At 35.5% G+C, this 144,179-nt stretch overlaps 3 protein-coding genes and 1 non-coding gene across 7 annotated transcripts; 2 read left to right on the top strand and 2 right to left on the bottom strand.

Annotated features, from left to right (window-relative positions):
• The first annotated feature begins 1,537 nt into the window (after nucleotides 1–1,537).
• On the top strand, nucleotides 1,538–5,654 carry LOC127848731 (uncharacterized). The gene is made up of 3 exons (XM_052381338.1): nucleotides 1,538–2,225; nucleotides 2,986–3,073; nucleotides 3,217–5,654. Exons 1-3 carry the CDS (start codon nucleotides 2,115–2,117, stop codon nucleotides 4,842–4,844), a joined length of 1,827 nt encoding a protein of 608 aa, XP_052237298.1. The 5' UTR covers nucleotides 1,538–2,114; the 3' UTR covers nucleotides 4,845–5,654.
• Nucleotides 5,655–26,422: 20,768 nt separating this feature from the next.
• LOC127849093 (craniofacial development protein 2-like) lies at nucleotides 26,423–27,232 on the top strand. The gene has a single exon (XM_052381815.1). It carries the CDS (start codon nucleotides 26,423–26,425, stop codon nucleotides 27,230–27,232), a length of 810 nt encoding a protein of 269 aa, XP_052237775.1.
• A 6,926-nt stretch (nucleotides 27,233–34,158) lies between these two features.
• On the bottom strand, nucleotides 34,159–137,339 carry LOC127847897 (frizzled-5-like). Of its 4 annotated transcripts, none has more exons than XM_052380126.1 (6): nucleotides 137,189–137,339; nucleotides 88,617–88,703; nucleotides 41,681–42,690; nucleotides 40,685–40,881; nucleotides 37,182–37,336; nucleotides 34,159–37,037 (listed from the first exon to the last, which is right to left on the bottom strand). In XM_052380126.1, the coding sequence occupies exons 4-6, from the start codon at nucleotides 40,826–40,828 to the stop codon at nucleotides 35,585–35,587; spliced, it is 1,752 nt and encodes a 583-aa protein (XP_052236086.1). In that variant the 5' UTR covers nucleotides 40,829–40,881; nucleotides 41,681–42,690; nucleotides 88,617–88,703; nucleotides 137,189–137,339; the 3' UTR covers nucleotides 34,159–35,584. The 4 variants fall into 4 exon arrangements, with proteins under 4 accessions (XP_052236086.1, XP_052236087.1, XP_052236085.1 ...); XM_052380127.1 differs by lacking the exon at nucleotides 137,189–137,339 and adding an exon at nucleotides 97,378–97,511; XM_052380125.1 differs by lacking the exon at nucleotides 137,189–137,339 and adding an exon at nucleotides 95,910–96,099.
• On the bottom strand, nucleotides 60,410–60,496 carry Trnam-cau (transfer RNA methionine (anticodon CAU)). Its single transcript is given in 2 exon segments — nucleotides 60,410–60,445; nucleotides 60,460–60,496. It is a non-coding gene; the product is annotated as a tRNA-Met (tRNA).
• Nucleotides 137,340–144,179: the final 6,840 nt, after the last annotated feature.

Below are 144,179 nucleotides of genomic sequence, written 5' to 3'. Positions count from 1 at the left end.
TATCATTCTTCCTTGAATGTTTTCTGTAGAATACAAAAGGATATACCATTTATCAACTCAACTATTAGCGGTATAAGTTCAAACAAACACTGAGGAACTTAACTTTCGCGCGTGTCTGTTGTTTTTCTCTGTTATTGAATCGCCATCCGTTATCGAAGTGAAATCCGTTATCGAAGTATCCTCATGACCAGCGTGATACAAGACGAGAGAAGACTTTGGTCATTCGCTAACAAAATTAATCATCCCACAGAGAGTATTGTGCAAGAAATTATAAATAAAAGTAATTTTAACGGGAGCTTCGTAACAGGCGCTTTTTATGTGAATGCGAGTTTTAGCACATATAAATGACAATAATCAAAAAAATATATAACAGGCGGTCATTTATTAAGAAAAAGAAGGTTTTTAAATGAAACATCAAACCCCACAAGCACATATGGTACACGAAGCAGTTGAATCTACCATTCTGTTGTTGTGTTTGTTTTAATTGTTTCTATCTTAGCCACACAGATGTCAGATGTCAAAGAAACTTATTCCATTTCTGGTTGCCTTTATAATGTCACATGTTTGACTCAAAATTAAGAATGTTTCACTATTGTTTTATTTACTTAATATCTCAAATGCTTAACATGCGACACGCCATTTATATATTTTTAACGCGAAATGAACGTAACCTTCTTGTTTCTTTTCCAATGAAATGTTTTGCACACCTCGGAAATAAGGATATGCCCATATCATTTGGTCAGCGAATGTTACGGTCACATCACATACCTCGGAAGGTTGCCTGTATAAGTGACATGCTTCAGGTTCTTCCTTTTAACCCTTACAGTGCGGGAACCGAGTTGTGAAGGCCTTTGCAAACAGTTTGGATCCAGATGAGACGCCACAGAACGTGGCGTCTCATCTGGATCCAAACTGTTTGCTATTCTGATAGTATTCTTTGAAAATAAATCGAAGAAAATGCTAATTTAAGAAATTCAGCAGACGACATTTTAGCAGACGACAAATTTCCCAGCATGCAAAGAGGTGATAATGTGCTGTTCCTCATTTGCTGTAAAAAGGCAAACTCATAGTACAACATTATTCTTGACATAAAGGCATACGTGATGTTTACAAAAAGTTATAGAATAGTCCTTTCGGAAATAAAAATCGACGACGTCAAATTAGTATAACAAAATGTAATATTGGAATAGTAAGTTATAATGCCATTTTATGCACATTAAATATTTATATTCTTCCGAGTACATCACCTAATTTGGTCGGATGTAAGAATCGTTTTAAATAATCCTTTTAACCATGTTTAAGTTTATTAATTTGAAATCTTGAATTAGAGCAAATAAAGACATATTTAACGTTTTTTTAATTAAGTGTTTTTACAGTTCGCAAAGAAGTGAGTGCAGAAATACATATCGACATTTTAAATACCGTACTTGTAATACCGTATATGAATAAATCACTTGTGTACACGTGTTAAATACACGCGTCTTTTCATTTAACACATCATATTTGGAATTTCTACTTTCGTTTTCACTTCAGTACATTCCTGATAAATGTGATTTAAAACCTAGCTCAAAATATGTAAAAGATTTGATGTTTGCATGGAGTATTTTTTTAACATGACTAAAGGTAAAAATGTCGGTAATGTAATAAATGCTATCTAACTTCCGCATTAACCTTCACTACCAGATATTATCCGTAAAAAACGTGTCTAACGATGACCAATCACTCTTAAAACAAGTGTTCGTCCAGATGGATAACCAAAGTGCTTTTAATATTTTATATGAGTTAAACGTAAAATATAATGTATATACTGAATATAAATATTGCACAGAGCTCTCTGGAATTAAAATGTATTATTAATCACCAAGCTAAATTCAATAAAGTGAATCATTTTATAAGTAGACTGCATACATGACTACGAGTCACACGGATAGATAGATAAAACAAGACATACAAACACATGTCAGACTGAATACGTACTTAAATCATGTTTTCTTGCCCGCATAGTTTAAACATGGACGACACTTTCAGCCTGGAATGGATTTTCGTTTTCGTTCAAAACATGGAAAATTACGCAAGTGACTAACACAAGTTTGCGAGAAAGGACTGCTGTAACCATGGATGAACAAAGGAAAATGTCGAACGGATCAACGCTTTTGGAAGCTCTATACGACCAGGCTATTCATAGGGAAGAGTTCTGTGACGTCACTTTGAAATTTGGGGACAAGGTATTTCAAGAGTAGTTTACAAACCTACTGGGCTTACTGATCGGCGATTAACATAACTTTGTCGGCAATTTTATTCTCAAGAATTATTTATGAATTATTACTGTTTGGGAATTCACGGTGCCTATACCACGTGACTTTTTCGAATCTGTATAGGGAGAATAAAGCGCGACCCAGTTAACATATTTAAGGATCTCTTTTTAATATTTTACCATTTTTAATGGAATAAAGTGGAGATCCCGCTCATTCGTAAGAGTTTTCTACCATGATCATTTTAAACAAATAAGTATTTTTTCAGTAAAGTGCAACCTCACGTTTGAACGGTTAGGAAAATGTCGGATCAGTGTGGGGACTTCATATTACGAACGCGCGGTTGCACTTTACTGAGAATTTTTTTATGTGTTTTAAAAGATCATGATACCTATAGAAAACTCTCACGAATGAGCGGGCTCTCCACTTTATGCCATTAAAACTTGTGAAATATTTAAAAAGACATCATTACAAATGTTAACTGGGTCGCGCTTTATTCTCCCAACACAGATCTTAAAAAGTCACGTGGTATAGGCACCGTGGAATTTACACTTGCTAATATTATGTTCAACAATATATTTTGTTTATGTTTTATTAACTTAAATAACGTGTTTCAATAAAAGCTAACAAAAAAAGCTATCGTAATATATATATATATATATATATATATATATATATATATATATATATATATATATATATATATATATATATAAACGATTTATTTTCCAAGATAATGGGAGCACATTGGTACGTGTTGGTGATCAACTCAGGATATTTCCAGGACATGTATGCCAGCAGGTTAAAAGAGAAAAAAGAAGGTATCTCTTAAACATTACTTTTTGTAGTTTTTATAATGAATGATTTAACGACTCAATGAAAATGTATTCGTGAAGATCTTGACTTTTTTGTAGAAAATATTTTGTAATAGTTGATTTTATTTTTCTTCAATTTCTTCGTTAAGGTTCGATACAAATCACAGAGGGAACACGGGAAGCGATTCAAGCGGCAATTAAGTATTTGTATACAGGAAAAGTCATCATTGATGATACGCATATAGACGAAATACTTCATATTGCTGATTATCTCCAAATACGTTCACTCACAGATGAATGCAACTCATATCTGGTGAACAAAGTAAGATCTCCATCAACATGCTTGAAAGTTTACAAATTAGCTAAATGTTACAAGCTTAATCTGTTGGAAGATCTTTTGGGTTACATAGCTGCAAATCTAAAAGAAACTGTTGATAATTCTTCTGATATACAACATATGACGAATAAAGATGTAGATGAGTTTTCTATCGAGTTGCAACGTCATGGAGCAAGTCTTGAAGGTCGATTAGTATTTTATCATAAATGGCTGCGCTACGATGTGGAAAATAGAAAAGAAGTATTTAAACAGTGGTTTTGTAAATTGAATTTACAAGAATCTACACACGAGGATTTCGAAAGTTTATCTAAATATCATGGTCTCTTTCAAACCATTTTCAAAAATTGTTGGGAATATTACATGGAAACAAAAATTCTTGTATTTAATTGCCATTTAAAAATGTCATTGAAAACAAAAGTCATTTTAGCTTTGACTATAAAGGACGTTAATCAACTGTGTGTCCATGCATACATAATAGATCAAAATTATTGGTTATTTATTGACACACTTCCAGTGGAATTCCATCCTGAAACATTGAACGACATATGTATGACTGTCAACGAAACAGATAATTGCATATATGTAGTCGATGATAGCACGTATCAACGGTTAGGTGAAGAGGGAACAGACAGTAATAATACATGTTATGTTCTCTTACATAAATATGATTTTATGCGGAAAGTGTGGAACAAATTTGAAGTAAATCTAAATATCAAGAAACAAAACCTCAATGAGATCAAAGGAATTGAATGGCTGAACAAGAAATTATGTATTGTAGTTAAATCATGGTCACCAAGTGGGAATTATGTAATATTATGTCAGTTAGAAAATAACAAATGTTGCTGCAATGTTTCACCTTTAATCGAGTTAGCAGCAAATCTGGATATTGAAACAGTCGATAGCTGCGTCGTTGATGATATGTACATTGTTGTTAATTGTTGTTACTTTAACAAAGAGGGCACACTTTCAGAATCTGTGGCTGTTGAGCATATTTGTGCAGGGCCAACGGAACCTGCACTTTACACGTTTCCTAGAGAGAAAATATTTCATGAGCAGCGGTTTATGTTTCCAACATGCAGAGGTGTTATCCGTTCAGGGATATCTTCGTCGAGATACATGTACTTAAATGTATTTCTAGGTCTATCATCGGAAATAAAAGAGGGACTTTTACCGGGATTTGTGTTAAGTCCTACCGGTGATGTCGGTGAAAAAAATTCTGCCCAGGACTGCATCGTTCATGGGGCGTCGTTAAACACAGTGTTTATTCAAAATCCAATCGCAAACAAGATTTATATGTTTGATTTTTGCTCGCAGTCTTTACCCGAAATTCCGTCACCGCCGGGCAAACTGCATCGATCTAAATTTGTTTCCGGGTTTCTCTGTTCCAGTGCACTTTTAAGTCCATGCCCGTTTTGTGCTTTTGAGCAAAAGGTCATTTAACAACGAAAGAAGCGTGTATATGAACATGTACCCGACCGTTGAGTGTTAATGCATATAAAACTTGTCACTAAATGCTTTGTAAATAACTCTGGGCGCAGTGAATATCTATTGAAATGCTATACCCAGCTCACGAAGATTTTAAATTTTGAACAACGAATAGTCAATAAATGACTTATTAGTGCATGACTTAACACTCGCATGTTCAAATGACAACAGTGGTTGATGCAATAGCTTTCCGAAGGTCTGCAATGTTGAATAATTAATCTGGTTGAATGTGAAAGCAGGAATAATAATCCATATTATATCAAAACATTTAGAATTTAACCAGGCATACGTTTCCAAGTTATATTTTTATATCTTTACTTTAGAGTAAGGCAACAATTTTAACAGAGTTTAACTCAATGAATAGTGGCATCTTAACCATTTCCTTACTTAAATGATCCAATATACTTATACATATAGTGGCATACAATCAACAAATATTAACGCGACGATGTTATGTGTACACATATTTAAATACAAACAAACATGTATTATGTAAACTAACAATGCTTACTTTAATGTAATGCATATCGCATAGTATAAATAGTATAATTGTAAAAAAATGTATTAGTTTTCAAAGATATTTTTGTTGTGTATACATGTTTGAATACTTTGTAAAACTTTGCAATCTTTATATTTTGTTTTTTATGCACAAATGTTCTACGAAGCTTCTGATTAATATTTTGTAGGTATACCATATGCTAATCTTACACACCTTTTCACTGTTTTATACATTTATTTACATCAGAAAAAACATGTGTTGGCTGTCATTTTGTTCTTTATATAGATTGCTGAGTAACAATTTAATTAAACATTTATTTTCTTGAGCAATTCAGAGCTTATTGGAAACAGTCTTTTTCGTATACATAAAAGCTATCCAGAAATGCCTGTATGTCAAGGTGTCAAAATGGTAAAAAACGAGTTGTTTCGGGTCGGGTTTGGTATGCTTTAACAATAAATTTCCTTTAAAAAAATTGGTGCTTAAATTAATACTTATGTTATGTTTTGACCTTAACAAACAACTGCTTGAGGAAGATGATTGGTCACAATTATATTCGGTCCAATAACAGTATGGTTGTTAAAAAAATACGAGTAACAAGAATATACATTGTATGTTACACATAATACATTCTGATCAAAATTGTATGAAATGTTCACTTATGATTATGCACACGACATGTTATATTGTTTTCGATAGAGTATCTATAAGCACCAATAGCTCCCACAAACAATGTTTTAATGTCAAGTCTAAACAGGTTATACATAATTTAACTTCAAGAGCGTTACTGGATCTATTTTGAGTATACTTAACATGTTGTACGGGTGCCGTTTTTACCCTGAAAAAATATTTTCATTGGAGCGGCGCAAGTAATTAAGGAGTCTATTTTATACTTACATTTGCATAAAATTATACAAAATACCAAATAATAATACGTTTTGACGATGAAAATGTTCACGTCACGACAAATTCCGTTGTGTATAATAGTAATTTAGCAAACAATAAAACCTCAGAACACAAATTGTATACCGCAGCAGTTTATTTGTATTATTAGTCAAATACTTTATTGACAGCATTTCTATATTAACATGTTTCGTAATAGCAAGACCTGCCTGTTTGTTACCATTACATATCACATTATTTTCTGAAAATCACATTTGTGCATGCTTTAAGTTTGTTGCAAAATAGTTAAAGATAGTATATAGCAATGTGCCTTGATAAATTTAACTACACCTATCTTTAAGAGTAACAGGCGAATCCATCGTTGAATCATATGTTGACATCTCGTGTTTAAAAAGTTCTCAAATTATATACAGTTTCTATTGGCTGATTTTAATTTGAGTAAAGTATGAAAATATTATTTAGATAAAATTACGTTTAGACTGTTCAGTGTGTTGATTAAAATTAACAGATGTAATAAACTCAATTAAACATTTGTATGACATAGGCCATATTCGTTCAAAACTTTAACTGAAATCATTCTTTCTAACAAAGTTTTGAAAAAAAAATCTGCAAAAACAATAGCAACATTCACAAAAGTCTCCTCGATTAAATGGAACAATTTAACTTTAAACTCTTTGACTGACTTGAACAAAATTGCAACAAACAAAGCAATCGGGTTTCGATAAAAATGAACATAAATGTGCTTTACGTACACAATAATCTGTTTACAAACAAAAACTAGCATATCCAATATGATCATTCGAGCCGTTGAATACCATTTTAGGTACGTATCGAACGAGAACGCATATACATTTGGTAAAGTATATTAAATAATGAGGAAAAACGTTTTGTATTATTTTTGCTGCAACTTCTGTATATATACCAACTGTTGTTATTTAGTCTATACATTAATGTGTTTGTGATCTTAATAAGAACCTTCCAAACAGAGAATTCATTAAAACGCTTTATCCATCCGCATAATTGATTTTTCAAAACGATGAAAAAACAACTTATTTATGTAATTGTATATGTTTATTAAAAAAATAAAACAATACTAAATTGCTTTACCATTCTAGAGATTGCCAAGAAACGTGTTTCGCAACCTTGTTGGCACCTAATAATTAACGGATTTACATTAAGACAATACAATTCGGTAGGCAGTGACAATTTGGTGTTCATTATCAAAACATCAAATTCAATTATCTTGCTCGTTTTGCTTTTTTAATTTGATCGTTTAATTAAAGCTTATATTAAACTATAATTATGGTGAAAGGCGCCAACAAATGCTTTACTCAAGACTCAGAACTAAGTGTAGTTCACTTAATCAACATTTATTTAAGTGCAATAATGTACCATCACCCTTGTGTACTTGTGGTGCAATTGAATCGGTTTCTCATTATTTCTTAGAATGTCAACGATTTACACACCAAAGAGAAGTTCTTGTAAACGCAATTGCTCTTTATACCTCCCCAACAATAACATATATATTATTTGGTGATGAAAGTCTTGACTTGAAGAAAAACTCGATTATCTTCGATGCAGTTCATTTGTACATTAAATGTAGTAAACGTTTTGATACGTAGCTGTCTGTCATGTTCCTTGTCGCTTTTTTCTCTCTTTCTTTCTTTAAACAGTTTCGCTTTGTCTTTTCTTCTGTATGCTGTATCTTCACATCTATTTCATTAACCTTGATGAACCTACTCTTTCTTTCTAGATAACATACATCTACGTCATTTGTTTTTTTATTATTATCTTTTATAAATTGAACTGTCCAAATACATGTCTGCTACCTCAAAAAATGTTACACACTTGCTTGCAACTACTGCGTATGGAGAAGAACTTTATAAGATCTCGATCTTTCGTCTAATCCTTTTTTTGAACAACGTGACTTATTTGTAACTGTATACTCTATGCAAATGTATACCATGTTTGTTCGTAAAATAAAATGTGTTTAAACTATATTAAACTACATTCTAAACGTATTAAAATCGGCATGTTTATATATCAAACAATTAAACTCCAGAAACTATATCATAATATTTTCATGGTAAAAAAACACCCTTTTTATTCCAATATTTCGCCCAAATGGGCTTTATCCCTACTGGATATTAGACTGAGTATATCATAATAGAAATTAATTTTCTTCCTACTACTTTTATAACACAACACAAACCACAAGCATAAAATGATAAAAGTTCGATGACCACATTGACAAGTTAATGCAAAGCATGTGGGGATAACCCGGTTTTAGTGATAGCCGAACCTTTCATTTACCCAAGAATTACTCACACAAAAAATGCTCTCCTCAAACGATTTAAATCAAATTCACCAATACATACATAATCAGAGTACTGACAGGACTGGTGTGACGATGCTTTTGAAGAGGATTGATATAAAAGCATCTATTTAAGTTTATCTACATCACCACAATTGTGTATGTTGGTACGAAAATTTTGGTTAGGAAAAAAATGGGTACGAAATTTTTGGGTACAAAAATTATGCACAAAAAAAAATTAAGTACGTAAAAAGATTTGGTTACGAAAAAAATTTGGTAGGAAACAAATTGGGTACGAAAAAAAATTTGGTTTCGAGCACAAATTTGGGTACGAAAAAAAACTGGGTACGAAAAAAATGAGTACGAAAATGTAGGGTACGAAAAAAAATTGATTAAATTACATGCATATGTATGTAGAAAATTATGTCACATTTATGTTTTTTGTTTCAGAATTATTTTTTTTACATTTTTGAATGACACAAAATTGTGTTAGATTTTTAGCAAACAATTGTTACACATGTTGCGCAAATGCCCAGACTTGCATAAATAGTTGATTAGATGCCTTCTTATGAATCTTAAGTATCAGTTACTCAGTTATTATTTGTTCCGTAAACAATCTTGACTTTATTTTGTTATAGACATTTGATTTAAATGTCCATTGGTTATTAAATTGTGTTCCCGGATGATACAAAAGTCTATGCTTCTCTTAAATGTATGAATATACAATGAAAGAGGCTTATGGGCGACAAAGATGCAAACAGTATAGAATTTTGTAGTTGAAGTTGTAGTAGCAGCAATAGTCGTAAAAGCAGTAGTAATAGTAGAAAAATACTATTACAACGGCTATAAATATAAACAAACACGCGAGTTGAAGTAGGTGTTTTGCAGTAGACGTCAGAGTTTAAGTACTAATGCATAGTTCCGCTCACTGACCCGTCCTTAGTGATTGTTGCTACGCTTCACACGCTACATCCAAAATGGCGTCCGCTGATGCTTAAGTATCTGATACGCTTGTAAATATTTCTGACGATATTTCAGTTCTTACCAAATTATTATAAACTAGCAGATAGAATTTTAAATAGAGGTCTTAATTATTAGTCTTTTGGTCGTTGATCACGTGCTTTATCAGTTCAATCAATATTAAACTTTGACCTTTCGATTTTGAGTACGATTTATTGCTGGTTAAAATGACAGCATGATCTAAAACCTCAATGATTTAATAAGTATTTACGGATTTGAATGCAATGGATAAAAAATATGAAAGCTGTATAAAGTGTATACGTTTATCAATAAAGTAAGAACACGTCAATTAAGTAAAAAAAATAGACGAAGTAACAATTCAATTTCTTATACAATATTGAGAATATTAACAGTTATTAAATTTGACAATATCAGCGACATCTTGTACACGACTAAACATCTTTACAAGTATCGAATCAAACCTGTCAATACAATTTATTAATACCAAAAATAAAGGTTTCATTACATATTGTTTACAACCTTTAAATGAAAGTGTCGCTTTAACAACTTTCCGTATATTAAGGCGCGAATCTTTTGCTAAAAACAGTTAACAAAAACGGTTACACGTTATAATTCATAATGAAATACAAAAATAAGTAGATAACATAATTAATAACGTCAATAAACACACACGGAAAGAGCACAGTTTTAATGGAAAACTAATATGACATTCCACGTTAATTATTAATTTCGTCTAAATCGAATACTATGTACAGAGAAACAAGGTATTTATAACCGACCAATGAGGTAACATTATGCAACTTTCAATTTACACAGTGCTATATGACAACAATATGAAATTTGAACAGTGGTAATGTTTAAAGGCCTGGAATATCATTACTTGTAACTAAGTTTTTGGACATTCTTCTAATGCATCTAGTAAAACTGTAAAATAATGTTTATAGTTGATGATTAATATTATTACACGATTTTTCTGCGCTGTTATATGAATTTGCAGCCGATGCTATTGCAAAATGACGTTAAACGATATGAGGTCGATGTATATCGAGTTTTTGGCTTAGGGAAGTTTATGAATTTGGCACCGTGAATTCCATCAGGGAATCGGGCATCGGCCTTGCATGTCACCCACGCACATCTTTGTACATTTTTGAAATTATGTGATTAATACTTTCGTTAGCAACACTTTTCACTATCGATTTAACGAGTGGCGTGTGAACCGTAGCAACAAGCTGTCTCGCAGCGAATACAGTACCGCTATTCGATTGGTTGAAAATACAACTGTAGGAACTATGCATAGCGGTCTTAGCAGCAGAAGCGGTAGTAACATTTGTTTTACCAGTGGTACAAGTAGTCTAGGCAACAACCCTAGAAACGATAGCCTTAGTTGTGATAGCGTTTGAAGTTTGGTGCGTTGTATTTAGACAGAAACAAGAAATTTTTAATTAAATAATGATTTTTTTTCATAATTATTATCGTGTCTCTTTATACATTTCAATATTCATTTTTTTATCTTGAATTGTATTGCTTCATATAACGGAAATGTGGGATTTAGCTTTTGCTTTGTTCTGCAACAGAAATCATAACAAACAACGCATGATAACGCGCCCCACTGGTGAGCATACTTAAATAGAGTTCCATATATACCGCCGTATTGGGAACCATTAATATGAACCAAAGTGCAATTTGCAAGTAAAGTTCATTTGGAGAATTTTTATTTTAAATCCCAAATCACTTTCTTGCCGATATGTCTGGAAGGTGAGCGACATTTTAACATTTAATAAAAGTAATAAAGGGTATAAAACGGCGGAAAATACCTGTCTCGGCATGGACATCGCCATCTTGTTTGTCACGTGAATCTTCAATCAATAGTTTTAGAGTAGTATGCATTTTATTCAATCTGCCAGAGTAATCGATGTATATTTTAGTATTTCCTGAGCCAACTATGAACATTTAAGCGTTACCATACAGTTTTATTTTATCATTGCGTTATTAATAGCACATTTCAATAAAACAATTGTAAATCTTTCATCTACGATTTGACAGATTTCTTTGACAAAACCAGTCGGGTTCCGCCTTTCTGAATAAATTACTGCAGTTCGCGGAGTTCAAACGAACCGCGCATTTACATTTTTAAACATTGAACTATAATAGTTGGTATAGATGGGATTAGTATGTTGTTGATTCGTGTTAATAATGTTTCGTGAATAAAATATTAATAGAAATGCTTTAAGAGCTGTTAAAATTATCTTATTAACTCCGTAAAAAGCAGCGTCATTTGTTTTGTAAATTCGGGATTTTAAGGTTAAAAGTACATATCGCCTTTGTTCGAACATAATGAGTAAATACCGTTTAAATATTTCGCATTGAATTAATAGAATTTGTTATAAATGTATGAATGTCTGAAATTCTGCTCCGATTTCCAAAGAGAGATCACCAATGCACTTTCCGAAAAAAATGAATGCGAGTTGTTGCTCCTTTAAAGGGGCCTTTTCACAGATTTTGGCATGTTTTGAAATTTTTTCATTAAATGCTTTATATTGATAAATATAAACATTAAATTTTAAAAGCTCCAGTAAGAAATCAAAAATAAAATTTAAAAAAAGGAAAAAAAAAAGTAGCCCGCAGCAGGGCTCGAACGAGTGACCCCCGGAATCCTGAAGCAAAAACGCAAAAGCCAACTGAGCTATCCTGCCAAGCATACACAAGATGAGTTTTTTATACGTTATATAAGTAATCTTCGTAGTTTCACAAATTTAAACGACATCAACAGAACTCTCCAAATTATTCAATCGTTTCGCGTTGCAACGCTTTATATATTTTAGGTTTTTAAATCGTCAAAAGATGCATATAACGGCTCTATTAGACCATAGCAAATGTTGAGTAATACTGTTCCCTCACAAATATCATAACTAAACTGAAAATGTGCGAATCTGAAACAACTTTCTTTCAATTTTGTCAATTTACCAAACCGTGAAAAGATCCCTTTAACCCTTGTTCGCTCTCGATCAACAAATGTTCATTCCACGTTTTCAGAGCCAATTGCTTGATTTATTACGATTTACAAAATAACCGCGATTTATCGATCGCAAAAATAAGTTCTGTTTTAAGTCATTGTAATCATGGGCATCTGCTTTATTGTAATGAAATGTTCTCGAAACTTAAAGCGAAGAAGTAAAGCATAATAAGACCTCTAAACAGCGCAATACTAAATGCGCGCTTTAAAAGCATAATTAGTTTAAAACAAAATGGATCATTGTTAGATGTATTTAGTAAAGTATACATTGCAATCATTACTCAAAGAATGAGATTTTATATTGAAGCATACAGTAGGCTTACAGAAGCTCAAGCTGGATTAGGAGCTGGATATACAACTGTGTATAATGCCTTTATCTTATATTCCACTGTTAATAAATATCTAAGCATGAAAGGTAGATCTGTATATATGGCTTTCACTGTTTTTATTACAATATGAACAAAGGCTGAAAGATCAAGCTATGCAAAATTGGAATGCTAGGTGTAGAGAGATAGCAAACTGTGTCATTATATCATGTTTAAACAGTGTTTTGAAGTGGAAAAGTATATAAATATTATAATATTAAAAAAATTAGACAATGTTTTGCAAATTTCCGAATTTCATCACACAACCTCTTGATAGAAAAGGGAAGACATTTTAATATAGATAGAGAATTTCGTGTATGTATATATTGTGAAACACTCATTGAAGATGAGTATCATTTTATGTTGATATGTCCTCCGTATGCTAATATCCGTTCTATGTATATACCATTGTATTATTTTCAACATCCAACTTTAGAGAAATTCTACGATTTGATGTCTACTGAAAATGAAAAGTTAATACGAAACATTGCTATGTATATATATAACTCATTTAAAGAGAGAGATCAGTGGATGGAAATGTACAGATAATAATGTTCTTATAATCATACAGCTTATATTGTTAGGACCATAACCACATGCTGCGTTTTATGATTGTTTTGATGATGTATATATTGTGTTTGGTCCGGAGGCCATATATGCAAATAAACTATTGAATTGAATTGAAACAAAATGGATCAAAAGGCAAAAAGTACCTGTGATTTCCCGTTGCACGTTTCGCTATTTTACTTTGTGGTTGTGTTTGATGCATATTTAGGTCTTCCGTGGATTGCATTTTTATGCAATCAATTAAAACGTTGCACAAATTGGTCACGAACTAATTCTCGACGAAATTAATACAATATTATCTTATTTCTTTTCAGTCATTGCCGATAAGACTGACTTGTGTTCTGAGTGTTCTGAGAAAACTGGGCATAATGCATGTTCGTAAAGTGTCCAAGATAAGCCTGTGCAGTCCGCACAGGCTAATCAGGGACGACACTTTCCGCCTAAAATTGATTTTCTATAAGCACGGACAACCTTGAAACTAAAAATACCATAAAAGCGGAAAGTGTCGTCCCTGATTAGCCTGTGCGGACTGCACAGGCTAATCTGGGACGACACTTTACGCACAATAACTGTGTTAAGACGTGGCCGAAAGTTTTAAATCAATTAAAGTATGATTCTTTTGCTGGACAATTTGTTGTTGTAATGCTGCGGGGAACTTTTTTGATTAAAGAGATATACTTGAAAACTTAATGTACAAATAAAACTGTATGTATATGTATGCAGAGAAAAGAGAGGAGTGGTTAAAAAAATAATGATGCAAAGGCACCAGTAGCAGTAGTTACTACAGATTGCGCGACTTTTGTCAGATGTCAGATTTTGTCAGATTACAAAAGCAACATTCGGACTAGAATACGAAATAACATCATTATGTTTATCATAAAAACACTTCAGCCATAAGTACTCAAATTCTATCATTTGGTCGCAACATCACAACATCTTCAAAGAATATGTTTTTGTGGCAAGGAGACAAATCCTTAATTACGGCCAGCACATGCCTTACGTCACGCAGAGCGCTACAATGTCCGAAATCGAATTACCCGAATGTCCGCCCAATTAGTAACCGCAGTTGCGAATAATCTCCACTAATGAGAAACATTTGCACTCAGTGGCGAAAAGGAGGCTCCGGAACACAATGGGTTACACTAGTGACCGGACCGGACAATATTCACTAATTGGCGGACACTACTTAATTTCGTGCAGGAATTAGTAATCTTTGGACTCTTCTTAAGACGTTGCGATCACTTCAAAGCGGCCTACATGTACACAAGTCATGTGTGAAGAACATGTGGATAAAACGTAGGTTACGCACATGTTTGCGAACCGATTGGAAGATATAATTTATTTTCTCTTTTGTTGTTTCGTCATATTGTTTATTTTAAATCAAGTATATTTCAGCAGCATCTTACAGCCGCTAACTATAATTTATAGATAAATGAGACACAATTATCGGAATTGCACACCATACATTGTGTTATCGTTGCATATAACAAGCATTACAAATACTAGTAAATTAAAGTATTTCAACATAGGGAATCGAGCGAACTATTCTATATTTAAAAAAAATCTATTAACATCGTTGCATATAAAAAAGCATTACAAATACTAGTAAATTAAAGTATTTTTAACATAGTTAAATCGAGCAAACTACCGTATTCTATAGTAACAAAAATCTCTTCACATTTAAAAAATGTTTAAAAAAAAAATTTCCATTTTTCCTTAATAACTGATTGTGGTAAAATTGACCGAAAACGCGTTTTTAAAGTTTGAATTGCATTTGATGAAATGATTTAATATGATAACGTCTATCGCAAACACTTTGGAATAAAGATACTGCATCTATAATTCGCAAATACACATAGATAATGAATATTATCTGAAGCATTGTATACTAAAAATAGTAGCTATATTATAAAATAGTTTGGCAAGCTGTGAGATACATATAAACTTTATAAATTATCAATAAGAGTAACATTGTTACAATCAAATGACACCGTCAAGTTTTTATTCGACAATAATAACATCTCAATTTTAGACATGCTTAAGTGTCAGAGCTTACCAGTCCCGGAGCAATTTTGATTGTAAATATACATATAACTGTTTAGTGGAGATCAAATCCGAATGTAAAAACTTAGTACGGATAAATATTGTAGAATGTATAATTGTATAAGTAAATACACATTACCACTCATTAACTATATTGATATGGTTACCTTGAAGTACATTTGTGTTGTTTGATAAATGCCAGGGGTAGTATTCCAGAAGCTTCCTAAGTTAAATTTTATTTTTATCCTTAAATTGGGAATTTAATTTTTTCTTAAGTGTTTCATTTCATACTGCAGTAGTTTGGCATCGAAAATTACATCAAAATAACATCATTATGTCAATGTTATTTGAGGAATACAAAAAAAAAAAAAAACAATATGCATGTCTTTATTTAGTAAAGAAATACAAAACAATATAGTTTTGAACTTAAGTGAAAATATTTAAGAAATAACTTAAGATGTTTCTGGAATAATAAGTCTGACTACGTGTATATTAAGCGGTGCGTTTCGACTATCGCATTTGTCCGGTGTCACATTTTCTATGCTTATGATATTATGTATGACTTTCCGATGGCTATACGAAAATATTATTGATTTTAAATTAGCTGTAAGTGTAAAATAAGTGCATTTTTTCACTGTAACTACTTTTTAAAGACTAAGATCGCGAAAAGATACAGTAAAAGCCCGATTGTCAACGAAGCCGTGTGCGAAGGTAAGTGGGGTGGGTGGGGATTGGAATAAACTGACGTCATAACGTTGTTTTTCATTACAAATTTTTCATTTAATTGTAACGAAACCAGTTATGAACAACTTTTGAAATTAACTTTACACAAGCACGAAAAACGGCCAGTGATCGGAAAATAGAAGCTCCGGTATTCATCAGTAGTCAATCTAAAATAGCACCCATTTTTTTCGTTTGGTTAATAATCAGGTACACAATGTCTGGGTTATAATGATTGTTTTCAAGCGTAAGCGAACGTTATTGTTAGGCTGCCAAAGGGTCAGTTATAACAGAATTGTCGTCGTGAAAGTTATCACGAATAAAGTGAAAAAGAAGTCCAAGACCTGTAGAAAGAATAAAAACAATTTTTTTATTTCAAAAACACAACTCATTATCAAATACTGTTTGACTTATAATTGATATCTATTGATAAAAGAGCAAATCAGTGGCGTTACGGTGCTTCTTAACGCCCTCCGTGTCAATTACGTATCACGTTTCCATTTTTTGCCGAGTTTCTATATTGATTCACACGAGTTTAATTGCCGTCAAATCCGATCGAATTAAGTTTGATAAGGCCGGACAGGCAACATCTGCATGAATAACTGCGATTGTAAAGTACGACAACCCATCTTAAAACCAACGATAAAGTAGTCCCGTAACGACTATAATAATAAAACGCACTATTTTTTTTCGAACAACGCAATGTGCATGTGCTTTACTTATAAATACACTGCTTTCATGAATTACTGGTGTAAAAGACCTAGACTTCTTAAACACGCATTGGTGAAATTCTCAATACTTTTGGCATCCAAATGGTTATCATCCTTTGGTGTATATACACACTTTAACCATTCACGTTTCGAAAACGCGTCAGAACAAAAAAAATTATTAGGTGACCCTATCTCCCTCCTCGATTTAGTTTGCTTCATTTCCTTCCTCGCTTTAGTTTACTCCATCCATCTCTCTCCTCGCTTTAGTTTACTCCATTCATCTCCCTTCTCGCTAAAGTGTCCTCCATCCATCTTCTTCCTCGCTTCAGTTTATTCCATCCATCTTCCTCCTCGCTTTAGTTTACTCCATCCATCTCCCTCCTCGCTTTAGTGTACTCCATCCATCTCCCTCCTCTCTTTAGTTTACTTCATCCATCTCCCTCCTCTCTTTAGTTTACTCCATCCATCTCCCTCCTCGCTTTAGTTTACTCCATCCATCTCCCTCCTCGCTTTAGTTTGCTCCATCCATCTACCTCATCGCTTTAGTTTACTCCATCCGTCTCCCTCCTCGCTTTAGTTTACTCCATCCATCTCCCTCCTCTCTTTAGTTTACTCCATCCATTTCCCTCCTCGCGTTAGTTTACTCCATCCATCTACCTCATCGCTTTAGTTCACTCCATCCGTCTCCCTCCTCGCTTTAGTTTACTCCATCCATCTCCCTCCTCTCTTTAGTTTACTCCATATATCTCCTTTCTCGCATTAGTTTACTCCATCCATCTCCCTCCTCGCTTTAGTTTACTTCATCCATCTTTCTCCTCGCTTAAGTTTACTCCATACATCTCCCTCCTCGCTTTACTTTACTCCATCCATCTCCTTCCTCGCATTAGTTTACTCCATCAATTTCCCTCCTCGCTTTAGTTTACTCCATCCATCTCCCTCCTCGCTTTAGTTTACTCCATCCATTTCCCCTCCTCGCTTCAGTTTACTCCATCCATCTCCCTCCACGCTTTAGTTTACTCCATCCATCTACCTCCTCTCTTTAGTTTACTCCATCCATCTCCCTCCTCTCTTTAGTGTACTCCATCCATCTCCCTCCTCGCTTCAGTTCACTCCATCCATCTCCCTCCTCGCTTTAGTTTACTCCATCCACCTCCCTCTTCGTTTTACTTTACTCCATCCATCTCCTTCCTCGCTTTAGTTTACTCCACCCATCTCCTTCCTCACTTTAGTTTACTCCATCCATCTCTCTCCTCGCTTAAGTTTACTCCATCCATCTCCCTTCTCGCTTAAGTGTACTCCACCCATCTTTTTCCTCGCTTCAGTTTATTCCATTCATCTCCCTCTTCGCTTTAGTTTATGCCATCCATCTCCCTCCTTGCTTTAGTTTACTCTATCCATCTCCCTTCTCGCTTAAGTTTACTCCATCCATCCCCCTGTTCGCTTTAGTTTACTTCATCCTTTTAGTGTTCTCCGATCCCCCCCCCCCCCCCCGACCCCCCCACCCCAAACCTCCATCGGTCTTCCTTTTCTAAGTAAAAGATACACAACCGCGAAACTTTCTTATCACTATGCTTCATTATTCACGACGCTTATTCATTTCTAATTGTGAATGTACTTCCTTTATTCTTAATAAGAAACTATATATCAATAATTATTATTTTTGAAAGAAACTATTGCAAGTGGTCATTTGAACTGTGTACTAATTCCTGACAAAAGCTGAAAGGGTTTAAATTGGTGCTAACGTAATTTAATTACGTCCCTTGAATCTCGGTATTACAGTTATACAGAGAGTTGCCAATTAATGCAAATGACATTTGTCTGAGCATTTCTTATAACCGACCTGTTAATTTTAGATTTCACAACAGCAACAATGAAATTTTAGAGATAAATATAGCGCCTTTAACAAGCAATTGTATGATAACAAACAGTTATGATTGTATAACATCGGTCAAAGCAATTACACACCACCGACACTAAATGTTATAGAGCCTGCATATCCTAGTCGAAACAATCTTTTGGATACAGATGTGTTTTCATTTTTGAAGATGACAAGGTCCTTCCGCGCCTGAGGCTGAAATACGTAAGGACTGAAATACGTAGTGTGCCCTAGCACTCCAAACTAATTAATTAAATTACTAAACTCGCGATGGGTATGAGTGATGTTTTATATAGCTGCAATGTATGCCTACTTAGTTTTTTTAACGAAAAATATTCAATTTTGAGATGGTATTTTGCCGCAGGGATTGAGAGGGACGGAGTACCCTGAGGAAACCCAACCTGTGCGGAATGTTGACCGTTTTCTTTGTAACCACCAACAAAGCTCAAATGTGCCGGGAGCGGGCATTGAACTCGGGTCACCGAGCTGAGAAGCGAGTGTATCAGCCACTGCGCTAGCCGGACATTTGGCTGCACACAGGACGATACCATTTCATTTCTTTAGCAAGTAATAATATGTCTTTGATTACTGCACACCACGCTTACGTTATGTCTCTATTGTGGCATGAAGTTCTTTGGTATATAATTTTTGTGTAACGTACTATTTGATAGAGTACGCAGGCAGTCTCCGCGTAAGTCAAAACAACCCTCCTGGCCCAGCGTCTGGGAAATCTTATAACTGTTATCTGCGCCAATAATAATTAACTGACCGGTAAATTACTTTTATTTTCTTAAAATCGTTGCCATCGTGAATTGTTAAGTGGCCATAACGGCCAGTATCGTAGCATTTTTCCTGTCTTAATAATATACAAAATGTAGTTGGAATCGATTCGTCCGAGGGCCGACAGCCGTTACGGAACATGATGACATGAGCGGAGATAATACATTTGAAGCTATTTTACTGCTCGGATTTATTATTATCTTATAGTCCATGTTATGGTCTTAACGTGCCCGGTGTTAAGCACCTTAAGTGTATTGCACCTCGATTCTAATTCAAAAGACGATGCGTATACATGTAGGTGAGTTTAAGCGAGATACGAACGTGCGACTCCTGGAATATGAAGCAACTGTTTTTCACTTGACCAACAAATCAACTCATGTGTGCACACTTCCCCGCTTACCACTTGTTACACTACGCATAATTGTATGATGTGTGCCTATTTATGCTTTGTTTATATATTATAAGGAAACGTTTTCTACAAAATTTCTTCTAAATTTCACTAGTCAATTCACACGTGCTATATTTGCATGGAACATGGCGGTCTGAGTCAAAACATCTGGATTTTTGTATCCGAACAATAGCATACGGCTCCATTGTGTAGAAATGAAGTTCAAACGTCCATATGAATACTCTAAAAAGCTTTTATATCGACATCGTTATTATCGTCTCCTCCATATTGTATCACTACTGCTTGTCCCTGTCAAACTGCGGCATAAGGATAACATTATGCAATTCCAGTAAGTCTAGTTTCGTAATCCATTACTTGTTATACTCAACGTAAGCTCTCTTCCATAAGTTTAAATGAACACAATTTGATTTCTCGATTTACACAGTGCTTGTATGATTTAAGAGACACATTGTAAAACGCACTGCATTTGTTGACCGAAATAAGCAGAAAAAGAGAACACGTTTATATGAGTCGTGCTCTGTAAAAATGAGGTTTAACCCTTTGCATGCTGGGAAATTTGTCATCTGCTATAATGTCGTCTGCTGAATTTCTAAAATTAGCATTTTCTTCGATTTTTTTCAAAGAATACTATCAGAATAGCAAACAGTTTGGATCCTGATGAGACGCCACGTTTTGTGGCGTCTCATCTGGATCCAAACTGTTTGCAAAGGCCTTCAAAATTTGGTTGCAGCACTGAAAGAGTTAATGCTTGTGCATAAAGTGTCGTTCCAGATAAGATAGTGTAGTCCGAACAGGCTAATCAGGAACGACACTTACCGCCTAAATTGGAATTTTGATAAGAAGAGACGTTCTTCGAACAGAAAATATTATAAAGGCGTAAAGTGTTGTCCCAGATAAGCCTGCGAACTGCACAGGCTTATCTGGGACGAAACTTTACGCACATGCATTATGCCCCCTTTTCACAGATCACGGCCCACATATTTCGGAGCCTTTACATCGGAAGTATTTCGTATCCAGCAAAGTCAGAGAACCATATGGTCTTGCGAATCAAGTATTCCTAAAAAAAGAGTCATTATTAAAACATGAATCAACAACAGCATTAACTCTCATATCTACATAAACTAAACAAAGCGCACTAAATAATATGAGTCTCGTTCTGAGAAAACTGGTCTTAATGCATGTGCGTAAAGTGTAGAAGAGACTTCCTTTAAACGAAAAATACCATAAAAGCGGAAAGTGCCGTCCCTGATTAGCCTTTGCGGACTGCATAGGCTAATCTGGGATTGCACTTTTTACGCACATGCATTAAGCCACGTTTTCTCAGAACGCGTCTCATATGAGTACAACGTGATATTTTGTTTCTTATGTCTTGCCGGTCTTGGAACGCCGTGAACTTTCACCAGCTCTGCTGCGGTCGTTTACATAAACCGTGTATGCTCTTTCCGTGGTCATAACAAGACTACTAAACATTCCTCGTCGACCTGAATGTTTTCAAAACATCTTGGCATTTGACCATAAACATTTTAGCATACAAAGCGTTTGAAATATACCATACGCGTTGTTTTCATGGATGTCGTTATATTAAACGCACTCGTAGCACTCGTAGAAATGTCTGATTAACATTTAGTTCACTCATTTTATGCATAACGTGAAAAGTCTTAAAAAAGCATAACCAGCTTCAAATGCATAAACGCTGCATAGAAGAGTTTTTTGTAAACGGGGATGGCATATTAAAATACATGTACGCAATGTAGTTGTAGTATAATTTCAGGTTTTAAAGATTGAGCATGTGTAGATTGCACACTGCTTCTCTATTTTGTACTACACGTTTTCGGTAAACGCATAACATAATGCTTAAATTTGCATTCCATAATGCTAAAATGAGAAACTTGCATTTTAACGAAATATGGCTACAGATCTGGGTGAATACATTCGAAGAAAAACAAGTGCAGATTGATTCTGTCATTTCTGTCAAACATTAAATTCATCCTTATTATTATAGTGCCATGTTACCTTTCCACATTGTACACATGGCTTTCTCCAGGCTGTACCGACTGAAAACACTGCCAATGAAATTTACTGTCAAGATGTAACAAGACATAATCTTTGTCGATTTTTAAATCTCACACTGCTGTGGCTTCTTTAATGGACCTTAGATGGTCTAATAAATTACCATTCGTGCAAAACTTTATATTTCAATAAATTGTTGGAGCGGTATGTGTTGTCTTTTAGTTTAGGTTTTATTTTTTTCTGAATGAATTCGATGGGGAAACAGGCGTGATGCGTCTGTCACCCGCGCAAATAGCTATAGAAATGGAAGGAACGCGTGAAACAAATGGCTTCTTTCTCCACCCACTATCTCGGCCGAGCATCTGTAAATATTACTACGCGCGCGCGCGATAAGGCGGTTAATTGTTTGCATAGGCCTCAGGAAAATATGGTGCCCTGTTTCCAGCGAAAGGAATGTGCAGAACTCCGAAGTTTATTCTTGAGTTCGACATGTTTGTTTTACTTTTGGTCTAAGAACATGCGGAATGAGAAGGAAAAATCTTTTTGGATTAAATTATCTCAAGAAGAAGTACCAAAGAAAAGATGCAATGAATAAGTTGTGAATTTTTCCTTTATAATTCGTATGCACAAGTAGTAACTGCTTTTGGCGGGTATAGGGACAAATCGGACCACAGACCACACGGACCAGGCCACACGGACCAGACCACACGGAAGAGGCTTTCGGAACATACGGACCTCATGTTTAAACGACATGGCGCTTATTTTCTAAACACGAATTAATTAGTATCATGTTGACTATGTATATGCTAGAGCAAACAATAGTTAAACACGTTTGTGTTGAAAGTAATTCAATAAGCTTATTTCATAATATTTTCAGATATAAAACTCATTTGTATTGTATTTTCATTCATTAATTGGAGCAGTGGGCTTCACGTACACCATCAGGTACATGTTTAAATTATAAGTTACCGGTAATCTAAATGAAAATAACACGTTTACCATGAATCGGTGGTTAACAGCGGTAATTATTTCTTAAACTGAGAACTGTTGTTAACTAAGGTTAACTTTCTAACATTACTGGACTATTTGACACACATGTTTCTATCTAAAGAAAAAAAAACACATACAAACATGCAATTTCAAATTATTCATCGTTAAATGACAGTTTTTGTTTTCATATAATGTAAGTTAACTTTACTAGTGAAACGGATATCTTTAAATGTCAATAAAGGTGCAACACTCGCATGTGCGACTGATATCGCCAGAATGTAAAGGGATATTGGCATGAATTGAAGTTTGTTTGTAAACGCTTTAAATTTGATTAATATGAAAATTTGAACTAAATAGCAAAACAAGTAATTAAAAAACAAAGAACACAGTCACCATGCTCGAACCACTGAGCCTTGGATTAACCCTTTCAGTGCTGGAACCGAATTTTGAAGGCCTTTGCGAACAGTTTGGATCCTGATGAGACGCCACAGAACGTGGCATCTCATCAGGATCCAAACTGTTTGCTATTCTGATAGTATTCTTTGAAAAAAATCTAAGAAAATGCTAATTTTAGAAATTCAGCAGACAACATTTTAGCAGACGACAAATTTCCCAGCATGCAAAGGGGTAAAAACCTAGCACTTATACCACTCGTCCATCTTTGCTCATTAAAGGGGCCTTTTCACGTTTGGGTAAATTGACAGAATTGAAAAAAGTTGTTTCAGATTCGCAAATTTTCGTTTTAGTTATGATATTTGTGAGGAAACAGTAATACTGAGCATTTACCATGCTCTAAAATAGCCATTATATGCATCTTTTGACGATTTAAAAACCTGAAAACTATAAAGCGTTGCAACGCAAACGAATTAATAATTTGGAGAGTTCTGTTGCTGTCGTTATATTTTGTGAAACTATGAGGATTGGTTATATAACGTATAAAATGCATCCGATATTGTATAAGGAAGATGGCCGAGAGGTCTATATAGGAGGCTTTTTACTCCAGGACTTTAGGACTCCAGGGGTCAGTGGGTCGAGCCCTGCTGAGGGTTACCTTTTTTTCTTTTTTAAATTTTATTCTTGACTTTTTACTGGAGAATTTTAGATCCAATGTTTACATTTATAAATAGAAAGCATTTAATGACAAACTTCAAAACATGCCAGAATCTGTGAAAAGGCCCCTTTAAGTGTCCGGTGTATTTTATACATCATATAAGCGATCACCGTAATATAAAATATAACGATAACAACAGCTCTCTCCAAATTATTCAATCGCTTCGCGGTTGTAATGTTTTGTAAGTTCCAGGTTTTTGAATCGTCAAAATATGCATTTAATGGACATTTTAGAGCATGGTAGTGTTAAGTATTTCTGTTTCCTCGCAAATTTCATAACTACAACGAAAACATGCAAATCTGAAACTTTTTTTTTCAATTTTGTCAATGTACCAAAACGTGATATCGGGTGCCGGGTCACGTGACTTTTTGGGTTCCACCTTTTAAACCCGACGGTAAGTGGTGCTTTATTTCAAATAACTTTTTAAGTTTTCTAAAGAATTTCAACAAGAGAATAAAAGACAGATTTTTATGCTGCTTATGGCAATGTGAAAAACATCAGCATAACTTTATTTCTGTTCTTATTCTTGTTAAGAAATTCCATGTTTACTGCATTCATTGTACACGGTTATCATTTACGCAACGTGAAATTTTGTCACCGATTTCAGACGTATTCTTATACCTTAAGATATCGGCAAAAACTGCAAGATTATCTGTCTTTTAAGCACTATAGATGTTTGCACATGTATTTCAATAACTTGAGGTATTTGCAAAAATTAAGTTCTTAACGGCGTGTTTACATTCTGTCCAGCCCGTGTGTAAATCCCTGAAAACCCCGTTGAGTCTGCACCCTGGACAAGGTACCTTTAATTAACCTGTTACCACTTTGATACGTATTTTGACGCACTTGCAGTCCCTCAGAATATTAGATTCATTTAAAGACCTTTCTTACACGATTCAAATTTTAAAGGCTTCATTTCCAACCCATTAGATACTGATGAGCAGGAAACAGCATAAAACATAAACAGTCTGCGAGTTACTCCCAGACTGTTCTAGTTTTATGCTGTTTGCACAGAGCCATTCGCACTTTGCTTCTAAGTGGGAAATGGTTAATCATCGGCCTACGTTTGCATCTCTGTTAAGCGCTATTTGTGACACCTTCTGCTTCATACTATCAGATACGCTAATTGTGTTGACACGTCTTTAATTGATTAATTAATTGCTTTTCAATTCGACCAAGCAAGAAAGTGTCTGTAACTCGGTTATGAGGACATCGTATGATCGTGTGTACGAACTGCCGCGATAGACGTTCGCACAACTTCTGTCACTAGCCGACATCTGCCCCGCGTTTTAAACGAGAGCGCCGATGGCGTTTAAAGTCCATTGGCAACATACATGGGAGTTTCTGCTGGAGTAAATGTTAAAGGAATAGTCGACTGAATGAAAATCTAAAAGGCAATCAAAACGATTTTTTTTAAAGAATAACTACATATACATTAAACAAGAGGTGGCGAACTATTGCAAACCATCTTATATAATCGGAAAATCAGAAACATGTATCAAGGGATCTTGGTATTTTGCGAGCAAGTAAATGCCCGAATATTCATGTTATTTCTGAGGGGCTAGAAGTTTATGTATGTTCTTGTTCTAATTAACGTTATCATAACATCATTACTATTTACGAGTCTGAACGACCTTTTCCTTGCGGAAGCTAAGGTCAACGTTATGTCGTTGTTTTGTTACTATTCATTATACTGTTACGATCGCTTCAGTTTCATTTGAAACGAACCATTCGTTGTTGTTTGGTTGTTGTTGTTGTTGTTGCTATATTTACCGTCTTCGTGACATACGCAAAATATTATATGCACGTTCTAATTTTGAGCACACGCTATGCAGTTTTTAATCACGATTAAAATTATTTAAATAATTTCAATTAATATGCAAAATAATTTGCAGATTAATATCAAAATGAAACTCCGCCAATGCCGGTCCCAAGCCCGGATGAAAAAGGAGGAGGGTTGTGCGTAGGGCCAGCACCCCGACCATGAAAACAAAGTACGCTACAGAAACCCGAAACAGCAACACAAAATGAGGATTTACGGTATCGACCCGGGGGAGAGCGTATGAAACAGAGAAATCTGCGGACAAACCTACTCTCCTCCAAGAACGTTTCACGGATAGGATTTTGGAATGTGCGAACATAATATGAATCAGGCAGGGCAGCTCAAATTGCCAGAGAAATGGAGAAGTTCCGCACAGACATCATGGGCTTGAGTGAAGTTAGATGGACAACAGCTTGAAAAGTCATGCTAGCCACTGGCCACACCCTCCGGTTCTCTGGACCACAAAATGAAGAAGACAATCACCACAATGGGGTTGGATTGCTTCTAACAAATACTGCTCACAAGAGCCTTCTTGAATGGGAACCAATCAATGACAGGATCTTGAGAGCCAGGTTCAACTCTAAGTTCCAGGAAGTGACCATCATTCAGTGTTACGCCCCTACAAACCTGACAGATGACAACACCAAGGAAGATTTCTATGGCCATCTCCAGAGCGGCCTAGATAAAGTCCCAAAGCGCGACATCACTATAGTCATGGGCGACATGAACGCCAAGGTAGGTTGTAACAACACAGGAAAGGAGCTCATCATGGGAAAGCAGGGAGTTGGAGATATCAATGAGAACGGAGAGTTATTCACTGACTTTTGTGAACTGAATGACCTTGTCATAGGTGGCACCATATTTGCTCACAAAGACATTCACAAAGTTACATGGACATCACCCGACAAGTCAGTGAAAAACCAGATTGACCATTTGGCGATCTTGCGAAGATGGAGGACAACCCTCAGCGATGTCAGAGCTTATCGAGGAGCAGAGATTTGCTCAGACCATGAACTTCTCAAAGCAAAGCTTCAGGTCAGAATTGCAAGGGTCAGAACGCAAGGGAACACCAAGAGTCCACGCTCCGATATCACCAAGCTGAAGACGCCTCAGGACAAGCAAGAGTTCTCCATCAGTCTGAGAAACAAATTCGAAGCTCTGGCGGATGCAGATGCTGACTCGCTGGAGAATAAATGGGAACAGGTAAAGAACACTTTCACAGTCTGTCTGTGAAGAAAGGCTCGGCTTCCGAACTCGAATCAACAAGACTTGGATATCTGATAGTACCATCAGTAAGATTGAAACGAAACGAACAACCCGGCAAAGGCTTCTCCAAGCCAAAACCAGAGAACAGACACAAAGAGTTCAGAGCGAATATAAAGCTTACAAAAGGAGGTTTTAAAAAGCTGCAAACAAGACAAACGGATACTGAATGACCACCTAGCAGTTGAAGCAGAAAAAGCTGCACAACAAAATGACATGGCTACCCTATACCAGATAACTCGCCAGCAAGCAGGACGCCAAAGCAACTCAAACACACCAGTGAAAGACCGAAATGGAAACATCTTGTCCAAGCCAGAAGACCAGCTGAAAAGGTGGAAGGAGCACTTTGAGGAACTCCTGAACGGGCAACCAGGAACGCAACCCCCCATCATTGAAGAGGGTCTTAACCTGGCAATTAACACAGGACCAATAACCAAACAGGAAATCACACAAGCCATCAACAAGATAAAGAACAGGAAAGCCCCAGGGCCTGACAAAATCCCACCAGAAGCGATGAAGGCATCAACAGACGTCACTTCTGAGATCATGATTGACCTCATCCAACAGATCTGGGATACAGAAGAAGTTCCTGTTGAGTGGCAGACAGGATATCTTGTGAAGCTTCCAAAGAAAGGCAACCTGAGTGACTGCAACAGTTGGCGAGGTATCCAGCTGCTATCCATGCCCAGCAAGGTACTTTCGAGGATCATTCTAGAGAGAATAAAAGCCGAAGTCAACAATCTTCTTAGAGAAGAGCAAGCAGGCTTCAGAGCAGGAAGATCATGTACAGACCAGATTGCAACGCTCCGAATCATCATCGAGCAATCCATTGAATGGAACTGTCCGCTGTATGTCAACTTCATCGATTTCAAGAAGGCGTTCGACACAGTGGACAGAGACACGATCTGGAAAATACTGATGCACTACGGCATCCGAAACAAGATGGTGAACATAATTCGGAGCCTGTACAACAACAACCTCATCCAAGCCATCAACGACATGGACCTCTCTGAGCCTTTCAAGGTACGCACTGGGATCAGACAGGGCTGCCTTCTCTCTCCTATGATTTTCTCGCTAGTCATTGACTGGGTAATAAAAACAACACTGGATACACCAAGATTAATACAGTGGACCCTTCAGCGCAAGCTGGAAGACCTTGATTACGCCGATGACATCGGGCTCCTGTCCCACACTTCCGCCCACATGCAGCAGAAAACAGAAGAACTGCAGGAAATAGCCATATCATCAGGGCTAGAGGTCAACATCAGCAAAACAAAATGCCTCATGATCAATCCAGGCAGCAGACAAGGCATCCACATAGAAGGGCAAGCCATTGAAGAAGTTGACCACTTCATATACCTGGGCAGCATTGTCAGCAAGACAGGAGGTACAGAAGAGGACATCAAGGCCAGAATAGGGAAAGCACGCCACGCATTTGTGACAATGAGACCAGTGTGGAAAAATCGGAACATCGACTGGAAAACAAAGATCAGGCTCATTAATACCAATGTCAAGACAGTCCTCCTTTATGGCGCTGAAACCTGGAAAAGGACTAGACGCCTGGACCAGAGTCTGCAAGTATTCATAAACAAGTGTCTTAGGCAGATCCTAAGGATGAGATGGCCAGAGAAGATTTCAAACCAGGACCTATGGGCAAGAACAGGGCAGCAACCGGTTACGAACTCCATACTACAGAAGAAGTGGAGATGGATCGGACACACGCTGCGAAGAACCCAGCCTAACATAGCAAGGCAAGCCCTGGATCGGAACCCTCAAGGACAAAGAAGAAAAGGTAGGCCTACAAACTCCTGGCGCAGAACACTGGACACTGAGCTTCGCAAGATAAGGATGTCATGGAGAGAAGCAAAGGCCCGGGCCATGGACAGAACCAGATGGAGAGCTGTGGTAAAGGCCCTATGCTCCGACCGTGGCGAAGAGGACTAAGTAAGTAGTAAGTAATATCAAAATGCTGTAATTTGAACCCATCTCTTGCCTCCAAAAATCGCATGGCAAAAGTTTGACGTCACAAAGTTTAACGATATTTCAGCGCTGAAAAAAGTTGACAGTCTTCTGCAAGAAAAAAGAAAATTATTTATCTGTTAAAACTATTTAAAGTTACCTACCCCAATAATAAAGACATTGGAAAGTATGTTATCTCAGAATAAAATACGACGAGATTCACTTTGTAAAAATACCCTACATATTTTAGTATGCAAAAAGTTAGCAACAAAACGTTAGGACCATGTTTATTGGAATTCATTGGAATGATGGCATATATGAAACTACGGTAATTTAACCCAAATCTCCTTCCCATCCACGTTTTAATGGAATTGTTAACAGATTTTGGCATTTGTTCATATCATAAGATATGATTTCTTTCAAATCTTTAATGTTTTAAATAGAATTAACTAATTATTATAGTAAGCAAAAAAGGGGGAAAACGTCGGCGATTTTCGCACCCGTTATGATTTTGCCTGTAAGCGGATGCGCTACCACTGCGCAACGCAAACTTTTAACTATCGAAGCGAAACACAATATCTATAATTATCTTATCTTTTTCGTGTGCCAACATCCTTCTCAATCGGGCATTTTTACCGCATTTTTACACTCAACCGACCGGACTGTGTTTCCAATGTGTGGTTATGAAATCCATAGGCCAAGCTAATGGACAAAAAATCAGGGAAAAGGGACTATGTGACCAACCAGGCTCCAACTTATATTTAACAGACTCGAATGATCAACACCATCTGGACAGTGGAAAACTGATAGGTATAAAACCGTTCTGTGCGAACAGACAATACGATACAGGTTAAAATAGCCGCATACATCGAAGAGCCAAAAAGAGGAATCACCCCTTCTACCTCGTAATAACACTGTTGTATGGTGAGCAAACAATGTACCAATGCAATGCAAGCTAAATGAAGAAAAATGTTGAAGCTTCTACAAAAAGAATATGCTATATATTTACAGAAAATTCTGTAAAGTTGTTAAATCTTTAAATATAATATTTAATGAACATGAAGTTCATTTTATTTCCAACATGGCTCTTATTATCCTGTGAATAAGCATCAACTTAAACCCATTAATGCCTAATCGACTCTCCCATCCTTCTAAAATGGATCAATTTATTTCCAAAACTAGGGATGTCTAATATATTTATTTCTATATTTAGAGTATTTCTTATAGAAATTCCTTTAAGCAAACAGCGCGGGCCTTAAGGAGACGCCGCATCATGCGGCAGTCTCATCTGGGTCTACGCTGTTTGCCAATGCCTTTTTTCTAGACGCTAGGCATAAATGGGTTAATACTTTATGAAATTTATGGATAAAAAGATTGAATGACCGCGAAACAACTATTATTTCAGACATAATCTGTATTGTCCGCCAATCTTTAGCCCGTAAGGCCCGTAGTCAGCATCGTCCTTAACATGGACTTGATCACATTTAGGAAAATTTACTAATGCCTGTTGACACAACATTCATTCAGGTCTATGTTGGTGGTCAAATGATCAATGAACAATCTACAATCGGATCCGAAAAAAACTTCAATATATTTTCAAATGGGTCACAAGTCAATCGAATACAGTACAATACTTATACATGTATTTAATAATATAAATGCATTAAGATTTATTTGGTTTTGGTTTTCACCGCGTTTATAAAGAGTGTACAAGATAATTTTAAACAAAGGTAATACAATATATTTAATCTATACCATACATGCCATATTAAAGCCCCATATTTTATTTAAAGATTATATATTTTTATATCTTATTCATATTCATAAAACTAAAATACATCGTATCTGGACTAGGCTAGATTTCGAACGATCAAACAAAGCATGAGCGAAATTTCAATATTTAAATATCGTGTCATCAAATTCTGAATGTTAATTTTAAAATAGGTCAAAATATTTAAATCTGCCATAAATATCAACTCATTAAAACGTGAATTATTATTCAAAGGAGACGCTTCAAGAGGTTCTAGCATAATTCCCCGTGTATTCAAACAAATATTTGAGGACGTGTCGACAAGACGTGTTTGTATAAGAATCCCTAGTACTTGCCATTAACGAACTATGTACATAGTCGGACATTGATTGAGCGGAAACGTAATGATTAATTATTAATATTTAAACAGACAACCCATCGGAGTTCGAGTTTGTTTTGATCAAATCTTGTTAGAAAAAATGGTCCAGACGAAAGAAATCCGTTCTCATTAAACAATACTCAACCTGTCGTATGCGTTAAGCTGTTAAGCTGTATCACAAAATGCGAGTATTTTGAAAATGAACGTCGTCATTCTTTTAAAAAAAAAACAGCATTTTCTATGTCAGCTTTTAAAATGTACACGGAATATTCTAAATCACAATAATCAGAATACTCACAATGGCTTTGTTCGTGGAATGCAACACGTTAACCCATTTATGCCTAGCGTCCTGAAAAAAGGACATTGCAAACAGCGTAGACCCAGATGAGACGCCGCATAATGCGGCGTCTCATCTGGGTCTGCGCTGTTTGCTTTAAAATAATTTCTTTATGAAAAATTCTTAATATAGAAATAAATATACTTGACATCCCTAATTTTGGAAATAGATTGATCCAATTCAGAAGGATGGGAGAGTCCACTAGGCATAAATGGGTTAAACAATGGTCGATCCATGGTATTTGTTTGCTATCCAATAGATTATGAGCCGCTCTCTGTGAAAAGGTGGTTTAATGCATGTGCGTAAAGTGTCGTCCAGGATTAGCATGTGTAGTCCGCACAGGCTAATTAGGGAAGACACTTTCCGCTTTTATTAGCATGTGTAGTCCGCACATTTATCAGAACGACACTTGCCGGATAATTTGGATGTTTGCTTAGAATATGCTTTCATTCAACGAAAATTAAAATGCAATGGGAAAGTGTCGTCCATGATTAGCCTGTGTGGACTGCTCTTGCTAATCTGGCATGAGACTTTACGCACATGAATTAAACCCCATTTTCAAGCGAGGATCTTTAGAACAACACGAGAATAGAGATCAAACCCGAGACCTCGCGATCGCTAGACGAACACCATATCCATAATACCATTGCGACTTCCTTTGCCTAAGCAGTTTTCGTACACGAATATTTACAGAAAGTGCAATTATTTCATGCGTCTTTAATAGGTGATTCCAAAATTTCAAATTGCATCAATTACGACGACTTGAATTTTCTTTTAACTATCATGTCGTCGTACATTGTTTACGTGTCGGTATTTATTAATTCACTTGTAGGTCCAATACTCTAAATTGTATTTGGCCTATGTTTGATACTAACTATTATATAAGCAATCCGTAATTGGGATACATGCTTTCGTGTGCAACTTTTCACAAAATGTGTGTGTAAAGGTGTTGTCCCATGCAAGCATTGCTTTATTGAAAATTGACCTTTCTGTGTTTAATGAATTTCATTGTTATACAATTCTTCTTGATTACATCTTGGTCCATTAAAATAACTAAGCATTAAATGATTTAAAGTATATACTATTAAATGCTGCGAATGTCTTTGACTTAACGTGGTCACCGTTGACTGTCGATACCAGCAACAAGTGTTTAAATGTGTAAAAAATATTGGTCACGACTTACCAGAACAGAGAATAAAATTAATATTACACTCAAACAGACATACCCGATATTAAGAAGCCATGACGACGACAGCATATCTAATTGTTAATGAAATATTAAGTTATGCTAATTGTGTATGGTTTCGGCTACAGTCGTGATGGCTTATGTGATGAGAACACATGTGCGTCCCTCACGTAGTTCAATAACAGACTGAAAGACTGCCCTCTAGAAGACCTTCAAGCAGAAACCAATGAGTCCCAGAAAGCGATTCATTATAAAGAATACAACTGCCTTGCTTAATAAATATTTAAATCTCTAGATTTCCCATTCTTAATGAAACAATACTCTGGCATTCAGATGCTCAAGACACAAGTTGGTGGTGGTAAAAGGACTTTATTGATATTGAATTATTGATAGAAACGCTAGATCTGGTGTAGTGTTTTTTTTTTATTTTCTGACTATGTATGCCATTGGAAACTGATATACACTTTCTGATAAATTGGTAATTGTATGATACCGTCAGGTTAAATGATACCGTCAGGTTCAATTTAACCAGTTTCAAATGTTTATATAGAATTCGAAGTGTTGACTCGTTTCATTTAATTATGTCTGACACTAGGGAGGATAATTATCTGATTTTAAAGAGTTAGATAAGTTTGTGCACAAGGCGAAGCTGCTAAGATAAACTTGTATCGATAGAAATACCAAGTGATGTTTTTATTACATGATTCTCAGGCGCAAAGCCATTGACTGCCATTATTTTCTTTATGAAATATAAATATTGGCCCTGCTCTGTGAAACAGGGGTTTAATGCATGTGCGTAAAGTGTCGTCCCTGGTTATCACAGGCTAATCATGGGACGACACTCTCCGCCTGTATGATACGTTTTGTTTCAAACGAGACTCCTAATATCAAAATTAAAGTTTAATCGGATAGTGTCGTCCCTGAGTATGCCGGTGCGGACTGCACATGCTAATCTGGGACGACACTTTAAGCATATGCATTAAACCCCATTTTCCCAGTGCAAGGCCCATATGTGTTCTTCGTAAAATCACTTAAAACTGTTCTTATGTATTGTATATCTTTGCTATTTTGTGTGTATGCGAATATATTATTTTCTGTATTATTTATATGCTGAAACTTGTGAACGCGGCCCCTAATAATAATAAACACGTGTTCTAGTTTTATTATTACCATTACTATTAGCAGTGGTATTATTAAGAGCATTATGTTACTCCATATGTGTCACATTTTACATGAAATAAAACGAATTTGCGGTCAAAATAATATTGACAAAGGAACCGACACATTATTATTGAGACACATTTTATTATCAGTTAAAATAATCAATATAACATCGAAACATGTACATAATATACATATAATATAAACATACATGATTAACGTACGACACACATAGTTCCGCACCGAATAAGTTCTAAAAATAGCACCGTTGGCATCAGCCGCCATATTTGAATTCAGTTTCAATATCGATTTATATATTTGACACAGTTTCTCGTTTATTTAGAGCGGACATTTAATAAATTGTACATGTGCATAACAATAACATTTACAATTGCAACAATATCAACAACATTCAAACAGAATTAAATATGTATCATTCATAAATATATACATCAAGCTTTCACATATAAATGACATGACATGTACATTCACACATCTTTTGAAACGTATTACGATACATATTTCACAATGTTCCGATACGAACTGTAAGTACATTGAATATTCAAAAATCAAGATTCTAAATGCATTGTGGGAAATGAAATCATGAGAAATATGAACGTCGCGGATGATGCGTGAATTTATAAATACTACGTCTATAAACAAACGCCGGTCACGTGATTTAAATGGTAAGTTTTGATTGATTGCCCGGTAGCCAATACAAAGTCAAATTTTTAAAAAGTTGAAAAATAGGTAGGCAGGTCTAGAAAAAAAATGTTGTTCTGAACCCAGCTTACACGTGTTGTGAACTAAACAGAGCTAATATTGCACACAAAAAGGAATTTCGACAGTGATTTAGTGACAACTAATCTCAATCAGCAGACAAATTGTCCACCACTTAAATGTAATGAATGAAGTTGGACCTGTATCTAAGGTATTACGTTGACATTTTTTATACGCGAAATATATCGCTTGCAAATAGATACACGCATTATAGCCACCCTTAAAAATGTAAGTATTGGATGATGTGTAGTCTTTTTCATTTAGATCTATTGATTGATATCCGTGATGATTACCGTAAAAGACTGTGCACAATTGAACCCATTAATATAGCGTATTTGTAGCATATAGCACCCACCCTTTTATTTAAGAAGCAAAATCCATGAGAGGTACAAAATTGTATTTGAATAGAAATTATCTTTCTTAAAAAGATAGGATTACGAGTGTTAACGCGGATGATGTCTTTCCAATTAACTAAGCAAAAAATCCAGACCTCCAAAAATGGTTTGGTAGGATTATCGAAAACGAAATTTTTTAAGGATGGCCTTCGTAAACACTTATTTTGAACACATTCTGTAAAAAGAAAAAAACATGCCTTTAAGAACCTGTTTACTGTTTCAAATACCATACCAATAGAAATGTATATAATCCACATTGTGTATACAAGGTTTTAAACGAATCAACGTCACTATTTACAATTTAACACTAATATCACTTTTAATTTCAGATTGTCAAAATAAATGAATGAAAACATCTTAATAAAGCTCTTTATACTAACAATGGCTCACTGGCAAGTGTTTGTGTATACTGGACACGGCTGATCCGCTGGTCGGTGAATATTTAATCGGAGGTCGGGAATAGGCGTAGTCCGAATATCTACAACACAATCGTCCATTGCACAGCTTCTTCCAGGTTTCCACGGTTTTGCCAGTCCATACCCAGAAACCACTGGTGATCCCCACAACAAGAAGCATGAAGTATTTCAACATAAGTACCGCAAAGTTGGGTTTCACCGCCTTACCCCGGCACGGGCAGTTCGCTGAGAGTTCCCATTCCTCTTTTAAATGCTGCTCGTAAAAGTAGCACGCTAACACAATGGTGGCAGGTATCGTGTACAACAGCGAAAACACGCCGATCCTAATCATCAGACGTTCGAGTTTGTCGATTTTCCCGCCATTTTGATGCTTGATCACATTCCTTATTCTGAACAACGAGATAAAGCCGGCGACGAGAAAAGAGGACCCCAGAAGGAGGTACGCGAAGAGCGGGATAAGCACGAACCCGCGAAGGTTGTCGATGTCCTGGTTCCCCACGTAACAGATGCCGCTCACCGGATCGCCGTCGACCTTTGAGAGCGCCAGGACTACGATTGTTTTCACGCTCGGAATCAGCCAGGCGGCGATGTGGAAGTACTGCGCGTAGCTGGCGATCGCCTCCGAGCCCCACTTCAGCCCTGCGCTCATGAACCAGGTCAGCGCAAGGATTACCCACCAAATTGAAGAGGCCATGCCGAAGAAATAGATCAGCAGGAATGTGATGACGCAGGAGGCGGCCGAACTGGTCGGAGCGGCGTAACGGATCATTTTGCCGTCACAGGCGACGCCCTCGTGGCCGACGATCATCCGAATGATGTAACCAATCGAGACCATGAAGTAGCAGCCGCTGAGGAAAATGATTGGTCGTTCGGGGTATTTGAAACGCGTGACGTCAATCAGAAAGGTAAGCAGGGTCAGAGCGGTCGAAAGGCAGCAGAGGCACGACCAGAGTCCAATCCAAAACGAGGTAAACGTCTTCTCCTCCTCGGTCAAATACGGGCTTGAGCAATTCATTGCGCAGTTCTCGACGATGCCCGTTGTCACTTTCCCGTAATAAGCGTTCGATTCAGTGATCGGTTGAAACTGACATTTACACGCGCAGTGGTCGATCGGTTGGTTTTTAAAGTCGCCGTTGTTCACATCGGAGGATAGATCATGTTCATCATCGTTGCCGTCGAGGTAGCCGGGAATTCGCGTCGTCTTGGCGTTGACGTTTGGCGGCGGTTTTGCGGTCACCGACGGACTTCCACCGCCGCCTCCCGACGACGAAGAATCTGTCATGTTCCGGTCCATGCACAACTGCCCTTCGCCGTAACGGGGCAGCTTGTTGCAATCCATGCGTTCGGGCCAAACGAATCCGTATTGGCGCATCAGGGGTGCGCAACCGGTCTTCGCCCTCTCGCAAACCGATCTGGCAGGAAAAAAGAGGCAAATGATATTTTAAGACATCTTTAAAAAAACACAGAACATAAGTTTCAAGCATAGACACCTTAAAACACAATGTGTAATATTTTTTTTAAGAATTAATTTAAAGGCCAATAACTATTTCGCTCACCTGCATGCCGGTAGATGGGGCTGGTAGTTCTCCATGCAGATTGGGGCGTACATAGAGCAGAGGAAGAATTTCAGGTCCGGGGAACACTGGATCTCTACCAGGGGCCAGAACTGATGAACCTCCAGGCCTGCCTCGTCCTGGGTGTCGTGGTTGAACTAAAAATAGAACGGTCTGGCTTAGACAGGGGCGAAAAGGGCATTGCTATATAAATTAAATCGTAAGGAGGACGAGGATGGATTTCCGTGAAAAAATGGCGACTGTACGAAGTTTTATTTCTTTATGTGGCATGAAGCAGAATACATGAGGGCACAATTAAGAAAAAATAACATTCACCAAATAAAATAAGTTGTTTACAGCAACGATGTGATAACGGTATGTATCTAGACTCGTTTCTTTTTCTTAAAGACTTATTAAAGTCATGTATAAAATATAACAATGAAATATATATATTTACATTGTGTCAGTCGGGAATTCTTCGGATTTTTGTTAACGTAAAGGAATAATTCATCGCGATGATAAAAAGCTTGTGGTGGTGGGAATAGAAACTAACTTAACCTGGCCGCGTATGACATTTGAAATAAAACACAGCATCCCATTATAAATTACTCGGATTTCGCAGCGGAATAAAATAGAAATATTAAACGCACCTCGTTGCTAAGGACAGAATAATTAATGGCCGATACTATCTGGGAAGTGTACTAGTGCACTTATCTCTGGCAGCCGCTTGTACATGCGAAATATTACAGGCTTGATTAACAGGCAAATGGCTAGAAATATACATCAGATAGTGTGGCACCCCGACAAAATGAAGATAAGTTTTAAGGCTTGTAATCTACACTATCTTTTGCGAACGGAGCTTGACTTTTTTTGTTCTCCTCCATTAGTGTTGATGATTTTTGTTTCCAAAATTAAATCCATTGATGAGTATTAGAACACGGAATTTGCATGAGTAACCGAATGAGTGATCGGACGAACAAACGAACGGATGTGAATGCTCAGATATACGGACGGACGCACGAACGAACAAACCTGTATGTTTTACTTTTGCATTCAGTAAACTTCAATGAACAGTTTTAAAAAGCATCGCGTTCAGTTTTACGTGCATTGTTTTAAAAATTCACCAAAACCATATTAATTGCAACACCCTTTAACACATGTATGCCTAGCGTCTAGAAAAAAGGCCTTGGCAAACAGCGTAGACAAAGATGAGACGCCGCATGATGCGGCGTCTCATTAGTCTGCTTTGTTTGCTTAAAGGAATTTCTGTAAGAAATATTCTAAATATAGAAATAAATATACTAGACATCCATAATTTGGGGAATAAATTGAGCCAATTCAGAAGGATGGGAGAGTTCACTAGGCATAAATGGGTTAAGAATTTACCAAAGCCATATTTATTGCAACACCCTTCCAGACATAAGTATGGGGTCGGGCAGACTCGCTGGCTAGATGGCTTGCACGCATCTTATGGTTTCGGGCGCCCAATGTCAACTGGGGAGTGTTTTGTTTGTTTGTATGTCAAAAGTATAATAACATTGATACATCAATGTTATGACAACTGGCCGCTAATAGCCAGAGGGCACGCTTTTGGGTATTAAAGTTGTTTCTTCTGCAGTAAAAAAAATCGACTGGACATTTGATATCAATTAACCCATTTTACAAGCTTGTCATATATTATTCGTATTCGTTATAAAGGAAAATGTTAAAAACAAATGCAAACTAAAAACCATAATTCCAGCATTTGTATTCACAATGTTCATATATTTCTGTATACATAATAAATACCTCTTTAGCGTAAGATATTAGTCATATACGACGTCAGTGTTAATAATTAATAATGCAGATGAAAATTTTTACCATTGCTCAAAACAAGAATGTAAAAAAACTTTTGAATGGCGTAATGTTTTAGAGGAAAAATAGCTGAAATATAATATTCCGATAAAAAGCGTGCGTAAATATGTTAATTAATTGTTCATACCCAAAGTGGGCATAACATTTATACACTGTAACGTTAAGTATGATTTATTACCCATAACGATTTCCCTTACTATCAGATCACCCCGGTCAAATGACATGTCATTAAATACGACAACTTCTATTTTACTCGCACAATTTACGACTACGATTAGTCGATTAAGTGTAATAATATCTTCATAAACATTTCAATAACATGTCATCATAAATAGAGAGCTCGCTTAGTGCCTCCTATTTGAAACATTTAAAAGTTTGAAAGAAAAAAATGGTTTACTGAGTTTAGTGTAAATATGAACGAGAAACATGAATGTTCAGTTATTTTTTAGCCAAATTGGGCTAACGGAAGAAAATGTCTTATTGTGTTTCAGATTATAGTGTTTGTTCCCAACATATTCAATTCGGTGTTTAATTATAATTTAGTGCACAAATCTTCAGGCATTAAATACATACAAACATGTTTTTATCTTTCATGTAAAAAAATGTATGTTGTTTTTGTTCACGGAAATAATGCGTAATATAAAGAAAACAAACGCATGTCAACTTCAAGTAAATGCGATAATTTCTAAGTAAACATGCCGCTTTTGACAATAAATTCCTGAACAAGGTGAGAAATTGCTCACATTTTATCGGATATCAAATCATAGATTGCAATTGAAAACGCCAAATGTGATGCGCATGGCTTTGCGTAATAATATCGATTTTATTTTTACTTTTCAAATTTTCATACTTGTTGCTGTTTTGTTTGCTTTTACATTGAAATGACACAGTAAATAAGATCATACTACAACATGAAGTCATTTATGCGAATTGACGGTCTAAAAACGCGTTGAAATAATGATAATATAGCCAAACAACATTTTAAGACTTCAATGTGTGCGCCACATAGATTTAAGGATAAAGCAGAACAATAGAACTAAATCCTTTCATTTTCAAATTCACGGATTAGCGATAGAAAACAATACTAGTGATAATCCTAATTCCGTTTGGCTTCTATGTGATCAAAAGCTTTTGTATTTTTTTATTTCAGCATGGCACACGTGTGGTTTCGTTTAGGAAAAATACATCGCCAACATCATTACATGTATAACTCCCCCTTAAACACCTACACTATCCAAGTTATAGGACCTGTTTGCCTCAAAGGCGGAATAAAATGTCAACACACAACAATGTAACTCGTAGGATTAAATAAAAGAGAGAATTATTGAATATTCGAATTGTTACCCTTAAAATTAATATTAAAAATGTAATTTGATAACAAACTATATAAGTATATATTATATAATAATGATGATGTTTTCATATTTGCAAAAACTATAAAAACTAATTAATTAAAAATTAACGTTGACAATATACATTATGTTGATCTTTTCAACAAGTCTTTAATTAAGGATTGTTGCGAATTATGTATCCTTATGATAAGATGTTGATAATGCCCATAACTGCTTACTAATAATAACATGATAATGATGATAATTACTTTGATAAACGGTGTGTATGCTAATTATTACACTGATTATTAGTATTCGTACCTGGTTCGGCATGTAGGTGTAATTATATCCAATTCCTTTGCACATCGGAATGGTGATTTCCTGACATTGTTTCTGGTCCTTGGAACCCGCACACGCAACGCACGTGAAAGCCAGCGCCACAATAAGCACGTGCACGAAACTCATTTTAAACGAGCGTCGTACGTCTTGCTTGGTACTTATATCCCTTTTTGCAGTATCTGAAAGAAAGGACACACATGTTACGTCATGAAAATAAATTTGTCTTTATTTTAAATAACCGAACTTCATTTTTCAAGCCCCGACACCATAATTATACTAATCCGTTTTTCTTATCAAACGCTCATGGCAAGGGAAGAAACATTTTAATAAGAATTCTTTATTTTTAAGGAAAATTTTCTTGGGCTTTATTTGCAATTCACAATGGTCAGCTGCGTAGCGTCGGTCAATATTATCAGACCTATTTCAGATTACAGTATCTAAATGCCGTAACCAGATAGCTCTATCGGACAAACGATTCGGTTTCAATTTCGTATACGAAGTAGAACGTTGTTTACTTCTTATTTTACAAACTCATAAACAAAGGCCTAATAGACGTCAGTATATGTTGGCTTATAACACTTGGTGGGCGTGGAAACAAAGCTATGTTAATTACATATAAAGCTTTGACCCATATTATAGGTTATAAACAAACGAATTGTTATTGCATTTGTTTCAATAATGCGATGTAAATAAAACATTGACAGAATACGACATTGACAACGAAAGAAGGGATATAAAACGTTAAGGTGTTATAATTTTTTAAGTTATACAATGTGTGAAAATTATTATTTAAATGTAAATAGTTGTAAATATAATTCAAATCGTATTAATTGCAGAATTTATATTTAAACATTTAAAAAATAAAAACAAACCGAAAATATGTTTTGGATTACTGCTTTCATACAAAATTAATAATTCAATTATGTTAATACAGAGATAAACGATATGTGTAAGAAATTAATAAAAGTAAAGACTTACCAAATAATCAACAATGTAGACGTTATATTAAGCTCCACTCACTTGCTTGCTTCACTATTGCCAACACAAAATGGCAACCCTTATCATACGCATCTGTTCCGTTCAATTTCAGAGTGTGTGTTTCAACTGCAAATAACGAGTGACTGGCTTGCAAATCCGTCGTGTACACTCCTTCAACAACTCTAGAGGCGTCAACCGCGCCTAAGCAAACGTTTAAAATCTTAAAATATGTTTATTTTTCTTCTGCACGCAAGATCCTCTGGGCCTTCAAGAATAGCAATGCTTGAGCCTCGTATTAGCCGAATAGGTAAGTCCGTATTATATTTCTCACACAAATCACAACAGATGTACGTGCTTCAGAGCAAATTTGTTTCTGTCTCTAAGAACGCAACTAAGTGATATTATATAGCACCGATGCAGTGTGAAGATTTTGATGAGCGATTATTTAAACCCCGATGACATCTATGACACTTCAATTAATTATACGCTTAATGAGAAGAGAATCTCATTTATACGAGGTGTGAAAAACTGTGAAAGTATATTATCACTTAATCACCAACAATAATGTTGTCACAATCATCGAAGTAGCCGAGTGTCTCCGATAACGAAAACTCTTCGCAGATTGTTCACAGTTTGTACTAAGATCCTGGAGAAAATAAATCCGTGTCTTCGAGTTTGAAACAAAAAATCACCGAGGAACACGAAAGACGAACTACAGTTCACTTGTCAACGATGATTACTAATCCACAACGTCTGACCTATTCAATATCACTGGTAACTCCAGCAATCACGAAAAAGTTTATATCGTCTGCATCTCGGATCCGAAACTAAACAAATTCTCCATTGGATGACGTCACGGCTCGAATTCCCTCCTCTTGACGAATAAGAGTTTACGATATAGTCACATGATAGGTAAATTCGGAACGCTCCACCCGTTTTCTATTCTTCGTGGTTATCGCGTTGATTGACAAGCGTTTTGATGCGGCTGATTACTGCATGGGTAGGTCTTCCTGAAATTGATAAATAATACGAGATTTTGAAATATTGTAAAATGTCATTGTGTCAGTAACTTACTCTAATTACTATGATGAGAGATAGCAGATTTATCTGAAGTTGGTGTATGTAGTCAAAGATTACGATTTATGCTAGTTCTTCCCCTCTTAATTTGATATAATGTAAACAGAAATCCGATTGATTGAGAGTTATGGACAATTTGAACGTTTGACCATGGTTTAACACACAATATGAGCGAAATAAAGATACTATTGTACATAAATTAGTAACTATTCGTTCGTTCTATTCATTTACTATAGTTAATGAGTTCACCCAGGGTGAAATAAACAATGTTTTTTGCCTTTAACATGCATACATTACCCACCAGCTGATTGTCCTAGTTTTCGAATTATTTGAAATATATTTATTAGAACTAAATTATATATATTTTGTATCTATTCTTATGCACGTATAAACATTAATTTTGTCTATCCTATAACACTAACATTTGGAAAACTATTTGTGAATTAACAACATTATATTAAAGCAACGTAGTTATACATATTTATTATTTTACAGAAATCCGAAGTCCGAACTCTTTAATTATAACTAGAGGTCATCATACTATTTTTCGACCTCTTGACCGTTGAGATTCAGAGCAAGCCATATAAACAATTGACCATCGCTGGACGTGCGGGCCAATACTTATCTTGACCACTGTTATTATTTTATACATTTTATGTAATTAATTCGGTTCTGAAAGCCGACAATATTTTCGAAGCGCCTGTAATACAACATACTAGAGAATGAATGAAGCGCCCGCTACGACGTGCGGTTATGTCCTGAAACTTTCTACATTAACTTCTTCATGAATGTACAAGAAAAACACGATAATACATGCAAATGTATACAAAAAGGAAATTCCTATGCATAAAACATTCATAAATAGAGCATACCAGTGCTTAAACTAGGCAGAGTGCTAATTTGTTGAATGGCACTTAGGTGCGCGTGGTAATATTATTCCAGTGGCATATTTTCAATATCACATTATGTCATATATGTAAACATGTATATATAAAATTACATTTAATTTAAAGCGTGAATTCTATGGTGAATGAAACTAGTGTCACTGTAAAATTTAAGTAATTCTTGCAACTTCAACAAAAATGTCCTGTATAATAATGTGATCCCATCAAAACATGGCATTATGGGTTTCCATAGGGCATGGTGGGTTTCCATAAGACAGGGTTTGACCATAGGGCAGGGTGGGTTTCCAAAGGGCAGGGTGGGTTTCCATTAGACAGGGTGGGACCAAAGGGCAGGGTGGGTTTCCATAGGGCAGGGTGGGTTTCCATTAGAGAGGGTGGGACCATAGGGCAGGGTGGGTTTCCATTAGACAGGGTGGGACCATAGGGCAGGGTGGGTATCGATAGGGCAGGGTGGGTTTCCATTAGACAGGGTGGGACCATAGGGCAGGGTGGGTTTCCATAGGGCAGGGTGGGTTTCCATTAGACAGGGTCGGACCATAGGGCAGGGTGGTTTTTCATACGGCAGGGTGGGACCTTAGGGCAGCATGTAGCTGCGCCTCTCTGTTAATGCCTAGCTGGAGCTTTGAATATCCACGCAACGAAAATCCATAAACCTAGGTCTTAGCACGATACCAAGGTCCTAGCACGATACCAAGGTCTTAGCACGACTTGGGGGACTTCATTTCGAATTTACATTATATAAAGCAGTCCATAGAAGATAATTGATGGAATTGATATTCTTTGTTTTTATCTTAAGACATCTAAAGTTGTATTATTTTATTTATAAAACAGTTAAAACAAACCGTCGCAATAATAATTATCCATTATGTCTATTTAAGCATAGGGCAAATTTTGTAATTATAGGAGTTTTAATATTTAACATCGAACATGTGCATTCAACAAAACCGGAACTTGTGTTTGTACTGTTGTAGAATCAACGGTATTTAGAAAACAGTAAAAAACTAAACCAAGCAGTTTTCAACATTTTCTCATTAAAAAGGGATAAAAACACACCAAATTCACACGTGTGCATGAATTGCATACCTTCATTTCAAATCTATCGTAGTCCAACAAGAATTCCGAAGAAATGGTTTAAGATTTGAACTTTCTTGTACTTTTTTAAGGAAAAGGTAATAATCCTCATATCCTTACAACACAAGCACGGAAATTTCTCATCCTCTACCAAAAACACAAAAAGATGAAGAAATCTGTACTCAACTTACATCCAAGCCATTCGTACCCAAATACTTCGTTCCAGTTGCGTTCGCGCGAGTCTCGCGAGAGTTTATTTGTACAAGTCAACCCCAATTACTGCGATGGCGAGTATATCTCCACAATCTCTGCGAGACAAGCCTTGGACAAATTATGCAACAATTCGCAAGGAAATGGTAGCTGAGCATTGTTCACAATGAATTAAGGCCAATAAGTTGTAAACGTTTGTTTCTCAAAGGCAGCCGATCACTAAGCATTCCTATATCTTCAGTTAATATTAAATTGCGATGCTTGAATATTTTTTTCTGAACATGTTTTTGAAGAATGACTTTGACTTAGGTTTATTTCAATCGTAGAGGTGAAGGTACACCAGCCAATGTTATCATCATTACCAACATAGTTGTTGCGCGACCACTGCAATCATCATAATAATCGTAATCGTCGTCGTCTTCCTCGTCGTCATGAACCTTTTAACTATCATGATGATTATCGTAATAATCATGATTATCACCATGATCGTGATGATGATGATGATGATGATGATGATGATGATGATGATGATGATGATGATGATGATCATGATGATGATCATGATGATGATGACGATGATGATGATGATGATGATGATGATGATGATGATGATGATGATGATGATGATGATGATGATGATGATGATGATGACGGTGATCATGCTGATTCCTCCTCCACCACATCATCGTCATCATTACCAAAATCAACCAAAAAAATAACTTAAAAGAAAAAAAATCGCATTCAACGCCAGCATGTATTTCCATCTTGCCTTGATGTCCCCGCACAAAATACTTGGCATGCATCACGGTATCCGTCGCGCATGCGCTAAATAGATTAAGACGTCTACGGTAGCCGAGCTGTCGGGGTGACTTATGTATGAGCTGGCTTCACATTTTTGGCGAACAAAGTGCGTCGGTGAAGGTAATTGCATCTCAAGGTAATTAAATCGGACGTTAAAGGGATCTTTTCACGGTTTGGTAAATTGACAAAATTGAAAAAAATTGTTTCAGATTCGCAAATTTTCGTTTTAGTTATGATATTTGTGAGGAAACAGTATTACTGAACATTTACCATAGTCCAATATAGCCATTATATGTATCTTTTGACGATTTGAAAACCTAAAAATTATAAAGCGTTGCAACGCGAAACGATTGAATAATATGGAGAGTTCTGTTGTTGTCGTTTAAATTTTCGAAACTACGAAGATTGATTATATAAGGTATAAAATACTTTAGCTGTGTAAAACCGGCGGAATAGCCGAGAGGGCTATTGCGTTTTTACTTCAGACTAACTCCAGGACTCCGGGGGTCACTGGTTCGAGCTCTGGTACCGGCCACTTTTTTCCTTTTTTAAATTTTATTCTTGATTTTTTACTGGAGCTTTTTAGATCCAATGTTTACATGTATCAATATAAAGCATTTAATGACAAACTTCACAATATGCCAAAATCTGTGAAAAGGCCACTTTAAAAGCATGGCATCGAAAGAACTACGCGTATTGTATTTATGAAAGATAAATTAAGACATGATTGTATTTTAGTATTTTAGTGTTTAAATAAATTGAATGTTTGAAAACTTTAATGCACAAAGCAGTTTTTTGTCAGGAAATAATAACGTAAATACAAGCAAAAAAGTATTGATAAAACACACACCAAAAAAGTCAGTTATAACAAGCTAAGTAAAACATAAGCAAACAAACAATTTTAAAATCCACAACGGAAACTTGAAAATAAAACATCATAATGTAATAACGGGAAAAGTTCAAAGAGTTAGGCGGTTGTCAAATCAGTACAGCCGGAAATGTGTAAGTGAAATACAAGTTTACAACATCGAACTCATCATTACAGATTAATCACTCATTTATTTTTTAAAGAAAGTGGACAATGGCTAATATTATCTTTACCCATCTAATTTTATCAAATACCTTTGATCAAGTAAAAAAATGACACGACTTTTTGACATTTTGACATTTTCACACTTATTACAATTCAAATTGATTACATTTTAGATAAAAACTCATGACAGCACGTCGTTAATTTCCGTGGCACGTGTTTCAGTCCTTTTGCGGACTAATTGGCTCACAGCGATGACATCGGCTGTTTCCGTGACTGCGCGGATTTTAACGAACAAAAAAATCGACCCCACGATCGGCGTGCAGAATTCATTATTGAAGTATGAAACTTAACAAACGAGACACGTGACTTTTATTGTATGTAAACTTGTCAAAAGATCGCGAATTATCAGATGAAACGTTATAAAGAAGTCATTATTTACGTTCACAGGTACGCGTCAAACTTGTTATCGGGCGATGAATTTCTAAACATCTGATTATTCCGTAGATTTAACCGATTCCTTTATTTATGTTTCTTACGATGGTTGACGGATAAAGAACGAAACAAAACTGTCATTAATAGAACGTTTTTATGAACGTCTATGTTGTTTAATGTATTTTAAATATTTTGAAATCGCTTATGTCTGACTGATATCATAGTTAACCCATTTGTGCCTAGCGTCTAGAAAAAAGGCCTTGGCAAACAGCGTAGACCCAGATGAGACGCCGCATGATGCTGCGCTGTTTGTCTAAAGGAATTTCTGTAAGAAATATAATAAATATAGAAATAAATATAATAGACATCCCTAATTTTGGAAATAAATTGATCCAATTTAGAAGGATGGAAGAGTCCACTAGGCATATATGGGGTTAGGACAAAATGGCTGTGATTACGCTTTACTTGAATCGTGCAATTCTTTCTTCAAAGGTATTTTCCATCAAACGAACGGCGAATAAAAACTTAAATGTTGAAAAGATCTGAACTATAAATAAAAAGGCAACTACCTTATTCAAGAAAAAAAAACACCGAATAATTTTCTGCAAAACAAATCCACATTAAATGCATTTTATAATGCACAAAAGTTCTTTTTGTATATAAATGATATACGTATAAGTGTTATTAAAGCGGTTGTCGTTTATTTGTTTAATATTTTTTCTCTTTATTTAAAGACTTCAATTTTAAATGACCGGCTATTTTGATAATACATGTGCATTGCATTCTGTTGAGATACAAAAATCACGTAATCCATGTGAAACTTGTGCTAATTGAAGACAAATCTATACCGCATTCATACCAGTTCTTTGTTGTAAATTTTATCCCATTTGGCGGATATTTGATGTCAATTCAATGCATCGCTGACACTAACAGCTGAGAACGAAAACAAAAACTCACTTAATATCTTGCCGCCCATTATAGTATCTTTTTGCTACAATCGAATTTTCGATTTTCGTAAAACGAGGTCTCGTTATAGGTCGTGAATAGAATAGAAGCACATTTTGTATGGCCCATTTATTGAAATAGAAGAAACCTTTTTAAAAGCTGCGGTCGATACACGACACTGCAGTTCTCCAATTTACCCCACCCGCTGTTCTTCCATTATTTGCGAACGGGCCGAATGATCAATTAGGAGCCCGAATACAAGTAGAGGAACCACACTGAGCGACAATAGGCGACACTTTGTCACATCTCACGGTGCTAGAAGCGGGGAGCCTGACAGGTTTGCGATATACGAGATATTGGGAACAAAAAAATCTTCCATAATTATAGGAACGGCTGCATGGTTTTAAAAGTGGGTGGGGTAATACGAAAACATGGTTTGCTTTTACCGTGTTAGGTCAATTTGTTTCTGTTCTGTTGTACGTATTGTTCTTCTTAGAAATCATAGAGAAGCAAAAAGATTGGTGCGTTCTTTTTTGTCAAATTTAGATTTGCACATTCCCCACCCCACATATTTTACGTTTCTTTCCAATTACTTTGCTCTTACTATGATCGTTTGAACTTGGTCTCGGATCCAACTGAAAACTTAAGTCTTTGCTTAGGAAAACTAAATACATAAAATCGACCATTATATTTCCTTTATGGTTTCAGCGGTTTATTTTCAGGGACTAACATAAATCTCGGATGTAGGCTTCTTTGGAAAGTTAACTTCTGACAGAAACGTATATGTTGATTTTCGAGGAAAAGTTACTTCATCGTATCTAAACTCCAGTAGGTTTCTAAACAGATAATCTATATAAAATAAAAATATAGTTTTTATTCATGTTTGAAGGCCCGTTCTATATAATAATCGGATGTTTTAACTGTTAATTATTTACTTACGAGGATGAGGGATGCTTTTATTCATTTTTTAGTTTAAAAACTAAAACATAATTATCTAACATACACGTTATAGTGAATCGTTAATTTATGATATATTTTCCAAATGCTGCATGGCAGTTTACCAACTGAACTTGTTAACAGGGCGAAATATATTTGTTTTGCCATTCTATCGAAGTTTCCCTTTATTAGCCTCTGCATTTCAAAAATTCAAAAATATCTAAAAGCATTATCCCAATGTTCGACCTACAAGAAGTCTCTTAATGTCATAATTTATTTTCATAGCATTTGTTTACTCTTCATTCTTAAACCTGGAGGTGACTCGAGTGCAAAGCTCAATGGGTCTGGTACGTTCCTATTATATAATTGAGACCTACCCCGCCCCTTCGCGAACCCCGCGTGTCGAAATTGTGTTTACTTAAGTTACGACATTAAATAGGTGAATGACACAAATGATAAAACTCGTGTCAAATGCATTCTCATTCTTTATGTCCGCTTGTGAATGGGAATTAGGAAATGGAAATAATTTATATTTGTTATTTTTGGAGCAGGTTTGAGGACAACCGGTGACGAAGAATTTCAAAAGGACATTTTACCAACCGAAATGCAATGGGTCTTATTCTGTATGTTTCATTGTATATAATTAACCTTATGAAATATTTGTAAATTTTATGAGTTTATGCTAGTAAAGATGAAATCAGGCAAAATATAACACAGCTTTCTTTTGATTGAACTTTTATTGCTAATGATATATTTCGACTGCTACTAATCCGTCTTAAAAAGTCTGTCTTGTACACTAAGACCGAGTGATCTTCTGCCCTAATGGCTAGGATTTGCAGGTGTCTACAAGACGTACGTTTATCTCTTCTTATCATCGTCCGATTATTAAATGATAGAAATTACAACGCAATAAAAGAAGTAATAAAGCAGCCGTCAAACACCTTTCGTTACTTTCCATCAGTCTAGTTGCGAAAAATAAATACAAAATTAGAGCCAACAATGCTATAAACATATACGCCGCCCTTCAGTTTCATTGTCAGACAATCACAGCTACTTTTCTTAGTTCGAACTTGCGAACTCCTTATTCGCACCCAATCCGAAATGTGTTAACTACAAATAGTGGTTTAATCATCGGTAATAGGTGCGTCAGACGAACTGTACTGATTGGTGTTAAAACATACGAGAGTAAAACTCCATTAACTATAAGCAGCGTCGGGTGTCTTAGGTTGGTTTAAATATGAATAATCTTAATTCCATAAGTTGCACATGCATCGACATGATTTACACTTAGCCTCCTTAATAAAGTGAGTCTTGCGCCGCGTCATGCGAACATGGGTCTTGCGCCGCGTCATGCGAACATGGGAATCGCTCCGCGTCATGCGAACATGGGTCTTGCGCCGCGTCATGCGAACATGGGTTTTGCGCGGCGTCATGCGAACATGGGTCTTGCGCCGCGTCATGCGAATATGGGTCTTGCGCCGCGTGATGCGAACATGGGTATTGCGCCGCAGTCTGGTCAAAAGTTAAGCTGTTCAAAAGATAGTCGAGCCAATCGTTCGTGGTCTCATAAGCGGATAGGATAGCTCCTAATTTTGCAAATGCACAGTCTGATTGCTTGACGCGGGTAAAATGTGCGTTTATTTAAGCAACAATACGATTTGCTATTGTTTAAGACATTTGTTTCTGTATAGTTATTTTAGAACAAAACTGGTATAGTCATATTCTCTGACTTGTGGCTTCGAAGAACAATATTCATAATTAACAAACTAATTTAATAATTATAATAAATAAACTTAATTTCTGCAGAAAGCAAGTTTAATATGATACTTAACGCCATCTTACCAGGAACATATTATATTTATATTAGAGGATGCTGTAAACAGTTTGCAAATCATGTATTTATTAGATTAATCTAATTGCAACCTTTTTTTAGAAGATTTTATGGAATAACTTACGTCTGAGATTTCTTAGTAACATAATTGTGTGCGTTCGTGCGGAATGTTTGCATACCTCAATGAAATAAAAGGTCGTTTAATTTTTTTATATATCTATGTTTATATTTATGAATGAACATGGTCGAAGTGCACTTAGTACGGACCGAGATAGTATTTTGACAGCTTAAGACCTGTTCTAATCTGCGCACCGACATGTAGAAAATTACCATCTAATCTACCCTAATTTCCACAGCGGGATTTTACAAATTTGCCTTGGAATTTGGCACTGACGGACTATTTTTCTGTCAAAATTAATCCGCGCATGCCGTTCAACACGCAAACATTAGACGCTTGGCTGCTGTGAGGAAAATACCACAATGACGTTCGTAGAGCGCTGCGGTGACACAGACCGACATCTTAATTCTAAAATTAGCCCGAAATGCCAAGACGTGCGCATATGGATGCGCAACGGGGCGTTATAGCCACATGTATTGAAATATTCAAAAATACATCCGGAACGCTCGACGAAAATCCGAATACATTCGTCGAATCGACAAATGTCAGACTAATCCGAATCGAAAGCTTCGCGGATGATTATTCCGATTTGAATTTGGAGACCCGAGATTCGGTGCTACACCAACTGCTTTGCCTCAGGCGGCCCAAGGAAGGAAGCGCAAGATAAACTGATTACAATGTTTGGATTGTAAAATCTGCCACTGGGTAAACATAAACACGAAGGCGAGTGCTGGATAGAAATCGGAGCCGCCTCTATATTTTCTCGGAACAGTAAGCCTCTGTGTTCCTTCCACACGTGGAGACCATGTGCAGAGATAAACGAGACTCCTTCACTTGACGCGAACATTTGTTCCCATGCCATGTATTGTTCAGATTATCACTCGTGTTATGACGTAACAAAAGTCATTACAAATTATAACGAAATAAACATTGTATACGTATTTTTTTAAGAATACCACACACGTTACTACTGCTGCCACTACTACAGTATGCACCATCACACCTATAAATATTCACTACATTACAACGCTACAACACAACACCACCACACCTATAAATATTCACTACATTACAACGCTACAACACAACACCTCCACACCTATAAATATTCACTACATTACAACGCTACAACACAACACCTCCACACCTATAAATATTCACTACATTACAACAATTTCACTCAGCTGTTTATGCTAGTTATACATATCATAGCTGCAACCAAAGACCTATAGAACACATGTATTATATATGTTTTTGCTGCAACTGTCCAGCTAATGGCTACCTAGATGATAGTCAAATCTTAACCCATTTATGCCTAGCGTCCTGAAAAAAGGACTTTGCAAACAGCGTAGACCCAGATGAGACGCCGCATGATGCGGCGTCTCATCCGGGTCTACGCTGTTTGCTTATAGGAATTTCTGTAAGATATATTATAAATATAGAAATAAGTATACTAGACATCCCTAATTTTGGAAATAAATTGATCCAATTTAGAAGGATGGGAGAGTCCACTAGGCATAAATGGGTTAATATCGTATCAAATACCCTTTAAATCAACGCATCTTTACTAACAGATGGGATAGTGAACTGGCATAGGGCTCTATCGGATAAGTCTCCCAATTAAGGAAATCTTCACTCCGTTCTGGGCTATATGTAAGGATTTGTTACATAAATATCTGAACCATCTTTTAATCCGTCTAATTGACACAAAAACAAGGGGATAAAATGGTATATATCCGGACCAGATATACTGCGAAGAGTTGCGAACAAAGCCGATTATGTACTGGCCACTGACCAAATAACACTTTATCATTTTATTGGTAACTGATTCAGCCTGACAAATTGAGCCTTAATAGTTCTCGATGTCATATTTGCTATGATAGTGTAAAGCGCAAGATTGCGCTATCACACCGAAGTTCTTGATGATTACGTATCGTTCCGTCACAATTCGGCCCCGTTATCTTTCTGTTATCGCACTGTGGTCAATCGAACGAAGCTTAGTGAGTATCAGACTTCATGGCCCGTGGCTACGTGCCGCTTTCGTTGATCCGATTGAGATAGTTTCCGACATTGACTTGTCAAACGTCCACGGTAGACTTTTTGTATTCCCTAAAACGTCTGAAACTGTACGTAACATAAAAGGCCGAAGACTCACGTGTTTCATTTTTTTTCACAACAAAAAACAATAACTTGGGTGAGCTCTAAGAAATCCAAACTAAATTGAGAAGTATATTAATGACAAGCACAATCCATTACGTCCAGGGTCCGTATTCGTCCAGGGTCCGTATTCGTCCAGGTCCGTATTCGTCCAGGGTCCGTATTCGTCCAGGGTCCGTATTCGTCCAGGGTCCGTATTCGTCCAGGGTCCGTATTTGTCCAGGGTCCGTATTTGTCCAGGGTCCGTATTCGTCCAGGGTCCGTATTTGTCCAGGGTCCGTATTCGTCCAGGGTCCGTATTCGTCCAGGGTCCGTATTTGTCCAGGGTCCGTATTCGTCCAGGGTCCGTATTTGTCCAGGGTCCGTATTTGTCCAGGGTCCGTATTTGTCCAGGGTCCGTATTAAGTCAAGAATGATATAGAGGTTTTACAAATTTGACTTAAAATCCAAGCAATTCTTGAATACATGTTTATCTACAAGAATAATCCTTATTCTTAGACTTACGTCTAAGAATTGTTTGGTGAATACGGGCCCAGAGTACATACCCCTAAATGCAACGTCACATACTTGACCGATTAATATTTGTATTTTGAATGACTGTTTAATGTATATTGTTCGGACGCCATGACGTACCGTAGAAGACATGCGTATATTGATCATAAGGTTATTTCTTCAATTCTTTTTAAGGTAAATATCTGTCATTGCCAAACTCAACGAAACCTGTTGGTCAATAATTAAGCTTCTACTTGTTTTATAGTAATTAGAAGAAACAACGCATTATAGTTTTAACTAACTCACTATGTAATTAATAAGATTGGTTATTGATTTCAATACTTGGCACTTTGATATGGTAACAACTATTCTTGATTTAAGCATCATTTGAAATGCTGGTGATCGTTATAGCTATTGCACAGACGTACATCATGACTGTGTTCTGTTTCAAACTCTCTAGCAAACACGAATTTAAATAAAGTCTCAAAAATGGAAACAAGCAAACCGTTGTGTGTTTTTTTGCAGACAGAGAGAGACAACCACACACTAAGGATTTTTTATGTGATTTGTAAACATTTCAAAAACGCTCTGTGAGGACATACAAATAATTATTTACGTGTCACCATATACCAATAATGAAGATCAGCGACTCAAAATTCGTACACAATTTTTTTCGAAACTGATTAGTTTGCCATGTTAGCATCTAAGTACCACCCTCTAACTATTAAGTCTATACATTAACCCATTTATGCCTAGTGGACTCTCCCATCCTTCAAAATTGGATCAATTTATTTCCAAAATTAGGGATGTCCTGTATATTTATTTCTATATTTAGAATATTTCTTACAGAAATTCCTGTAAGCAAACAGCGCAGACCCTGATGAGACGCCGCATCATACAAGGGATATCCTTTTGTATATGCGAGTTAAGTACAAACCAAACACGGCCAGACGAACGGACTGGATACATTCCACGTGTGCACGGTACTATTTGATAACCACCGTCGCAATGAAAGTGGGCAAAGGTCTTTGTTTTCCCGCCTCAAAGCCAAACAAAATGGTCAAGGGGGTTAAGAACGTCTAGCAACAGTACACTGGCGCCGCAGCTAAAACTATGACCCCCTTTACTTTTAAATATGATTTTTATAGCAACGTCCTCACGTTAACTTTATGTAATAATTAGCATTATGCATTCAGAATTACGAGATGCAACGGGTCGCTTTTTGACGGTGAGCGTTCGAGTGAAGTTTCGACAAGTCAGAATATTGGCAGTAATTTGTATCAGTATTATTATACAAATAAAATATAATTTAACAGAATTTAAACGGAAAATGAACCGCAAATCGTAAAATGGCATATGAATTATGGAGACGCTGACGGCAAAACCGGTATCCGGAGAGGCGCCCCCGGGGAGGTGCTCCCCGGAAAGGTGCCCCCTAATTTTAAGAGGACGGAGAGGTGCCCTCCCATCAAATCTGGAGGGGCGGATATGTGCCCCCGTGTCAGAATTAAGTAGGCGAATATATGCCCCCTCACAATAATTCAATTGGCGGATGCATGCAAGTACGATATACGACGTTTTTCACTTTATCGTATTTTCTTTACATGCATATCGTACTTTGAAAATACAATATATACCGCATTTAAGGTAAAAACACCGTTGAGCACTTATGAATTTGATATTTGACATTGCTTAAACAAATACATCGACCTTTGTTGTTTTTATTTGCACAAAATAACATCCTCGCTCAGATTTTAAGATTTGCTAGAAAGTGTGTGTAGAGATTGTTTGCACAATATGGGTAAACAAACGTTTCCTTATGAGAGCATTGTGTTTGTTTTCCTGTCAATTTTGTGTAAACAACATCTTACAGTGATATGCCTCGCCCATTATGTCTCGTTATTTTTGCGTAACATTTTGCAATGTTGCAATTAGATGCAATAAGCGACTGTTTTCTGCATCCGCTTATGCTTAAATATTATTACCAGAAATGAACGACGATTGGTAAATATTGGCTGAAAATTGTGATGATAATGAAATACAAATGGATCGGAGCATTTCATCTGTGGCAGATTAAAGACCGAATCTTTGAGATTATCGCTTTTATCTTCGATGCAAGCTACTTAATGACGTAATTTCGAAGTTCTTTACTTTCAAAGCGTAAGCGGCTTAAAATATAATCGGTTAGCCTCTGATATCGCGGTTTACATTACAAACGGTCAGTTTCACAGAGAAATCTCATTCATAACTTGCAGATTAAAAGATACAAGTAATCAGTGACAGGTGCCCAAACATGTCGAAACACACGCTGATAAAACGATTGTCTTTAAAAGAACAGAAAAGGGCTATATCAGTGACACAGAACACATAACAAAGTGTGCGATTGTGGCATATGCTTTTGCCGTACTTTTAAAGAATGCTATTTGCATTGCATTGCAACTGTGTCCATACAGCAATTAAATAGTTCATTCTCGCCGATTTTACTTGATCACATTATCGAAGTGGAATAATTGATAATAAACTAAGATTATGGTATAGTGCTTCGAGACGTTTCGCGCTCGTTGATAGTGTAAGATGGATTCTAGTATCAGAACTTCCATTTCGCTGAGGGGTATAATGCCTATAAAGGAATTAGTATTAGGCATATCAAATTCAATTCATTAACTATTTAATTTTTAAATACTTGAAATGTGTATAAAGAGTGTAAATACCACTAAGCAAGTTCAAACTGCAAGAGCATAACATCTCAAAAGTCACCTAATGGCGAAGACACTATAATGGAAAACCTTAGTAAAATTTGTGCATGGCACTAAATCAAACATAAATAGGTTAAAATAACAATAAAAGTGTGCTTTTTTATCAAAAGTGAACCATTTTCACAAAAATATACCAACAAACCTTTACCGTTAATATAGTAGTATTCTATTTATAACTCATTTACTGCTTCAACGGCCTTCCATTGTTCTTAATTAATAACACGGTGCCATTTGGAGAAAGCTTGGCAGTAATTATTAATGCCAGCTTTTATTCGCGTTTCGTGTCAACGTCTGTTACTTATTGTTACAAAACGTGTCGCCTTCCGCGCAATAATAGTCTCCCGCATTTATCTCAATGCGCCGACACCTCGAGAAAAATGGACTGAAAACACGTGTCAAAACTAATGACCAATTAGGGGCGACTCATTAATCTCGCTGCGATGGCTTATCGACAACGGTTTTAAACATTTTTATGTGCTTTTAAACATTTTTTTTATCTTACATGCTTTAGTTTTGACCAGGTAATACGAGGTTCATGTATTAAGCGATGTAAGTGCTTTAACACGCACACAAAACTAACTGGAGAGACAAAAAACGTAACATTTTACAATTGCAAAATTAGGCGTTTCAAATACTTTTCGTTCGTAAGTGTATAAACAAATTATTATATAGTGTAGGTAGTTTAACCCTTTGCATGCTGGGAACTTTGTCGTCTGCTAAAATGTCGTCTGCTGAATTTCTAAAATTAGCATTTTCTTCGATTTTTTTCAAAGAATATTATCAGAATAGCAAACAGTTTGGATCCTGATGAGACGCCATGTTCTGTGGCGTCTCATCTGGATCCAAACTGTTTGCAAAGGCCTTCAAAATTCGGTTCTCGCACTGAAAGGGTTAAACATGAAGAAATACGAATGTTTTGTCCATAAAATCCTCCCAACCTTTAAGCAAGCGTGAAAAAAATGTCTAAACATCTACAAACTAAGAGTACATTCATAATGTCATACACGTAGAAGCCACGAATGTTCATATGTAATACTCGAGTTAAGATAAACATGAACAAAATCACAGAAAACCCGAGTAAATATTGACGTTAACATCTAAAACAAAAACTGCACAAAAGAGACATAAACACTAATGATCAAATGTCATACGGGGAGCATAACGACGAGATTATCTACAGAAAAACAAGTGTATGTAATTGCTATAGAAATATATGGAAACAAAGGATGCGGGACTTGAAAACTATGTGTCAAAATCGAATAAATGTTGCATCGTAAAACAACTATCATAATTGAATCCACAAGGTTTCTTAAAAAGATAAACCATTCTAACATATTTCACCGAACATAGCGTCTAGATATTTGTGGCACTAATTGTATACATTTTTTGGTAAATAATGATCCAGTTTTGATTTTTGCAACTGCAGCGATTGCGACTAAGTATGTTTAGATACAGTGACAATTCAATAAATCAATAACATTAATTTATCATTTCCTTTGCAGATTTGATAATTACGGCTAAAAAGAATTTAATAACTGTTTTTACGAAAAATAAAACAACACATTATTTTAATATTTCGCCGGAAATCAAGTGATATTAAAATAATATTCACCTGATAGAAAACAAACACTACATACGTATGTAAAATGGTAATAACATATAATTCAAAAGATTATTGTGATTAAGAAAAGACTTGAAGATGTTTATTTTCTTAGAAAATAATATAACAAAATATAAATGAAATATGGTCTCAACTCTGTAAGTGTAATTATTCTCTGTCCGCCTTCATTAAAATAATACAAAACAGTAATTAACTACAGTAATTACCGTGCCATTCAATCTCCGCCTCGCAGCATCTTCTTTGATTTAAAACATCTTATTAAAAATCATATTACAATATAATAAAAGAATAAATGCTAAAAGGCAAGCAAAGAGCAGTCCGGTCGTCTACCGGAAGAAACACCGGCGGGGGGAATTATGGGATAGCGAGATTTTCTAATTTCCTTCACATACAGCCGCTTAATAGAACTCTTTTCTTGGCCAGGTGAAAGTAATTATTGTAAGAAATAACCAGCATATAACCAACAGACCGACGGCTATTTGCCTGTAATTTGTAATTATTTAGATAATTATTAGATTTGTAATACGTCCATTTGCTCTGTATGCGAATCAGAAAATTAGCGAAAATCACATCGTTTCCTAGTTGTTATTAATATGAAGGAAATACTTTATTATCATAATTAACGTTCGAACTATTATTCTCAAAATGTATACTAAAAAAAGAGAATCAATTGCCCAAAGGTGCTCACCTGAAATCTAAATAATATTATCGGTTCTGAGCTGGTTCCAATCTATGGACAGTATAGGCATGAGCTTGAGAATGCTCGGGGCTCCAATAGAACCAATACTCGGAGTAAGAGAGAACAATGTATTTCTGAAACTGTCATACATTTTTATTGTAAAATGTATAAGATATTGCATGTAAAATATGTCTATGTTAAACATCCTGTAACAAGTGCTTATTTTTGTAAATAGTATTCATGGACTTGAAAAGCACTGTGTATCTATCATACATTTCATTGTATCACATGCAGATGTATATTTATAATGCACTTATATCATAATTTGTAGATAACTGTTATTATAACACGTTCAAAATCTCCATTCTGGGGGAAATAAAGAATTTGATTTGATTGATTTGAAGTCGGCAAAGTTATCATTACACGAAATGTTTTGAACAATTTTCATGGCGATTGAACAATAAATGTGAAGTCTTTTGTGTTCATAATGTTTCACTATAGCCATAGACGTCAAACTCAGCCAAGTACCACTAAAACAAACGTTCTGAACAAGTTACATGATGATTGTGCACAAACTACGAGTTCTAGTGTGTTCACAAGTTTTGGCTATAGCCATATAAGAAAAATGCCCCACCACAAGCATCATCATCATCACGACAACCACCGCAACTTTAATAATAATAATAATAATAATAATAATCATCATCATCATCATCATCATCATCATCATCATCATCATCATCATCATCATCATCATCATCATCATCATCATCATCATCATAATCATCATCATCATCATCATCATCATCATCATCATCATCATCATCATCATCATCATCATCATCATCATCATCATCATCATCATCATCATCATCGGTAGCATTATCTGAAGGTCGCGAGTTCTATCCTCACCCGGGGCAATTTTTTTAGAGAATAATGTTGCATGCAAGCTCGTATATATCGTATTTTAGAAAACAGTACACATTTAACGTACTCATATCTATACAACGCAACAATGTAACTTAAAAGTAAGTTGTCAATTTTAGAGATTTTATTATTTGAAAATGTGTCGATAAGATCCGTCTATTGCTTCGTGACTTTCTTTCTTTTAGTCAGAAAATTCAAACGAACTTCACTATCATCCCGTTGAAGATAATTAAAGAATGCATCTTAAAGACAAGAGAACTTAATTAACCCTGTCTTTCTGCATGTGATGTGGGTTTGGCTTCATTTCATTGATGCTATGCGCAGTTAACTAATTGAGGTCACACAGGCACTGAAAAAAAACCGAGCGCTGCACTCAAAATGGCCACCTAATAACGCCCTATTGTCACAGGCACAGCCGCTCAGACTTGTGTGCATTTGGCATTGTTGTCGTCTCAAAGAAAATAGATGATCACGTTCGTTCTTTATTTTTGCCGATAAAATAATATTTATCCCCGTGGCAAACAAAACGAAATTGACTTTCCGAATAAAACTGTGTGGGTTGCTTTAATGTATTGCCTTAAGGTTCACGTATGTTTTAGAACTAGTGTTGTTCTTTGTTTTAATTATAGAATCTATAAACCTTTAACCTTAGCGATACTTAATGGTTTCATTTAGCTAGCAAACGTACTGTATGTTTATTCATAAATAAATAACTATACACGTTTTTTTACAAAAGAATGCCCCGGGTGAGGATCGAACTCACGACCTTCAGATAACTCTGTCATATGTATGAGACTGACGCGCTGCCAACTGCGCTACCGAGGCATGTGTAATACCAACAAAATACTAAAAGAATACATTTGTTAATTTCGATTATTGAAATGTACCTTATAAGGCATTGTTTATTAACCATTCTTAAACAATAATAATAATATAAATAAAGAAACGAGATTAGGTACAAGTTGTAATCCTTCAATACGAGATAATAACATCTTATGCCACAATTTTCAATTTAGATGCTTTAAACACATGCACCCTTAAGATATTTATAATTATTATTATAATGATGAAAAATATTGTTCACCCAATAATACATGTAGATTCATCGTCAAAAATGCATGATTTGGATTTTCAGTTGTCAGTGTCATAAACCGTCGACAACTCATGTTATTAAAACACCGATGATGCCGTTGAGAGTATGGGGTGAAGATGAGAGAATCTGTTAATAACTGGTGATCCCAGTGACGGTGATACTGATGAAAATGCTGAAATGGTTTTGGCAATAATGATGATGATACTCTGGTACTGCTGCTGATGAAAATGATGATAATACTGCTGCTGATGGTGATAATGATGGTGATACTGTTGGAGACATTATGATACTGCTGATAATGCGGCTGCTGCTGCTGATTCTGCGGAAACGATAATGATGAATATACTGCTGATGATGATTATAATGATTATATTGATGATGAAGATACTGATGATGATACTGCTAATGACGATAATGATGACAATACTGTTGGTGGTAATAATGATGATACTACTGATGGCGATGATAATGATGATATCGCTGGTGATGATGATGATGGTGATACTGATTGCGATGATAACTATGATGAAACTGCTGCTGATGGTATTGATGGTGGTACTGCTGGTGATGATTATGATGATGATACTGCTAGGGATGGTTATGATCTTGCGGGCACTGAGGCTGCTGATGAGCATAACTCTGATTTTCAAAATTGCTGCTGCTGTTGCTGCTGTTGATGATGATCATACAGGTGATATAACTGATACAGCTTTTGATGATTTTGAAAGTATTTAAATTGCTGCTGCTGTTGATGATGATCATACAGGTGATATAACTGATACAGCTTCTTGTGATTTTAAAAGTATTTATATTGCTGCTGCTGTTGATGATGATTATACTGCTGCTTCTGCCGGTTATGTTGATTGTGATGATAATATTTAATTGGCAGTCGATAAAGACCAAAATAATGCCGCGGATTTGTTCAAACGATTATTTGATGAACAAACTCGGTTATCAAAGTCTGATTCTCAAAATGGCACATCGCAGCAGTGCGCAGTCGGAGGAGTTATTTGGTGACACGATGCTCACAACTGAACATAATTATATTTGATTATGTCCATTAAATGACCGGAAACCCCGCCGAGAAAGATCTGGTGCGTCATCCATAACAGTATAAGGCCAATTGTATGGCGTTTTCTGTTCTACTTCACTTCAAAGAATAAAAGTTATATTTTAAAGGATTATTTTCTCTAGTTAATGAAACTATATATTTATATATACACTTTTCCTTGGCTTAAAACTGATTTATTTTCATAGGGTAGGCTATTTGAATGAACAGAAGATGTGCATTTTATTCAAACATTTATTTTATAAAACTAATACTTTTTCGTTCACTATATGTCAATCGTAGGCATCTAATGTATCATTACTTTGGCACTTGGCTGCAATAAAAGTCCATCTTAGATGTATGTAAGGCTTGCATTTAACTTATTTTAGAAAAATGGAAGATTCTGATATAATTGGCAGAAATGTACCGAAAACAAACACGTTTATTGTTCCCAATCCCGCCGAAAAACATAGGATCAAAGGGACAGTTTGTCGTCAACAGAATTATGATAAGTATGAGACATTATAACTCTCGACGAATGATACACAATCTACTATTTCAAAGAAACAATTGTCACATTTATTTTGCCTCACACTGTCGCAAGATGTTAATTTTCCAATGCTGAGTGGCTATTCCTTTATCAAACCATTGGCAGACGTGAAAATATCAACATTGATTGAATCATTATAAACTGACAAGATTCCATCTCATTTCGCTCCCAGACAGTAAATTTCATTAGTCCACTTTTAAGTCGACCGCTTGTCGTTTGAGCTTCCAATGAGTCACATGACCACCGTGCGCATGCGCTATACTGATGTCCGTTTCCGGTCATCAGCTTCAAAATGACAGGTCAAATTAACGTTGAGATGACGTTAAGTTGATCCAAAAGTACTGGTTGCAATCGTTTTGAACGGAAAATTAGATTTGTGTTCTCAGACTTTTTCTACCGAAATAAATAATAATCAATCTTCTGACTCAGACGATGTGCATCCGGCAAGACTGAGTTTTGTCAGGCAGTTGCTGGCTTTTGTGTCACATTTTTACGTTTCAGACAAATCGCATGTTTACATTCTAATTTGTCTCTAACACATTTATGCCTAGCGTCTAGAAAAAAAGGCCTTGGCAAACAGCGTAGACCCAGATGAGACGCCGGATGATGCGGCGTCTCATCAGGGTATGCGCTGTTTGATTAAAGGAATTTCTGTAAGAAATATTCTAAATATAGAAATCAATATACTATACATCCATAATTTGGAAATAAATTGATCAAATTTAGAAGGATGGGGCAGTCCATTAGGCATAAATGGGTTAATTTAAGGCAATTATCGCGCATGTTAAGACACGTTATGTTCGAACTCTAGAGGCAACACCAGACGCAACATTTCAACTTGAATTTCATCTTGAACACTCAACCATCATGTGCATCGCAATATTTCAGGCAGCTATAGTAAATATTCATATGCGCCGTGATCTGTGCTAAATGGGTTTAATGCATGTGCGTACAGTGTCGTCCCAAATTAGCCTGTGCAATCCACACAGGCTAATCAGGAACGACACTTTCCGCCGTAACCTGATTTTTGCTAAGAAGAGACTTTCTTGAAACGAAAAAATATCAAACAAGCGGAAAGTGTCGCCCCTGATTAGCCTATGCGGACTGCACAGGCTAATCTGGGACGACACTTTACGCACATGCGTTAAACACCTTATTCACAGAACACGGCCCATATTATACATGTGAACCGCTGGCATTCTGTCTAGGGTACTAGTGTATGGGAGGTAAAGATGTCAAAAGATTGACTGAGACGCCAGTCTGTTGTCACACATTCTTTGCTCATGTAAAACATCAAATAGCTATGCTGTGTCTGGTCCCGAAATAGACCGTTGAGTTACAGAGAACATAATGTGAGTGTTAAATACAGAGGAAGTTCATAATATGATGCATAGACACATCTTAGTGCAAGTCATGCCGAGCGTGATAAACAAAATGAGGCTATTTCTGCGAAAACAGGGCTTAATATGAGTGCGTAAAGTGCCGTCCCGCGCACACTGATCAGGGACGATAGTATTAGCTTTTATGGTAATTTTCGTTTTTAATAAAATGAAGTGTCTTCTGATGGAAAATCCGTGCGCACTGCACGGATTAATCTGCAACGACACTTTAAGGGCATGCTTTAAGCCCGGTTTTCCCAGAACGACGAGCAAATCTTTACTAAGCGTTCTCTTTATCATAGGTTTCAATACTAGTAAATCGTGTAAACAATTTACAAATATGTCAACAAGCCACACAGGAAATGTGTTTAAAAAAGACAATGGTCGCTGAAATAAAATACTTAGTTGGTATTCTTTATATAAAATACAAGTGGACGGTAATGTTAATACTGGGGCACTTTAATTTATTTACAATATACAAGACGTGTCTGCAGAGGAGTCTCGTTCATGCTTAGCGTCCTGAAAAAAGGACATTGCAAACAGCGTAAACCCAGATGAGACGCTGTTTGCTTATAGGAATTTTTGTAAGAATTGTTCTAAATATAGAAATAAATATACTAGACAGCCCTAATTTTGGAAATAAATTGATCCAACTTAGAAGGATGGGAGAGTCCACTAGGCATAAATGGGTTAATCATTGCGTGTGAAGTGGCATGCTAGATCAGCACAGGCTTAACAGGGACGACACTTTGTTTCGTATAAAGGATGTCTTTTCTAAACGGAAATCCAGTCTAGACGGAAAGTGTCGTCCCATATTAGCCTATGCGGACTGCACATGCTTATCTGGGGTGACTTTTTACGCACCAACATTAAGCCCATGTTTTCACAGAGTGAGACACATTTACAGGGCGTGTATTTTGATTATTGCGAGATAGTGTATTCAAGCTACGCACATGAAAGAAATAATAAGACACTTTCGATGCATCTAAATTCCGTTCTATTTTTTCATGGTACACGAAGAACATATTTAAATGTGTTGCATATATAAGATTAAATCACACCAAATAGATAACGGTACAACTACAACTTATCGTTATAAAATGCAATTACAATTCCACTGTATCGCCTAGGACGTAACATGCGAGTTTTTCATAATACAAAATTTAATGAAAGCTCCATCAATTAAGTTATCATACGTTTGCATATTTATTAAAAATAAAGAATTTTACAATTTCATAACAGCTTTATATCTTTGTTTTCTTGTTTAGATCATTACACCTTGATACTTCTAGTATGTATGGGCAAAAGAGAACATCGACCAGTGTTGTTTTCTTTCATAAATTATAAATAAGACACGGGGAGGTTAAGTGGTTTGTGTTCATAAAAAATCAATGCGTGCATTATTTTAGCCGTCGTGACTGTGCGCGTGTCTTTAAACAATATGTTTTACCGGAAAAAGTTCGTATCGAGAATCGATATGGTTTATAAGAACAGACGAATCAACTCTTCAAATAACACGAAAAGTAAATAACAGCAAAACAACAACAACCGTTGTCGATTTTGCGAGCATAATACTCACCGAGAATTAAGACTTCTTTTTTCGTAATTGCCCCAAACCTCACAGTTGGCGATCTTTTTTGTTATAATTATATCGCAGATCTAATTGTTCACAAAGTTGTATAATTAGCAGAGAAACGCCCTAGATCACTCACAAAAAATGTGAAGAAACAAACAAAGAAAAGGCGCACGAATATCACGTGCTGTAGCCGACAGATGGCTGCATTAATTCTGCCGCGCAGAGTCAGACACTTGCATGGGTCCATTGTTTAGCTAGAACTACACGTAAAGGTATACCAATTATATCGAATGTGTATGTTTCTAATCCAAATATTTACATTTATCAGGAAATCCGAAGAAACAAGCTGCGAAGGCGAATCGGGTATGAAAGACACGTTGCAGGACCTATACGTCAAGAAAACGGCATCATTTACACGATTTTGACATTTCTTATCCTCCGTCGGTGACGGCTATCTGTAATTAGTCGCTCATCGGTCGATTTCTCATTTTTGTAAACAATATCTGGGTAATGCAGATTCCGTGTTTTCCCCACCCACTTTGATAAAGATGGCGGACCGAAAAACACATGCTGGACGGAAAAAAGCATTTTAGTTTATCTTAGTTTCATCGGTTTTGTTAGCATCTGTACAGACAATTATCTATAATTCTCCCAACATTTATCATTTAGAAAAACAAACTAGCTCCGCGTAAGAATACCGAAAGGATTTCTCGGATATCTGCGAACTATATTTAAGGCGTAGGATTACAAGTATCACTTAAAATGCCATTAAACGTATTAATGCGTGAAAGTAGATCCACGCTTGCCGCTGTGTTATGATGAAGATATTACTCCGATGTCAATCAAACGCTTGTTAAATCCCCACTAAAACGCCATAACAATCATGTAGCGAGAGGTATAACATAATAATTTGAAAATAAATCAACTTTACGAGCGGTTTCTGTAAACCGAAAGCGGTATCAAAGACGATTGAAGATGAAATGCACAAACTAGTGCATTAAATCAATCAGTTCTTTCGGTTAATACATAACTGATGTAAAAATGGTAATTTACCACTTATACTTTGACATTTGACGGTCTGAGCATTTTATACAGCTTTTTGTTCAAAATGGCCTTTTTTCTGCGACGTTTTATTCAAAATTTAAACAATTAATTTTACGGAATCTACACATGAACTAGAAAACTAAATTCAGGATTGCTTACAACTGACAATGGTATGTAAGTCGCATAGTTGCTAGTAGTTTACTGACAGTACTTAAAATGTACTTCCGGCTGTATTGGTAACGCGCAACAAAGGATAATAAGGATGAATAAATATTAACTACGGACGTTAAAACAGTTGAGATGATCAACGTCCTAGTGGTACCATTCTGGCACCAGAACCAAGACCCTCCCTCGCCCCACCCGTAACCGACAAGCAAGTTATATGAGGGCCTATTTGGAGAAAATCCCGTTGTATTCGATTAAACACACAAATAAGACAGTCAAAATTAGTAATGATACACACTTCACAAGGGTAGCTGTGGTTAAATCGGGTTGCATCTGGTATCCGGTCACCTGTTTTAAGGGTTGAATACAGATACAAAGTGCGTTTCAGTCAGAATGAGTTTTATGTAAAATTAATCGATTAGACCTGGTTTTGAGACTTGGTTGTTTAAAATGGAGCGTATCGGATGGCCGAAACACGATGAAACAAAATAACGCTCAAAAAGAGCGTTTATTTGAACGGAAGGGACGATCACATTTCAATGAAAAATGTTAAATCGAGTATACTTAAATCAGCATCTTTCAATGAACACCATTACACTTGTTTAAAACGGTACATCGTTTGATGGTAATACACAAATTATAGTACTGAAAAGAATGACTTAATTTTTAAACTATATGCATATCCGCTTTCAAAAGAAAAGACTGACATCTGATTTTCTGAAATTACTTGACGCGTATAATTTATACAAAATAGTCCATTAACCCTATCAGTGCTGGAACCGAATTTTGAAGGCCTTTGCAAACAGTTTGGATCCAGATGAGACGCCAGAGAACGTGGCGTCTCATCAGGATCCAAACTGTTTGCTATTCTGATAGTATTCTTTGAAAAAAAATCGAAGAAACTGCTAATTTTAGAAATGCAGCAGACGACATTTTAGCAGACAACAAATTACCCAGCATGCAAAGGGTTAATAACCCGAAGGAAATAAACGCTAACAAAACGGTCGTTAGTACCCGATCATAAGTATCGCCCTTTGAAAAGGAAGTCCCGTATGACATTACATCAAGTAATGCGTTTATACGATAAACTAACTTACACGATTTCACATTTTTTGTCAAATGTTATTGCATTTAAATATTCCTGTATGCAAATAATTATAAAGCTTTTTTTGGGAGAATTTACGGCAAATGCCATCTTTTTCGAATTCTAATCCGGCTACGGAATTATAAGCATCTCTGTTTGTATCCAACATTTAATATCTTTATCCGCAGCAACATTAGTATTCAGCAGATCTGAGAGGTCAAACAGAAATTCGAGCCCACCGACACGGCTTGTTGAGAATAATAGATGCATTTTATTCTTCGTCTGACGCGCTCGCCCAATTACTGTCAGCAGACGAAATTTTATTCCGCCATGGATTTATGTCCAATTATCGAAGTATCTTGCATTTCCGGTCTCAATATCGTGAGGACGGTTAATAGTATTCGGCACTTTCCGCTCTAAAAATGTCATAGTTTCGAATGAATTCGGATATGTTTGCTTATGAACGCGATACTGGAAAAAGCATGCGTAACTTTTAGCTTTGAAAGATTGAATAACATATATTTTGGATAAATAATTAGTTGTCTTCGATTACATGTTATCTTGATTAACGCATTAATAATTAAGCTTTAAAAAAAATGTCAAATGGTACTGTTTGGATTGGGGTGGGGGTGGTATTAACGAAGTCGTCAACATGAAAACAGACCAATTGCCGATGAGTTCAAAGCTAAGTGAACTAGTTCACATCAATGACAATCATGACCATTACACACATTAGGCCAAAGGGGAAAAACACACCATCAACAGCAATAACTAAAATATTTGACAACACAAACATGACAAATAAAACAATTGACAACTGAAATGTTTATTGAATTTCTATGCAAAATACGGACAACTTATGAAAACGAAGGCCACTATTATGTTTAAGAAGACGCCACTTTTGTTTTGGGAAAGTGATATTTTATGCCGATTCACCTTAAGAAATGTTATGATATAAGTTTCACGGGTATCAAGTAAACTTTTCCTTCTAACAGCGCGCTAAATGTGAAAGTTCAGTAACTTTATACCCCAACTGAACGGAAAACAACGCAATGGAGAATTGTGGTGTATTGTCGCATATCCGTTGTGACATCGTGTCATCTCTGTACATACGTTTGTGTACACAAATTAGTTGTTATGTCTGATCATTCACTACTTGTTTAAAGTTTCTTACAGTCCTCTTTATAGAGTTGCAAAACAATTATTTTGTCCTTCACTTATGAACGATGTAACGATTCAAATACTGTACAGTCGTATGCATACAGTAGCACTTTGCATGCTGGAAAATTTGTCGTCTGCTAAAATGTCGTCTGCTGAGTTTCTAAAATTAGCATTTTCTTCGATTTTTTCTAAAGAATATTATCAGAATAGCAAACAGTTTGGATCCTGATGAGACGCTACGTTCTGTGGCGTCTCATCTGGATCCAAACTGTTTGCAAAGGCCTTCAAAATTCGGTCCTCGCACTGAAAGGGGTAGTGTTGATAATCCTCGAAGTTATCATACGTACACGGACTATTTACATGTTTACAAACTATTCAATCATGTACAAGCTCCCTAAATCAAACTTTGTCTAGACATACTTTATAACATTAATTTTATCAAACAAAGGTCATTATATATTATCATAAGTTATTTTTTTTTTTATCTTTTAGTACATGTAAGTATATAATAATGTTACTCGGATTTTGGAATCAGAAATCGTGTTTATCACACAGTTTCTAGTTTGTTCGATTCAAAATTTCGAAATCGTAGGATAATTTTTTCATGCAGAAAATAACTGCGATTAGTCGGCTAAATTCTTGCGTTTTACTATGTATTGCACTCTATGATTGCAAAGCACTAGGCACATTCCAGGTTCAACGAGAATTATTGGGACATGCAGCTATTATGAAAGGAAAGATTTGAGCAACGCTCTGTGAAAGCCGGGCTTATTTCATGTGCGTAGAGTGTTGTCTCTTGCTTATTTCATGTGCGTAGAGTGTTGTCCCTGATTTGCCAGATAAGCATGTGAAGTCCGCATAGGCTTATCAGGTACGATACTTTCTATCATAACTCCATTTTCGTTGAAAAGAAACTTCATTTAAAGGAACAATTGTATAAAAGCGGAAAGCGTCGCCCCAGAATAGCATGAGCGGACTTTACAGACATATCTAGAACGACACTTTAAGTAATTGCATTAAGCCCGGTTTTCCAAGATTGCGACTCAATTCCAACTGGGCTGTCCATCAAACTGACCATCGGGCCAAGGGACGCTACTGCTGCGTACTGTGGTGTCCATGAAACTGACCATCGAGCCAAGGGACGCTACTGCTGCTTAGAACTATCAGTCCAGCACTAGTGATCAATCTTCCCCTTTTGTTTTCGGATCAGAAATATCAATAAGCACCTCAAACTGGCTGTCCTTATACATTTTAATTTTGTTTAAATTTCTTATAATATTTTGTTAAGTTTACTATAGTAAAATTTGTATTTGTAACGGTTTTAGTTACAGGTACGTTATTGCTTACATGTGCAATGTATCTTTTTGAATTTCAACAGTACACCTTATTTGTAACAATTCATCATTAAAATACAAAAGATACAATAAAAACTAATATTTTATAAAACTGAATAGAAGGGTTAAAACAAGAAGTAAGTAGACGAACATACACGAAACATAGCAAACAGCTCCTAGTAGCTGCAAATAGACAATCAATGCAAAGAAAACCGCTATCAGAGGAAATGCAATTTTAAAGACACGTTTGCGAATGTGAATAATAAGCATAAAAAACTTAATGAATTGAATGTGTACCTTGACAGAAGTATGACATTTAAGGTCGCTGGCTGTCGATTTCAAAGATTATTTTGACACGGCCATTGTTCGACGATTCTTTTCAAAAGGTTTGCATGACAGAATTGGCTTTATGTAACTCTGTGCAAAGCGGTCTACCCAATATTCCGTAGGTATAATGTGAATTAACTTATCTACGATCAGAGTGATTTTGTTCTCTTTTAGTTTTTTTTGTTCGTTTATTTTAACGGCCTATGGTGGCTTTGAATTCGGTGTACCTATGGTACTGGCTGGACTTTTAAAAAGCGAGTGATTTGTTCTTGAGGTTGGTGGTCGGCTATAATCGTCGTCTGAGTTTGATTGTATTTTATTTGTTTTGATTGACAATAGTATGTAAATGTATACTAGTTTGGAGTGAACAGTGAACATAAACAAATAAGCGAATTGATATGAATATGCTGTGTCCGACAGCATTTACGTAATCGTCATTAGAGACACCGGTTGTATATTGTAATACAGTGGGGTTTGAGATAATTTTTCTTTTTAGCCTCAATACGTGAGATATTAAAAACATCTTCTCACCTTTAAGAACACGAACCACGGTCATGAGTGTTTTTACATTTCATAAAATACTCGTTATAACTTCCATTCATTCAAAGGTCACATATTTACGGGGAATCTGGTTAAGACGGTTCATCAAACAAAATCCCACATAGACGCCCTATTTGTTTGGCTTAATCACATACGTCATGTTTTTGCATCTGCTTTTGTTACTATGTCACTTAAACCGAACGGTGCCGTGACCCTATTATTTTGCTTTATCAAACATTACTAGCATACTCATTATTTCCCTACAATTATACGATAACCGAATGTATTATTGTCCTATTTTTGCTTGGTCTTACCTATATCGCGAATTATATAATGACAAGAAAACTGAATGGTACGTGTCAAGTCCGTTTTTTACCCTATAGCACGTATTCGCCTACAAATACATTTGTTTGGCCTTTACCCATACCAAGCATCGCCTTTCCTTACAATGACAATAAAAACAACTGAACGATTCTACGTGCGACTTATTAGGTATAACCCAATATCACATATTGCCTTTTCATACAATGACCAATTGTGCACATTGACACGGCCTCTAAAGCCCAGTTCCCACGTTTGAAGGCTGACAAATGCCAGACCTGTGCAAAGCAAATGTCACCACCACGAGAAACTGTGCGATACGTGGCGGAAGTGCGTGGCACGTGACACACATACACCTGACACGCTAACGTGACTCATGGGTACATTCTGTGAATGATTTATTTTTTTCGAACCCACCCAAAACTTGCATTCGATACCGGTGTACGTTGAACGTGTAGTGCTGTTGTGACCCGTATAGGGCACGGATCGAATATGTAACAAGACACATGTCACCGAATATGTCTCACGTGTGATGTATTCGGTCGAAAGTGACACGCGTATCAAAACATATATTTACATACAATGTGATATATTCGTGTGTTTTAAGATTATTATGTGCTCATTAAATGGATGTGAAGACGAAAATAAACAAAAATACCATAAATGTTTTGGATTTCAAAAATCCTTTTTAAGCAGAAGATAGAAAATTGTATCATGTAGAACAATATTTTAATTTTTACGTAAAGTATAAAAAGAGAAATCACTTTAATACCATATGGACCCGTCCACACTCACTCTTCTAATCAAATCCAAAGTACTAAATCCTCCAATTGTCATTCAACCTGCATTAAAAGTGCACGGAACTCAGATTTTTCGTGCCAACTGTCATGTTGCGTGTCATGTCGGGCTGCCAGAGCCGGTGAATGGACTGTCAATAGAAGCGGTATGACATGGTCTCTATGCAATGTGTGTCCATGTATATGGAAGTAGCAAGGCTGTGACGGATTAGCTACACGTAGCTATGTTCATTATCATATTTAAAAACTTTTAAGTTTCAAGTCAAGTTTACTTTATATAAAAAAAGATTACAGTTAGCTATGTATTTATCTTGAACGTTAAACTAAATGCATTATTATGATTCAGATAGAATGTGCATTCATTTCTGCATTCAGATTTTAGCGGTGAAAAGCGTAGCGTTCGTGGTAGCGTATAGGATATAGCTAGCAATGCAATCGTTTTTTTTTTAATTAATTAGGAGTCAATACACTTAATAACATTAAGTGTAAAAAAAGATACCTGGTCCAGAATGAGTTGCATGTAAATACTACCAGACTTACATTTATTTCGATTACAAAATATCTACGCTCAAATTCTTCCAGAGTGAAAAATGTGATCTGCTAATTTCGAGACTGCGATTAAAACATACACTCAAATTCTGGAAGAATGAAACAGTGTTCTGCAAGATGAAGAATGAAACTGTGATCTGCAAGATGAAGAATGAAACTGTTATCTGCGAGATGAAGAATGAAACTGTTATCTGCGAGATGAAGAATGAAACTGTTATCTGCAAGATGAAGAATGAAACAGTGTTCTGCAAGATGAAGAATGAAACTGTGATCTGCAAGATGAAGAATGAAACTGTTATCTGCGAGATGAAGAATGAAACTGTTATCTGCGAGATGAAGAATGAAACTGTTATCTGCGAGATGAAGAATGAAGCTGTTATCTGCGAGATGAAGAATGAAACTGTTATCTGAGAGATGAAGAATGAAACTCATATCTGCGAGATGAAGAATGAAACTGTTATCTGCGAGATGAAGAATGAAGCTGTTATATGCGAGATGAAGAATGAAGCTGTTATCTGCGAGATGAAGAATGAAACTGTTATATGCGAGATGAAGAATGAAGCTGTTATCTGCGAGATGAAGAATGAAACTGTTATCTGCGAGATGAAGAATGAAACTGTTATATGCGAGATGAAGAATGAAGCTGTTATCTGCGAGATGAAGAATGAAACTGTTATATGCGAGATGAAGAATGAAACTGTTATCTGCGAGATGAAGAATGAAACTGTTATATGCGAGATGAAGAATGAAGCTGTTATCTGCGAGATGAAGAATGAAGCTGTTATATGCGAGATGAAGAATGAAGCTGTTATCTGCGAGATGAAGAATGAAACTGTTATCTGAGAGATGAAGAATGAAGCTGTTATCAGCGAGATGAAGAATGAAGCTGTTATCAGCGAGATGAAGAATGAAGCTGTTATCAGCGAGATGAAGAATGAAACTGCTATCTGAGAGACGAAGAATGAAGCTGTTATCTGCGAGATGAATAATGAAGGTGTTATCTGCGAGATGAAGAATGAAACTGTTATCTGCGAGATGAAGAATGAAGCTGTTATCTGCGAGATGAAGAATGAAACTGTTATATGCGAGATGAAGAATGAAGCTGTTATCTGCGAGATGAAGAATGAAACTGTTATATGCGAGATGAAGAATGAAGCTGTTATCTGCGAGATGAAGAATGAAGCTGTTATCTGCGAGATGAAGAATGAAACTGTTATCTGCGAGATGAAGAATACAGCTGTTATCTGCAAGATGAAGAATGAAGCTGTTATCTGCGAGATGAAGAATGAAGGTGTTATCTGAGAGATGAAGAATGAAGCTGTTATCTGCGAGATGAAGAATGAAGCTGTTATCTGCGAGATGAAGAATGAAACTGTTATCTGCGAGATGAAGAATACAGCTGTTATCTGCAAGATGAAGAATGAAGCTGTTATCTGCGAGATGAAGAATGAAGCTGTTATCTGAGAGGTGAAGAATGAAACTGTTATCTGCGAGATGAAGAATGAAGCTGTTATCTGCGAGATGAAGAATGAAACTGTTATATGCGAGATGAAGAATGAAGCTGTTATCTGCGAGATGAAGAATGAAGCTGTTATCTGCGAGATGAAGAATGAAGGTGTTATCTGCGAGATGAAGAATGAAGGTGTTATCTGCGAGATGAAGAATGAAGGTGTTATCTGCGAGATGAAGAATGAAACTGTGATCTGCGAGATGAAGAATGAAACTGTGATCTGCGAGATGAAGAATGAAACTGTTATCTGCGAGATGAAGAATGAAACTGTTATCTGCGAGATGAAGAATGAAACTGTTATCTGCGAGATGAAGAATGAAACTGTTATCTGCGAGATGAAGAATGAAGCTGTTATCTGCGAGATGAAGAATGAAGGTGTTATCTGCGAGATGAAGAATGAAACTGTTATCTGCGAGATGAAGAATGAAGGTGTTATCTGCGAGATGAAGAATGAAACTGTTATCTGCGAGATGAAGAATGAAGCTGTTATCTGAGAGATGAAGAATGAAGCTGTTATCTGCGAGATGAAGAATGAAGCTGTTATCTGCGAGATGAAGAATGAAGGTGTTATCTGAGAGATGAAGAATGAAACTGTTATCTGCGAGATGAAGAATGAAGCTGTTATATGAGAGATGAAGAATGAAGCTGTTATCTGCGAGATGAAGAATGAAACTGTTATATGAGAGATGAAGAATGAAGGTGTTATCAGCGAGATGAAGAATGAAACTGTTATCTGCGAGATGAAGAATGAAACTGTTATCTGCGAGATGAAGAATGAAACTGTTATCTGCGAGATGAAGAATGAAGGTGTTATCTGCCAGATGAAGAATGAAGGTGTTATCTGCGAGATGAAGAATGAAGGTGTTATCTGCGAGATGAAGAATGAAGGTGTTATCTGCGAGATGAAGAATGAAACTGTGATCTGCGAGATGAAGAATGAAACTGTTATCAGCGAGATGAAGAATGAAACTGTTATCTGCGAGATGAAGAATGAAACTGTTATCTGCGAGATGAAGAATGAAACTGTTATCTGCCAGATGAAGAATGAAGGTGTTATCTGCGAGATGAAGAATGAAACTGTTATCTGCGAGATGAAGAATGAAACTGTTATCTGCGAGATGAAGAATGAAGCTGTTATCTGCGAGATGAAGAATGAAACTGTTATCTGCGAGATGAAGAATGAAGGTGTTATCTGCGAGATGAAGAATGAAGGTGTTATCTGCGAGATGAAGAATGAAACTGTGATCTGCGAGATGAAGAATGAAACTGTTATCAGCGAGATGAAGAATGAAGCTGTTATCTGCGAGATGAAGAATGAAGCTGTTATCTGCGAGATGAAGAATGAAGGTGTTATCTGCGAGATGAAGAATGAAACTGTGATCTGCGAGATGAAGAATGAAACTGTTATCAGCGAGATGAAGAATGAAGGTGTTATCTGCGAGATGAAGAATGAAGCTGTTATCTGCGAGATGAAGAATGAAACTGTTATATGAGAGATGAAGAATGAAGCTGTTATCTGCGAGATGAAGAATGAAACTGTTATATGCGAGATGAAGAATGAAACTGTTATCTGCGAGATGAAGAATGAAGGTGTTATCTGCGAGATGAAGAATGAAACTGTTATCTGCGAGATGAAGAATGAAACTGTTATCTGAGAGATGAAGAATGAAACTGTTATCTGCGAGATGAAGAATGAAACTGTTATCTGCGAGATGAAGAATGAAACTGTTATATGCGAGATGAAGAATGAAGCTGTTATATGCGAGATGAAGAATGAAGCTGTTATCTGCGAGATGAAGAATGAAGGTGTTATCTGCGAGATGAAGAATGAAGGTGTTATCTGCGAGATGAAGAATGAAACTGTTATCTGCGAGATGAAGAATGAAACTGTTATCTGCGAGATGAAGAATGAAACTGTTATATGCGAGATGAAGAATGAAACTGTTATCTGCGAGATGAAGAATGAAACTGTTATCTGCGAGATGAAGAATGAAACTGTTATATGCGAGATGAAGAATGAAACTGTTATATGAGAGATGAAGAATGAAGGTGTTATCTGCGAGATGAAGAATGAAGGTGTTATATGAGAGATGAAGAATGAAACTGTTATATGCGAGATGAAGAATGAAACTGTTATATGAGAGATGAAGAATGAAACTGTTATCTGCGAGATGAAGAATGAAGCTGTTATCTGCGAGATGAAGAATGAAGGTGTTATCTGAGAGATGAAGAATGAAACTGTTATCTGCGAGATGAAGAATGAAACTGTTATATGAGAGATGAAGAATGAAGCTGTTATCTGCGAGATGAAGAATGAAGCTGTTATATGAGAGATGAAGAATGAAACTGTTATCTGCGAGATGAAGAATGAAACTGTTATATGAGAGATGAAGAATGAAGCTGTTATCTGCGAGATGAAGAATGAAGCTGTTATATGAGAGATGAAGAATGAAACTGTTATCTGCGAGATGAAGAATGAAACTGTTATATGAGAGATGAAGAATGAAGCTGTTATCTGCGAGATGAAGAATGAAACTGTTATCTGCGAGATGAAGAATGAAGGTGTTATCTGCGAGATGAAGAATGAAGGTGTTATCTGCGAGATGAAGAATGAAACTGTGATCTGCGAGATGAAGAATGAAACTGTTATCAGCGAGATGAAGAATGAAGCTGTTATCTGCGAGATGAAGAATGAAGCTGTTATCTGCGAGATGAAGAATGAAGGTGTTATCTGCGAGATGAAGAATGAAACTGTGATCTGCGAGATGAAGAATGAAACTGTTATCAGCGAGATGAAGAATGAAGGTGTTATCTGCGAGATGAAGAATGAAACTGTTATCTGCGAGATGAAGAATGAAACTGTTATCTGCGAGATGAAGAATGAAACTGTTATATGCGAGATGAAGAATGAAGCTGTTATATGCGAGATGAAGAATGAAGCTGTTATCTGCGAGATGAAGAATGAAGGTGTTATCTGCGAGATGAAGAATGAAGGTGTTATCTGCGAGATGAAGAATGAAACTGTTATCTGCGAGATGAAGAATGAAACTGTTATCTGCGAGATGAAGAATGAAACTGTTATATGAGAGATGAAGAATGAAACTGTTATCTGCGAGATGAAGAATGAAGGTGTTATATGCGAGATGAAGAATGAAACTGTTATATGAGAGATGAAGAATGAAGGTGTTATCTGCGAGATGAAGAATGAAGGTGTTATATGAGAGATGAAGAATGAAACTGTTATATGCGAGATGAAGAATGAAACTGTTATATGAGAGATGAAGAATGAAACTGTTATCTGCGAGATGAAGAATGAAGCTGTTATCTGCGAGATGAAGAATGAAGGTGTTATCTGAGAGATGAAGAATGAAACTGTTATCTGCGAGATGAAGAATGAAACTGTTATATGAGAGATGAAGAATGAAGCTGTTATCTGCGAGATGAAGAATGAAGCTGTTATATGAGAGATGAAGAATGAAACTGTTATCTGCGAGATGAAGAATGAAACTGTTATATGAGAGATGAAGAATGAAGCTGTTATCTGCGAGATGAAGAATGAAGCTGTTATATGAGAGATGAAGAATGAAGGTGTTATCTGCGAGATGAAGAATGAAGGTGTTATCTGAGAGATGAAGAATGAAGCTGTTATATGCGAGATGAAGAATGAAGCTGTTATCTGCGAGATGAAGAATGAAACTGTTATCTGCGAGATGAAGAATGAAGGTGTTATCTGAGAGATGAAGAATGAAACTGTTATCTGCGAGATGAAGAATGAAGCTGTTATCTGCAAGATGAAGAATGAAACTGTTATCTGCGAGATGAAGAATGAAACTGTTATATGCGAGATGAAGAATGAAACTGTGATCTGCGAGATGAAGAATGAAACTGTTATCTGAGAGATGAAGAATGAAACTGTTATCTGCGAGATGAAGAATGAAGCTGTTATCTGCGAGATGAAGAATGAAGCTGTTATATGCGAGATGAAGAATGAAGCTGTTATCTGCGAGATGAAGAATGAAACTGTTATCAGCGAGATGAAGAATGAAGCTGTTATATGCGAGATGAAGAATGAAACTGTTATCTGCGAGATGAAGAATGAAGGTGTTATCTGAGAGATGAAGAATGAAGGTGTTATCTGAGAGATGAAGAATGAAACTGTGATCTGCGAGATGAAGAATGAAACTGTTATCAGCGAGATGAAGAATGAAGCTGTTATCTGCGAGATGAAGAATGAAACTGTTATCTGCGAGATGAAGAATGAAGCTGTTATCTGCGAGATGAAGAATGAAACTGTTATCTGCGAGATGAAGAATGAAACTGTTATCTGCGAGATGAAGAATGAAGGTGTTATCTGCGAGATGAAGAATGAAACTGTTATCTGAGAGATGAAGAATGAAGGTGTTATCTGCGAGATGAAGAATGAAGCTGTTATCTGCGAGATGAAGAATGAAACTGTTATCTGCGAGATGAAGAATGAAACTGTTATCTGCGAGATGAAGAATGAAACTGTTATCTGCGAGATGAAGAATGAAGGTGTTATCTGCGAGATGAAGAATGAAACTGTTATCTGCGAGATGAAGAATGAAACTGTTATATGCGAGATGAAGAATGAAGCTGTTATCTGCGAGATGAAGAATGAAACTGTTATATGCGAGATGAAGAATGAAACTGTAATCTGCCAGATGAAGATTGAAGCTGTTATCTGCGAGATGAAGAATGAAGCTGTTATCTGCGAGATGAAGAATGAAACTGTTATCTGCGAGATGAAGAATGAAGGTGTTATCTGCGAGATGAAGAATGAAACTGTTATCTGAGAGATGAAGAATGAAACTGTTATCTGCGAGATGAAGAATGAAGCTGTTATATGAGAGATGAAGAATGAAACTGTTATCTGCGAGATGAAGAATGAAACTGTTATCTGCGAGATGAAGAATGAAACTGTTATCTGCGAGATGAAGAATGAAGGTGTTATCTGCGAGATGAAGAATGAAGCTGTTATCTGCGAGATGAAGAATGAAACTGTTATCTGCGAGATGAAGAATGAAACTGTTATATGAGAGATGAAGAATGAAGCTGTTATCTGCGAGATGAAGAATGAAGCTGTTATATGAGAGATGAAGAATGAAACTGTTATCTGCGAGATGAAGAATGAAACTGTTATCTGCGAGATGAAGAATGAAACTGTTATATGCGAGATGAAGAATGAAACTGTTATCTGAGAGATGAAGAATGAAACTGTTATATGAGAGATGAAGAATGAAGGTGTTATCTGCGAGATGAAGAATGAAGGTGTTATCAGCGAGATGAAGAATGAAACTGTTATCTGCGAGATGAAGAATGAAACTGTTATCTGAGAGATGAAGAATGAAGCTGTTATCAGCGAGATGAAGAATGAAGCTGTTATCAGCGAGATGAAGAATGAAACTGTTATCAGCGAGATGAAGAATGAAACTGTTATCTGCGAGATGAAGAATGAAGCTGTTATCTGCGAGATGAAGAATGAAACTGTTATATGAGAGATGAAGAATGAAGCTGTTATCTGCGAGATGAAGAATGAAGCTGTTATATGAGAGATGAAGAATGAAACTGTTATCTGCGAGATGAAGAATGAAACTGTTATATGAGAGATGAAGAATGAAGCTGTTATCTGCGAGATGAAGAATGAAGCTGTTATATGAGAGATGAAGAATGAAGCTGTTATATGAGAGATGAAGAATGAAACTGTTATCTGCGAGATGAAGAATGAAACTGTTATATGAGAGATGAAGAATGAAGCTGTTATCTGCGAGATGAAGAATGAAGCTGTTATATGCGAGATGAAGAATGAAGGTGTTATCTGCGAGATGAAGAATGAAGGTGTTATCTGAGAGATGAAGAATGAAGGTGTTATCTGAGAGATGAAGAATGAAGCTGTTATCTGCGAGATGAAGAATGAAGCTGTTATCAGCGAGATGAAGAATGAAACTGTTATCTGCGAGATGAAGAATGAAACTGTTATCTGCGAGATGAAGAATGAAACTGTTATATGAGAGATGAAGAATGAAACTGTTATCTGCGAGATGAAGAATGAAGCTGTTATCAGCGAGATGAAGAATGAAACTGTTATCAGCGAGATGAAGAATGAAGCTGTTATCAGCGAGATGAAGAATGAAGCTGTTATCTGCGAGATGAAGAATGAAGCTGTTATATGAGAGATGAAGAATGAAGGTGTTATCTGAGAGATGAAGAATGAAACTGTTATCTGCGAGATGAAGAATGAAACTGTTATATGAGAGATGAAGAATGAAACTGTTATATGAGAGATGAAGAATGAAGCTGTTATCTGCGAGATGAAGAATGAAGCTGTTATATGAGAGATGAAGAATGAAGGTGTTATCTGAGAGATGAAGAATGAAACTGTTATCTGCGAGATGAAGAATGAAACTGTTATCTGCGAGATGAAGAATGAAACTGTTATATGAGAGATGAAGAATGAAGCTGTTATCTGCGAGATGAAGAATGAAGCTGTTATATGAGAGATGAAGAATGAAACTGTTATCTGCGAGATGAAGAATGAAACTGTTATATGCGAGATGAAGAATGAAGCTGTTATCTGCGAGATGAAGAATGAAACTGTTATATGAGAGATGAAGAATGAAGCTGTTATCTGAGAGATGAAGAATGAAGGTGTTATCTGAGAGATGAAGAATGAAACTGCTATCTGAGAGATGAAGAATGAAACTGTTATCAGCGAGATGAAGAATGAAGCTGTTATCAGCGAGATGAAGAATGAAGCTGTTATCTGCGAGATGAAGAATGAAGCTGTTATATGAGAGATGAAGAATGAAGGTGTTATCTGAGAGATGAAGAATGAAACTGTTATCTGCGAGATGAAGAATGAAACTATTATATGAGAGATGAAGAATGAAACTGTTATATGAGAGATGAAGAATGAAGCTGTTATCTGCGAGATGAAGAATGAAGCTGTTATCTGAGAGATGAAGAATGAAGCTGTTATCTGCGAGATGAAGAATGAAACTGTTATATGAGAGATGAAGAATGAAGCTGTTATCTGCGAGATGAAGAATGAAACTGTTATCTGAGAGATGAAGAATGAAGCTGTTATCTGAGAGATGAAGAATGAAACTGTTATATGAGAGATGAAGAATGAAGCTGTTATCTGCGAGATGAAGAATGAAGCTGTTATATGAGAGATGAAGAATGAAGGTGTTATCTGAGAGATGAAGAATGAAACTGTTATCTGAGAGATGAAGAATGAAGCTGTTATCTGCGAGATGAAGAATGAAACTGTTATCTGAGAGATGAAGAATGAAGCTGTTATCTGCGAGATGAAGAATGAAACTGTTATCTGAGAGATGAAGAATGAAGGTGTTATCTGAGAGATGAAGAATGAAGCTGTTATCTGCGAGATGAAGAATGAAACTGTTATCTGCGAGATGAAGAATGAAACTGTTATATGAGAGATGAAGAATGAAGCTGTTATCTGCGAGATGAAGAATGAAGCTGTTATATGAGAGATGAAGAATGAAACTGTTATCTGCGAGATGAAGAATGAAACTGTTATATGCGAGATGAAGAATGAAGCTGTTATCTGCGAGATGAAGAATGAAACTGTTATATGAGAGATGAAGAATGAAGGTGTTATCTGAGAGATGAAGAATGAAGGTGTTATCTGAGAGATGAAGAATGAAACTGTTATCTGCGAGATGAAGAATGAAACTGTTATATGAGAGATGAAGAATGAAGCTGTTATCTGCGAGATGAAGAATGAAGCTGTTATATGAGAGATGAAGAATGAAACTGTTATCTGCGAGATGAAGAATGAAACTGTTATATGAGAGATGAAGAATGAAGCTGTTATCTGCGAGATGAAGAATGAAGCTGTTATATGAGAGATGAAGAATGAAGGTGTTATCTGAGAGATGAAGAATGAAACTGTTATCTGCGAGATGAAGAATGAAACTGTTATATGAGAGATGAAGAATGAAGCTGTTATCTGCGAGATGAAGAATGAAGCTGTTATATGAGAGATGAAGAATGAAACTGTTATCTGCGAGATGAAGAATGAAACTGTTATATGCGAGATGAAGAATGAAGCTGTTATCTGCGAGATGAAGAATGAAACTGTTATCTGAGAGATGAAGAATGAAGGTGTTATCTGAGAGATGAAGAATGAAACTGTTATATGCGAGATGAAGAATGAAGCTGTTATATGCGAGATGAAGAATGAAACTGTTATCTGAGAGATGAAGAATGAAACTGTTATCTGCGAGATGAAGAATGAAACTGTTATCTGAGAGATGAAGAATGAAGGTGTTATCTGCGAGATGAAGAATGAAACTGTTATCTGCGAGATGAAGAATGAAACTGTTATCTGAGAGATGAAGAATGAAACTGTTATCTGAGAGATGAAGAATGAAACTGTTATCTGCGAGATGAAGAATGAAACTGTTATCTGCGAGATGAAGAATGAAGCTGTTATCTGCGAGATGAAGAATGAAGGTGTTATCTGCGAGATGAAGAATGAAACTGTTATATGAGAGATGAAGAATGAAACTGTTATCTGCGAGATGAAGAATGAAGGTGTTATCAGCGAGATGAAGAATGAAGGTGTTATCTGCGAGATGAAGAATGAAACTGTTATCTGAGAGATGAAGAATGAAACTGTTATCAGCGAGATGAAGAATGAAACTGTTATCAGCGAGATGAAGAATGAAACTGTTATCTGCGAGATGAAGAATGAAACTGTTATATGAGAGATGAAGAATGAAGCTGTTATCTGCGAGATGAAGAATGAAGCTGTTATATGAGAGATGAAGAATGAAACTGTTATCTGCGAGATGAAGAATGAAACTGTTATATGCGAGATGAAGAATGAAGCTGTTATCTGCGAGATGAAGAATGAAACTGTTATCTGAGAGATGAAGAATGAAGGTGTTATCTGAGAGATGAAGAATGAAACTGTTATATGCGAGATGAAGAATGAAGCTGTTATATGCGAGATGAAGAATGAAACTGTTATCTGCGAGATGAAGAATGAAACTGTTATCTGCGAGATGAAGAATGAAACTGTTATCAGCGAGATGAAGAATGAAGGTGTTATCTGCGAGATGAAGAATGAAGGTGTTATCTGCGAGATGAAGAATGAAGGTGTTATCTGAGAGATGAAGAATGAAACTGTTATCTGCGAGATGAAGAATGAAGCTGTTATCTGCGAGATGAAGAATGAAACTGTTATCTGCGAGATGAAGAATGAAACTGTTATCTGCGAGATGAAGAATGAAGCTGTTATCAGCGAGATGAAGAATGAAACTGTTATATGAGAGATGAAGAATGAAACTGTTATCTGCGAGATGAAGAATGAAGGTGTTATCTGCGAGATGAAGAATGAAACTGTTATCTGCGAGATGAAGAATGAAGCTGTTATCTGCGAGATGAAGAATGAAACTGTTATCTGCGAGATGAAGAATGAAGCTGTTATCTGCGAGATGAAGAATGAAGGTGTTATCTGCGAGATGAAGAATGAAACTGTTATCTGCGAGATGAAGAATGAAGCTGTTATCTGCGAGATGAAGAATGAAACTGTTATCTGAGAGATGAAGAATGAAGGTGTTATCTGCGAGATGAAGAATGAAACTGTAATCTGCGAGATGAAGAATGAAACTGTTATATGCGAGATGAAGAATGAAACTGTTATCTGCGAGATGAAGAATGAAACTGTTATATGCGAGATGAAGAATGAAACTGTAATCTGCCAGATGAAGATTGAAGCTGTTATATGCGAGATGAAGAATGAAGCTGTTATCTGCGAGATGAAGAATGAAACTGTTATCTGCGAGATGAAGAATGAAATTGTTATCAGCGAGATGAAGAATGAAACTGTTATCTGCGAGATGAGGAATGAAACTGTTATATGCGAGATGAAGAATGAAACTGTTATCTGCGAGATGAAGATTGAAGCTGTTATATGCGAGATGAAGAATGAAACTGTTATCTGCGAGATGAAGAATGAAGCTGTTATCTGCGAGATGAAGAATACAGCTGTTATCTGAGAGATGAAGAATGAAACTGTTATCTGCGAGATGAAGAATGAAGGTGTTATCTGCGAGATGAAGAATGAAGCTGTTATCTGCGAGATGAAGAATGAAACTGTTATCTGCGAGATGAAGAATGAAACTGTTATCTGCGAGATGAAGAATGAAGCTGTTATCTGCGAGATGAAGAATACAGCTGTTATCTGAGAGATGAAGAATGAAACTGTTATCTGAGAGATGAAGAATGAAGGTGTTATATGCGAGATGAAGAATGAAACTGTAATCTGCCAGATGAAGATTGAAGCTGTTATATGCGAGATGAAGAATGAAGCTGTTATCTGCGAGATGAAGAATGAAACTGTTATCTGCGAGATGAAGAATGAAACTGTTATCTGCGAGATGAAGATTGAAGCTGTTATATGCGAGATGAAGAATGAAACTGTTATCTGCGAGATGAAGAATGAAGCTGTTATCTGCGAGATGAAGAATACAGCTGTTATCTGAGAGATGAAGAATGAAACTGTTATCTGCGAGATGAAGAATGAAGGTGTTATCTGCGAGATGAAGAATGAAGCTGTTATCTGCGAGATGAAGAATGAAACTGTTATCTGCGAGATGAAGAATGAAACTGTTATCTGCGAGATGAAGAATGAAGCTGTTATCTGCGAGATGAAGAATACAGCTGTTATCTGAGAGATGAAGAATGAAACTGTTATCTGCGAGATGAAGAATGAAGGTGTTATCTGCGAGATGAAGAATGAAGCTGTTATCTGAGAGATGAAGAATGAAGGTGTGATCTGCGAGATGAAGAATGAAACTGTTATCTGAGAGATGAAGAATGAAACTGTTATCAGCGAGATGAAGAATGGAACTGTGATCTGCGAGATGAAGAATGAAACTGTTATCTGAGAGATGAAGAATGAAACTGTTATCTGAGAGATGAAGAATGAAACTGTTATCAGCGAGATGAAGAATGAAGATGTTATCTGCGAGATGAAGAATACAGCTGTTATCTGCGAGATGAAGAATGAAACTGTTATCAGCGAGATGAAGAATGAAACTGTTATCAGCGAGATGAAGAATGAAACTGTTATCTGCGAGATGAAGAATGAAGCTGTTATCTGCGAGATGAAGAATGAAACTGTTATATGCGAGATGAAGAATGAAACTGTTATATGCGAGATGAAGAATGAAACTGTTATCAGCGAGATGAAGAATGAAACTGTTATATGCGAGATGAAGAATGAAACTGTTATCTGCGAGATGAAGAATGAAGCTGTTATCTGCGAGATGAAGAATGAAGGTGTTATCTGCGAGATGAAGAATGAAGCTGTTATCTGCGAGATGAAGAATGAAACTGTTATCTGCGAGATGAAGAATGAAGCTGTTATATGCGAGATGAAGAATGAAACTGTTATCTGCGAGATGAAGAATGAAGCTGTTATATGCGAGATGAAGAATGAAACTGTTATCTGTGAGATGAAGAATGAAACTGTTATCTGCGAGATGAAGAATGAAACTGTTATCTGCGAGATGAAGAATGAAGCTGTTATCTGCGAGATGAAGAATGAAGGTGTTATCTGCGAGATGAAGAATGAAGCTGTTATCTGCGAGATGAAGAATGAAACTGTTATCAGCGAGATGAAGAATGAAGATGTTATCTGCGAGATGAAGAATACAGCTGTTATCTGAGAGATGAAGAATGAAGGTGTGATCTGCGAGATGAAGAATGAAACTGTTATCTGAGAGATGAAGAATGAAACTGTTATCAGCGAGATGAAGAATGGAACTGTGATCTGCGAGATGAAGAATGAAACTGTTATCTGAGAGATGAAGAATGAAACTGTTATCTGAGAGATGAAGAATGAAACTGTTATCAGCGAGATGAAGAATGAAGATGTTATCTGCGAGATGAAGAATACAGCTGTTATCTGCGAGATGAAGAATGAAACTGTTATCAGCGAGATGAAGAATGAAACTGTTATCAGCGAGATGAAGAATGAAACTGTTATCTGCGAGATGAAGAATGAAGCTGTTATCTGCGAGATGAAGAATGAAACTGTTATATGCGAGATGAAGAATGAAACTGTTATATGCGAGATGAAGAATGAAACTGTTATCAGCGAGATGAAGAATGAAACTGTTATATGCGAGATGAAGAATGAAACTGTTATATGCGAGATGAAGAATGAAACTGTTATATGCGAGATGAAGAATGAAACTGTTATCTGCGAGATGAAGAATGAAGCTGTTATCTGCGAGATGAAGAATGAAACTGTTATCTGCGAGATGAAGAATGAAACTCATATCTGCGAGATGAAGAATGAAGGTGTTATATGCGAGATGAAGAATGAAGCTGTTATCTGCGAGATGAAGAATGAAGCTGTTATCTGCGAGATGAAGAATGAAACTGTTATCAGCGAGATAAAGAATGAAACTGTTATCTGCGAGATGAAGAATGAAGCTGTTATCTGCGAGATGAAGAATGAAGCTGTTATCTGCGAGATGAAGAATACAGCTGTTATCTGCAAGATGAAGAATGAAACTGTTATCTGCGAGATGAAGAATGAAGCTGTTATCTGCGAGATGAAGAATGAAACTGTTCTCTGCGAGATGAAGAATGAAACTGTTATCTGCGAGATGAAGAATACAGCTGCTAACTGCGAGATCTCAATTTTAAAACATGCAAAAGTTGAGATCCTATTATCCACAACACAGGCTCTCGGCATTAGCTACTAATCTCACCCTCCCCCAGCTCCTACCCCCCTCCCAAACTCTCAAAATTGTCCATTAGTAATAAAAAAAATAACATGACAAAAAATGTGTCGAAATTTTTTTTTTACTTATATATATAAATAAAAAAATTCGACAAACTTTGTCATGTTATTATTTTTATTACTAATGGACAATTTTGAGAGTTTGGGAGGGGGAAGCAGCATACTAAACGATAATAAACGGACCTTTTTGTACTGACCTTTTTAACAGTATAGATACGCCTGTGTCTAAGACTTGCTCTAAAACAAAAGTATGTCAAACATGTCCGCACACTCGTGAATAACAAACCTGCGGAAAGTCAACCAACCCATCTGCACAAATGTGTATTACACCGAATTTATAAAGAGCGTTTTTGTTAAGCAAATACGTATCAAATGCGTGTATTTCGGTCTTCATTTCACGATATATTTTTCATCTACACAAAGACTAAATATCCCGCCTGTACACACTCTTACAGGTTGGGCACCGATTTGATGAAATTCGAGCTACTTTTAGGAACATATTTCACATGAATCACGAAGTATTATGTTCTTCCCGTTTTGTATCAGTTTCTTACGAAATGAAACACAACTATTGATAACTACACTTCTGCGGAAATCCAAGCGGTGTCTCTAACAACCTTGATTGAAATTGGGACACAATGAGAAACTGTGCATGTTTGAATCGGAACCAGCTATTTGCTGTCGAAACTTACGCGAAAACAGGAAGTCATGCGTGTTTAGGTAATAATAATAATTTAGTTCCTAATCAACGAACACGCGTGCACGCCGACACACAAGGACGTTAAATACGCAGATGCGCTCGATTATTTCACGCAGACAAGCAACGCACAAGCAATGACGGTACATAGAGCCACGCGCTCGAATATTGCACGCCAAAATACAAGGACGGTGAATACAGAGGCGGGCTCGATTCTTGCACCGAAACATGCAAGGACGGTTCCTACGCAGACACGCTCAATTCTTGCACGCAAACAAACACAGTTAGTAAAAACACATATGTGCCCGTCTCTTGCATGCATTAACCCATTTATGCCTAGCGTCTAGAAAAAGGCATTGGCAAACAGCGTAGACCCAGATGAGACGCCGCATGATGCAATTGATCCAATTTAGAAGGATGGGAGAGTTCACCAGGCGTAAATGGGTTAAAGCAAGGACTGTGACTTCACAGACACGCTCGACGATGGTAAATACGCAACTTAGATTGATCATTGCACGCAAACAAGCCAGGAAGGTAACTGAATCTGATAATATTCTGATAATGTAGCAAAATATTTCGAATGTTTATAACGTTAACAGAATTATAAAATGGGTGATTTTGGTTTCCGAAAAAGGTACAATTTACTAGAATTTGGTACAACAATATATTTTAATGTTTATAGCGTGAAAGGAATTTAAATAGGGTGATCTTGGTTCAATTCCAAAGAAAAAGGTTACGCTTCACCAGAATATGTCAGAACACAATATATTGATAACTGTTAAGAAACGACCGTGTTTCGTTGCCTCTTTAAACTATTCCATTACCCTCATAGACCTTTCTTTGTTAAACCAACAGCGGCTACATTCCACTACCAATCTAACTATCAGATTCTAATCAACGAAAAACATCACCAATTATCGTAAAGAATTAAAAAGCCCAATATAGAGGCTAAACTCTACCTTTGAACCGATAACTCAAGGAGAGATAATGTGGTCACGCTTTGAAATCAGGCTCGAGCTGTAACGTGCAGCGGAAACCGGGAAACTCTGCAAATAGAACAAAGAATTGTGTTGATTTTGTTTCGGGACATTTTTTTTTACCAAAACATTTACTGGTAAAATATAAGACGATGGTGCGGTTTGTTCATTTTGTACGTTTTGCAGGAATAGTGAAACATAAAGTGAATACTACGATAATTCTATAAGTAAGTGTTGAATAAAGAAATCATTATTTTGCGTCCCAAAGCAGACGGGAATGCATCGTCAACGAAATCTGAATTATCCCTTTGCATGCTGGGAAATTTGTCGTCTGCTAAAATGTTGTCTGCTAAATTTCTAAAATTAGCATTTTCTTCGATTTTTTTCAAAGAATACTATCAGAATAGCAAACAGTTTGGATCCTGATGAGACGCCACGTTCTCATCTGGATCAAAACTGTTTGCACAGGCCTTCAAAATTCGGTTCCCGCACTGAAAGAGTTAATAAATTTGAGTTTGAAACTAAAACGTAACTAGTGTTTATAGTTGCCTACTGTTCATTAAATTAGAAACCCCTAAATAACACGTCTACTTACAAAACAAACAAACAAAAATACAACATTTTGATTGCTTGGATGGGGCTATGTCGGCGATATATGGGTGATGAGAGAGCCAAGTGAAAATGGCTAAATGCAAAGAGCATAAAATCAGAACAGCCTGCGAGTTACTCAAGCTGCTCATCAGTATCTAAGGTTTGGAGTTGAAGCCTTAAAAACTTGAATATAGTAAGAAAGGTATAAAATTAATTTTACTTTCTAAAGAACTACACATGCGTGAAAATACGTATCTAAGTGGTAAAGGGTTAAGTAACAAAAATGAGACGTCATGACGTCAAATATGATTCAGCCTCGGTTAGGGATGACAATGTTTTGGGATTTTCGTTTAAATTATGAAACTTCTAAATTAAAATCCAATGCAGGCAGAAACTGCAAAAGCTCATCTGAGACGAAACTTTTAGCACTTCAATCCCCCTTTTAACATATAACAATGCTGATACTGTTTGAAAGTGATTACAGTTTACTGTTGAGACCTCTTTTTAGATAAGGAAAACACATCAAAGGATGCAAGTGAGTCAAGGGTCAAGCGCAATTAACGATTACAAAGATTTTAAACAATGACGTTGCATATGTTTTCCAGTTACGTGAAATTGAAATTAGCGCACAATGGCTGATAGATTTGAGTAAAGTCACTCGAACAGAGCAGGAAGTGTGCGAAGAAACGTATAGTGCTGGTTCATTACTCTGCACGTGCGAAACGCGTGTCTATTGTGTAACGCTAATTGCTGGTAGTTCACATACATGATTGGACATTCGATTGCTTCATTGAATTAATACTTCAGCTCCTCGTAGGGATTTTATACAAAGCGGTACTCACCGCAAACGCAAGACAAATCCTTCTGAATCTGAACGGATTTCTATTTTGTAATATTTTCTTAATTTATAAAATCCATTTATACATTGTGTACAGGAAATAATAGCAAAATAAAATACAAAGAATCTTAATAAGCAAAATTATTTTTGAATCGAAATTCTTACAAATCTGCACGGATTTCTATTTTGTAACTTTTTTATTTTACACAATCCGTTTACCGGTATACATGGTTTACAATAAAAACAAAGTAAAATTAAAGAAAAAAAAGTCTAAATTATCTTTAAATAAAACGATATATGAATCGACCACCATCTCTTGCTATGTAATGACGGCAAGGATACGATAGAGCTATTAGTGAACGAGTCATAGTAAGTCAGCACGCGGATTGAATTCAAGGGTAGATTCCCGGTACACTTAATCCGATTTCCAAAGGGCTCCATCATAAATCAGCAAACTTTTAATAATTTTTCTTGCCTTTTATTAGCATCAGATCGTTTAAGCAAAGTATCAATTTAAGGTAGTACAACTGTAATTATTCCGGAACTATCGGAACTGAAGTCGGGAGATGTCCGCTTTGTTTGGTTTATTATTTCCAAAGTGTTATTCTTAAATAAAAACATGTTTAATATAACTCCATAATAGCTTGTATCGCTGATATGCATATTTCAATATATAACGACGTCCAAATAGATTTTTCTTTAAAACAAATTGTAAAAAAAATACCAGAAGTAATTCATTTTCGCGACAACATAAAAAACATTCATGAAGGTATCGGGTCGTTTCGCCCTCATACCTGTTCGCACTTGGCCACCATGAGTAATTTCGCCCTGGGTCAAAAGGAAGTATATATTATATATATATATATATATATATATATATATATATATATATATATATATATATATATATATATATATATATATATAAAACTTGGGCGAAACAACCCAGGAATTAAGGCGAAACAACATAGTGAGAACGGGTATTAGGGCGAAACGACTCAGGGGCAAACAGGAATCAGGGCAAAACGACCCGGAATCAGATAAAATACACCGTACAGGTTTATCTGGGACGACACTTCACGCACATGCATTAAACCTCCTCTTCACAAAGCTCGTCCCATATTTAATTAGTAACTTTTGCTAAAGATGAGACGCGGTTCCCATACCAAACAACACGCACCACACCGTTGTTAAATAGTAATTTGGATACAATGCTGGATGAACTACGCTCATTTTGTAAAGCTAATATCTCTAGATCGATCGTTTTTCGTCTTAAACGATTTTTAACTTACTGATTCGCTCTTTAATAAGCAGGCTTACAAAGGTCTGTATTACGTGACGGGACATGTATTCCTTAAACGGACCTTAACACCAATCTTTAAATCCCTTTTACTAAAGCACTTTGACCTATATTTATAATTTATATAAGACCAACGTGAAACCCACTTACTTTTTCCTGCACAAATACTTTATATGTAGTACTTTCGATAAAAGGCCTCTCCAACAGTTTATGAATACATTCGTTGTAAAGAACTTCTATCAATCACCTATTGTTCAGAAACTTGATTCTAAGTGCTCGATGCGGACATGCCATCTCTTAGCGCCACTTCAATTTCCCGATTATCCCCAATGGTTTCTAAATTGTTCGCCAATGTGCATAAAAAAGTTGCGAACAGCCCCATAGTCGGCTACTTTACTAAAATAACATGCATTCAAATTAATAATGTGACGTGACCAATTTAAGCGCGCATCAAAATTCAAATGTTTCGTAATAATTAGATAATAAATAACGAAAATTGCTTGAAATAATTTTACTAGTGTTAAACAGGGACCTATACAAACTTTGTTTGTATAGGTCCCTGTGTTAAACACGTTCGTAAGAGTGAGGGAAAATTTGTTTGTCTGTCGATGTTCATGGCCTAAGGTGGCAATATTGAAAATTTTCAGAAACTACTGGGTGAATTTCAAAAAAAAGAAGAAAATAAAAAACTACTGACTGAATATCAAAATGATTTCTCAGATAATAATTCTCGCGCCTAATTTGTATTGACAATGTTCAAGATTCGATATAAATGTAAAAAAAACTTCATTATTGTTATTTTAAATAATAGTATCCGAAAATGGTTATTATTTCAAAGGTTTTAAAACAACTATCAAAATGCAGCAAAATTTTCATACTTCAAAAGATAACACATCTTTTGTCCTGCCTTAATGACTCGCTTACAGCTTGGAACAAAAAACGACAACAGACAACAAAAAGCCCCGCCAATTCGAACGTACCAGACACCTATTCGGATAGATACAGCAGTCGGAAGAAAGGAAACACATAAGTCTCACAGAAACTACGGTGCTAGATAGGTTATCGAGACGCCATCTTATAAATCGCATTCTATCTATCCAGATGCATGCAACCTTCAATAAAAATTATATTTCTTTGAGATAATATGTTCGTCTGCTAATGTTAATGATTTGATTTTAATGAGCGCGGGCATGTTGCACCGGTCTCTGTTGACTAATTGCGAGCCAAAAATGTGTTTTTAAATATATTTTTTTCGGTTTGTTTTACTTGCAGGGTATTTTGAATTCTGTTTTAACATCTTTATTTCAGATCTGATTGTATCTTTGTTCCTTTGGTAAAAAAGAACTGTCTACGATGATGATAACACCATTATAAAAATTATGAAGATGAAGATGATGATGAATATGATGATGAATATGCTGATGAATATGCTGATGAATATGCTGATGAATATGAATATGATGATAATGCTGCTGCTGATGATGATGACGACGACGACGATCATGATGATGACGACGACGATTATGATGGTGATCATGATGCTGATGATGATGATGATGATTATGAAGGTGGTGGTGGTTGTGGTGTTGGTTTTGCTGGTGATGATGATGCTGAGGATGATGATGATGATGGTGGTGGTGGTTGTGATGGTGATGATGATACTGAGGATGCTGCTGCTGATGATGATGATTATGATGGTGTTGATGATAATAATGATGATGTTTATGATGGCAATTCTTAGTGGTGGTAAGTGGTGATAATGATGATGATGCTCATGATGCTGATGAAGATGCTAATGATGATGATGGTGGTGGTTGTGATGATGATGATGATGATGATGATGATTAATGTTTATTCGTACATTTGAACTTCATCCTTTTCAAATTTACTATATTAAGAGGGTATAATTAATTACTCCTCTCTGGTTCTAGTCAAGATATCATCAATTCTTGGCTCAACGAGAAGATATTTCATCTGCCATAGGTATTCGTGTTACTATATTTGACGCTGTATAATTAGTTATGACATCCAAAATATACCTGACAAGGTCTATATGACACTGTCCCCATATATTTAAGTGTGCCCATACTGGTTTGCACAACTTTAAATTAATGTTTAATTGTTATATATAAATGTGTTAAAATGGCACAAGTGATAGATGGACATGAAAAAAAGTATAAAGCAGACTTTGCTTCGTTGTTAGTTATGGACCGTGAGATGTCGAACGTTCATGTGGAAAACGTTTTTAAAATAGCTATTTCGAGCAAAGTGTTTCAATAAAATGTCCCTTTTACTTCGTACATTTTCAATAATGAAAAACAAGTTAAACAATCGGTTAATAAGATAGCCGTAAGGGACTTGTCCACAGATCCCCATAATTATGTCCATGTAATGCATAAACGTATAAATTATTACTCAGTTTCGTATTCAGCAGGGATAAATATAAATTGAAAAAGAACACGTTTCACTCTTTCCTGATATATTTCGCCTAAATAGGCTTTTTCAAAGATGTTTGTTTTACAAATTTGCTACGTTTTCTTTTTTACTCAACAAAACAATGGTACATTTCAAAAATAAAAACAAACTTTGAAAACGCCTATATAGACGAAACATATCAGGAAAGAGTGAAACTTGTTCTGTTACGAATTATTATATTTTAAATAATACAACATAATTATAATACAAAATTACAAAAAATGAAAACAGTTATTTACAGTTATGTGCAGATATTTGAAAACGTGACCTTTGGGATCAAAATCTTAAATGCTACCGTGTGTTCGAAGTTACTTACGTATTTTAGTATTAATAAACGTCTTAAAAAAATAGACACATTATCATTTAATCTGATTCAATTGATTATAAACAATGTATAAACTGATATTTTTCATATTTTAAGTTACGATTTAGTATAGTAGGAACGGAGGCCCACGGTGCATGATTGGAACCTTTTTTTTTAAATATGCTGATGTTGTTCTACATTGTCTTGCGCAAAAGAAAAATTTGTTCCCAAGAATTTTTTTTATGCCCTCGGGGTCTAAATCCAAGATGACCGCCAAGATGGCCGACCAAAAACCTAGAACATACCGTTTTTTCGCAAATGACACAAACAACATATATTTTGCATTATTTTGGTGAGCTTTTAATTTAAGCAATCAAGAAATATTATTCTTATTAAAAAATAAGTTTTTTGGTGAAATATTGTACATGTAATAAACGAATGGCTATATATGTGAAAAAAGGGTAAAACAGCATGTTTTTTTTTCAATTATGACGTGTTTCAATTTGTACCTGAAAGCAGTTTAGATACAATTATCATCTTAACCACATTTATACACATCTATGGGACTAACACATATAATAATATAACATTTCATGCGAATTTTATCAATAATTGTGATGCAAGAATAGTGGGTGGGGTAAATTACAAATATGAACAAAAAATGGCTGATAACCATGTTGATATATTTTTAGATATACTAGATATTTAAATAGATATTTACATATATGACGATTGTTTTTTATACTTACAAGTGCATCAATGATGTTTCATCAAATAAAATACATTTCATTTACTGTCAATAGTATTTTTATCGTAAACTATAAACAAATCAATTATTAACATAGGTAAATGCACCATAATATCTTACATAGAGCAGAACACATATACTGTTGTAATATTTCAATTCAAAGGCAAGAAACCAATAAAAACAAATTAAAAATGCTTGATTCAACACAAACAAACAATGCCATTAAAAACACACACACAGTAGAGCGTGTATGTGTTTGGGGGAGGGGGGGGTTACTTGTTGCTAGGCTTGTTTGAAGACAGTATATTTTTGTGTTGGAACACACATTACTTTTTTTTATTGCGATTTTGCTAATCTATCAATAGATAATATTGTCTTAAAGATCACTTTGTCATCAAAGGTTCTGTTTTGGTAAAGAATCAAAGCATCTTTTTTTTAATTTAGGTACGTTATTTTTCAGTAATCAACAGCAAGACACACACAGAAATATATGTTTGAATGCTTCTCTGAACGAATCCTGACTTTAGTTTTTAATAACAAACACGGGAACCCTTTGATAATGTCTCTGGAAAATCATTAGCTTTTTAACGTTATTCTTATCCGTTTTTCTCAAGTTTTATAAGCCATTACAGTTATTTTGATACTTATTACCACATAATAAAAATGACGTAATCAACAGAAAGTTTAGAAATAGCCTCTGATTACGTTAACTAGTTTTCACATGAGGACAATATTGTTAGAATTTATCATGCGCGTGTCTACATCAGTTCTTTTGTCATACGAGACATTTAAAAATACAGTTTGACATTCAGGAAAATTACTCTTGAAACTGATAAAAAATACTGGAAATTATTCAAGGAATGCATCAGGGAATATACGTAGCACTAATTGATTGCCATATAGTATTTCTAAAGTAAATTACAGATTTATTTTATGTCAAATAAAGTAAAATCCATATTTTCGACACCCGTCTACGTGAATCTTATTTACACTCGCGAAAAAATGCAAATATAGCTCACCAATAACTTATCAAAGTGTTAAGTCCAATTATATAATATTCCACTTTTACTCCTTGTATTTTATGAAAACAAATTCGAGCTACTGGTTAAACCTACAATTGATTTCAAGTCCGCGTCATTTACCACAACATACTTAACGCTATTTATCAAATAACTGCACTCTTGTTGGTACAAAAGTCCAATACAACTAGTAAACTATTTTCAATCTACACTTGTTTACAATTTATATAAAAATAGACGCGACTTCCTTGACGCCAACGTTAAGTGGGCCCTTGTCATAGGACATTCAACTTCTCACAGTTTTTCATTTTCAATTGAGTCGTGTTCTGAGAACACTAAACATAATGCATGTGCGTAAAGTGTCGTCCTAGATTAGCACGTGTAGTTCACACAGGCTTATCAGGGACGACACTTTCCGCCTAAACAAGATTTTCGGTAAGAAGGGACTTCCTTTAAACGAAAAATACCATTAAAGCGGAAAGTATCGTCCCTGATTAGCCTGCGCGGACTGCACTGGCTAAACTATGACGACACCTAACGCACATGCATTTTGCCCAGTTTTCTCAGAACGCGTCTCAATTTATAGTGGAAAAGGAAATTAATTTATTTTTAAGTAATGTTTAAATCAAATAAGTATCATTTTTGTACAGAAAGTTAAAAACACAATACCGTAAAAGAGTTATTATTCATATACGTATGTAGGCATGACAAGAGTAATGCTGTTCTATTTAGATCTACATTTTATTCAATATTATATAACAGTTAGGGAGAAACATACGAGTTCACGAATTATCAAGATATATGTAAAAATTGTAAATTTATTGAAACTTATATAATTATAAGATATAAACATAGTAAACTATTAATACACGTGTATGTACAGATGCACAAATTAATAAAATAACGGACGCGACGTTAAAGAACAAAGAAATATAACATAACGTTAACTTACATCCAATTATTACTAATGTACTTAACATATTATAACATGTGATACAAATAAATATACAAAACAAGTACTGCTGGAGTATGTCAATAAAACGTTTTTTTCTTTTTAAATATGATCGATCTCACGGATCAGGCCTTTTAGTTGTTATGATGGAACTGTTTTAAATTAAATAATGAAATAAAGCTTTCACATACATTAAATTAATAGTCTCCTGAGAAATAACGACACTCAAGTATTTTATCATAATTTGATTATTCTGGTAAATGTGTTTTTGTAGTTGCTTTTTTATTCAAAACCCTTTTTTCTACTAGATACATTTTTTTTTACAAAACTTGATATTTAAATATAAACTATAAAAGGTCGATGGACTATAATAAAAATTCTCAAAACTTTATTAGAAACCCGACACAAAATTTAACGTACATAATCAAATAAATATTATATTCACACTCTCTTGTACTGAATTAATTTGAAATAGTCAATTTATAACAGATCTGTATAAAATACACTTTTACTCACATTTCTCTCTCGAATTATAAATCCGATTCAAATAATTTTCTTTCTGACAAATGAACTTCTCAAATCATTGCATTCCATATAAAACATATACCCGCAAAACACGTAATTGAGTCAACGATAATTTATTACCCGAAAGACCTTAATCTAAAATGAAGTAAAATGAGGCATACAAAAATCCTTTAATAACAATGCTGGTCTACACTTCAACACGACTCCAGATAGAATTACAGCAGTAATGTTCAGCACAGGGGTAACTGTGTTAAAGTTTTCTGCAGTTTAGTTGATGTTCGATTACTTGTTGTTGTTGTTCTACAAAAAGGTAACACTTTGCAAACTATGCGTTAGTTCGACTGCACTTAAACAGAATTGCTTTCAAAAGTGATTTAACAATTTTTAATAGAGTCAAATACGCCAAAAATCAATACTCACACTTGTGATTTATGAGAGCGTATTTTTCACTGATGTGAACGCTACAATATGCGAAAAAAATGCTGCAACACTACTTTAGGATTATACTTCTACAGTATTTTCATATATCATACAACACTACATGAAATTCATTCTGATGCGCGTATACAAGCTCTTTATGTTTATCATTTAATACAACACACACTTACCAAGTTGCAGAAAAATCAATTAACCCTTTGCTTCCAAGAGTTTCTGACGAATGAACTGTAAATCGCTTTCAGTCGACGCAACGATGATTGACACGTTAAAAAACAGGAAGCAAATGATAACACGAAATCCTAGAGATTCAATTAACTTCTATTATGACATCGCAAGCCACGTTTTGTGATATCGCGCTGTGTGTACAAAATATACGCCGCCAAAACATAAACATGTCAATATTGTTCTTTTATCAGACGAATACAATTTATATTTTAATAGAACGTATAGCGAATTGTAATCAAAGCTCACGAATATTTCCTATAACAAGTTTTAAACACGACGCAAGTTAACCATTATTTTTAAAATAAATTGGAAATCCACGAAAACAAACATTTTTCTTTCAATCAACTTAAAATAAGTATAATTTAATTTACAGTTCTTGTTTATGATATCGTCACTAATCACCAAACAAGTCTTACATGCCCAAAACAGATCCAAACAGTATTTATGGAAAATATTTATGATGAAACAAATAATAATTATTTAATCTATACCTGTTTAATGCTTTTAACAAAATACAGGTTGTATCAATCGTTGAAATAAAAAATCCCGAATTACGCTACTCGCTGTTTCCAATTCTGTATTACCATCTAGCCTGACTACTTTGACCCATTTAATGACGTCACATTACACGCACCGAAAATAGAAATATTTTATATTACGAAATATATTACGTAGTACATCGTGTGACGTCAGTTTTATCTAAACTCTCTGGAATTTAAGGACATGTCGGACGTGGTGGTTTTTAACAGTAAACTGTTAAAAACGTATTTTGGAGTGTGTGTTTATCAAGTATAAATGTATATTTCGATAGGAATACAATAAAATAGTGTGGTTTAAACTAAGTTTCGATAAAGACATGGAAGATAGAAGTGGAAGTGCATATCGTTTAAACGTTTTTGTTATAAACATCGGATTAAAGTTGTCAACTTAATTGTTATAAAAATTGGATTAACGATGGCATTAAGGTTAGCATGTCGGAAACCTGTGTTTTCCCGGTTCGACTGTTTACACGTTGATTTACATAAACTGTATTCATACGCGTCTTAAATAAACTATGGCGTACCGTTTTAGTCATTGTTTTGTCAGTTTTGTTAAAGTAAAAAATACATTTGTTTACTGTTTTCGTTAGTTGTTGTATATAATAAAAGGAATATTACGCTAGTCAATTTGTTTGTATAACTCTCGTGGCTTGTGCTATTTCGTATCACACTCGAGGCGGATCACACAAGCCACTCGAGTGATACAAACTCTTGGAACAATTGACTAGCGTAATATTCCGTATGTACTTCAAAGTTATTTATGTTCTTCCGCGCCTGAGGATGTATTATATTATGAGGACACTCACTTCTGACACTCCTACCTGATGAGATACGAAATACTTACTAATAATAAATGGAGGATATTAAATTTTGTTGGATTCGATGGCATATCGAATTTACTTCACGAGTGATCATATAAAATAACATTTTCACGAGAGGCGCAGCAACGAGTGAAAATATATATTTTCTATGATCACGAGTGAATTAAAATCGATATTCCATCGAATCCAACAAATTTTCTTTTTCTTGTTTTTCACCGTTCATTTACATTTTATTGTATGCCTTCCGGTTGTTTAAAGAGAAATATCAGTGAATTAAAACTGATAATTTCACTGTTTCAAACAGTGAAAATTAACAGTGAAAATTATCGATAATTTTCACTGAATACTGTGAAATGACGTCATTTTTAACGAAATGACGTCATTATCCCAGCGAAATTCTTTAGTTAAACTCTTTAACAATATATATAAATTGTGAAATATCCTCTATGTAAAAGAGTTTAACTGGATAATTTCGCTGGATTTATGACGTCGAAAAAATGACGTCATTTCACAGTAAAACAGTGAAAAATATCGATATTTTTCACTGCTATTTTTCACTGATTGAAACAGTGAAATATCAGTTTTATTTCACTGACATTTCTCTATAAACCACCGGAAAGCATAAAATAAAACGTCACTATTCTCTCACATAATACGAAAAGAATAACGTACGCTATTTATAAAAATACGATAATTACGTTTACTAATAAACGTTCACCATGTGTTGTATTTAAACATTTATGTCATATTTATGTCATACGACTATGTCTTTCTTTTGATGATTAACAAACATAAACAAATTTAATAACACGAGCAATATACAATTGCACTTGTATTGTGGCTGATTTGTGTCCCTTCGTTCTAGCGTGTTGGCGGGTTCGAAGGTCGCCAACACGAGAACACGCCAGCACGACAACAAAAGGGCGACACGTGTCATATTTGTTGTAATGGCACATATTTTTTGATTTGGTGGCTACCTTTGTCGTTCTCTCGTGTTGGTGTATTTTAAAGTCGCTAGACGGCAAACACACCAGACGATAAATTTAACCTCTACGACCAAAATAAGGACGAAACATATCATTATTGCCGCATTTGCGCCGTTTTTTGTTTTGGCGAGTATATGTGTCGTCTTATCGTATTGGCGAGTTGACGTTTTAGCGAGTCGCTGACACGACGACACACCAGAACTGCAAAAAGGTAGACATATACATGTACTACAATTGTTATATTTGTGCCTTTTTGTTCATTTTTAGCACGAATTTTGTCGTTTTTTCGACGATGTGTTACATGACATATGCACCTGTCAGACCGACAAGAAGGGAGACAAATACCAAAGCTGTCGCATAGGCACTCTTTTATCGTTCGTGTGGTTTTAATAGCCCTTTCCTCGTGTTGGCAATTTCTAACCCGCCAACACACCAGAACGAAAGGGCATATAATTATCAGCCACCACACGTTAGAAATACTGTCAATGCGACACTTGACACAGTTGTCTCTTTGCTGAATACATGCTTCATGGAGAAGTTGTGATTCAACAACGTCTTATTATTATAACGATGCGTTAGTCTGACGCAACATTATCTTAAGCAACAATTGCTTAATTTTGACTCCACTTCATGTATAGACAATCGCTTATAGGAATCTCTTCTGACTTACATGAGATTTAGCTTACACGTCTGACGCCAAATCATTTATAACTATAGACTATGATGCTAAAAATGCCTACAATATCTATAGCTTATACGACTCATTTCTGAATCTAAACTTTTTGCTTCCGAGACTCAATGCTTATTTTACATCACCTATAGCTTTTGATACTCAGTTCAGAATTAACATCATATATTGCGAATAATTCTCAATTCCGAATCAACATAAACTATAGTTTATGAAGTTATAATGCACAATACTGAGTCAACATCATCTATACTATATATTGCTATATTCTGATTCAACATCATCTATACTAGATGTTGCTATATTCTGATTCAACATCATCTATACTTTATCATGCTATATTCTGATTCAACATCATATATACTATATGATGCAATATTCTGATTCAACATCATCTTTACTTTATCATGCTATATTCTGATTCAACATCATCTATACTTTATCATGCTATATTCTGATTCAACATCATCTATACTATATGATGCAATATTCTGATTCAACAGCATCTATACTATATGATGCAATATTCTGATTCAACATCATCTATTCTATACGATGCAATATTCTGATTCAACATCGTCTGTACTATATGATGCAATATTCTGATTCAACATCATATATACTATATGATTCAATATTCTGATTCAACATCATGTATGCTATATGATGCTATATTCTGAGTCAACATCATATATACTATATGATTCAATATTCTGATTCAACATCATCTATGCTATATGATGCTATATTCTGAGTCAACATCATCTATACTATAAGATGCAATTATCTGATTCAACATCATCTATACCAATGATGCTTTATTCTGATTCAATATCATCTATACTAGTATTATATGATGCAATAATCTGATTCAACATCATCTATAGCTCATCCATTTAAATTCTGACTCGACATCGCCTATGGCTTATCGAGTTTAATTCTGACTCAACGCGATCTTATAAAGTTCATAATTAGCTCACATCATTCACACTGTCATTATTCAATTCAGACATAACACATTCGTGCTTGCCATCGACATACTTAAAATCAAAGAAAGCTGTAGTCTATCGATGGAGTCATTGCTTATTATTTAGATTTTTTTTTAACTCAACATTTATCGATGACTCATACAATCAGCGATACTCCACCTCCCTGTTCAGGACATTTGCCTTAAAACCAAAATACCACAGACATCTCAATTACTTTGTCAAAGCGCTGCACACCTACCTTAAATAGGTAATATATCCGCTAGTTCGGTGAAACGATTTAATAGTAGCATCGCATGATGACGGTGATTAGCCGGGCTTCGAAACAAAACATGACAGAAACGCAAAAGCTGCGTGAACGTTTCACTGAATAGAGGGGTGGGTGGTATAGTATAAAGTGTGGTTTGATGTGAGATTTGTTGAACAGCTTACTTTGGTTGGCGAAATAAAAAGTAGTGATAATGAGAGTGATAAGTCAGTGACCTACCGTCAGTATTTTTCGAATGTTTGTAAATGGCAGGTTAATAATGCATTAAACTCATAATTGTGTAAGTGTATTTCCCAAAATTTTGCCTCCTTTTTGGGGAATTACTTCTATGATTGCAGATAGTATGTACATGTTCATAACCTAACTGCCGGCGACGTTTTCCTTGCCTTTATAATACGTTTCAGATTTACAGGTCATGAAACAAAAACGTTCAATAATATAGCCTTTAAGTAAATAGATTGGTGAACATCTTTTAAGAGCCTGTATTTGTGTTTTTAACCCCCGCATTAAACATATCTTCAAATTTTTTATCATATATCACATGCACGGGAACTTTTCACATAAAATTTACCTAAACAACGTTACTCCACAAATGGCTTTTTTTTTAAATTTAGAACTTTAATGTCAATTAGAAGCGATATCAGCATTTGTAATATATTGTTACAGTATCTCTGGCTTCAATGTGTAATCTACGGTACTTAATTATTATAATGTAAACAAAGATTAATACACAATTCCTGATGATTTGTTTTCGGTTTGAAAGCATAACACATGTGATGATTGTGAACTCGACAACCTGATGAACCTCTAGTCTACGCAAGAGAAAATATTAATAATTAATGCCTATTTAATGTATCCATGCACATAATGTCCAAACGCAATCTGATGGCACACCAGGAAAAACGCTTAGAAAGCCATATTTCATTAGAAGATGATACGAAGTAGGATTATATGTACCGCGTAACAGTAAAGTTACAGCATAATTTTATGCTCCACAAATGTGGTCCCCGTTTTACAAAATGTCAAAACTGTATCGGGTGTCAGTGCGCACAAAAGCAGCGATTATATGGGCGGTCTAAAGGCGGGCAAGATCGCAATGAAATATCTCATTAACGTAAAGAAATCACTCAAATGTTTACAAAGGGTTACTAAATTGCTGAACTGTATTTTCTTTCTCTTGCAAGAAGTTTGTTCAAATAATGCTGGGACACACGTGCATATTGCGTGTGTTTAACCCATTTATGCCTATTGGACTTTCCCATCCTTCTAAATTGGATCAACTTATTTCCAAAATTAGGGATGTCTGGTATATTTATTTCTATATTTAGAATATTTATTACAGAAATTCCTTAAAGCAAACAGCGAAGACCCTGATGAGACGCCGCATCATGCGGCGTCTCATCTGGGTCTACGCTGTTTGCCAAGGCCTTTTTTTCTAGACGCTAGGCATAAATGGGTAAATGGCACGTTTCTCCTTTAACTGGTCGTGGTAATCGTTGGTAAATCGTTAACACGTTTTGTTGTATTGAGAAAATTATGAGTTTAGTGACAAAATGTTCATCACATTTTATTGAAGTTCGTTAGTCTTCAATACAAGCAGAGTGGCAAGGTAATGGTTCGAAGACCAGCGCATCTGAAATGCTTTTAAGGCACGATCTAGTAATAGGTTACGCCTTCCTTAAAGGAACAACAAGAAATAATAAGCGTCATCTGTTGTCTTATGGCACCAAAATGGTCATGACCTTTTTGGTATCAAATGAAAAATGAGAAATACATGAACTCGTTTTTTCCGCAAAAAAATAAAAATGGTGTTCTGGGAGCTTCTTCTCTAACCGGTGTGTACAAGAAGTGTCTGCTTGAAGTTTAATAATCACCCATGTTTAATTGTATTAACAACTTTCGAAAATTTTTATACAAGTATTTTAGTGTGGCAAAATTTAAGTTCTAGACACAGCAAAGGCTTCTATTGTCGTTTCTAAATATTTTATCTCGTTGTTATGATGTTTTGACAACAGTAAAAAAACACTTAAAGTGGCATTTTCACAGATTTTGGCATATTTTGAAGTTTTTCATTAAATGCTTTATATTGATAAAATGTAATCATTAGATCTTAAAAGCTCCAGTAAAAATCAAGAATAAAATAAAAAAAAGGAAAAAAAAGTGGCCGGCACCAGGGCTCGAACCAGTGACTCCCGGAGTCCTAGAGTTAGTCTGAAGTAAAAACGCATAATCCCTCTCGGCTATTCCGCCGGGTTTACATTTTATACCTTATATAAGCAATCTTCGTAGTTTCGTAAATTTAAACGACAACAACAGAACTCTCCAAATTATTAAATCGTTTCGCGTTGCAACGCTTTATAATTTTTAGGTTTTTAAATCGTCAAAAGATACATATAATGGCTATATTTGACTATGGTAAATGTTCAGTAATACTGTTTCCTCACAAATATCATAACTAAAACGATAATTTGCGAATCTGAAACTATTTTTTTCATTTTTGTCAATTTACCAAACCGTGAAAAGATCCCTTTAAGCAACAACTACACCATAGCTTTTGTTTCACCTTTAACGCCCAAATTTGTCATAAAGTATTACCATTTGTGAATGCCAAAAATGCGAACAGGCCTGTGTTGTTGTTTTTATCTGTTACCCTTACGTAGCAAAAACACTTTTGCGTGGCTTAGAAACGTTAACAAGTTAATCGCAAAAAAACTTTCAAACAATATATTACCTGCAACATTTACCAAGTATCCAAACAGGGTGAACCGTAATTTAGAGACTAACCTAAGACATAAAATAACAGCAACAAAACACAACATTAGTGTAAGTTGACTTTCGTCAATTAAAATGCAGCAGTATTTTTGTTAATCTTAACTTCTAAAAAAATACTAATTTAGTATTTCTAAAACACGATGTTGTTTTTTGTTGTCTTAAGCATTACATAGTTACGCTTCTATTTTATACGTAGTCATAAAACATTTTAAAATTTCATCTTCATTGAAAAAACAAACATTGACACACATGTATTGTAAAAAGAAAAGCAAACAAAAATGTAAAAAATCCAAAAGAAAAGTGCCAGTGTGACTGTATCGTCAAAAAGCAATCCTTTACAGTACGCATAGTATGCGCACCGCAAAAGGTTACACTACACACGAAAGCGATATTTCAAAGTTGACATTTACCATAACCAGTGGATCAAGAGGGTTTAATCTCGGATGAACATGCAAGGCAGTACATCAAGCGAATGTTCGCTTATACAAAGCGCACACACAAGCATGTAGTTATGTTTATCTAAATTACGAAATAAAGAGATTAAACTAACGTGGTAGGAGTTGAGGTTCTTTGCGGAATGTCCTTTGCAATATAACACTATCGTCGTCAAGTTCTTGTCCGCGCTCGCACTTTTCTTTGGTTAACAGATGTTTTACAATAACTAGAACTTTATTTCGGAATAGGATAATGCATGTATTAGTGTCGAAATAGAAGAATGACCACTTTGACAATTTGATAAGCAATCATACTTGTATACGAATGCCCATCGCACGTGGTCAATACATGTGCAACATGCGATATGTTTAACCCATTTATGCCTAGTGGACTCTCCCATCCTTCTAAATTGGATCAATTTATTTCCAAAATTAGGGATGTCTAGTATATTTAATTCTATATTTAGACTATTTCTTACAGAAATTCCTTTAAGCAAACAGCGTAGACCCAGATGAGATGCCGCATCATGCGGCGTCTCATCTGGGTCTACACTGTTTGCCAATGCCTTTTTTTCTAGACGCTAGGCATACATGGGTTAAAGTAATGTTTAACAAGCGATACGGGTGTTTCAATCACAGTTTATTATATTGCCAAATAAAATGTATTATATGTATCGTTCTTTTGTATGAGAGATGTAAATATAATTATCAAGATTAAAGGGATCTTTTCACGCTTTGGTAAATTGACAAAATTGAAAAAAGTTGATTCAGATTCGCAAATTTTCGTGTTAGTTATGATATTTGTGAGGAAACAGTAATACTGAACATTTACCATGCTTTAATATAGCCATTATATGCATCTTTTGACGATTATAAAACCTAAAAATTATAAAGCGTTGCAACGCGAAACGATTGAATAATTTGGAGAGTTCTGTTTTTGTCGTTAAATTTTGTATAACTACGAAGATTGCTTATATAAGGTATAAAATACGTAGCGTATGTGTACTCGGCGGAATAGCTCAGTAGGCTAAAGTATTTTTACTTCAGGACTCTGGCAGGACTCCAGGGGTTACTGGTTCGAAACCTGCTCCGGGCAATGTTCTTTTCCTTTTTTTAATTTTATTCTTGATTTTTTATTGGAGCTTTTACGATCCAATGTTTACATTTATCAATATAAAGCATTTAATGAATAAGTTAAAAAATGCAAAAATCTGTGAAAAGGCCCCTTTAAGGTTTGACGATACTGTTTTTAGTTGTGAGGCGGTTTTGCAAGTCAGTCTGCTGTTTGCTACGCTAGGAACGATAACCACTGTCTGTTTTCATTACGGAACAACCCAATTAATGTGTAATTATTTATAATAAATATAATCAATACGAAATGTGAACGATATATTCAAACGTTAGGGTCCTCACGCTGAAGTGAATGGATGATCTGTACTGTTCTGACGAGCTTTAATGATGTTTCCGGAACCATCTTAGAACACGGCCCTAATATCCTTAAATGTTCTGAACAGATGATGATTGTACAAACATGCGATTTCCGGAGTGTTCTCAATATTTTACTACATCCATATTAGTAAACAATTCCCAACACATAGGAGGACATGCTTTTCTTTTGCATGGACGTGCTATAGTGTTACAATGTTTCACAATAGTCATGTAAGAAAAACCTGCCCGCCACATGGCGGCCCTGTTATTGAACAAACTGGAATCAGTTTGTGAACTTAACCACGATTCGAGTTGAGCACAGTGTTCGGAGAAAGTTTCATGATCACAGGGAACACATATTAATTCTAAAGTTTTAACCGGGCTCCTATTTAAGGGCAACTATTTTTCAACGGACCAACCATTTTCGAATTCGGCCGACATAATACAAGAACATAATGTTATCAGCAACTGTTTGACCAATAATGTAAACCTGTTGAGCGTTTATTATGCTTTACTTTTGCCATATAAGCAAGTTTAATGATGATTGGGCCCTAAATTTGACGTGTAGAGTATTCAAAAGGCTTACAATTGGCCATATAAGGGAAACTAATTCGTCGACCTCAGACAACATAAAACGGATAAAAGGTGATCACAAAGCTTATCATGAGCAAATTGTGCGCTAAAAAGGGAGAACGTGTTCGTATATTATCTTATAGATATAATGCCCTTACTTGAGGGCGCGTTTTGATTACATAAATAACAATCACTTTCCAGACCTATAATACATTAAAGTTGAAAGATCTGGTCCCTTGTATCATCCACATGATTTCCAATTTGATTTAAGATCCCCTTGCGTCCTTTTGACAACATTAACCCGCGAAATAAGGTTGCGCGTGTTTTTCAACTCGTCTCTGATTTCTCATTTCACTTCATATCGAACACGATGTCGTCTAATCTTCTAGACAGCAGGCGGAATACTGTGTCCGAGCTTCGTTCACATTGTGCTCGGTGGGTCAACAGAATGATTGTACCAGGCAAATAAAATAACGAAATCATTTTTCTACTTTGTTCGATGCGCAAATGAATTAAATGACGCTCCTTTATTTCTTTAGTTTGCATCTTATAGAACGGAAATCACGTTGACTTTACTTCCGTGTTCAGTTCTCAAGAACGTATCACTACCGCGCATGACATCTATTTCAAGTGTTCAGAACGAATAGAAAAGCGTCGGTAGATTTTAACATCCCATTCGTTTCAGACTTTCATTATATTGTTTTACGAAAAACATTGTTTATTGAAATATTATGACAAAAAAGGAGCATTTTTATTAAAATGGCGGTAGTAGTAGTATACATAGTATACACATTTAGTAATAAATAACGCTAAATTATAGAGTTATTAAATGGATTTCCTTGTATGGTCTATTGAAACGTAGTGTGTATTTCTATACAATACATAATTGATTTTGTCTTTTGTCGTTATAGTCGTTTAGAAATAAGAAAATCACCCTTTGTGGGCATTATCTGTATCGGAGCATTTCAATAAAGATTAAAGAGTAGGTTCAGGGACATGTATACTTCGTGGAATAAGGCTAAACATGAAATTTTACACCATGTTTTGCCAATGTCTGAAATCAGGCAAGATGTTTTTTGCTACTATTAAAATTACATATCGTTATTTTGTTTTGGAAGAGGATCCATCCATCTTTTAACTTTAACCTATCAGAAATAAAAAAGTAGATTGAGCATAATTATACTCTGTGCTAAACAAAGGATAACGACATAATGTGAAGGATTAAGCCAGAAAAGAATGCAGAATTGACAGCAATTTGAAACTTGATCTAGACATGGCAGTCTTTCCGTCCTTCTTTATGCATCCGACAATGCCGATAGTGTGCAAAATAACAACAGTACATGTTCAAACCCCAACACAACGAAGACAATAGTACCGTAGTGAGAATTATAACGATGATGTTACAAAAAATCTTGTTCGCAACATTGTGAAGTGTCAATATGAAAGCACATCTTTTCGGTGTAATAGCCGTTTTGGTGATTAAGGCTCTCCACTGAAATTCAATTAATTTACTTTCCCGGGTTAAGCTGAATTTTAATATAATTGATCTTTTAGATCTGGAAGGTGAATACTCTAGCTTAAGATTTCATGGACTAAATTGTATCAACGTATTATGTGCCTTAACATGTGTATAATCGTTGTTCAAACTGTTCAAATATATTAACTTAGTATAAGACCAGATTTTATTTAAGAACACATTCTTCCCACACCGCTGTCTAGTCTTAATCTATAACGTTCTGTGCAGTGAGCGCAATTCATGTTTCAATTACGGCCTAGAGAGTTGTTAGACAGTCAGCGATAGACCCCGCATCTTCTTGTATGAACCGAATACACTTCTTTACATGAAATTTGCGCGGTATATTCAAGTTTCACTTTTAATCGCAACAACTTCGTCTTTTATTTACTCACTTTATACTGTATTGTCATGTCTTTTTCTGCTCCTTGTTAGTTTTTTCAATCCTCTTGCTCCAATTCATTTACTCAACTCTTGCATTCAGTAACCATACTCCCTTTAAGTTCGCTATTGTTTCACACCATTTTATTTCGTACCCAATCGTTGAAACTAATCGTGAATTTAAGCATTTGTTTTAAACAATATATTTTTGCTTAAAACAATACATACGTGTTTGTAGTTATACTTGTTGTAAAAAAATAGGTTTTTGACTAATAAGCGGTATGCGTGGTCACAGAAAAGAAAATCACTCACCACCTGTTTCTTACTTATCTCAAAAACGTCAACAATTCTGTAAATACTCCTTTTAATTGTTTAGTCATGCACAAATAAATATTTTTCAGACATATGAAAAAACAGAAGATCAACCAAAAGCTATACGGAAGGCAAATTAACGGCTGTATCAGGGCAGTATTGTTTCCCACTTGCAAATCATGTAAGTATTACGCGCCATTACGAATATCTGATACATTGCTATGACCTATGCCAAAGATTATTGGCGTCGCTCTGGAGAGCGGCGACTAGTATTTAAAGCATTTTTTTCGCTTATGGGAGGAGAAGTAATTTTACAGATCAATGTATATATTTTTGTTTTAAGAATATCTTGCATAGTGGTGATTTTTTGTGTAAATTAGTGTAAATAAGTACTGCATTTGTGCCTAATACATTTATTACAACATTTATTGCCAATAATGCAAAGCTAATTGTTTTAATTAATAACTGATCCACAACTGATCACATGGGAAAGATCACAGGGACTGGGCAAATAAGCGAAACTTTCTGGTTTGTATAAAAACAAAACATAATCGAAATATTTTTATTTTGTGTTTTTTTTTATTTTTGGCTTATTTAGTGGATCAATGAAGTACGATATTTGACGACCTATCGCGCAAGCAAGTTTATTGGAAGGCGTAGTGGTACGAACACGTACAATGTATTACTACTAGTTTATTAATAGACATAAAATAACGATCGCTATACACAACTTCACCAAATAGCAGTACATAAATGATGTCAGCCGGAATAGCTCAGTTGAGAGACCGTTAGACTGAAGTTGTTAACTCAACAATCATCTAAAGGCCCCCGGTTCAATCCCCGGTTCCGGCACGAACGGAACAGTTCGGCGGCTGACAATTTTTTTTTAGTCGGGTTAATAAATATAATAAAGCTTTATTTTATGTAGACATTTTAAAATCCATTTAACTACAATTGGACATTTTTATTAAAATTAATGGATGCCGCGTGGCGACAACGTTAATTAAAATTTCTTACATCACTTTAATGTCTTATAAAAAAATACACGTGTTTTTATATAAACAAATAAATGCAAACAACATATCTATTATCCATTTATTTTTATGGTTGTCTATCATAGACCCTAAGTACTATCCCTACCACATATAGAGCGCGAAGCGCGACACGTATTATTGATTGTAACAATGTTGCGATAAAGGAAGCAGCCGCTTATCAAGAAGGAGCTACATCCCAGCAACCTGTTTCCCTAGAGTCAAGCACTCTTCGGAGTTTTTTTTAAAGAACCACATATAGAGCGCGAAGCGCGACACGTATTTCTATCCAGGTGGTATAAGCCCTTTAGCATTATCCGACCATTACGTTCAGAGTTATCTTCCGTAGAATTTGAGAAATTTTGAAATCGTTGTTGGAAGTCCAAAATTTTCATCCGATTGTTCCCTAACTTGCACAGGTTTTTTTTTATCAATGAGGACCCAACCCAAACTCTCTATATGAGCAATATCGGACCATAAGTCCAGAATTATGTCTCTTTGAATTAAAAAATAAAAGTGAAAAACTGCTTGGTTAGGTGATCATGTCAACATTTTTCATCAGATTCTATCCAAACTTACAGTGTCTTCATATTAATATTCATTTTTACCTCATTAAAAATGAGAAACATCGGGACGATAAGTCCAGAATTTTTTTCTATTAAATTTGACAAAATTTAACGATTTCCGCTTGTTTAAAAGATTTCACAACTTTCGTCTGAATCTTTCCAAACTTGTGTTTTTATATCAGTATTACTCGAACCCTATTGAACATGATATCGGAGCAATAAATATATTATGATCTTTTACTGAATTTCAAAGTATTGTGAAATGCAGCTTCTTTATGCAATTTACAGTTTTCATTCATTTTTTTTCAAACTTTTACAGTGTTTTCATATCAATGAGTACTCAACCCCTATCGTAAATGAGCAACGTAAGAATAAGTTCAGAATCATCTCCCCTTGAAGTTGAGAAAATTATGAAATTACGCTTACAAGATGAAGCAGATTTTTTAAAACCTTCACAGTTCTGTTCCATTAATGAAACTGCACACGGATGCCAGTAAAAAATGAAGCCAATGTTAATAAAATGAACTATGAAATATTTGGGGGTTACAACACAAAATCATAGATAATGGTTATTTGGGGGTTATAACACAACATCATAAATAATGGTTATTTGGGGGTTATAACACACAATTATAGATAATGGTTATACCAGTATCTTTTTCTATTTTGTTTAAAATAATCGACCAATATATTAATATTTACAGTAGAAAAAAATCGTTCCATGTAACTTCATTTAGTGCCTTTTACACTGAAATTCCCGACGCCCTTTGATGATTTGCATCAATACTTATCTTGTTATTACTTAAATTAATTGGTTACAATGTACATTTAGTACGAATGTTTCTGTCATGAATAAATCATTGATCATTTCATACTTATTATTATATTTTATGATAATCAATATATTTACATATTGATAAGTTATTTGCGCATTATTTATTAAAGCACATATTGTAATTGCCATACATTACATTTCATCTCTCAAGTATTTCGCAGTATTTTCTCTTTTACACCATCTTGAATATTAACTATTATGACGTCATTCAATTTTGCGTATAACGTCATCTTACTACGAGTTTAAATAGCGCCGAACTGTCGTTTGGCTTCAGTACCTTTATGGCATTCGCAGATAATAAAGGATCGGAGTAAATATGGATAACCAGGTAGATAAACTAGAGATAGTTTTTTTACGTCTTATGATTAGATAACGAATTGGGACTGATGAGAACATAGAAATAAAATTATGTAAATAAAATCAATATTTTAATAATTCAATGTTGTTAATTTAAATTGTTTTAGAATTATGTGTGGTGTTGACAACGTCTGACGGCCACCAGACGGACCGGCATTACAATATGCACCAAAATGATAAATGCTGTTTACCATATAAAATTACCACGAGCGGGCACCTCAAAACAAACCAGATACCCAACAGAAACGTGTGAAGTTTATATGTAGCGGTTACACTCCACGGCAATTAGAATGGAAATTAAACGTTGCCGATGAGACGTAACGAACATATGCAAAGGAGGAATACAAACTTTTGGAGATGAAATAAAAACACTTCATTCCACGTATAGCTTTTAGAGGTCCGGTGTGGCAGTGATCAAGCATGAAACCAGATAAAAAAAAAACCTGCTAAATGGGATTGAAATGTGAACGTATACTAGGTCCTAAGTAGACCTTTCAATGGCAGTGATACATATTAATAATATGTCATAATAATTATGTTGCAGATTGTGACGATGAAAACAATGGACATTGGGACGTGTTCAGTCTTAACCCCAGGGGGAATTTAGAGCAAAGTCTGGAGAAAACCATACTACAATTTGTAATAATATTAAATCCTTTACCTTTGGGAGTTGTGTTTTCACAATAGATACTTGATGAAACTAAGTAGGAGGGCCAATACACGATATAACATGCCAACATACCACGTATGTGATTTTCTGTTGCTGTTGAGGTAGTGAAACATAGAGGTGACTTTTACTCCTCTTTTTTTTAAATTGCACTATTCGTTTTTTTAATCTTCTGGTCACGACTTACTATCTCTTGACCACGACTTACTATCTCGTGGCCATGAGTTAGCTTTGTCGTGGCCTCGAGTTACAAAGTCGAGGCCACAAGATACAAATAAGAGGAGTGCAAAACTAAATAAAAGAAGAGTGCAATTAAAAAAAAGAGCGGTGCATTAAATTCAAAAAGGGTTCATTAAACACAACAGGAGAAAATGTAGCTATCTCGTAGCCACGAGTTAGTCAGCCAATCAAATTGTCTGTAACATGTGCAAATATTTTGTACGCATATATATAGCTGACCAAATCGGTCTTTTACTGTGATGATTACTTCCCCTTGTATAAAGATCACCATGAACGACCATATGGAACAATTTGATTGGCTGACTAAATCGTGGCCACGAGTCATCTAAGTCGGGATCTTGAGATAGCTTAAATTCTCTCCTCTTATGTTTAATGCACCCTTTCTTTATTTACTGCACCACTCTTTTTTTTTAATTGCACTCCTCTTTTATTTAGTTTTGCATTCCTCTTTATTCTATCTCGTGGCAACGACATAGCTAACTCGTGGCCACGAGTTAGTTAGTCGTGCCCTCGAGTTACTAAGTCGAGGCCACGAGATAGAAAAACAGAGGACTTCAATTTACAAAAAAAGGAGTAAATGTCACCTCTATGCAACCGTAGAAACAGCAAACAACACGATATTGTTCTCAATTAAGCAAGAAACACACGGTGTAATGGCATCGACGGGAAACTTGATCCGTACGTGACATCGTCATTTATATCAAAATTGAGAAAATCAATAGACATTGTATAAACGCTGAAAGAGTGTACAATCAAAACCAGCTATACAATAGCTATTCATTTACTATGAAAAAAAACAACACGATTTCGTAGTCATAATGAAAACGATATTGGCAAACGAATCCTGATCGCGGGATTGCTGTAAGGTTAGTACGGTCAATAATATGTTCTTTGAAATGGTTGTTCTCAATTTATTGGACATAAAATGCTGATAGGCTAGCATAATTGATTTTATTTAAAAACACAATTATGGACAAAACAATGTGAGCACGCCATTGTTGCCTGGAGAAGACTATATATTAAAGTAGACAGTCCTTGCAGTTCACTTCTATGTAGTTCAATGTTTAAATCGCGCTTTCTAGTATTTTGAGATGTTCGCTTGCGAACAACTAAGGTTAGTAGTACGCGTTGCAAGTCGGTCTGCTCTTAACTACGCTAAGAACGATAACCACCGCATCTGCCTGCGCACACTGATTAGCCTGTTTATACTTTACCACTGGTACACTGCAGAAAGTGAGTGTGTGTATGTAATCAATAGTGTTTAACAGCTTGAGCGAATACATTGGCCAGTTTGTCATTGAAATCTGAACATATTGGCTGCGTTCAAGAAAAACGGGCGTAATGCATGTCAAAAAAGTGGTGTCCTGTGCACACTGATAAGCCTGTGCAGTGCGCACAAGAGTATCAAGGACGACACTTTCTGGTGTTTTTTGTTTAAAGAGAGTCTCTGGTACTGGGATGACAATTAATGCATATGAATTACATAAAGTATACTTTATGTAAGCAATCCTCGTAGCATTAAAAATTATAACGACAACAACAGAACTCTCCAAATTATTAAATCGTTAAATTTTGTCAATTTAACAAAACGTGAAAAGGTCCCTTTGATGTCTTCAGACTTGCAAATTGAATGAGTTCAATACACAGTCAGATCTTACATCATGAATAACTTACAGGTTTAGTGGTTGCCTGTTAGCCTGAGGCCAGTAGATTTAAGCCCAGAAAACTCAATTTCAAAAATTGGTTACATGTGGGCTTAAAAGTAGGGAAACTAGCTATTTCAAAGCTTGAAACAACTCAATCCAGTTAAACATAGAATACAAATTGGTGACTGTGGATCAATTAGACCTAGGCAATGATTCAATTCCGGCTCACAACAAGACATGATGCATTAAAAGTCTGTCATGTCGGCAAAATTACTGCTCAATAATATAAAGAAAATAATAAAGTATTAGATATACATAACGCAACATGTATATAATTCTAGGCTTGTTATTCTTTAGAAAGGTAACCAAAATTCTTAAGATGGTTGCCAGTGCAGCAACCGATTGCGAAAAAAAGAGACATATTGTTGTTATGTTGTCTAAGTTATCTCTATACCATAAATATGAGGATAAACAGTGCACCCACATCTCGACCTGTGCTTTAAGACATACTCTTAATAAATTTGAATGGATTGTGTTCATTTCAAACTTGCGATATAAAAAGCTATAACATAAATTAGAAAACTGAGTTGCGTCTAAGATTATGCAATAGCGAAGAACGAAAGTGCCTCCAGCGCTTTGATTAAAACTTATTTCGGTAAACGTTTGCGCCGCCATGATATTTGAAGTTAAAGTAAACTCGATGTAGGTTATAGATTAGTAATTTCCAATGTATGCAAATATATAAAAGAAGCTCTAGTTGTAAGAAATACAATCCTAAACAATACTGTTGAATAGATTTCAACACCCCTCGTTAGAACTTATGTGTTCTTACCATATACATGTATTATGTTTATTTGTATTGATTTTATGTTATATAATGTTATGTTATTATTCGCATTCAAGTGACAGAATATGATGTGTATTTTTAATATTAAGACGATGTACTATTGTATAAGTCTGAATAAACTATGTTCGTCTGTCTGTCTGTTATAAATTGGAGGGGCTATCCAAAATTAACAAAAGTGTTTTTAAAATCATTTTCAAGGAATACAATAATTAACAGGTGGGCAAAGCATATGACTAGGGAACAATATGACCAAATTATGCTGTAGAATAAAATACAGGATTCAGTTTCGTCGAAGAAGAGTATCCTTTAAGCGATTGAACCATTCTATACATAGATGGTGACGTCACTACGTTATTGTCACCTCTATACTAAGACGCATCACATTCCCCTGGTTTGGGGAATTATGCTTCCGCCAAAAAAGTTATGCGTATGAATGAAAATGTTAATAATGAAATAAAAATCGTTTTTATAGTGTGTTTAAAACGGAATGTTGTTTAAAGAAATGTTATTTAATAATGTCCAAATGTGATTTTGAATCTCTATTAAGACTGATAGCAATTATCAGAAGCACGATGACCAGACCTCCTTTCGCTTTCACTTTTTACTCGTAAAAGAAGTGCTTCCCACACTTCCTTTCGCGTTTGTACACAGGTCAGAAAGACCGGTGTGTACATAATGCGAATGAGCTGAACTTCGACCTACACTTCTTAAAAATAAACTTTTGTTTTGCAAACGACTTATATTGTTTGTTAGATATCTTAACCATTGTTTTCTTTAAGTCAGTTTATTTCATATGAATACAGACATACGTCAAAATGTTTCGTAATTTGTCCTAGGTGATAATGTATGTCATTAACATTTAAAACATTAAAAAAATAAGTACCTGAAAGTATTTGTTACAAGCTTAGCATAATAAACGCGTTTAAAATGCATTAGGGTATCATAACAATAAAGGGATTACAATGAATAAAATATATGTTCATTTAAAGACCTGAAATCTTACGAATTAAGATCTTTTTATGTGTCAAAATTCTGTATATACAAATTAATATTTATCAATGTATCGCATCATTAAAAAAACGGATGCTCGGAAATATCCCTGTGCACAATTGTACGACTCCCTACTTGATGCAGATTCTGTTGTTCACCTTAATTGACCTCACAACAACGACTGAAGCGTGAGAGAGTGTTGTGCCTCCTGCTTGTAACGCAACCCTGGGGCGTTTTTGTCTCGATTTCGCTTCTTGTGATGTACCATTTGATATTATTTGTATCAGCCGTAACTTCTTCATATTCCGAAAGAATAATAATGCAGTCTTTCTCTAACAGGACGCTGTGATTTGTGTTCAAAAGCATAAAACTGTTACACTATTGTTTTATATCTGGTCATAGAAAACATTAAACAACGCTTACACGCATTTCAAATGAAAAGCAGAATTACATGTGAACCTTCCACTTGATTGCAAGTATGACTTTATTATCAAAAAGCATTCATTTACAGTACGCAAGGTATGCGCATAGACAAAAAGGTTACACTACACACGAAAGCGACATTTCAAAAATGATATTTACCATTGCAATCGACCAAGAGGGTGTAAACTCTGGTGAAAATGCATGGTGGTATATCATGCCATTGTGTCACGTTAACAAAGCGCACACACGAAAACTATTTATTTATCTAATCTGCAATGCGAAAATATGGATTAAGACTTGCTGGAAGCAAATATTCCTATAGGTGTAAGAAAGTGAAACAAAACGCCTAAGGCAGCATAATTACAAACAATAAATCATGGCAGAAAAGTTTATAAAAACAAAAATAAACTTAACATAATCCAATAAAATACAGGCATAATTTCATATATTTGTAGAACAATTATAATTTAAAAAATATCTAAGAACAATTATGTTAATATGTTTTAGAAATGCTGTACCACCACGTAACAGATCGGCGCGCTCAAAAAGCGAACTTTAATACGGGTGTCCGTTGGTTAGGAACCTTTGAAGTTTCTCATTGTTCAGTATTCTACGATTAGCAGATTTTGCAATGCATTTTTTACAAAAAATTTCCATTGTATAGGTTCGGTTACCCATATTTAGGCTAACTGTAGGCCAATATATAATCTGCTGAAGAACTAAAACATGTGCAAAGAAGCATAATTTCGCTACATTCTTCATGTTTAATGTTCGAATAATAAAATGCGTGTACTTGCGTACCATGCGGTAGAAAATAAAATCAATTTTAAGTTTTCTTTTCATAATACATAGTTTTCAGCAATTAGGTAGGCTGTATAACATATATTAACAAAACCAAACGTCCCCATCACAAGCAGAGGAGAAATTTATTATAGCACGTATTTAACATTTATGTCAAAGGACTTATATCCAAGCAGTTCGAACATAAAAATGAAGAACAAAATCCGAAGTGTTAACTGGTATGTTGAAACAATAGTACCAAAGGTTCTATATCGCTCAAGTTAAACTCGAATGAACTGAACTGAACGGTAATGAGAAGCTTTGATTATGTTTCTTGAACAATCTCGACTGAAATATTTCTAGAACTATAAATCTGAACATGTTTCATGATGGTTGTAAAAGTAAGACGGCTGGAGTGTATCCAATATTTCACAAGAGCAATAATTATAAGGAAAACATCCCGAACACCCTTGAGGTCATGCTTTTTACTTTTGCGGACTTTTATAGTGTTTGCGATGTTCCGCAGTAGGCATGTAGGGAAAGCTGACCGATGCATCGCGGCCATGTTTTTTTAAACAGACTATACTAGATTTGGAAATTTGTGAATTTATTCGAGATTGTTTACAGCTTACAAATCATGGAAGCGTTCCGCACCATTACGAATATTTGATATTTACATGCACCGAAATGATGAATGCTGTTTTTCATGTAAAATTACCATGAGCGGGCACCTCAAAACAAACCAGATACCCAAACGAAACTTGTGAAGTTTATACGCAGCGGTTACACTCCACGGCAATTAGAATGAAAATTAAACGTTGCCAATGAGACGTAACGAACATATGCCAAGGAGAAATACAAACTTCTGGCGATGAAAAACAACTACATTCCACTTGTAGCTTTTCGGGGTCCGGTATGGCAGAGTTAAAGAATAGAACCAGATAAAAAAACTCTGCTAAATGTGATTGCAAGGTGCTCGTTTACTAGGCCCTAAGTAGACCTTACATCACCAGTGATCAATACTAATAATATGTAATGTGCAAGGTGCTCGTTTACTACGTCCTAAGTAGACCTTACAACAGCAGTGATCAAAACAAATAATATGTAATATGCAAGGTGCTCGTTTACTAGGTCCAAAGTAGACCTTACAACAGCAGTGATCAAAACAAATAATATGTAATATGCAAGGTGCTCGTTTACTAGGTCTTAAGTAAACCTTACAACAGTAGTGATCATTACTTATAATATGTAATATGCAAGTTGCTCGTTTACTAGGTCCTAAGTAGACCTTACAACAGTAGTGATCAATACAAATACTATGTAATGTGCAAGGTGCTCGTTTACTAGGTCCTAAGTAGACCTTTTAACAGCAGCGATCAATACTAATATTATGTAAAGTGCAAGGTGTTCGTTTACTAGGTCCTAAGTAGACATTACAACAGCAGTGATCAATAACAATAGTATGTTATGTGCAAGGTGCTCGGTTACTAGGTCCTATGTACACCTTACAACAGCAATGATCAATACTTATAATATGTAATGTGCAAGGTGCTCGTTTACTAGGTCATAAGTACATTTTACAACAGCGGTGATTTATACTAATTATATGTAATAATAATTATGTAACTATGAAAAAATGGTCCTTGTTGTATGTCCAGTTTTAAACCTGACAGTGGTTTAGCATGCTTACCAGAAAAAGTATTTTAAATGCATTAGCATATCCACCATATAAATGAATAAAATAAATAAATAAAAATGTAACTAAAAGCCTTCTCTCCTTTTGAAATAAACATATTTGTATTCGACAGACACGTAGTCATGCAAATTTACATTTAATGTGTCCACAGTATTTGTTCACTATTTATACATGTATATAATTATTTGAGAACAAAACCGAAGAAAGATCCATGTGCGCAACTTTACAATTTGCCACTTGATACAGATACTGTTGTTCACCTTAATTGACCTCGCAACAACGGCTGGAGCCTTGAGGTGTGTTGTGCAGAATGCTTGAAACGAACGCAACCCTGAGGCGTGTTCGTCTCTATTTCGCATCTTGCAATGTACCGCACAATTTGTGTTCTTGAAACCACAGGCCGCAAATACACACCTTAACGATAAGAGCAATCATTTATTTTGACACCAATTCATCTCTTTTGCCTATAAACAATTTCTTATTTGCTTGACATTGTTAAGTGAATAAGTGAACGTCTGCGAAACTATTTGAAACATGCGCGGCAAAGATTCAATAAACAGTTTGTCTTCCTCGACTGAACAAGTAACTTATAGGACCCATCTGGATGTTAAGAGCGTAAACACATTTTGTTGGATACTCGTGATTTATGCGATGATATTAGTTTTTGTCTTCCCAAAATGACATTTTCCTCGGACTATATTTTTTATTCGGATAGTGTTGGGGATGTTCGTTACCAATTTACTATGTCTCTGTAATGGATGTTGCATATTAACAATATATCCAATTGGCTACAGCTAACGAACTTGCGTTAAAAATTAATTCTTTAAGAAAATAAACGATTTTACACTTATCATATAGTAAAATTAATTTATTTCATGTACACACTGTTTCCAATAATTTATATATGCACACTGTTATGTTTATGTATATAAAATATCGCTGGTACATACAATAAATTTCTAAAGAAAATCAGAAAAACTTGTTGCGAAAGTGTGTTGGAGATTACCGTTAATTCCTCCTTTACCAAGCAGTCCTTTACTATCGCAAGGAATAGTTTAATTGCTCCGCGTACCCGCGATTATTATTTTTATAGTATAATAATATGTTATTATAATTATTGATTGATGTGTCGGTTAGAAAGGTGTTCGTGTCACTCTAACAATTTTTTGTCGCTCTCTTTATGACCATAAAAAGTGCACACTACTTGATGTCTACTACTTGAAGGGAAATCTTATATATACACATTGAATGTATGTATGGGGAATTCGCTATAGTGGTAGAGCGCTCGACTAGCATGTGAGAGGTTCCGGGATCGATACATGTACCTGGATTCCCCAATTGTATCATTATGTATTATGAATTGTGCGCATTTACGGTGGGATGTGACTTTTGTCGACATTTTATTGCGGAGGCCATGATTTCTGTTTATGTCTGAATTTACGTGACATGCATTCTCTTGTATAATAATGGCATATTTATTGCATAAACCATTTGTTATGAAAACACTTTTAATCTTGAAATTGATATAAATGTACATGTAAATCGAAAACACATGAACGCTTTTTGATCCAGCAATAACTGTCACTTTTTTCTGTTGACTTTCAAAAGTATCACAAATTGACAAAACACTTCAATTGTAAATAAACAATGTAAGATTTAGATGAAAATGACTATTTTTAAAATAGTACCACATTTTTAAGTACATGTATATTATACCCTTAGGTTGGAAAAAATTAGTCTCGTGACTTCGTAGAACGGTTTGTTTGAACGATCTTTTTAATTGACAAAGTCGATTGAAGTCTGGCAAAATAATAACTTATTAAGCTGATTAAACTAAAAGACAACTACTCATCAGTATTTAAACGAGAAATAATTAAGGGAAATCTTATATATACACATATAGGCTCAGCGGCTTTCCTTTGCTCAAATGATTCAGAATAAGAAAAGAGCGTGTCTGCGAGCTTGTTCTGTCAAATTCGGTCATTTCCCCGACTTTTTAACAATTCCATTTTTGCGGAAATCATCATTTCTCGATCGCCGCTACGGAGGCAATGATAAAACCGGTGGACTTTCGTACAGCGTCCACCTAGACTTACAGGTTCTCCTGCAGACTTACAGATCCATGCCATATATAAACATTTCTTACACTCAAACGAATTTTGAAAGGTGATCTTTCGAGCGACTTCATTGCACTCCGACTTACATTGCTGAAAAAAACAACAGACTCGAATATACAGAAAGTTACAATATTTGTCCTTTTTCTAAAGCCTTCATTTCTGATAACAAGACACTTGATTTCCTGATAACTCTGACAAATACCGTGGCGTCCGTAATTGTCCTAATTGATAATGCATACGTTAAGAGTTGGCAGATATAATCAATGTTTACATTTGTAGCGTTCCTGAATTGTTTCTAGACACTATATAAAGATAGGGCGCCCAAGTGCCCGTGCAAGCACTGATAGCTTACAAATGTGGCATTGAACAGTCATGTTACATCTTTATTCGTACCAGTTTCGTCAATTGCTTAATTGTTTATTGGTATTTTATTAGCGTTTGCATTGACTCCATTTCATTGTATTATTTATTACACTCGGCTGCTTCATTTCTTATATAACAATGTCAACTCGTATACTGTAGTAACCATGTGTTCCTCTTTTACATCACTTAATTTCGCACCCTTTTGTACCAGAGCTCATGGCGTCATCATTTCTCATTACGAACTGTTTCTTTTTGTTACCTTTTCAACATCACATGGGGTTTTACTCATTTTAACTAAAAGAAAACTTATTTAAAAAACTTGTTCTTATCATTTGTTTCTTTCAAACAATTCACACTTGTTTTAATTTGCACTTGTTTTAAATATTCGCCTTTGTACAACGAAATGCTTTCCTCATGTTTTGAATTTTTTGTATATGCTCCACGACTATCTGACGGAAGCCGCAGAGATAAAAAGCTCATACCACCTGAGTATTACTCATTATTACTAACGATGTTTAAATAACTAAATAATTACTTCATTATGCTCATAAGATACACATCCCCCCCCCAGAAATATGGAGAAACAGAAAATCATACAAAAACAAATAATGATTCAGAAACAGGCATCTTTATATCAGCAAAAACATCAAACATCCATTCGATAATGTTTCCCGGCCACAAATCATAGGTGCGTTCCGCGCCATTACGAATATCTGCAAATTATATGCACCGGAATGATGAATGCTGTTTTCCACGTATAATTATCCAAACCAGATACCCATAGAAACTTGCGAAGTTCAAACATGGCGGTAACACTCCACAGCAATCAGAGCCCGCTGCCGATAGGCCGTAAGTAACACATGCCAAGAAAACATACCCAATCGCGATACATCGGCTATCCCCGGACTACTCCGTAAGATGAAATAAATCGTCTGCTGATCCAGAGTGACACTCTTCAGGCATAGAAAAACAACAACAACATAACAAACGTGGCCATTTGCATTGTGTACACACCGGTCTTACTGACCAAAAGTAATATCGGAATCAAGTACATTATCGTAAATCATTCATACTTGATTAAAGATTGTTCTTCCTTAATTGTTCAGAATATCAAAAAGAACACACATGTTAATTTCTCAATCATTTTAGTATTCATGGAGTCATTGAACTTGAAATTAGTACACGATCCAGGATCAGTTTGAGAATCAAATTTAAAATAAAGATCGGTAAAATAACTGCTAAAATGTGGATAACTTCACATATCTTACTCAGTGAATATCTTCAGATTTGCTGAGTGAATGGCCATCTCAAATGACATAAACATATGACATTAACATAGAACTATTATATATTGATGATAAAAGATTTGATCCTGATCTTGGTCCTAATAATAATATTTTTGTGAACATGGGGCCTGGGCTTGAATACTGGTGTATATGTATAGATAGACTGCGGCTTGCACTGTAAAGTATATGTGTATTTATGTTTATATTTCTCGATAGAAAGTCCCTTCTATTGATATACACAACATTTATCAGACCAATTATCGAATATGCTGATGTAGTCTGGGACAACATTACTACACAAGATGAAATTGAACTTGAAAAGATTCAACAGGACGCGGCAAGAATAATCAGCGGAGGAACACGTTTAGCATCTCTGCAGAATCTATATAATGAAACGGCTCTTGAACCATTAAAAAATAGGAGAACAAAACATAAACTTAACAATTTCTATAAATTGTATAATTCTATATCACCCCCCTATTTGTGTACTCTGATCCCCTCTAGCGTTGGAGACAGTTCGGCTTATTCACTTCGCAATTCTAACAATATTCGCAGCATTCAATGTAAATCACAACTTTTTTCACGATCTTTCCTACCATCAACTATAAACTTATGGAACAATTTACCTGAATCTGTAAGAACAGCTCCTTCTCTCTCAGCTTTCAAAGCAAATCTAAACAAAGACAAGAAAATAATTCCCCAGCATTACTACAATGGAGAGCGGCAGTCTAATATTCTACATGCACGTTTACGAATGCATTGTAGCAGCTTAAATGAACATTTGTACACAAAAAATATTGTACAAAGTCCATATTGTCAATGTGGTGAGATTGAAGATACATACCATTTCTTCTTCAATGGTCCCATTTATACTGCAAAAAGAGTTATACTTTTTGACAATCTGTCTAGTTTTCAACCAATAACTCTGCAACTACTTCTTTTTGGTGTTAAAGACGGATCATACGGAGTAAATTCACTAATTTTCAAACATGTTCAGTCTTTCATCCGCGATAGTCATAGATTCTAATCCATCTCCATCTCAGGAACAAACCATTTCTGCTAACGATGCCCCGTCCCGCGACTACTTCCTTTCTTATCGCAACTTCTCTTATTCGAACTCTACTCTTACACTTCCTTCCATTTCCTTCTCAACGTATTACATTTTTTGGTATATATACTACCTTGTTATATGATTTGTATTACCACATATATATTTTCTCCATTTCTAAACGGTATTCAAATACCAATAACTAAACTATACGTTTCAAAATTTTGTGATTTTTATAAGTTGTAGTTACACTTTTGGTTGTTTACACCATATCAGCAGCGCTTCTAACAGACAGAAGAGAGACATAGCATAAGCCTCGAGCTTTTTTCTCAATTCTGTCAAATTGTATTCTACAGCCTTTGTGTTAAGCAATACTGCAATTTCTTCCTGCCTTGTGTATTGTTCGAAAATAATATGAATGTTTGTATTGTATTGCTTATATGTACTTTCTTTTTAACTAATTTCAAAAATTTGTTGGTGAGGTGACTTGGAGACCTGGATCAGGGGTGGATTTAGTACCTGTTTAATCACCATTTTTTCAGCCATGTGTATATGTATGCTAACATCTGTATAATTATTAATAATAGAAACCATTACCATTCCAGAATCATGTGTGCCTCGTCTACAGCTATGCACGAAATTATTTTTTTCTTCTCCATATTTGTTATCAGGGATTTCCCCGTATCAGTTCTTAAAAGCGCCTCAGGGTGGGAATACACCAATGTGAACTTTCCATCAGCAATATCGGACATAGGGACCGTTACTATTACATCTCCATCTGATTTAGCACCCCCTTCATCATCATCATCAGCAAACAATGCTTGACCACCCTGACAGTTATAGTCCACATAACAGGCTTTTACTCTTACTAGCTTTTGCAGTGCAATGATCTGATCTTGCATAATACTGTTCAAAGGTATCAACACGATACAAACAGACTTATATAGATTATAATAATCTTTAAGGATAAGTGGTGCCATCTGGTAAATCAGGCTTTTACCATAACCTGTTGGGAGTATAGCCATAACGTCACGTTTTTCAATTACACAAAGTAACGCTTCGTTTTGCAGATCCTTGAGTGGCATGGGAAATCCTCCTCTTTTAGCAACCTCACTTATGATATCTCTAGGATTTGCCATGTTTACGATTGAATAGTGAAAGCGAAAGTAGGACAGATAAACACGTTTCTAATAATTGCTATTCTTTTTTATAGACATTTTAAATCACCCTTAAACATAATTTGATAACATTTCTTTAAAACACATTCCATTTTAAACACATATTAAACACCGTTTTTCTCATTATAAACCAAATATTCATTCCTACGCGGAACTATTTTGGCGGAGGCACAAATACCCAAACCAGGGGAATGTGATGCGTCCTAGCATAGAGGTGACAATAACGTAACGCGTGACGTCACACGCACCTGCAAAGTTTAGACTCCGCCCACTGGTTGACAAAAAGAGGTGGAATTCATAGAAGAGCATATAGAGAAGGTTGACACAATCATCGTTTTTATTGATAATCATGAACTGTATCAAATATAATTTTACTATTTATGTCTGAATAAAACACAAGCATGCGTGGAAATTCATTTTTGGAACGATTATATTGTTGTTATTATTTGTTTTTACTAAAAACGAGCTCTGGAGTGGAACGTACACTATCTACGAGCTCGGTATGTGGTTACCACAAAAATCTCTACTAAACGCATCTTCACGTCCATTTTAGATACAAAATTTCAGAAATGGAAATTCTTTTAGAATAAATTACATTTAATGAAAGAACACAAATAACGATGAAAACAAACAACAAATAGATCGCTTTTTGTTCGCAACATATCGTAACTGATTTTGACCTTAATATATCTGTACAAACTTACCTTGTTACACAACAAATAAATTCATAAATCTTATTGTTTTATTTAATTGTGCACACCACTTTTCACACTTTTGTTTCAGCATTTCTAACCTGGTGTTTAATTGCACCGTTGTTTGCCACAAGCATATTATCTCGTTATGATCGGAGACAGCCCAGGCAATTACACCGAAAACATGCCGGTGTCATTAACATAGGGACCTATACTTTAATTGGGTCCCTGCGTAGACCACACGTTCCAGACTTTATGATACCTCCATGTCATCTCTTGGCATATTGAACAGTCATATTGAGCAAGCCAAATATTAAAGCCAAAATACGTAACATTTGCTTTCATAAATAATTTAAATATTAAAAAAAGAAGATATTTGTCCGAAACGGATTAACAGGAATATGAATATTTATATGTTAGCCAGTTTAATCATAATAATACAGTGCTTTATAACTTTAAATTTAAAATATTGTTCAATATTACCGCTACACAATTGATGTATTTAACGCGGGTACCGGCAAATGTAATTTCGGCAATTTAGTGTAAAGATTGTACGTTCTTGCAGTGCACGTAACACCATCATGAAACCAAGCAATCACAATGGATAAACAATATTTGCATAAAATAAATAGGGCGTGAATAGGTTCTCACTACTAAATCCCTGAAATATGATAAACTAAGTGACAATAGTAAAATATTGCACTGAAAAAGGTTACATTCCACTAAAAAACGGCCGGAAAAAAAGTTGCAAAAACAGTCGATTTTGACTTTTGAAGTTCTTTCTTGGTTCGTACATGACGTATCTTTTTTATTGCACAAATCGACTCCGCTTAGAATGGCCTTCAAGAAAAGGTATGGTTATGGGGGTCTCTATGTGCAAAGTGTTGCATTTATTTTCGCTCCAAGTTGTCGCTTTTACATTGAATTATATAGGGAAACTATTTAGTATATTCTGACCTAAACTTACTAGTATATTGTGACCTTGTGATCCGGTGTGCTTATGATTAAACAGGGAACCAGCTTGTTGAGTTTTTAGTCACGTCATATTATATTTGAATATCGTCAAAAATTAAAAGGAAAAAATATTCAAACATCATTTAAAATTTAATCATCAATGAAAATAAGAAATGTCTTAACAGAAAAAAAACGCAATTAGCTTGATGTACATGCATGTATGATATAGAGGTTATACAATTCATGCTTTTGTCAGTTGGTTCAATATATTTGTTAAAATTGAATGTGACAAACGGTGTTTACAAAAGTAGTTACTTTAAACAACAAAAACAATAATCGTAAAGTTCGCGTAGTCAACTGTACGAAAGGCATTTTTGTTGTTTTTACCGCGCCACAAAGAAAACTTGTGTTCACCTTACCTGACCCGACAACAACCCCTAGAGCGTGGGAGAGCTTTCTGCAGTTTGTTTTAAAACACCGCGACCCCGGGGCTTTTCCGCCTTGATCTCGTGTTCTTGCAAAGTCCTGCGCAATTGGTGTCCGTAAACCACCAGCCCTTCAATATAACACATTTCCCTCAAGACAGATCATTTGTTTTGACACCAATCATTCTCGTCTCGTTTGTCTATAATTAACGTTTAACTTGTTTGTAATTGTTCCGTGATTTAGTGACCCTGTGTTTGAAACATGCGCCGCAAAGTTTCAATAAAACATTCGATCGAGCATGTTAAAAAAAAGTGAATTACAAGACTCGCCTGGATGCTTCAGTCTTAACCCATTTATGCCTAGTGGACTCTCCCATCCTTTTAAATTGGATCAATTTATTTCCAAAATTAAGGATGTCTAGTATAGGTATTTCTATATTTAGAATATTTGTTACAGAAATTCATGAGGCGTCTCATTTGGGTCGACGCTGTTTGCCAAGGCCTTTTTTCTAGACGCTAGGCATACACGGGTTAAACTATTTTTTTAGATTGTTTTGTGATTCATGCGCTGAGGCTGAATAATACGGGAAGAATTTGTTTTGTATTCTTAAAAAAAAATTCTTCAGACATTTTCATTCCGGATAGTGGCGGATAAGAATACGGTCATACTGTACTGTGTTTATTAAACAAACAGCCATCACTTTGCAATAATCTCATTTATGCCTAGTGGACTCTCCCATCCTTCTTAATTGGCATAATTGATTTCCAAAATTAGGGATGTCAAGTATATATATTTCTATATTTAGAATATGTCTTACAGAAAGTCCTTTAAGCAAACAGCGCAGACCCTGATGAGACGCCGCATTATGTGGCGTCTCATCTGGGTCTATGCTGTTTGCAAAGGCCTTTTTTTCTAGACGCGAGGCATTAATGGGTTAATAACTGCAGAGAAATCAATTATTTTTGTAAACAGTACTCTTTGCAAAGTTTTGATTTATTGGCTATATAGATTGTCTCTATAGAATGGTAATACAGAGAAATGTTTCATTTGAGTTTAATATAAATATATTTTAAAGTAAATAAACAAATTATATTTATTAAATCAATGCTTAATAAATCAGTATTTATGTCCGCATAACATTTACATATTTTCAACGAGAATGTGTTTTTGTACATTGCTATTAAAACGTTAGCATACAAACATACAAGCACATGGGTCGCGTTCTGATAAAACTGGGCATAATGCATATGCGTTAAGTGTCGTTCCAGATTAGCCTGTGCAGTCCGCACATGCTAACCAGGAATGACACTTTCCACCTCAATTTGATATTTGCTAAGAAGAGACTTCATTTTAACGAAAAATGTCATCAAAGCGGAAAGTGTCGTCCCTGATAAGCCTGTGCGGATTGCACAGGCTAATCGCGGACGACACTTTACGCACACGCATTATGCCCAGTTTTCTCAGAACACGACTCATTTAAGGAAGCGAGTAAGCGTCCGTATAACATGCATATTGCATTTGTCCTTAAGAAAATAACATGTACAGTATGCATTTGTGCATTTATAAGTGTTTCTAAGTAAAAGTAATGAAGGAAATAAATATGTTTATTTTGAAGACACAGCAGTAAAACTTAATCACTGGGCTCAATGATAAGCTGTGTAAAAAAACAAGACTGCTAACGGAAATAGCTGATAAATAAGACATTCAGATGGCATAAGTGGCAGAGCGCACTCTATGCATGTGTGAGGTACCGGGTTCGATACCCGAATTATGCATCTACTTTTAGAAAACTGCCATCCAATGATAAGATCCTTTTTTATTAAAAGACGACTTTGACTAAAGCTGAGAATATCAAGTTTTCTGCTGACATCCAATCTCAAGCGAAAAGCATTGGGGCGGTGCTCTGTGAAAAAAGGGTTTAATACATGTGAGTTAAGCGTCGTCCTAGATTAGCTTGTGCAGTCCATACAGGCTAATCAGGGACGACGCTTTTCGCCTTAACTGGATTTTTGCTAAAAAGAGATTTTTTAACACGTATGACATTGATCTAACAATATGACAGACTAGTTGACAAAAAGTTTAAATTCGGTTGTATATTTACATGTATTTATGCCATTTTAAAGTATCATCTACCATGTACCACATTTAGTTGAAAAAAATTCGATATCGGTAAAAAAATATATATACTATTACATATTTTTCACTGCATTGAAAATAAAAATTAAAAATACGCAATATCTTCCATCCAGCAAAATATAGAAACCAGAGTCAGGCACATTACATGACAAATGAATTTGTGCAGAATATCTTCAAACATGTGTTTCACCATAAAGCCACGAAAAGCATCAACACGAAAAGCAAAAACACAAATACCATTAAACTACTTTTTTTTCCAACCACACCTATCAAAAGATCTCCATATTGATAGATCTTTGATTTATTACAACTGTGTTTTTTACTCATAAATGCAGTATTGATGACGTCATAATACACAGACGTATAAAGTTTGAGCTTTTTCCGAATGCTTCTGTTTAGGAATTGTGAAAACAATAATCATACATTGCTTTTTATGAATGATTTAATTTGTATTTCACTCGTGGTTTATCAAAAAAATAGTAATTTTCACGAGAGGCGTTTTCGTCTCGTCTATAACCACTGGGGAAAAAAATCGGGCATACACCGAAATCAATAAATGCACCCAAAGGGCGTCCACATATTCATCTTCGTTTGGTGAATATACATGTTCCGGTCAACTTTGGTATTCAGTAACCTAACGAAAAACCGCTTTCAGTGGCTGCGATTATTAAATGCTAGCATATTCATTTTGGTATAATTTATTAAATTGTAAGACAACTCCACTTTATTTTTTTAGGTATTAACGTTTTATGTGTTGATATACTGTACATGTATATAGTATACGAATGTGGGTACAGCATATGTTCATTTGTCAAACTATACGTATTAGACCAGAGTTTTTTTAGAACATCCGTTGCGCAAAGTTTCGCATCTAAATTTGGATAAAGAATTTTCTTCAGTTTCTTGTAATTGTTCAAAAGAAGTACTTTTACAGACGAACAAAATATAAATTGGGAACAAAATGACAAAACATAATAATGTAAGATTCGTTTTTTTTTGGGTGGGGGGGGGGTAAATGAGACATATCCTTCGATTGATTAAACGGAAGTTTTATTAACAATAGAACAAACAAGAGATGTGTATGTCAGAAACACAATGACCCCTACTGCGCCGCTTTGAATGAATTTTTTTTATTATTATATCCCTTTAAAAAAATATAACTTCTCTTGTGAAAATGATCTGTAGCTGCCAAATGATATACAATTAAATTAATATTAATTAATTATCTCCCTTTAAAGCGTGTTAGTTTCCTTGGATTTAGTTTTTTGACCTTTGACCTTAAAGGATGACCTTGACCTTTCACTTTTCAAAGTGTGCAGCTCCATGAGATACACATGCATGCCAAATATCAAGTTGCTATCTTCAATATAGCACAAAATATTGCAAAAGTTTAACCAAGGTTTAGGTTTGTGACAGACAGACAGACACATACAATGACAGACAGACAGGCCAAAAACAATATACCCCCGATCATTCGATCCGGGGGCATAAACACACAAACTAGTAGCATTTTTATTTTGCTTCTTTCAGCATTATTTGTTGGAATTCTACTGCCCTCTAGAAAACGAACCACTTGAATTCTTGATAATGCTGACACTCGCCGTGGCGCCCATAATTGTCCTAATTGATACTGTATCTAATTGGAGTTGGCAGAGATATTCCATGCATACCATCGTAGCGTTCACGGACAATTTCTATACACTGAAAATAGAGATAGTGAGCCCGAGTCTTGTTGTAAGCACTTAATACCCTTCTATGTGTCACTGATAGCTTGAACATCCCGTTTCACCTTCATTGAACCCAATCCGTGTCGTATTATTTGTGTATTATAGTCTCCTTATCATGACGACTATTAGCACGGGTTCTAAAACATTTCGTTGAAGTACAACGTAAAGGGATCTTTTCACGGTTTGGTAAATTGACAAAATTGAAAAAAAGTTGTTTCAGATTCGCAAATTTTTGTTTTAGTTATGATATTTGTGAGGAAACAGTATTACTGAACATTTAGCATAGTCCAATATAGCCATCATATGTATCTTTTGACGATTTGAAAACCTAAAAATTATAAAGCGTTGCAACGCGAAACGATTGAATAATTTGGAGTGTTCTGTTGTTGTCGTTTAAATTTACGAAACTACGAAGATTTCTTATAATTATAAGGTATAAAATACTTAAACTGTGTATTCCCGGCGGAATAGTCGAGAGGGCTAATGCGTTTTTACTTTAGACTAATTCCAGGACTCCGGAGGTCACTGGTTCGAGCCCTGGTACCGGCTACTTTTTTCCCTTTTTTTAAATTTTATTCTTGATTTTTTTACTGGAGCTTTTAAGATCCAATGTTTACATTTATCAAAAAAAAATCATTTAATGACAAACTTCAAAATATGTCAAAATCTGTGAAAAGGCCCCTGTACGTTCAACAAAAGATAAGACATTCCTAGTTGGCTTATCGATAACGACCCCTGACTAACTTGCGGTCTGTATAGTAAAGCAAAGTACAGAAAACACCACCTGGTTCTTACTAATCACAAAGAATTTTAAAATACCTTTAAACTTTAGCATAAAAATCCTATTTTTCAGAAGAAATCTGCCAATTAAAAGACATGGCTCCTTATAAACGAAACGAAACCACGACGCGTTTCGCCATTACGAATATTGCACTTTACATGCACCGGAATGATGAATGCCGGTTTTTTCATGTATCATTACCGCGAGAGGGAACCTCACAACAAAACAAGTACCCAGGGAAACATGTGAAGCTAAAACGAGGCGGTTGCACTCAACGGGCAATTAAAGCGGACTTTACCGCTGCCGATGAGCGCAGACGATCGTATGCCAGAACTTAATAAAACTGGCGGGGGAAACACCAACAACATTTTATATGATGCTTTTTGGGGTCCGGTGAGATTGTGTCGTTGTTTTTGTTTAAAACTAAAGAAACAAAAACATGTAAGTGTGTTACCAATGATCAAAGGAATTCCAACAGCTAAAATATATCTACATGTTTTCGGGCGACACTACGCACATGCCCTACATTCAGTTTTCCTAGATCTCGTCTCATATGTATCTAAAACCTTAAGCTCAGGTCATCTTAGCCGCTACGCTCAAGCACTGTTTTATCACAGTGAGGTAATGAGGTTCTTATCCAAAGTCTAAAGCTCGGATCATTGGGCTCGTATCCAAAGTGTAAAGCTCGGGTCATCAAGCAAGGCTCATATCCAAAGTCTCAAGCTCGGGTCATTGAGCAAGGCTCATATTCAAATTCTAAAGCTCGGCTCATCGAGCAAGGCTCATATCTAAATTCTAAAGCTCGGGTAATTGAGCAAGGTTCATATTCAAAGTCTAAAGATTGGGTCATCGAGCAAGGTTCATATCCAAAGTCTTAAGCTCGGGTCATTGAGCAAGGTTCATATTCAAAGTCTAAAGATTGGGTCATCGAGCAAGGTTCATATCCAAAGTCTTAAAGGGGCCTTTTCACAGATTTTGGAATTTTTTTAACTTATTCATTTAATGCTTTATATTGATAAATGTAAACATTGGATTGTAAAAGCTCCAGTAAAAAATCAAGAAAAAAATTAAAAAAAGGAAAAGAACATTGCCCGGAGCAGGTTTCGAACCAGTGACCCCTGGAATCCTGCCAGAGTCCTGAAGTAAAAACGCTTTAGCCTACTGAGCTATTCCGCCGAGTATACATCCTTGACGTATTTTATACCTTATATAAGCAATCTTCGTAGTTTCACAAAATTTAACGACAAAAACAGAACTCTCCAAATTATTCAATCGTTTCGCGTTGCAACGCTTTATAATTTTTAGGTTTTAAAATCGTCAAAAGATGCATATAATGGCTATATTAGAGCATGGTTAATGTTCAGTATTACTGTTTCCTCACAAATATCATAACTAAAACGAAAACTTACGAATCTGAAACAACTTTTTTCAATTTTGTCAATTTACCAAAGCGTGAAAAGATCCCTTTAAGCTCGGGTCATCAAGCAAGGTTCATATCCAAAGTCTAAAGATTGGGTCATCGAGCAGGGTTCATATCCAAAGTGTTAAACTAGGGTCATCGAGCAAGGTTCATATCCAAAGTCTAAAGAGACGTAAACTACTTTTCTTCGTTAATAATATTATCGTAAGATGGAGCGTTAAAAGCTTTTATTCATCTAATAAGGCACGATGGAATGTTTTCTATTTTGATAAGTTTTTGTATGTTAATTAAATGCAAAAATACCATATATTTGACTTTTTCGGGCATACTGGCGGGACATTTTCCTAACAATTCATTGAACATTAAGACCAACCCATGGTTTAAACAACTTCGCCGAAAAGGTATAATAAAAGTTAAATGAACCGAGTTGTAGAAAAACAATAACAGCGCAAGATGTAGTGGGTGTAAAAAGAAATATGAAAACGCGACGATACCGGGTTTTAAACGTTTAAGATAATAATTTAAAGATTTGTGCAGTCGAAATATAAAATATAAGCAGCTGACACAAACGATTAAGCGCAATACTTCCATCCAGACTCAATTGTATTGAGCAATATCAACATTCCCACAAAATACCAGCGTAAAACCTCCATCGAAACGCAAGTTGTCAACATTTTTCTATCTTCATGTCCATTGAAATTGACCAGACTTTCGCTCAACGCACTCCAAGCTAGGTCTGCGTTTAATATACCTATATACAACAATTTAGTAAGATATCTCTATCCAAACCCATATTATTTATGTGTCTTTTTAGTTACAGAGGCCATGACCTTTACCCGTCACGCCCACTATACATTTTCAAGCAAAATCTCGATAAAATAGTACTGGATAATACGTTTCATAACGATTGAAATCAAAGCGCTGAAGGCACTGAAGTTGTTCGCTGTTGTCGTTCTTGATTAGCTTGTGCGCATTGCACAGGCTAATCAGTGTGCACAGGCTAATCTTATTTGACGTGCATTAAGCCCCGTTTTCCCTGAAAGCAGCCAATATGTACAGATTTCAATGATAAACACTAGACAGGCCAATGTCGACTTACAAGCTGGTATATAAACTCACTTCTAGAGGGTATATACACTCACTGCTGGAGCAGAATCATTTTTTTCGTCTGCTGCAGACAGGCAGCGGTAATCGTCCCTTGCAGAGTGAGTTGTGGTTCTTACCGTACTTAACCCATTTATGTCTAGCGTCTAGAAAAAAGGACTTGGCAAATCATGCGGCGTCTCATCAGGGTCTGCGCTGTTTGCTTAAAGGAATTTCTGTAAGAAATATTCTAAATATAGAAATAAATATACTAGACATCCCTTATTTTGGAAATAAATTGATCCAATTTAGAAGGATGGGAGAGTCCACTAGGCATAAATCGGTTAAGGTTTCTAAGCACATACTGATTTGCAAAATGTGCTCTGTAAATTTAGCTGGCCGCTAAAGCGACCAACTAAAAATTACAAAAGCTCATTAACCAGAAATCACCTGCTGGCTGTTATAACATTCAACCCATTTATGCCTAGCGTCTAGAAAAAAAAGGCCTTGGCAAACAGCGTAGACCTAGATGAGACGCCGCATCTGCGTCTCATCAGGGTCTTCGCTGTTTGCTTAAAGGAATTTCTGTAAGAAATATTTTAAATATATAAATTAATACACTAGACATCCCTAATTTAAAAAATCATTTGATCGAATTTAGAAGGATGGGAGAGTCCACTAGGCATAAATGGGTTAAGTAAGACTCATCTGTACCTCAAATCGACTGGCCCCAAATAAAATTTCACATAGGTCTTCATGTAAGCTACTTTCGCACAAAATTCAAAAATTCAAGCTATTGATAGGATTTTTTTTAATTAAAGCAAATTGACTTTTACCTTGGCATTAACTCATTTATGCCTAGCGTCTAGAAAAAAAGGCCTTGGCAAACAGCGTAGACCCAGATGACACGCCGCATGATGCGGCGTCTCATCAGGGTCTGCGCTGTTTGCTTAAAGGAATTTCTGTAAGAAATATTCTAAATATAGAATTAAATATACTAGACATCCCTAATTTTGGGAATATATTGATCCAATTTAGAAGGATGGGAGAGTCCACTAGGCATAAATGGGTTAAAATAGGATTCCAGGCTTGATCTTCAAGCCACCTTGATATATCAAAAGTTTAATTAAGATCGGACAATAAAACCTTAAGTTATGGGTCAAAAACCAAGTGTTTGACGCCCCCGTAAATAACCTGTACTTTGCCGTTTTATGAAAACCTGGTTAAACGATGAATAAGAAGTAGTTTAAAATAGTTTAATTCTCACAACTTTATATAAACAATACTTATCAAGATAGCCTTGTTGAGCATGTTAATACTACAACTTTTACAACCGTTCTCAGGGCCATTCCGAAAACGGGCGTAACATGATACTCTTAAATTAATAGGAACCAGTCGTAAATCTTTGATATCCGTTAAGCATTGTCACTTTTGACACTCGACCCCTGCCACGTTGGATTTGCGATTTAAGGGCATCGAAAAACGATAGCCACCAATGTTGTCTTTAGTTTGTTTATGAACGAGCAGGTCAAAACATACGTGTACTCATAGTGCACGATTGCTTCACATTGTTCAAAGGAACTTGATTAATTTATTCGTTCGTTCGTCCCTCGTGCGTGTATTCATTCATTTTTTCATTTACCCATTTGTGTATTTATTTATAATCTCTTGTTTTTTTATATAAATATTTTAAATGTATAGATATGCATTTAATTTTGTAGCTAAATAAGATCTTTTAATAAGTTTTTTTTCACTTTAAAAGTATTTTAAAGGCGCATATTTCTCAGATAAAAAAATGCAATGGTGATAGTCATTTGAAAGTCATAATATGCTTGCACGTTGTGATAATATTTATACGCCTTGGAAATACGTTACACATATTACATTCATTAACTTGAAACTAGCAAATCTTAAATAATGTGCTATGATAATAATGAATTATATGTTAATCAAAATGTTACATATTGTATTCAACCGAGCTGTGTGTCCTCAAATTGATAACTCGATTTTGCTTTCTATTTACGTACTTCCGGTGAACTACTGTTTCTGACAGAGTTTAAGCGCAATATATAATTTGTTTCAATATATGATGAAAATACATATATTCGGTTAATCTTTATGAGTATATACGTTAAACAAAACAACTTACTTTTTGGTCGACGGTCATTCTGTCATTTCGTTGTGATTAGTCCACGGAAAACATTAACCGGTACAAAACCACAAAAACAACGCAAGTTGATTGTTACTTAATTACCCATTTCGAGTAAATTTAATGGCTTAATCCATGGGGGTCCGTAAATATAGAAATAAACAAGACAAACATTAAGTAAACGCCCATTTAACACAAGTACAGAAATGGTACAAACTCATTTGTTAGAGGCACCTGTTTTTCTATGGTATTAATGACCGCGCGGACTGTTAGACTGGTACCAAAACATTGAATAAAACAATCTGCGAAATCACGCTTGTCCAATTTCACTGTACACTGTTATATCTGAACAGTTAGGAAATGTAACCCATTTATGCCTAGCGTCTAGAAAAAAAGCCTTAGCAAACAGCGTACACCCAGATGAGAAAGCGCATGATTCGGCATCTCATCAGGGTCTGCGCGGTTTGCTTAAAGGTATTTCTGTAAGAAATATTTTAAATATAGAAATAATTATTCTAGACATCCATAATTTTGGAAATAAAATGGTCCAATTTAGAAGGCAAAAATGGGTTAAATATTTTCCCAATTCTACAACGAGTTGCATTATTCATAATCGCTCCAAATGTACCATCAAATTTCGTGAAATTTGGAAAATGAAATTCTCATAGACATATGAGTTCCACGATTCGAATAGTTATTATTGATCGAGCCATAATACTTCAAAGGTTAAACGTCACAAAATGGCACATTCTGAAAATATAATTTAACAACGAACATAATTTAACAGTGAATCGTAATCGAACTTGCATTAGGTTTTTTATGATTACTCAGTGTTATGTAAGTAAACACATTGCTCTAAAACAGTTGGACACCCATACACACGTTGCTTTAGGCCGCGTCTTTACACGCATGTTCAGTGTGTCGAAGTATGTTAAATTACATTTTAATCAATCGATTTATGTTGCAGTGAAAAATTCGTGATGTGTTTCCGCTTTTATGACATTTTTCGTTTAAATGAAGTTTCTTCTTAGCAAAACTCCTATTTAGGCGGAAAGTGTCGTCCCTGATTAGCCTGTGCAGTCTGCACAGGCTTATATGGGACGACACTTTACGCACATGCATTATGCCCAGTTTTCTCAGAACACGACTCAGATGCATAAATACAAGTTCATTATATGAGTATCGTGTGTTTGTGCTGCGACAAAGCGTACACTAATAGGGAACATATTTATTCAATTATATTTTCTTTATTTCCAACAACGAAAGTTTAATATTCAAGAAATGGCAAATATAAGATTAAAGTATTAATGTGTTGTAGGATAAGGTTTATCGAAGCGATGCAAATACATTGCCTGGCAGAATCGATAAAGAAGGTTAATATCGCAAAGACTGTTTCTTAGTAAATCTTCTGTCAAGAATGAGCAACCAATGTCCTTATAAAGATCCATACGTACGGCACCGTGAAAACTGCAAAAGGAATAGTAATTACTTCATTTGCATAGCAATTTCATGGACTTCCCACATAGTTTTATGGCTGTTGACTTGTAATTCAAGTTCTGCACGTTGCGTCACAATATTGACTCTTATATTCTTATAGGGATTTTAGTTTAATAAACTTATTAAACGATATGAAAATAACGCTAATCGAGAAAATCGTTATATATTAATATATCAAGGAAACTTCGTTAGTACCCATTCTTACATGTCATATGGGACCATTTTAAATTTCATTTTTATTAAATACTAACTATACTTAACCAACCTCACCGCTGAGATTTGTTTCTAGTGTAGCACTTATCAAATTCCCTACCACCTTTTATAACCCACCTGATAATGGTCAATTCATATACTATTTTTATTATATATGGTTTGAAAGCATTGTTTTCTGTTTTCGTTGCCATTGTGACCGTTAATGACTCACTAACTCAGAAAAAGTAACAAGTTGAGACTCCTTTCGAATCTGGAAGAATTTAAAATATGAATGCGGTCGTGACGACTACATTTTAATGTATGCTTAAAATCTCATTTGTATCACTTGTATAATATGATTAATACGAATCTTTATGCCGTCTTAAGCTTAGTTTCAGTTTCTTGCCGTATGCGGCTGCCAGTCTATTTCGCCAAAGAGGATTAGGCACTTAGTTTGACGGTATCATATATTAACTTGTCAAACATAAATACGGCTATTAACTACGACACTGGAGTTGTCACTCCAAAAATACAACAAAATAATAATAATAAAATGTTCAAGAGCGTTACGACAGTCTGTAAGACCCGTTTATTATAACCATAAAGCGTTTAAGCGGAGTCTTGACAAAACATGGCAGATTTATAGGAAGTTTAACAAGTTGAACACTCACATACGTCATGAAAAATCTGAGGAAATTGCTCACGATGACTTTGAGAAATTTGTGACTTAAACAGTTTGTATTGTGAAGATTATTCGGGGTTAAATGGGAATGTCGAATGGGATTGAATGAAATAAACATCACACCGAGAATTGCTACCATCATCAACAACATCATTTGCAGCACCATCAAAAACGAAAAGTATACATTTTTCACTTTCATCAGCGACACTATCAGCATCACGAACAACAGTTTATCACTGCTTGAACTGACGCGATCATAATCATTACCAAAAATATCATATCATGGTTAAAATCATAATGATCATCATCATGGTCATGATCATCATCATGATCATTATCATGATCATCATCATGATCATCATCCGGATGATGATGATGATGATGATGATGATGATGATGATGATGATGATGATGATGATTGATGATGATGATGATGATGATGATGATGATGATGATGATGATGATGATGATGATGATGATGATGATGATGATGAAAATGATGATAATGATGCAGCAGCAGCAGCATCATCTTCATCATCATCTGCTTCTTCTTCTTCATCATGCTCCTCATTTGTCTTCTCTCCTCCTCCCCATCATTCTCTTCTCATTAACATCATCATCATCATCATCAGCAGCAGCAGCAGCATCCTCGTTATCGTCATCAAGGTAATTATCAGCTTGGACGTCAACATCGATGCTACTAAATGGCAAGTGCAAATACCGTTGAAAACAAATTTCTGGTCCAGAAATTGAGTTCCTATATACTGTAATGTGATTATTGCAAGTGATTGATCCAAATTTGAATGAACGGAATTGAGCAATAACTTAGCAAAAGTCATTCTCCAAATATGTGAGAGTAATACGAGCGTATGCGATACGCATTACACCAAGTTCAAGTAAAAACATTGCAATTCTTTAAGTAAACATAGCGCGTGTCTTTGGACTAGGTGTATAGAATCGCTTAATTTTAAATACGATACGTCGACCTCGCTTTGTTGTGCTTTATAAACTGTTGACTTGCTCCTACAATATTTATTGAGCGGTTTAGCATTATAGAGGTTAATCCGCCAGCACGTGCACGCTGCTTTATGACATCATCGTGTTAATAATTCGCACATGAGCCTCGCTGTGGGAAAACGGGGCTTAATGCATGTGAACTAAGTGTCATCCCAGGTTACCATGTGCAGTCCGTATAGGTTATCCGGTAAAACTATTTCTGCATAAACTGGATTTTCGTGAATAACAGACTACCTTTCAACGAAATATCCAATTACAGCGTAGTCACTTAACACACATGCATTTACGTCCTTTTTTTTACAAAGCTCAAATTAATTCAGCTTTAATGCAACTGTTTTATTGTTTCTTGTATTTGCCGTACAACAAAATCATCGTTCATGTTTCGTAATGCTATCTTTCAGTCCCTCCCTTAATACAATTTTTAGATGTATAGGGTACTTGAAAAGTGCTTTAAACATTTTGATTGCTTAATACCAAATTTAGATGTTTATTTATACTACTTCTATTTACCACATTAGTACATTCGACGTTGTTTACTTTAAAAGTATTTTATATCAGACATCCGTATTTCGATCTAATTATTCTAAATATTATACATGTATTATGCGCATTATTCGTATTGCAAATAGAAATTGGTGATGATAGGTTCATGAATTAACATATAAAAAAATCGACGAAAAATACTGTTTCTCTCACAAAAATTTACTTACAAGAAAGGTTTTTATCAGAAAAGATTAAATTAATTCTGGATAAAAAAAGTCTTCATAATTCGTGACCCGAATTTAATTTTAAAATTAAGCATTCGCTTATTAGATGCATCTGTAAACACACGTATGTGCGGTATTTTAAGGGTAGCATTTATTTGAGGGTTTTAAACTTTTAGTTATTATGTTGCGAAGTCAATTACAATGTGAAATATCATGTTCACCCTATGACAATAAAAAAGTAATCGCAGAATATATTGGTATGAAGCCACATTCCGTGAATTGAAGCTGATCGATAGTCGATGTTGACGGGTAAATATAATAATTATTTCTCTCTGCGAATGATTCAAGAATTGTCAAAATTGATTTTATGCTTTTCGATGGTATAGAGAAATATAAGTGAATTTAAACTGATAATTAACGGTTTCGTACAATGAAAATTAGCAGTAAAAAGTATCGATAGTTTTCATTGTTTTTAACCGTAAAATGGTTTTAATGTCACGGCGTCATTATTTAAAAGTAAGTCTCCATTCTACTGTTTAAATACAAAATACTCACTTGTAAGTATAAAATAAAAAGATAATGTGCTGGATTCAGTGGACTCGGGATCATTCGCGAAAATGTTATTTTTTATGATCACTCGTGAATTAAAATCGATATTCCACCGAATCCAACAAATATCCTCTATATAATACATCATACAATTTACTGCCAAGTTTAGACTATATGTCTAAAACATTTGTTGTTGTTTTTTTTTTTAATTTATTTAACTGCTTATTTGAACATGTTTTCCATTTTAAAGCTCTATCCGTTTTTGTAACATATCAAAAGATTTTCGAATGTTCGCATTCCGTAAACATGGCAATTTTCGCAATTGTATCTGCAGCCATTGTTTTCGCTGCATATACTTATCGCAAGGAACCTAGGTACAGTTCATATAAGTCATCTACGCCGAAAAAAAGACGCGCGACGATATTCGCCTCTAGCTTCTCAAATGGACCATTTTATAAACGAATAACTACACAAAAGGTACGAGGGAAGTGTTTGTGGGTGCTACTCGACTGATGATAATTTGAGAATACGCACGTTGTCCGATACGCTATAAAGTTATTAAGTTACCGACTACAAGCCAAGTATGTCTTGTATTTCACTTTTATTTCGCCTGATGTCCCCAAGCACTATCATCTGAAACGTCGGATACCATTCATCACATGAGGCGTTTAGCATACTCAAATTCGAGATGGAACCCCTTTTATGCATAGTGGACTCTCCCATCCTTCTAAATTGGATCAATTTATATCCAAAATTAGGGATGTCTGGTATATTTATTTCTATATTTAGAATATTTCTTACAGAAATTCCTTTCAGCAAACTGCGCAGACCTTGATGAGACGCCGCATCATGCGGCGTCTCATCTGGGTCTACGCTGTTTGCAAAGGCCTTTTTTTCTAGACGCTTGTCATAAATGGGTTAAGTTCGAGATGAAATACCCAGGTAAAGGTAAAATGCTAAGACAGTGTGAAACAGTAGGAGGCTGTTGTTGTGGTTGTTTTTTCCTATTGAAATTCAAGATTGTATAAATTATAGGATATTTTTATATACAAAAGTTTAATAATGTAATTGTAAAATCGCTAAACATCGCTTGAAAACATGAGAAACATATATTCTGGTTAAGACCTGTATGTTGTCTTTTGTGTCGAAACGTGTTGTACTACATTCGTAGATTGTGTCAAGATGAATGAAGATTCTGGCGACTGTTATCATTTAAGTGATTGCAATAATGATCATGATAACAATTAAAACGTTTTTGCTATTTATGATGATGATTTTGTTGATAAAATGGTGCTTACCATCAGACCACACGGCTGACCACATTATAATGACGAGCGCACACACGAAAGTAATTCTGGGTCGCATCATTATAGTTACGCTCAATTGGTCATTGTCGGCTCGGGTACTACTTACATGTACCCCGGGTACTCTTAAGTATACTTACATGTACCCTGGGTACGGTATATATATATTTATACGTACCAGGGAAATTTAACGCTATATCGGTCGTTGCTGGCTATTGTTTTGAAATTAATTATATTCGCATTTATGTCAATTTTCTGTAAAATGGCCTCTATATTATCGAAACCCATACTCAAAAAGCATGTTGAAGCAGTTTTTTAAAGAGAAGTTTGTTTAAGATAATCGGTAGCGCGTTTTACGACATCGGATTTTGGGCGGGAATACAACTCGGGTACAGTCTAATATCGACCGGGTACGATTAAGTATATTTATCGTACCCGGGGTACATGTAAGTATACTTAAGAGTACCCGGGGACATGTAAGTAGTACCCTAGCCGACAATGACCAATCGAGCTATAGTAACTTTGAAAATTAGGAAACCGGGCCAAGGCGGCTGTAAATATTAATGATGACGATGATGATTATGATGCTGCTGATGCTGCTGCTGCTGATGCTAATGGTGATGATGATGATGATGATGATGATGATGATGATGATGATGATGATGATGATGATGATGATGATGATGATGATGATGATGATGATGATGATGATGATGATGATGATGATGCTGATGCTGATGATGATGATAATGATGATGATGATGATGATGATGATGATGATGATGATGATGATGATGATGATGATGATGATGATGATGATGATGATGATGATGATGAAGGTTATGATGACCGTGATGACTACAAAGAAGAAGGTGATGAGCATGATGATGAAAGGAAGAAATCAATGATGATAATTATGATGATAATAAGCACGAAGTTTATGATGAAGGTGACGACAAACTAGTTGAGGATAGAGAGATGATTATGATGATGAAGACTGTTATGACAGCAAACGATGATGCTGACGATGGTGAAGGAGGAGG

The sequence above is a fragment of the Dreissena polymorpha genome, chromosome 10 (assembly GCF_020536995.1).
Source record: "Dreissena polymorpha isolate Duluth1 chromosome 10, UMN_Dpol_1.0, whole genome shotgun sequence".
NCBI lineage: Eukaryota > Metazoa > Mollusca > Bivalvia > Myida > Dreissenidae > Dreissena > Dreissena polymorpha.
The sequence above is the reverse complement of the archived record's forward strand: the minus strand, read 5'-3'. Positions and strand labels throughout refer to the sequence as shown.

Excerpts from the sequence above, each read along its gene's own strand:
- LOC127847897 (XM_052380126.1), bottom strand. The coding sequence starts at position 40,828 with ATGAGTTTCGTGCACGTGCTTATTGTGGCGCTGGCTTTCACGTGCGTT. Across the intron at positions 37,337-40,684 it reads ACACCTACATGCCGAACCAG|TTCAACCACGACACCCAGGA; the intron begins GTACGAATACTA and ends TTCTATTTTTAG. Across the intron at positions 37,038-37,181 it reads CCCCATCTACCGGCATGCAG|ATCGGTTTGCGAGAGGGCGA; the intron begins GTGAGCGAAATA and ends TTTTCCTGCCAG.
- LOC127849093 (XM_052381815.1), top strand. The coding sequence starts at position 26,423 with ATGCTAGCCACTGGCCACACCCTCCGGTTCTCTGGACCACAAAATGAA.
- LOC127848731 (XM_052381338.1), top strand. The coding sequence starts at position 2,115 with ATGGATGAACAAAGGAAAATGTCGAACGGATCAACGCTTTTGGAAGCT. Across the intron at positions 2,226-2,985 it reads CTTTGAAATTTGGGGACAAG|ATAATGGGAGCACATTGGTA; the intron begins GTATTTCAAGAG and ends TTATTTTCCAAG. Across the intron at positions 3,074-3,216 it reads GTTAAAAGAGAAAAAAGAAG|GTTCGATACAAATCACAGAG; the intron begins GTATCTCTTAAA and ends TTCTTCGTTAAG.